Consider the following 144,179-nt stretch of genomic DNA (forward strand, 5'->3'; position numbering starts at 1 on the left):
TTTGTTATTACTAGACCTTTACAGGTCAGACAGAATGTGTATTCAAGAAGTCAGGTGGCACATATAACATGATGGCATCTTTATAGGGGTGTCGATACTGTTGCATTTCATCCCCAACAAAAAAGCAACCACCTTGATTCTAACTCTGAACTTCCAATTTTTAAGGGAGAAATACAGTTGTTGTAATTGTATATTTTTAAATATGTGGATCTGACATGTGTGGAAAAAATAATGATCTTTACACTAAAATACTTACATCTCCCCTACCATCCCTAGAATAATCGTCAGGAAAAGAAGGCCTGCAATCAAAATAGCAATAATAAAATTAATTTTATAGCCAAGTTAGATCACACTGCCACAGAAATGAAGAACTTGTACCTGTATGTTAACAGACTGAGCAACAGAGCTTGGGAGGCAAAAAGAATCGCATACGGAGATTCTTAAAGGAAAAGAATAATCTTGTTGAAAAGATAAAAACGGTGAAGAAACACGGACTATTTTAGCAGGAATCTGCCCTTCAGGTGCTAAATCTTCCAGTGGATGTAACAGTGATCAAAATAGACATGATGTGGAGAATCCACCTGAGACGAATTTTGATCTTTTTTCTTTCACAGACACTGAATTAACCACCAAAGTGGCCCACGAGAAAGATGCTCTAAAGTGAGATTGGGTATAGAAATTATTGATTTGGCATTTTTTCCCCCGACACTTCAATCAAGTTAGGGGAAAGGTGTGCAGTTAGATTAGTTTGAAATAAGTACTGAAGGACATAACATTTTGTGATGTCACTATTTTTCTACTAAGCTTTGCACGATGGAAGATAAGCTGTCCCACTTATTCATATTAGCCAAAGCAGTAAAAGACAAAAGTCATGGATTATTATAGCTGAATATTTTCCAGGATTTGTATCAAAGCAATCAATGCGGCTAATGAAATGTTGGCCTTTATCTCAAGGGGACTGTAATACAAAGGAGAGGAAGTTATGCTTCAGCTGTATAGAGCCTTGGTCAGACACCCTCTGGAGTATTGTGTTGAGTTCTGGGCACCGCACCTCACGGTGGATATGAAAGGATGCAGCGCAGATTCACCAAAATGATACCGGTGGTTTAAGGGTTAAATTATAAGGACAGGTTGCATAAAATTGGCTTGTTTTCCTTTGAGTATAGAAGATTGAGGGTTGACCTGATCAAGGTGTTCAAAATGTTAAACGGATTCAGGAGGGTAGATGAAGAGAATCTATTTTCTTTGGTGGGGAATCCAGAACAAGAGGGCATCCAGGAGTGAAACCAGGAAGCAATTCTTCAGACAAATGGTAGTAGGAATCTGGAACACTCTTCCCCCCAAAAGGTTGTGGATGCAGGGACAATTGAAACTTTCAAGACTGCGATTAATAGATTTTTGTTAGGTAAAAGTATTGAGAGATGTGGGTAAATGGAGTTGAGATACAGATCAGCCATGAACTAATTGGTCTGTTTTGTCAAATAATGCAAGTTTGCATGGAGTTACTGAAGACTTAATAGAATATCAAGTATGTTAAATAGAAATAACAACAGAAAATGCTGGAAAAACTCAGCAGGCCAGGCAACATCCGTGGAGAGAAATTAGAGTCAACGTTTCAGGTGAACCCTTTTTCAAAACTGGAAAGGAAATGAAATAGATCGAAGGCAGGGCTGCGATAGAACAAAAGAAGTAAAGAGACATTAAGAGGTATTCAAAACCAGACGAGATGGTAATAGGACAGTGGAGACAAAAGACGGCTTAGATTAGGTGTGAAGTGTACTGGCAGGATGAGAGACAGCTGCTATGTGGGAAAGGGGAAAAAAAGGGAAAGGGGGGGTGGGGGGGGAGGGAAAACCCAAAACAGAGGGGTGGAAAAAAAAATGTAATAGGGGCCGAGGTTATGATCTGAAATTGTTGAACTCGATATTGAGTCCGGAAGGCTACAAAGTGCCTAATCGGAAGATGAGGTGCTGCTCCTCGAGTTTACGTTGAGCTTCCGTGGAACAATGCAAGAGGCCAAGGACGGTGAGGTCCAAGTGGGAATGGAGCGGTGAATTAAAATGACAGGCGACCGGAAGCTCGGGGTCACCCTTACGGACTGAACGGAGGTGTTCCGCAAAGTGGTCACCCAATCTGCGTTTGGTCTCCCCAATGTAGAGGAGACTGCATTGTGAGCAGCGAATACAGTATACTAGATTGCAAGAAGTACAAGTAAATCGCTGTTTCACCTGGAAGGGGTGTTTGGGGCCCTGGACAGTGGGAAGGGGGGAGGTATAGGGGCAGGTGTTACATCTCCTGCGTTTGCACGGGAAGGGGAAGGGCTGTTGGTGATAGAGGAGTGGATTAGGGTGTCACAGAGGGAGCGGTCCCTATGGAATGCTGAAAGGGGAGGGGAAGATGCGTTTGGTGGTGGGATCACTTTGGAGGTAGCAGAAATGGTGGAGGATGATCCGTTGAATGTGGAGGCCGGTGGGGTGAAAGGTGAGGACAAAGGGAACCCTATCGTGGTTCCGGGAGGGAGGGGCAGGGGTGAGGGCAGAAGTGCGGGAGATAGAACGGACACGGGCGAGGGCCGTGTCAACCACGGTAGAGGGGAATCCTCGGTTGAGGAAAAAGGAAGACATGTCAGAAGCACTGGTGTGGAAGGTGGCATCGTCGGAGCAGATACAGCGGAGACGGAGAAACTGGGAGAATGGAATAGATTCCTTACAGGAGGCGGGGTGGGAGGAAGTGTAGTCCAGGTAGCTGTGGGAGTCAGTGGGCTTGTAGTGAATATTGGTTGATAACCTATCCCCAGAGATGGAGACGGAGAAGTCGAGGAAGGGAAGGGAAGAGTCCGAGATGGACCATGTGAAGGTGAGGGAAGGGTGGAAATTGGAGGCAAAGTGAATGAAATTGTCTAGTTCGGGGCGAGAGCAGGAAACTGCACTGATAGTCATCAATGTATCGGAAAAAGAGGTGAGGGAGGGGACCTGAGTAGGACTGGAACAAAGAGTGTTCCACATATCCCACGAAAAGGCAGGCATAGCTAGGACCCATGCAGGTACCCATAGCAACACCTTTGATTTGGAGGAAATGAGTGGAGTTAAAGGAGAAGTTGTTCAATGTGAGAACAAGTTCAGCCAGGCGGAGGAGGGTGGTGGTGGATGGGGACTGGTTGGGCCTCTGTTCAAGGAAGAAGCGGAGCGCCCTCAGGCCATCCTGGTGGGGGATGGAGGTGTAGAGGGATTGTACGTCCATGGTGAAAAGGAAGCGGTTGGGGCCTGGAAACTGTTAAAGTGGCGGAGGGCGTCCGAAGAGTCGCGGATGTAGGTGGGAAGAGACTGGGCAAGGGGAGAAAAGATAGTCGAGATAGGAAGAGATAAGTTCCGAGGGGCAAGAACAGGCTGAAACGATGGGTCTACCAGGGCAGTCCTGTTTGTGGATCTTGGGAAGGAATTTTAAATAGAAGTTTGCTACTAATTTTCATGCTCAAAAAAAATCAAGTTGTGAAGCTTAGATTTAATAAAACTTATTTGGAGTTTGCAACATGTGACTGACCACACTGAAGACCCACAGTAATGTGGAGTAACTGCAACAATATCAGTGGAAGCAGGATGTATAAAAGATAAATGCATGTGGAGAGGATAATGATCAACACAAACTTGATGCAGTGAAGTTTTGACAGGTGTGAAAGAGTTAACACAATACAGTGTTAATTCTGGCAACATAACAAACCATAAACTATTTGATACCAAAAGAAAGAAAGTACGAAATATTGGGCCACTTCAATGCGCATCAGGCTCCACAAATGTCTGCTGAATTTCACATTTGTTATTTATGGAATATTTAATAGAAATATGGAAATTCAAAGTTTGCTCTTAACATGATGAATAATGCACGTTCAAAACAGATTTTATGAAATGACCAAAAAGAGAGCTTGTGTCATCTGATGTACAACTTGACACCTTCCTTTAATGACCTAACTAATACTGGGAATTAATCACATGGTGTATTGTGGCCATGAGCGAAACATTAGATTTTCATTAACTTTCATGGATAACTCAAGATCAGACTTTGGGTTAAATAGGCATGTTGGGAACCATTCATATGTAAATATTGGAAACTGGCTCTATAATTTAAAAGGTTGTTCGTTTTTCACATCTTTAAAAGCAATTTTCTTTTAACAACTTCTACTTTTACATCTCTTGAAAAAGGTGTGCTGGGTATCATCAGTGTGTCCAACTGCATCTGGTTGAACATTCTCAATACTGATTTGGCAGTTCAATTATTAAATGGTTCATTGGGTGTTCTCATCTGATTCTTGGTTCCTTTTGAAATGCTCATAATAGAAACTACATTTGTCAGTGGGTCCACCTATAAACATTAAAGTGATACTGCTGCAATTTAAAATTCCTGTAATATAAATTAGGGTCAATGTGATCTCCTGGACTAGTTTCAATCCCCTAAAGGGTTTGGAGAGGAATTTTCCAGATTTTCCCCCTAACTTGCCTGTGTTTTTATCTGATTCTTTGGCCTCTAGGAGATTACATGACTGCAGGTGGGTGAGCATGCATGTGTATTGTGATGCACTAGGCATCACAATTCTAAGGGACAGACAGATGGACCTGTGGGTCTTTTCCCGACTGTCAGGGCTCCCTGAAAGCTCAGACTTTATCCAGTGAGTAGATGAGCTACACAGACTAGGAAGATGTCAGGTTCAGTCAGTGATGCATTGCTGAACCCAGGCAGGCTGGACATAAAGGTGCTCCAAATACTCTCAGCACTTGTTTAAGGCAGTGTTGTCCAATAGAAATTGCTAACTACCCACAGCTGTAGCTGCAGTAATATTGTTTTAGCCACATGCACTAATTTTAGTCAAACATGCCTTACCTACACTCTCAATATAGGTAAATGTACTTCACTTGTGTATTTACTTAACAGACATCTACCACCATTCAGTAACCAAGGAAGTAAAGCATTCACAATGATTAAAAAACACTCGCTTTACGCCTTACCATTTTACCAACATGCATACAAAAAGGTTAAAGTACATAGGCATACACCTTGCGAATATGTGTATTGAAATCACATTTTTATCAATGCTGTCTATTACTCATTTTTTATTTCCTAATTGCAACGGCAAATCGCTACATGTGGCTGGTGGCTAACATATTTGACAACACTGCTTTAGGGACTGAAAAATTAGGTGGGATTCAAGCTCCTGATTGCTGCCCAAAAGACCCTTGCTGGAAATTAGTTTGGATGTTGTGTGGGCCAGATCAGTCTTTGCTGTGATGCCCCATGATGGAATAGCTGCCAACACAGTCAAAACTCAGATGAATAATGGCCACTTGAACAAGAGACCAGATGATGGCTGACATCCATGGAACTGTACCCTTTAAGCAGACAACATCTACCAAGAGGGGCTGAAAACTAACATTTTGCAAGATTAAAAAAAAACTTATTGAACTTTACTACTGTCAAAATTTGGGTAAGCTTAAAACAATGTGCAGCTCCATCGACTTGATTGTATGATACCCAGTAGATAGGTTAAGATGGAAGTGAGCATAGATGGTTATGACTATATAAACTATATTGCCCCACCATTGCCTCTATTATATCAATGCTCAACTGCCTTCCTGTTTGGAATAATGCACGGAAGCATAAATTGACCTTGTGGAACAGCATTGATAACTAGTTACACATAGCTTTCAACCCAAACTCCAACTACAGTACAATTCATACTGGTGAGCACTGCATGAGAAAAAAATAACATTTTGAGAATCAGAAACCACTGAATGGTCAATTCTGTAGAAATTTGTGTTTTTTCCCCAAGAATTACACCTCATTTTCTATCAAATCCTAAAAATATTCTGTCCTTTTTAATGAATGCCTGTATGCTAACTTGCGCCAAGGCCCGTTCACCCAATACCCATGCTTGCTGACCTACATTTGCTTCCAGTCCAGCAACACCTCTTTTAAAATGATTGTCCTTGTGTTCAAACCCCTCCATGGTCTCTACCCCACCCTATCTCTGTAACCTCCTTCAGCTCTATAACCTTCCAAGAACTCTGCATTCCCCCAATTCTGGCTTCTTGTGCATCCCTGACTTCCTTCGCCCCACGGTTGGCAGCCGTGCCATCAGCTGTCTAGGCCCTAAGCTCTGGAATTCCCTCCCTAAACCTCTCCACCTCTTTACGACACACCTTAAAACCTACCTCTTTGACCAAGCTATTGGAGATATCTGTCCTAATATCTCCTCCTTTGGCTCAGTGTCAATTTATTTTATAAGAACATAAGAAATAGGAGCAGGAGTAGGCCAGTCGGCCCCTCGAGCCTGCTCCGCCATTCAATAAGATCATGGCTGATCTGATCCTAACCGCCAATCTACTATCACTGAACCATCTCCTGAATCTAACAGAATTAGACACACGAAATAGGAGCAGGATCAGGCTACCCGCATCCACCCGATCCAACCCCTTCACAATCTTATATGTTTCAATAAGATCGCCTCTCATTCTTCTGAACTCCAATGAGTAGAGTCCCAATCTACTCAACCTCTCCTCATATGTCCATCCCCTCATCCCCGGGATTAACCGAGTGAACCTTCTTTGTACTGACTCGAGAGCAAGTATGTCTTTTCTTAAGTATGGACACCAAAACTGTATGCAGTATTCCAGGTGCGGTCTCACCAATACCTTGTACAACTGAAGCAATACCTCCCTATTTTTATATTCTATCCCCCTAGCAATGAAAGCCAACATTCCATTGGCCTTCTTAATCACTTGCTGCACCTGCATACTAACCTTTTGAGTTTCGTGCACCAGGACCCGCAGATCCCTTTGTACTTCAGTACTTTCCAGTTTCTTGCCATTAAGATAATAACTTGCTCTACGATTTTTCCTGCCAAAGTGCATAACCTCACACTTTCCAGTATTGTATTCCATCTGCCAAATCTCTGCCCACTTACTTAGCCTGTCTATGTCCCCTTGCAGGTTTTTTATGTCCTCCTCACTCACTACTTTCCCTCCCATCTTAGTGTCATCTGCAAACTTTGATATGTTACAAATTTGTCTGATTACACTCCTGCAAAGTGCCTTGGGACATTTTACTATCTTAAAGGCAAGTTGTTATTCTTGAATATCTGCATTCTGCCACAACAGTTTTGAGGGCTAGTTTGAGGCCACTTGATTGGGGAATATTTCCCTGAGGATTATAAGCACAGTATTTCAGTGTGAAACTCCAGGTTAGGATGGACACATTCCAAACAAATTATATGAACTTTATCTTTGCTCTGCTGAACTGAGTATATGCTTATAGTTTCATCAGGTAAGCAGGTTTGTTCTTGAACTGGAAAGCTGGCAACAATCAAGCTGCAGCTATGGTGGTCTTGTATGCATTAGATACAGAAGTAATGCACCAGGGAGGCAGGAAATATATCAGTGATCATATAAAATAGGCCTTAACATAATAGAGAAACTAATTACACAGCTAGTAGTGAAGGAGCAGAGATTTTTTTTTTAAGTAAAATGTTCCAGCAATGTAATTGAATCTACAGAATTCCTACTCAAAATCTTTTCAAGGCATATAATTTATTGGGATGAACTTCACTTTGTTAGTCATTATCCTTGCTGGAGCAATGTTTTCTGGATGTTCAGTTTGTGATCGTCCTTCACTACTGAAGATGGGATCCAGCACATATAGCAGTAGGTAACAACATTCATGTACTCGTACACTGAGTTGTTCATGATCCTACAGTCAGTGGTTCTACCTAACACATCATACCATCCCAGGGCGTAACAACAGAATCTTCTTTGTTAATCCTGGCCTCGCATACAAATATGACGTTCATCATACCACAAACAGGAATGAAAAGGATGAATCAATTAGGAGGAAATATTTAAAAGAGATCAGACAGACAGGAATTATCAAAGTAGATTAACCAACAAGACAGAGCAGGCATTGCCTGCAGCCTGATTCTGGTGTATGATAACATATCTACCTGGGGGCGGCAGTGGAGAGGGAAATGAGAGGTATTAATGAAAACACTTACCTACAAAAAATGTGCAAATGGAAGTAACTAATCAACCAGTAGGGTTGAGGGAATAATACAATCAGACAAAGTGCTGCTAGCGCACATAATGGGACTACACTGGCTTAAAATGCATCCATCAGTGCTGCTCTCTCTCCAGTTGGGACCTGTGGAAGTGGATTTGTGAGGCAGGTCCTGTAATGCTGCTGGGAGCATTACGCATAGGGTCACCCTGCTGCAAGACCCAGCAGTATAGCCCACTATTTTTATTCTCTTGACCTACTGGCAGATAAACTGTTTCTGCAAGTATTTCTTTTTTTGCCTTGGAAATGAGTGCTTTTCACTAATATATTCACCTCATTTATTGGTAGCTGTGGCAACAGGAAAGATATGCTGTCAGCACTTGGGACAACCCTTTGAGCCAACAATTGACCCAAACAGCTTTTGAAACGCTGCAGTCTGAATATGCCCCCTCAGTACTGCCCCCTGCCCCCCGAAAGGCCATGAACGAGCTGATTCTAAGACCCCGCCCCTGATCTCTTACAACTACATCCCAGTTACCACGTAGGTCATAGCCCTGAAACGTTAACTGTTTCTCTCTCCACAGATGCTACCTGACCCACTGAGTATTTCCAGCATTTTATGTTTTTATTCCAGTTACCATCAAACCGGCTGCCTCTAACCAGTCACAGGCATGAAACCGCTACTCATCTCTTATCCTACCCCACAGCTGTAGAGACAAAAGGAAGAAATGTAAAAGCAGAAAAATAAAAACTGGAAGAGAAATTGAAAAAGTGAACGGACAATAAGACACATGAGGAGGAAAGGTGGTCAGGGAGAGAAGAGAAAGCAGCTGAAATAAAGGAGACAGAAATACAGTGGAGACTGATCTGTGGGGGAGGGAAGAGAGAAAGGGAAAAAGTGAAGGTGGTGGAAATGATCTGGTCAAAGAACTCCCAAGAGACGTAAATAGAGTAGGAGTTGAACATGCTGTATATCAGGAGGAAAAGACTGGTAAAATCCCAAGTCGGTCCCTTGCAGTCCGATTCGGGAGAATATATAATGGAGAATAAGGAAATGGCAGACCAATTAAACTCATACTTTGGTTCTGTATTCACAAAGGAGGACACAAATAACCTCCCAGGAATATCGGCAAACATAGGGACTAATGAGAGGGAGGAGCTGACAGAAATTAGTATCTCTAGGGATATGGTGTTGGGTAAGTTGAGGGGACTGAAGGCCGACAAATCCCCGGGGCCTGATAAACTACATCCTAGGGTACTTAAGGAGGTGGCCCTGGAGATAGCAGATGCTCTAAGGATCATCTTCCGGAACTCCATTGACTCGGGAACAGTACCCGTGGATTGGAGGGTAGCTAATGTTACCCCAATATTTAAAAAGGGGGGTAGAGAGAAAGCAGGGAATTATAGACCAGTAAGCCTTACATCGGTTGTGGGCAAAATGCTAGAGTCCATTATTAAGGATAAAATAGCGGAGCACTTGACAAATGGGGAAAGGATCGGACAGAGTCAACATGGATTTACAAAGGGTAAATCGTGTTTGACTAATCTGCTGGAATTTTTTGAGGAAGTAACTGGTAAAATAGATGGGGGAGAGCCAGTGGATGTGGTGTACCTTGACTTCCAGAAAGCCTTCGATAAGGTTCCACACAAAAGATTATCATGCAAAATTAAGGCTCATGGGATTGGGGGCAAAGTATTAACGTGGATAGAGAACTGGCTGGCGGATAGAAAACAGAGTTGGAATAAACGGCTCGTTTTCGGAGTGGCAGGCAGTGACCAGCGGGGTGCCGCAAGGATCTGTCCTGGGACCCCAGCTGTTCACAATATATATAAATGATCTGGATCAGGGAATTGGATGCAATATTTCCAAATTCGCTGACGACACTAAACTAGGAGGAGGGGTGGGCTCTGATGAGGATGTCAGGAGGCTACAGTGCGATTTGGACAGGTTGGGGGAATGGGCGGATACGTGGCAGATGCACTATAATGTGGATAAATGCGAGGTTATCCACTTTGGGGGTAAAAACAGGAGGGTAGATTATTATCTAAATGGCAATAGATTGGGAGATGGGGAAGTGCAGAGGGACCTGGGTGTTCTTGTGCACCAGTCACTGAAGGAGAGCATGCAGGTGCAACAGGCGATTAAGAAGGCAAATGGTATGTTGGCCTTCATATCAAGGGGGTTCGAGTATAGGAATAGGGATACCTTACTACAGCTGTACAAGGTGCTGGTGAGACCGCATCTGGAGTATTGTGTACAGTTTTGGTCGCCCCATCTGCGGAAGGATGTTCTTGCCATGGAAAGAGTGCAGCGGCGATTCACCAGGCTGATACCTGGAATGGCGGGAATGACCTACGAGGAGAGATTGAATAGTTTGGGCTTGTACTCACTGGAGTTTAGAAGATTGAGAGGGGATCTCATCGAAACATATAAAATTATGGCAGGCCTGGACAGGCTGAATTCAGAGAGAATGTTTCCAATGGCAGGGGAGCACAGAACCAGGGGCCACAGTCTAAAAATAGCGGGCAAATCATTTAAAACAGAGATGAGGAAGAATTTCTTCACTCAAAGAGTGGTGAGCCTGTGGAATTCCCTGCCACAGAGGGCTGTGAAGGCTAATTCAATAAATATTTTCAAGAGAGAATTGGATATATTTCTGAAGGCTAAGGGGATTAAGGGTTACGGAGAAAAGGCGGGGACGGGGTACTGAACTGGTAAGATCAGCTAAGATCTCAGATGAAGATCAGCCATGATCTCATTGAATGGCGGAGCAGGCTCGAAGGGCCGAATGGCCTACTCCTGTTCCTATCTCTATGTTTCTATGTTTCTATGTTTATGCTCTTGTGAAGTGTCTTGAGACATTTTACTATGTTAAAGGCGCTATATAAATGCTAGTTGTTTGATAATTTTTCTCTCTTACTCAAAAGCAATTTAATCATATTAAATAATTTAATCCTAGTTGTAGCATGTGGATATAAACCACTGCTCTCAAAGGTTGGGTACACCTGTTGTGGGATACAAGAACAAACAATTATAGTGAAGTTTTCCTCAGTTTATAGGGTGCGGTGAGGTGTTAACATTCCTCTGGAGGTTCTATGGATTGTGTAAAAGAAAGTCTTACATTCAAAAGATGCCTTTCACTACCTCAGGATGTCCCAAAGCACTTTACAGTCAATTAAGTACTTTTGAAGTGTAGTCACCTTTGTAATGTAGGAAATGTGGCAGCCAATCTGTTTTAGTGATTTTTAAAAAATTCGTTTATGGGATGTGGGTGTCGCTGGCAAGGCCAGCATTTATTGCCCACCCCTAATTGCCCTTGAGAAGGCGGTGGTGAGCCGCTTTCTTGAACCACTGCAGTCCATATGCTAAAGGTGCTCTCACAGTGCTGCTAGGTAGGACGTTCCAGGATTTTGACCCAGCGACGATGAAGGATTGGCGATATACTTCTAAGTCAGGATGGTGTGTGACTTGGAGGGGAACTTAGAGGTGGCGGTGTTCCCATGCACCTGCTGCCCTTGTCCTTCTAGGTGGAAGAGTCGCGGGTTTGGAGGTGCTGCCAAAGAAGCCTTGGTGAGTTGCTGCAGTGCATCTTGTAGATGGTACACACGGCAGCCACGGTACACCGGTGGTAGAGGGAGTGAATATTTAAGGTGGTGGATGGGGTGCCAATCAAGCAGGCTGCTTTGTCCTGGATGGTGTCGAGCTTCTTGAGTGTTGTTGGAACTGCACTCATCAAGGCAAGTGGAGAGTATTCCATCACACTCCTTACGCAGAATACCCAATATCTGACCTGCTCTTGTTGCCACAGTATTTAGGTGGCTGGTCCAGTTAAGGTTCTGGTCAATGGTTACCCCCAGAATGTTGATGGTGGGGGATTCAGCGATGGTAATGCCGTTGAATGTCAAGGGGCGTTAGTTAGACTCTTGCTTGTTGGAAATAATCATTGCCTGGCACTTGTGTGGTGCAAATGTTACCTGCCACTTATCAGCCCAAGCCTGAACGTCATCCAGGTCTTGTTGCATGCGGGCATGGACTGCGTCATTATCTGAGGAGTTGTGAATGGCGCTGAACACTGTGCAGTCATCAGTGAACATTCCCATTTCTGACCTTATGTTGGAGGGAAGGTCATTGATGAAGCAGCTAAAGATGGTTAGGCCTAGGATACTGCCCTGAGGAACACCTACAGCGATGTCCTGGGGCTGTGATGATTGACCTTCAATCACCACAACCATCTTCCTTTGTGCTAGGTTGGTTGAGGGATAAATATTGGCCAGAACTCCCCTGCTCTTATTAGAATAGTGCTATGCAATCTTTTACGTCCACCTGAGCGGGTAGATGGGGGCTCAATTTAACATCTCATCCGAAAGATGGCACTTCCGACAGTGCAGCACTCCCTCAGTACTGCATTGGAGTGTCAGCCTAGGTTTTGTATTGTCTCTGGAGTGGATTTGAACCCACAACCTTCTGAATCAGAGGCCATTACCAAATGAGCCACAGCTGACAAGAATGAGTTAATGGACTAAAAACAGAAAATGCTGGAAATACTCAGCCAGTTAGGCAGTATCTGGGAAAAGAGAAACAGTTAACATTTCAGGCCAATGACCTTTTGTCAGAACTGGAAAAGGTTAGACATGTAACAGGTTTTAAGAGAAAGCCCCCATTTTTTCAGAAGGCTGTTGTTGCTGATGATTCTGATATTCTCATTTACACCTCTAGACCAATGTTCACTGTAATTTTGTTTGGCGCCATCCAACTTACAGGAAACATTGTTCCAGACCCATCTTTTGTTTCTTTACTTGTCCCATTATCATCTCCTTTCACTTTGCACCATCATGCCTTTTGTCATTTAATCTCTCCTGCCTTCCACCCTATCACACACCTTTCTTTCTGCACTTTAATTCCCTCCCCCTTTCCCTGCCTCTTGCTTAAAACCTGTTACATCTTTAACCTTTTCCAGTTCTGACAAAAAAATCGACCTGAGAAGTTAATTCTGTTTCTCTCTCCACAGATGTGTCCTGACCTGCTGAGTATTTCCAGCATTTTCTGTTTATTTCTGATTTCCAGCACCAGTACTATTTTGCTTTTGTATTTGAGTTCATGGACTAAATTGCTTTGCTCATTTTCTCCTTACTTATGTTTTATTTAATTACTTAACAAAGCTGACGACCACAAGCAAAGTATTGTTGTGTCCGTGTATAATAAGACACAGACTGCAGGAGAACGGTACAACAGGTGTTTACTCGACATGGCTCACACTGGAACTGATCTGTACAGATTACTACTCAGTGCTATATACAGGTGTGGTCACTGCCGGTACTGCAGTATACATGAGCTGTAAAAGATAGTTCCCCCCTTAAAGGTATATACATTACAATTCCTCCCCTTTTAGATTAACAGTACCATAACACTCATTTAACAATTAAATATCAAACTAATTACAATTAACACTTTTAACACGCAACATTAGCTGAAAATAGTCTATTTATATATTCAGTCTTTGGGGAGGCTTCCTGATCCTTTCTGGATAGTGCCTTTCCCGAGTGTCTTGCTCTTGGTGCGGAGGCGATTCTGGCCCCCTGTCGTCGGTTGGTTCATCAGCTTCCGATGCTACTGTTTCTGGGGTAGATGCGACCTGTACGTCGGGTTCATCACCAGGTACGTATGGGCGAGGCATGGGGTTGACTTGTTCCTGTGACTCTAGGATCTGGTCAGCATGGCGTCTCACGATGCTCTCCCCAACGTCCACTGTGTACATTAGTGGGCCCTGCCGTGTGCATATCGTTCCTGGCTGCCATTTTTCTGTTCGGTAGTCGCGGGCCAAGACTGGTTGCCCTACATTGAAGCTCCTTGTTGGCTTCTCATGGATGTGCTGGAATTGCTTACTCCCAACATCTCTTCGTACGTTTGGTCTGAGCAAATCCAGGCGAGATCTTAACCTTCGGTTAAAGAACATCATGGCTGGGGCCTGGTTGGTGACTGCATGTGTCGCATTCCGGTAGGCGAACAGGAAATTGTCCACCTTGTGCTGCAGCGGAATGTTGTCATTGTACATAGCCTTTATTGCCTTCTTAAAGGTTTGTACGAACCTCTCAGCCAATCCATTTGTGGCTGGATGATACGGGGCGGATGTGTAATGCCTTACCCCATTCTTTTTCAAGAACCTCCGGAACTCTTCGGACACAAACTGTGGTCCGTTGTCAGAGCAAATCTGTTCTGGCAAGCCATTCCTGGCAAAACTGGTCCGTAGGACTGCAATAATTTTCTCCGTGGTGGTGGAGGACATTTTGATGACCTCAGGCCATTTCGAGTGCGCATCCACAGCTATTAAAAACATTGAGTCCATGAATGGACCAGCAAAATCAATATGCACCCGTTGCCATGGAGATGAGGGCCACTCCCATGGGTGTAGAGGGGCCTGTGGTGGTGCATTTTGGACTTTCTGGCATCCTGAGCAGCTCTTGGTCAAGTCCTCGATTTGTTTATCGATTCCCGGCCACCACACATAAGCCATGGCTAGGCTTTTCATTTTTACCCCTCTCAGATGACCCTCATGAAGCTCATTGAGCACTCTATCCCTTAACTTGGGTGGAATTACCACTCGGGATCCACACATCAAGGTCCCCCGGCACACTGACAGCTGTTCTCTCCTTGTCGAGAATGCTGGCAACAGTGAGTCGCCATGTGCTGGCCATCCCTTCACCGTCAAATCATATACCCGAGACAGTGTCGGGTCATTTCGGGTTTCCTTTTCGATACAAGTATTAGTTACCGGTAGGTATTCAACTATAGTCGAATGGAATATTTCGACAGGATCCACTGCTGGTGCTTCCTCCGCAGTAGGCAGTGGCAGGCGTGATAGCCCATCAGCATTTCCATGCTGTTTCGTGCCCTTATATTCAATCTCATAGTGGTGCGCCCCTAGAAAGAGTGACCATCTTTGCAGTCGTTGCGCAGTCATCACCGGAACACCCTTCTTCGGATTAAAAATGGAGACAAGAGGCTGGTGATCAGTCAGCAAGGTGAATTTCTGCCCGTGCAGATAGTGATTGAACTTTTTCACTCCCCACACTAGGCTGAGGGCCTCCCTGTCAATCTGGACGTAGTTACGTTCGGCTGAGGTTAGTGATCGTGACGCAAAGGCTATTGGCCTCTCTGAGCCGTCCGAGAATTTGTGCGACAGCACCGCTCCAATGCCATAGGGTGACGCATCACATGCCAACCGAATTGGTAATGCCGGGTTGTAATGGGCCAATACCTCTTTCGATGTGATTAGTGTTTTGCTCTTCTGGAAAGCTCGTCTACATTCGTCACTCCACTTCCATGGCACCCCAGTTTGCAGTAGGGTGTTCAGTGGGTGTAGTATTGTAGACAAATTTGGCAAGAACTTATGGTAGTAGTTTACCAGCCCGAGGAACGACCTCAGTTGTGACACATTTTCCGGTGCTGGAGCCTTGACTACTGCCTCAAGCTTCTCTGGGGACTTATGTAACCCCTCTTTATCGATAACGTGGCCACAATACGAGATCTGTTTTCTAAAAAACTCGCATTTGGGGCGGTTAGCTCGGAGCCCATATTCCTGCAATCTAGTGAGCACCTGCTCCAGGTTGGCAAGGTGATCACTGTCATTTTCGCCCGTGACCAGGTTGTCGTCCAAATAACACTGGGTCCCTGGGATCCCTTGCAGGACTTGTTCCATTGCCCTCTGCCAAATAGCCGGAGCTGATGCTACCCTGAATACCAGCCGGTTGTATTGGTAGAGACCTTTATGGGTGTTGATTGTGAGGCATTTTTTTGATGCTTCTTCTACCTCCATTTGCAGATACGCCTGGGCCAGATCAATCTTAGTGAAGCGTTTCCCTCCAGATAGCGAGGCGAAAATATCTTCAATCCGCGGAAGTGGATATTGTACGGTGTGAAGGACCGGGTTCACTGTTACCTTAAAGTCCCCACAGATGCGAACCTTCCTTGGTTCCCCAGGTGTGCTGCTCAACGACTTTTTCATCACAGGGACGATGGGTGTAGCCCACTCGCTCCAGTCTACCTTGGACAGTACACCTGAATGTTCCAGACTCTCCAGCTCTGCTTCGACGGCTGGGCGGATCGCATAAGGTACCGATCTGGCCTTAAAAAATTTTGGGCTTGCGTTTTCTTCAATTTTAATCGTCGCTGTCCTGCCTTTTAGTGTTCCGAGTCCTTGCTGGAACACTTCTTTCGCGTCAGTTAGGATCTTTGACAGTCGCCCAGCTGTGACGTCATCATCCTTTTTGTCAGCCACAGTCAGTGCCTCTATGGAATACCAATCCAGTTGTATTTTCCGGATCCATTCACGCCCCAGTAATGGTGGTCCTCCATCTTGCAATACATACAGGTCTAGTTTTGGTGTTTCCTTACCGTTATATATAACGGTCACCCTTATTTTTCCTTTGGGGTAGACTTTTTGCCCCGTGTACGTCTTCAAAATAATTTTTGTGTCTCTCAAGGGTATGTGTGAGAATAGCCACTCGTAGTCCCGTCAGTTTATGACTGTTAGGGCTGATCCTGTGTCCAATTCCATCTTTACCTGGACTCCTGCTATCTTGAGAGTGACCCAAATGGTTCGGTGATCCTCCATTGTGATCACATTATGTAGTTTCAGACAACGCAGTTCCCTGCTTTCGGAGTCGTTATCACTCTTTTGTTCGTCTGAACTATTCTCCGTCATCTTATGTACCTTCTTGTACTTTTCTTTGGTAGGTTTCTTATTGCTGGTTTTCTTTCCCTACCTGCAGACTCGTGCTATGTGTCCTACTTTTCCACACTGTCTGCACACTTTGTCTTTGAACCAGCAATCATTCTGGTCGTGTGTTGTTCTGCCGCAGCGATAGCACTTCTCTGTTCCATATGACATTTCATTTGTGCCATATTCTTGCGGTCTCTGTTGTATCTCTGCAGCACCCCGTGCTGCTGCTTCATATGATACCGCAATGCTGAAAACCTTTTCTAGCGTAAGGTCCTTTTCAGATAAAAGCCGTTTCTGGGTTCCTTCACTTTGAAGCCCACACACAAACTTGTCCCTTAAGGTATCTGCCAGTCCCGTTCCAAACTGGCAGTGTTTCGATAGTTTGCGCAGTTCTGTTAATTAATCAGCATTGCTTTCATCCTTATGCTGGTTCCGTTTGTGAAACTTGAATCTTTCTGCTATCAGCAGTGGTGTGGGGTTTAAATGTTCCTTTAGTATCGTTACTATGTCTTCAAAACTCTTTTCCATTGGCTTCGTTGGGGTTACTAGATTTCGTAATAAACCATACGTCTTTGCACCTATTAAATTTAACAATACCGACGCTTTCTTGTCATCTGACATCTCATTTGCCTTGCAGTATACCGCTATTTGTTCGACATATGTAGTCCAATCTTCGACTTCATTGTCAAATGCGGTGATACTGCCACTCTTCGGCATTTTGGGTGTGGTTTAAAATGGCGTCTCCCAATGGCTTAAAATGGCGTCTCCCGCGCTTTCCTTCCTCCCCCGCTGCTGCCAACGCCGCTCCCGGCGGTTCTCGTGGCAATGGCGGCACCCTGTAGGTTTCGCGCGCTTCTCCTGCGCTGCTGCCAACGCCGCTCTCGGCGGTCCTCGTGGCAATGGCGGCGCCTCGCGGGTTTCTGTGCGTCTCTCTCTCCCTCTCTTCGACGCTGGTTGGTCCCTGAACACCGGCTGCGCCCTGCCCTCTCTCTCTCTCTCTCCCCCGTCGACGCTGCTCGGCCCTTTGCTGTGCTGCTCGGTTGGGCTCTAGCCCGCCGCTGTCCGGGAAGGGTCTGCGCACTACCTGTCGCCAGCCCGTTTCGCTGGACCACCTCGACTGGAAAGCCAAGCCTGGCTCTCGACAGCCTCCCCCGCAATTCTCGAGTCTCTGCTGGATGACTGGGCAGTTGCCCGTGGTCGACGCCCGAGTCTCTGGCCTTGACCTCCAATCCACTGATCTCCAGGAACGAATCCCCGGGAGGTGATGCAGAGTTGCAGGTAGGTTCGAACTTGCCTTGTCGCCAATGTTGGTTCGAATCCGGCCTCGGGTGACTGTCTGTGTGGAGTTTGCACATTCTCCCCGTGTTTGCGTTGGTTTCCTCCGGGTGCTCCGGTTTCCTCCCACAGTCCAAAGATGTGCGGGTTAGGATGATTGGCTATGATAAATTGACCCTTAGTGTTAGGGGGATTAAATACGTGGGGTTACGGGGATAGGGTGGGATATGTGTTGGTGTATGGGTTACGGGTGGGATATGTGTCGGTGCGGGCTCGATGGGCCGAAATGGCCTCTAACTGCACTGTGGGGTTTCTGTGATTCTGAGAACGGTACAACAGGTGTTTACTCAACGTGGCTCACACTGGAACTGATCTGTACAGATTACTACTCAGTGCTATATACAGGTGTGGTCACTGCAGTATACATGAGCTGTAAAAGATAGTTCCCCCCTTAAAGGTATATACATTACAAGTATAAAAGAGTAAAAAAAAGACGCGATTAATTGTTTTGTTTCGGCCTGATGATTGAAGGAGCAAGGTAAAATGAGGGAGGCACAAAGTTCCAGTTTTGAGTTCTGCAAAATAATTAATTTAAGTAGGGGGTAGCGGTATGATTTTTAAGAGCACGGTAGAGCATTTAGAATATAATCTGGTTTAGCCTACTTTTATGAAAATGGCTACATGGGTTAGAATGCACATGGGGGGTGAAAGTGAAAGAAATTTTGCTTTTGTCTACTCATTTCGAGCTGTTAACACGTCTTTTCCCCCCAAAATAAGTCCATGTTAAATTGTAAAATAATGCCCTTTGTTTGTGCTGTGAATCTTTGCAATCGGACACTGAGTGTTGAGGGTGGCGCCAGGCAGGCGTTTGGCCTCATGCTGCCTCCAACTGAGCAGCCATTGAACGGCACCAGATAGAGGCTTGCTGGAAGCGGGAAACGCAGACTGCGAATCTCCTCCGCAGCCCTCTGCAGAAGAAGCGCTGGACACAGTGACAAGCCCAACAACCGAGTATCACATCGTCAGACCACGTCCCGATTATCATCGATTGCTTCCCCCCCGCCAAGGCCAAGAGGAAAAAAAATTGCAGCAGCTCAGCCAAACTTTGAGCGGAAGTGCTCAGAGTGACCGCTCTCTTGACCAATCACAGGTCGCCTAACCGGGACCAGCAAGCAGAGGGCGATCAATGAGGAGCAGGTGGGAGGGCGGGACTTCCGCCAGCACGTTCGGTTGCGCCTACACAACGACGTCGTGGTTTTTGTGGCGACCCCCGGACGGTCCCGGCTCGAAGCCCCACCCTTCGCCGCTTCCTGCACCGTCAATCAAAGCAACAACAGAAAAACCCCGAGCCACGCTCGTCCGCGCCCGAAAGGCGCCATGCTAACCGTGTAAACCTTACCCGTATGAGCCGCCGACCGCCCGCTATGACTGGTAGGTCCGCAGAATCGGCGGCGCTCGGGCGGCGAGGCCGGGCCCGATCCGGGGCGGGTTGGCGGTTCAATCTGATTATATTTTCTTATACCGTTGCAAGTCTTCCCACCCCTTCTCATTTCTTTTCTGCAATTTCCCCCCCCATCCCCCCTTCTTTGCAGCTCCAGAAAAGCCAGTGAAGCAAGAGGAAATGGCTGCGCTGGACGTGGACAAGCAGAGCGAGTATCTGCAGCACAGGAGCGCCGGAGCGCAGGTAAGCCCGGCCCCAACTCGCGCGCTTTCTTTTGTCCGGCAGTTTGCTCCTAAACCGAATCTGTATGTTGGTGCGTGTTCACATGTTTAAATTTTGATGTGTACGGTTACTTCCTGTGTAAGCCCCGGACTAATTCACACCCACTTTCCTCCTAAACCCGCCCCCTGTGGGTAGAACATTCAGCCGTCACCGCTTGCATTGCTGGCAGCTACGTGCAGCAAGATCGGGTCGCCGCCATCGGAGACCGTTGGAGCTACCACAACAGTTGGAACTGGGCTGGTGAGTTAATCAGATATTGTACAAACACGCATTAAAAAAAATCAAATATCGCATAATAACGCCGCCCCACCCCCCCCCCCCAAAAAAAAATCCTCCAATAAACACGCAACTATGGTGCAGTGAAGTTCTGCAAACTCAATCCTTGATACCGACGTATAAAGGTGCCATTTTTTGAAATAAATTTCAGACATAACCGTCAGCAATTTGTTATAAAATGGTAAATGAACACACCGACGTATATACCTTAGGGAATGCATAAATGTTTTTGTACTATGTAGTACTATAATGCTCTACTATGAAAAATAGGGCCTACAAAACCATAAATGACCCTATGGTTTTGCGCACAATTTTCAAACCATTTGTAACAATATAATCCCGTCCCACTCGTTCTTATTTCTGAAGTATTTGTCTATGAACAGAATAAATGTTAAGATATAACTATCTAAAATTCATAGCCTACGGCAGTTTTCTAAACCCTAAAGTAAATATTACTACTACTATTCCCTTTAGCACCTGAGTATTATACCTCACATTTTCTCTGATTGGAAAGTCTGTAATAGTAACTGGCTGGGGAAATACATTTAGTAACCAAGGAAAATGGGGTCGACAACTTGTGCAAAAAGGAGAAATGGTATGGTATCTTGCATTTAACCCCTGCCCCCCCCCCCCCCCCCCCCCCCCCAAAAAAAAGAGCTAAGTTAATTTTGTCATACAATATATTGTACAATATTTTGACTCTGCAGTTGGTTTGTTTATCCAGCCATCCATTATGTGCTATGTAAGCATGCAAACTGAATGTTGGATCAAAGACTTGGCAAACCTTGTAAGCTGTTTGAATTCCTAGAATTTGCTCTGGAATAAGATGACAATTTTTTAGCCACCTCAAGTTTTTGGTCCTTCTCTTCCAGATATCTGATGTGATCAAGAATATTTCTTCCAAAGCAGTTGTCGTCTAAATTTTCTGGAAAGGATTAGTGGTATTGTTAGTGGAAAAAGGACGATATGGCCCATCATACTAAAGTGATTTGTGAAGATATTGATAGTGTACCAACTAACTTGGCAGCAATTCTCTTCAGTTACGTTACGTGTCTTTTGACACATCTATTCGGTTTACAAATCAAAAGTATCCCAACGTGATCTGGAAAAAGTTTTTAAAAAAGGGTTAGAAAAAGATAAATTACCATTGCTTTTTATAGTTGGTTAACAAACCACTACCAATGAGTGCTCACTTGTAGTTGTTGGAGGCCAGTCATTTCAGCTGCAGGACATTGCTGTAGGAGTTCCTCAGGGCAGTGTCCTAGGCCCAATCATCTTCAGCTGCTTCATCAATGATCTTTCCTCCATCATAAGGTCAGAAGGGGGGATGTTCACTGATGATTGCACAGTGTTCAGTTCCATTTGCAACTCCTCAGATAATGAAGAAGTCCGTGCCCACATGCAGCAGGACCTGGACAACATTCAGGCTTGGGATGATAAGTGGCAAGTAACATTTGCACCACACAAGTGCCAGGCAATGACTATCTCCAACAAGAGCGAGCCTAACCACCCTTCCCATGCTATTCCATGGCATTACCATCGCCTGATTCCCCACCATCAATATAGTGGGGGTCACCATTGACCAGAAACCTAACTGGACCAGTCACACACATACTATGGCTACAAGAGCAGGTCAGAGGCTGGATATTCTGCGGTGAGTGTGTCACCTCCTGACTCCCCAAAGCCTTTCCACCATCTGCAAGGTACAAGTCAGGAGTGTGATGGAATACTGTCCACTTGCCTGGATGAGTGCAGCTCCAACAACACAAGAAGCTTGACACTAGACACTATCCAAGGCATTCACCCCCCCCCCCCCCCCCCCCCAAACCACCGACGCACCGTGTCTGCCATGTATACCATCAAAAGATGCACTGCAGTAACTTGCTAAAGCTTCTTCGACAGCACCTCGAAACCTTCGACCTCTGCTGCTTAGACGGATAAGGGCAGCAGGCGCATGGGAACACCACTACCTGCAGGTTCCCTTCCAAGTCACACACCATCCTGCCTTGGAAATATATCGCCATTCCTTCATTGTCGCTGGCTCAAAATCCTGGAACTCCCTTCCCGACAGCATTGTGGGAGTACCTTCACCACATGAACTGCAGCGGTTCAAGAAGGCGGCTCACCACCACCTTCTCATGGGCAATAAATGCAAGCCTGGCCAGTGATGCCCACATCCTGTGAACGAATTATAAAAAAAAAACAAAAACTTTTAGCTTCGCTTCCCTAAATGCCTGTCAATTTATCTTTTTAGTGACAAATAACTGCTCGGCTAATGCTTCTGAATTCGTGTATCTCCACTCCACCCGCCGCCCCGGCTGCAATGAAATTGGCATTGGCAATTTTCCTATTATTGATTAATCATTCTACTAAACCTAGGAAAATCCCAGGTATTTAATACTTGGAATTCATAGTGGACAGATATTCCACTAGGCAGTGTTTTCTTTGAGAGCTGATTCTGAATCACCAGTTGCTTTTCAGAATTCTCCCAAGATCATGTCTTGCATTTGTAGAGCAGCTAGTAAATCTTGTCTTTCAAGCTTTATTGTGTGGTTCATGCACCCATTCCATGCAAGTCTTGGTGCAAATACCTCTAGAAGGCATCTATGTCTTCCAGCCCACCAGAATCATCTGTTTATTCAAGAGCTTCCATAAGAATATAAGAAATAGGAGCAGGAGTAGGCCAATTGGCCCCTCGAGCCTGCTCCGCCATTCAATAAGATCATGGCTGATCTGATCCTAACCGCCAATCCACTATCACAGAACCATCTCCTGAATCTAACAGAATTAGACACACGAAATAGGAGCAGGATCAGGCTACACGGCCCCTGGGCCCGCTCCACTACCCACAGGGCCATGACCGAGCCCAACCTAGACTCATGTCCAAATTCCTGCCCGCTCCCCATAACCCTTAATTCCCTTTACTTCTAGGAAACTGTCTATTTCTGTTTTAAATTTATGTAATGTAGCTTCTACAGTTTTTTGGGGCAGCATATTCCATGGACCTACCACCCTCTGTGAAGTAGTTCCTCCTCATCTCAGTTTTGAAAGAGCAACCCCTTATTCTAAGACTATGCCCCCTAGTTCTAGTTTCACCCATCATCGGGAACATCCTCGCCGCATCCACCCGATCCAACCCCTTCACAATCTTATGTTTCAATAAGATCGCCTCTCATTCTTCTGAACTCCAATGAGTAGAGTCCCAATCTACTCAACCTCTCCTCATATGTCCATCCCCTCATCCCCGGGATTAACCGAGTGAACCTTCTTTGTACTGACTCGAGAGCAAGTATGTCCTTTCTTAAGTATGGACACCAAAACTGTACGCAGTATTCCAGGTGCGGTCTCACCAATACCTTGTACAACTGAAGCAATACCTCCCTATTTTTATATTCTATCCCCCTAGCAATGAAAGCCAACATTCCATTGGCCTTCCAGTTGCAATCTTATACGATCCTTGTACTGCAGAGGTGGATAAAGGGGAACCAGTGGATGTAGTGTATTTGGACTTCCAAAAGGCATTTGACAAGGTTCCACACAAAAGATTACTGATCAAGATATGAAATCACTGGATTGGGGGTAATATACTGGCATGGGTGGAAGATTGGCTATCTAACAGAAAACAAAGAGTTGGGATAAATGGTTCATTCTCGGGCTGGCAATCAGTAACTAGTGGTGTTCCGCAGGGGTCAGTGCTGGGACCCCAACTCTTTACAATCTATATTAACGATTTGGAGGAAGGGACCGAGTGCAACATATCCAAGTTTGCCGACGATACAAAGATGGGAGGGAAAGCAATGAGTGAGGAGGACATAAAAAACCTGCAAAAGGACATAGACAGGCTAAGTGAGTGGGCAGAGATTTGGCAGATGCAATATAATGTTGGAAAGTGTGAGGTTATGCACTTTGGCAGAAAAAATCAAAGAGCAAGTTATTATCTAAATGGAGAGAAACTGCAAAGTGCTACAGTACAAAGGGATCTGGGGGTCCAGGTGCATGAAACACAAAAAGTTAGTATGCAGGTGCAGCAGGTGATCATGAAGGCCAATGGAATTTTGGCTTTTATTGCAAGGGGGATGGAGTATAAAAACAGGGAAGTCTTGTTGCAATTATACAGGGTATTGGTGAGGCCACAGCTGGAATACTGCGTGCAGTTTTGGTTTCCATATTTAAGAAAAGATATACTTGCTCTCGAGGCGGTTCAGAGAAGGTTCACTCGGTTGATTCCGGAGATGAGGGGGTTGACGTATGAGGAAAGGTTGAGTAGGTTGGGACTCTACTCATTGGAGTTCAGAAGAATGAGAGGCGATCGTATCGAAACATAAGATTGTGAGGGGGGTGGATGCGGGGAGGATGTTTCCACTGATGGGTGAGACTAGAACTAGGGGGATAATCTAAGAATAAGGGGCTGCCCTTTCAAAACTGAGATGAGAAATTTCTTCACTCAGAGGGTAGTAAATCTATGGAATTTGCTACCCCAGAGAGCTGTGGAAGCTGCAACATTAAATAAATTTAAAATGGAGATAGACATTTTCCTAGCAGATAAGGGAATTAGGGGTTACGGGGAGAGGGCAGGGAAGTGGACGTGAGTCTAGATTCGGACCAGCCATGATCCTATTGAATGGCGGAGCAGGCCCGAGGGGCCGTATGGCCTACTCCTGCTCCTACTTCTTACGTTCTTATTTCTCAAGTTTCACCAAAAATCACAGATCTTTATTTTAAAGTTAAGAGAAGAAAGGATCCAAGAGTACCAAGTAAAATGACACAAATTTAAAATTAGGGCTGTTTGACTAATCCTTTCATTGTTTCCAGAAACATGCCAGTTGATTGGAGAGGGGAAAGAAAAAACATTCCCTACACTGTAGAAAAGGCATGGACACATTCCCATGCCTTATGCATTCCCAGCAGTATTCATCTCACAGAAATCACACAGAAACCCCACAGTGCAGATAGAGGCCATTTCGGCCCATCGAGCCTGCACCGACACATGTCCCACCCGATCCCCGTAACCCCTACACCAACACATATCCCACCCTATCCCCGTAACCCCACGTATTTAATCCCCCTAACACTAAGGGTCAATTTATCATAGCCAATCAACCTAACCCGCACATCTTTGGACTGTGGGAGGAAACCGGAGCACCCGGAGAAAACCCACGCAAACACGGGGAGAATGTGCAAACTCCACACAGACAGTCGCCCGAGGCCGGATTCGAACCCGGGTCCTTGGTGCTGTGAGGCAACAGTGCTAACCACTATGCCACCCAAGTTGATGAAAGGAAAATGATTACCAGAACTTAAGCGCAGACACACATACACTCATGTTAATGTTTACTAGAATAAGGCCAACCAAATGTGTATGGGGAAGGATCTCTGCAATAGAAGAATGTAAAAATTTGAAGATGGCTGCTCTCATTGTGATGCACAAGACATATTGTATAGGTATCTCTGACCTTCAACTGGACGAACACTTGGGTTTCCATGTACCTGCTGATATTCTATCCTGCCTGTGACCTTGACAATATGCTAATCCTACCAAATGAGGAAGTATGTACCTAGACCCCCCCTATAACCCCTTGTTGATAGTTTAACAAAATTAAGGCTACAACTAAAATTGTAGTAGTTGTTATCCTTTAACTTATGGAAGTGACCATAGATTCCTTTGATTACTTTGATAGTCTAATAAAATGTTTATTGAAACTCAATTAAATACAACTATATGGACTAACATTTAGCAGATGTCCTACAGCATAGAAACATAGAAGATAGGAGCAGGAGTAGGCCATTCGGCCCCTCGAGCCTGCTCCGCCATTCAATGAGATCATGGCTGATCATCCAAATTCAGTACCCTGCCCCTGCCTTCTCCCCATATCCCTTAATCCCTTTAGCCTTAAGAAATATATCTAACTCCTTCTTGAATATATTTAATGAATTGTCCTCAACTGCCTTCTGTGGTAGAGAATTCCACAGGTTCACCACTCTCTGGGTGAAGAAATTCCTCCTCATCTCTGTCCTAAATGGCTTACCCCTTATCCTTAGACTGTGACCCCTGGTTCTGGACTCCCCGGCCATCTGGAACATCCTTCCTGCATTTAGTCTGTCTAGTCATGTAAGAATTTTATAAGTTTCAATGAGATACCCTCTCATTCTTCTAAACTCCAGCGAGTATAAGCCCAATCGACCTAATCTCTCCTCATACGTCATTCCTGCCATCCCAGGTATCAGTCTGGTGAACCTTCGTTGCACTCCCTCCATGGCAAGAACATCCTTCCTCCGATAAGGCGACCAAAACTGCACAATACTCAAGGTGTGGTATCCCCAAGGCCCTGTACAACTGCAGTAAGACATCCTTGTTCCTGTACTCAAGCCCTCTCGCTACGAAGGCCAACATACCATTTGCCTTCTTAACCGCCTGCTGCACCTGAATGCTTACCTTCAGCGACTGGTGACTGCCTTCCTCCCTGTTTTTGCCACCAAGTGGATCACCTCGCATTTATCCACATACTGCATCTACCCAATCACCCAACCTGTCCAAATCACACTGGAGTTTCTCGGCATCCTCACAGCACACACATGGTTGTGATGTTTAGCTGTTAACCTGCCCTGTTTCTTTAAGGCTTAAGTAATCTGGAGAGGAACAGTAAACCGACAAATCAAGGAAATTATAGCTGCTTGTGAACTAGAGGGTAATTGTAACTGCTCATAAATTTCCAGCTTCAAGTCAGTGATTCAGGTCTCCTAGAGATATTCACACCTGTAATGCTTAAATGCCTTCCATTCTTTGCCTGTTTTGCTGAGACCCCTGTTGTGCTTAATGTAATTGCTATAGCCCCATATCAAGAGACAGGACAGATGGCAGTTTTGATTGACAGCTTAATAAGCCAATTCTCTGCAGCTGGGGATTGGCAGAGATTAAGCTTGGCTTTTTTTTCCTGGGTGGGGGAAAAAATCTGCCGGTTTTGGGTCTGAAACAGGAAGGGAGGCTTTTTTAAAGTTAGTGCTGGTCAATTCAGCAAAAGTGAAATGGCCCTGGATCAACGTTTGCATAATTTATTTTTGACGTTGAGTGATAAGAATTGGGTAAAATGCTGTGCAGAGTATTCTGTTCTGTCATGCATTTCATGTAAAGGGAAAGTTAATTGGTTTACAATTCCTTCTCATTAGAGTCATCAATAGTCTGCCTTCCAGAAAGCAGGAGCAAGGCATGCTAACAACAAGTTTAATTTATATAGCACCATTAATGTAGATAAATATTCTGAGGGAGTAAAATAGAAGTTGAACCAAAAAAGGAGATAGTATGAGGGTAAACAAAAATTTGGTCAACAAGCTGGGTTTTAAGGAGGTTCTTAAGGGAGAAAAGAGAGGTGAAGAGGCAGAGGGGTTTAGGGAGGGTATTTCAGACATAGGACCTTGGTCCCCTCTATCAGCTGCCTAAAATGTGGTCTTCCTTTATCAGCTGGTTAAGATATATCCTTGGGGGATTCCTTCAGTGGCATTGCAGGGGTGAGAAGAGAAGCCAAACAAGGAGTCTTATTGATACGTACCTCAGCTTGCACTATTGTGTAACTAGCTGTTGGGCAGTAAAGTTGGAGATGTTGAGTCCACATACAGCAGTAACCGATGATGCCAAACCCAAGAGAATATGTAGTGCGGACCCAAAATTTGTAGCAATTGGTTGCAGTGCTGAGATTCTACTTGGCACTGGTGGTGCAAAACCAATTAAAACATTTGCAATCTAAGTGAATTGATCAGAAAGTGATATTTAAAGATGTCAACTGGATCATAAAAGGTAGACAAAATATTTTGAGTCATTTGCCACAGAGGAAGAAGACACAGATCAAGCAATCCAGCTTAAAAATACTAAGTGGAAATACGAGACCTAAAGTGAAAAGGTAGAAGAGAGGGAATATCAAGTGTGAGGTCAGTGAGAAGGAGAAACTGTTCCAGCATGAAGCTGAGCTGGTAACGAAACGCTATGGACAGAGTCCGGTAGGTAAGGTTGAGTAACACTTGGCCTATAATTTTGGGAGAAAGACATGATACTGATATTTTAATGACACTGAATTGTTAGGCCATTACCATAGGTAGAACAAAGACATGTGCAAACAGTAAAGTACTTGCAGTGTTTTTCCATGTCGATCCAGTGGACAGTTTGAACTATGATGTAATATATGCTATTCTTGTTGCATATGATTTAACATCTGAAGCTTACAGGCAAAAGTTTTAAGAAATTGAGGGAAAGTCCATGTAGTACATGTTAAGTTAGAAGACACTGGGAAGCGCTGGTTAAAGAGTGAAAATGTAATGGACTGCAAAGGTCTTTATTACTTCGTGTTGGTACAGATTTTTGGAAATTATTCCAGACATCTGAAGAATATGGTTACTTGCTCAGGGATGGGGAAACTCATCTTTTAGTGCCTTGTGTATGCAGGTGAAGCAGCACATGGTGAGAGATCAGATGGCTCACAGATGAACTGCTTGGCGGTTGGGGGGGAGGGGTAACGTGATTTGAAGTGGAGGACTCTTCTGGTCAATTCTGAGCACAGCAAAGGCGCACACACACAATTGTGGAAAGTTGCATGCCAAATGATTTCAGGGCTTTAACCCTCCAGGGAATTCTGGATAATGTAAGCTAAGGGGGACTAGAGGAAGTACGGCTTGCCAACCACATCCAAGGGTTTGGGGAACTGCAGAGCGAAAACCTGTACTTCACCCCACAATCTGAATTTATAAATCCATTTTATCCAGGGAGTGTATTCCCAACCACAGGAGCCAGACATGGCTAGGTGGCATAGTGGTTAGCACTGTTGCCTCACAGCGCCAGGGACCCGGGTTCAAATCTGGCCTCGGGCGACTGTGTGGAGTTTGCACATTCTCCCTGTGTCTGCGTGGGCTTCCTCCGGGTGCTCCGGTTTCCTCCCACAGTCCAAAGATGTGCAGGTTAGGTTGATTTGGCTATGATAAATTGACCCTTAGTGTTAGGGGATTAAATACGTGGGGTTACAGGGATAGGGTGGGATATGTGTTGGTGCAGGCTCGATGGGCCGAAATGGCCTCTATCTGCACTGTGGTGATTCTGTGGTTCTAGAATCATAGAATGATACAACACATTCAGCCCACCGTGCCTGTGCCGGCTCTTTGAAAGAGCTATCCAGTTAGTCTTATTCCACTGCCCTTTTGCCATAGCCCTGCAAAATTTTCCATTTCAGGTATTTAACCAATTCCCTTTTGAAACTTATTATTGAATCGACTTCTCCCAACCTTTCATGCCTCCCACAATTATGCCTTGTATACCCAATTCCAGGTCATTTATACAAAGAGTAATGATCCTAATTACAACTTCTGGTGACACTACTGTATACTTCCCTCCAGTCTGGAAAAACAACCATTAACCACTGCTCTCTGCTTTCTGTCCCTTAGCCAATTGCATATCCATGCTACCACTGCTTATTTGATCCCATGGGCTTCAGTTTTGCTGACCAGTCTATTACATGGTACTTTATCAGATGCCTTTTAAAAGTCCATATGCACAACATCAACCTTCATCAGCCATCTCCGTTACTTCAACAATCTGCTGGCAGTCATTTATTAACCCATATTTTTCCTAGTGACAGTTAATTTTGTCTCAGGTTTATTGTCTCTAAAAGTTTCCCCACCATTGAAATTGGGCTGACTGGCCTTTAGTTGCAGTTTATCCCCCTCCTTTTTTTGAACAGGATGTAACATTTGAGGTCCTCTGGCATTGTCTCTATCTAAGGAGGTTTGGAAGATTGTAGCCAGAGCCACCTCTGCACTTCACTCGGGTTGAAGTAGCCATATGCATTTTGCCTGCTTAAGAGCAAATCCTGGTAGTTTCTGGGGTGGGGAGTGAGAGGGGGCGTTAGGTGATGTACTGCCCAGCTGGGAGTAGAGTGAACTGTTCGTGTTACATGGCTGCTTCAGCCAGGTGTCAATTCTGTTAACTCCTTCAACTGGTACTGCAGTTAAAGGGCCAAATCGACAGGTGGCAGGGCATTTTCTCGGGCAACTGGTGCCAAAACCTGTGAGCACTTGGCTAATCTTGGGACAGAGTTGGTGATGTGCAGGTAATTCGGTGCTGGCTGGGTGGTACTAGATGAATCTGCTGCACAATACATGAAACTCAAGGAGGGGGAATATTAACCCCAAAAATCAGGCGAGTTGGGGTCGGGTGGGAGGTTAGCGTTAAAATTCTGAATCCCGACCCCCAACCCACCCACTTCAGGCTTTAACAGATGTGTGATGGGGGAGCGGACAGCCAACCTGCACCCAGGAGGCAGGTTTAAAAAAAAATAGTTTATGGGATGTGGGCGTCGCTGGCAAGGCCAGCATTTATTACCCATCCCTAATTGCCCTTGAGAAGGTGGTGGTGAGCCGCCTTGAACTGCTGCAGTCCGTGTGGTGAAGATACTCCCACAGTGCTGTTAGGTAGGGAGTTCCAGGATTTTGACCCAGCGACTACGAAGGATCGGCAATATACTTCTGAGTCAGGATGGTGTGTGACTTGGAGGTGGTGGTGTTCCCCTGCGCCTGCTGCCCTTGTCCTTCTAGGTGGAAGAGGTCGTGGGTTTGGGAGGTGCTGCCGAAGGAGCCTTGGCGAGTTGCTGCAGTGCATCTTGTAGATGGTACACACTGCAGCCACAGTACGCCGGTGGTGGAGAGAGTGAATGTTTAAGGTGATAGATGGGGTGCCAGTCAAGCGGGCTGCTTTGTCCTGGATGGTGTCGAGCTTCTTGTGTTGTTGGAGCTGCACTCATCCAGGCAAGTAGAGAGTATTCCATCACACTCCTTATTTGTGCCTTGTAGATGGTGGAAAGGCTTTGGGGAGTCGGGAGGTGAGACACTTGCCGCAGGATACCCATCTCTGACCTGCTCTTGTTGCTACAGTATTTATGTGGCTGGTCAATGGTGACTCCCAGGATGTTGATGGTGGGGAATTCGGCGAAGGTAATGCCATTGAATGTCAAGGGGTGGTGGTTAGACTCTCGCTTGTTGGAGATAGTCATTGCCTGGCACTTGTGTGGCGTGAATGTTACCTGCCACTAATCAGCCCAAGCCTGAACGTTGTCCAGTTCTTGTTGCATGCGGGCATGGACTGCTTCATTATCTGAGGAGTTGTGAATGGAGCTGGACACTGCAGTCATCAGCGAACATCCCCATTTCTAACCTTGTGTTCGAGGGAAGGTCATTGATGAAGCAGCTGAAGATGGTTAGGCCTAGGATACTGCCCTGAGGAACTCCTGCAGCGATATCCTGGGACTGTGATGATTGACCTTCCTTCAATCGCCACAACCATCTTCCTTTGTGCTAGGTATGACTCCAGCCAGTGGAGAGTTCTTCCTCCCCCCCCCCCCCCATTCACATTGACTTCAGTTTTACTAAGGCTCCTTCATGCCACACTTGGTCAAATGCTACCTTGATGTCAAGGGCAGTCACTCACCTCGCCTCTGGAATTCAGCTCCTTTGTCCATGTTTGGACCAAGGCTGTAATGAGATCGGGAGCCGAGTGGTCTTGGCGGAACCCAAACTGGGCATCAGTGAGCAGGTTTTAGGTGAGTAAGTGCTGTTTGATAGTACTGTCGATGACTTTGCTGATGATTGAGAGTAGACTGATGGGGTGGTAATTGGCTGGATTGGATTTGTCCTTTTTGTGGACAGGACATACCTGGGCAGTTTTCCACATTGTCGAATAGATGCCCGTGTTGTAGCTGTACTGGAACAGCTTGGCTAGAGGCGCGGCTAGTTCTGGAGCACAAGTCTTCAGCACGATAGCCGGGGTGTTGTCAGGGCCCATAGCCTTTGCTGTATCCAGTGCTCTGAGCCATTTCTTGATACCACGTGGAGTGACTCAAATTGGCTGAAGACTGGCTTCTATGATGGTGGGGACCTCTAGAGTAGGTCAATAGGGATCATCCACTTGGCACTTCTGGCTGAAGATGGTTGCAAATGTTTCAGCCTTGTCTTTTGCACTCACTTGCTGGGCATCATTGAGGATGGGGATATTCATGGAGCCTCCTCCTCCTCCCATTAGTTGTTTAATGGTCCACCACCATTCACGACTGGATGTGGCAGGACTGCAGAGCTTCGATCTGATCTGTTGATTGTGGGATCACTTAGCCCTGTCTATAACATGCAGCTTCTGCTTTTTAGCATGCATGTAGTCCTGTGTTGCAGCTTCCCCAGGTTGACACCCCATTTTTAGGTACGCCTGGTGCTGCTCCTGGCATGCTTTTCTACACTCCTTATTGCACCAGGGTTGGTCCCCTGGCTTGATGGTAATGGTAGAGTGAGGGATATGCTGGGCCATGAGGTTACAGATTGTGGTGGTATACAATTCTGCTGCTGCTGATGGCCCACAGTGCCTCATGGATGCCCAGTTTTGAGCTGCTAGATCTGTTCTGAATCTATCCCATTTAGCACGGTAGTAATGCCACACAACACAATGGAGGGTGTCCTCAGTGTGAAGATGGGACTTCGTCTCCAGAATGACTGACTGTGCGGTGGTCACTGCTACCAATACTGTCATGGACAGATGCATTTGCGACCGGTAGATTGGTGAGGATGGGGTCAAGTAGGTTTTTCCCTTGTGTTGGTTCTCTCGCCACCTGTCGCAGGCCCAGACTGGCAGTCATGTCCTTCAGAGCTCAGTCAATAGTGGTGCTACCGAGCCACTTTTGGTGATGCACATTGAAGTTCCCCCCACCCAGAGTACATTCTGTGCCCTTGCTACTCTCGGTGCTTCTTCAACATGGAGGAGTACTAATTCATCAGCTGAGGGAGGGCGGTAGGTGGTAATCAGCAGGAGGTTTCCTTGCTCATGCTTGACCTGAAGCCATGAGACTTCATGGGGTCTGGGGTCAATGTTGAGGACTCCCTGGGGCCACTCCTTCCCGACTGTATACCACTGTGCTGCCACCCCTGGTGGGACAGGACATACCCAGGGATGGTGAGCGAGGAGTTTGGGACATTGGCTGAAAGGTATGATTGTGTGAGTATGACTGTCAGGCTGTTGCTTGACTAGTCTGTGGGACAGCTCTCCCAATTTTGGCACCAGTCCCCAGATGTTGGTGAGGAGGACTTTGCAGGGTCGACTGGGCTGGGCTGAGTTTGCAGTGTCCGTAGCCGGTGACTAGGTCGATGCCGGATGGTCCGTCCGGTTGTTTCTTATTTTGTAGTGGTTTGTTACAACTGAGTACATTTCAGAGGGCAGTTAAGAGTCAACCACATTGCTGTGGGTCTGGAGTCACATATAGGCCAGACCCAGTAAGGACGACAGATTTCCTTCCCTGAAGGACATTAGTGAACCAGATAGGTTTTTATGACAATCCAATAGTTTCATGGTTACCATTACTGATGCTAGCTTTTTTATTCCAGATTAATTTAATTAACTGAATTTAAATTCCCCAGCTGCCGTGGTGGGATTTGAACTCGTGTCTCTGGATCATTAGTCCAGGCCTCTGGACTACTAGCCCAGTGACATTACCACTACGCTACCGTTCCATTTATATATTATAATAATAATGAACCTCCGTTTTAATTTAACTCTGGGCAGGTGGATTCCCAGGCCTCTGGGGAACCCGCCAGCTAAAGAGAGGTGAGGACTGCTGGATCCAGGAGGTATGTGCCTTTCCACTTAGCTGCTGGGTCCAGCATTCCTGCCTTGTCAACCCCCCCTGTGATCGGACACCCAACCCTTCCGATTTTCTCTTTCCTCTTCTGCCCCCAGTCCCCGATCCCTCCCCTTGTGTGGTCTGCTGCCGCAGGCCTACCCGTCTGACAGCCAGTCAACCTCTCCATCTGGCTGACTGCGGGCAGGAAACAGTGATGCTAAATGCTAATCAGGCCCTGCCATTAAATTCACCAGGGCCTGCGGGAAACCCGTTCTCCCGGGTTTCCTGACGCTTTTTGCAGCCCCCCTCCCTACTCTCCTCCAAATTAAGATTCTGGCCCAAGTGAGGGACCTCTCCTAGAGGGGGCGTTATATTACGTTTTGAGATTTTTACCTACTTCACCTAGAAGGGTGTTGGGATAGTTTGTTATGTTCTGTATTTAAATTTGGGCCACAAAGGCTTATCCAGCAAAACACAAGCCATGTGGGATGCTGATTAGGTCCTTTAGCTGGAGTACCAATTGAAGGAGTTAACATAATTGTTTCTTGCATAACAACAGGTTAGTTTCAGACAATCAAAATCAAAAAAAAAAATCAAAATCAACTTTTATTGTCATTGTTAGTGCACAAGTGCAGTACAACGAAATGTAGGCTTGCGGCTCCTGAGAGTGTACATTTAGATTAAGACATTTAAACATTCAACATACATTTGGCTTGTAATACATTAACATAAACATAACCATGATAAAGTGCATTGGCAGATGTGCAGGATTTAGAGTTTATTTGTGGAGTTCAGTAGGATGACAGCCCTGGGAAAGAAGCTGTTCCTAAATCTGGTCGTATGGGTGCGAATGCATCTGTAGCGTCTCCCAGATGGCAGGAGGGCGAACAGACTGTGGCTGGGGTGGGTAGGGTCTTTGCTGATGGACCGTGACCTCCGTAAACAGCGTTTCTGGTATATGTGCTCTATGGTCGGTAGCTGGGTGCCGGTAATGCGTTGGGCAGTTTTGACTACCCGCTGCAGGGCTTTCCGGTCATAGTAGCTACAGCTGCCATACCATACTGTGATACAGTTTGTCAGGATGCTCTCTATATTGTGCAGCGGTAAAAGTTAGAGAGGATCAGGGGGTGACAGGTTACATCCCTTCAGCCTCCTTAGGAAATATAGGCGATGTCAGATAAACAATGTGGTTTATCTGACATCTAAGAGAGATTTTTACCTGAAATGTTAAAATGGCTTCCATGCATTAAGCACAAGAAGTCTTGGCGAAACAGGCAATGTAATGTCTTTAAACCCCGCACTAGTAGGTGGTAGTTTTGATTGGCAGCTTGATGGACCATTTCTCAATGCAGCTGAGAGGAGCAGAGATCAAGCATTTGTTTTTTTCTTTGGGTGGAAAAAAGCAGTCTTTTTTTACCCGAAAGTTGGTGCCAGTCAGTTCTTTGTAAGAGTGAGGTAGGTCTGAATGGAGCATAATTTTTGATGAGCAATAGGAAATAAGTAAAATTTGCCTTGCAAACAGTATTCTGTTCAGTCACATTTTTCATGAAAATAAATCTGTCCATTGATCTAATGGTCTCGTGTCATTCGGGTGTTGATCAGTCCGCCTTCTGTAAGATTGGAGAACTGTATCTGAGCTACCTATATGATCACCTAATTCAGTAAGCACAATGAGAGTTATTGTTATGGTGCCTGTGTCACACTATTGTATAACTTTTTTTGATCGTAAAAGTACACTTCTGATCACAGCAGATGCATGGTCTGCTTGTGGGAGTGACTGGTGATGCTGACCCGAGAGTATTTCCTGCTGATCTGAAAAATATGTCTTGCTAGTTTTTTTATATACAAGAGAGTCAATTTCATCCGGTGTTGCTCACAGTGGAAATTGCAGCTATGGCAATACTGGGGAGAGGGAAATCATAGGATTCAGTACTCGGGAGGGGGGAGGCTTGAGGATTTAACAGCAATGTAGGGGATATTGGGATTTTGCAATATCTGGGCGGGAAGTTGTAAGTATATGGCAGCATGGGGGGTGGGGGAAGAATAGAATCATAGAATGGTTACAGCATGGAAGAAGGCCGTTCGACACGTCGAGCCCATGCCGGCTTTCTGCAAGAGCACTTCAGCTGGTCCCACTCCCCTGCCCTTTTCCCATAGCCCTGCAAATTTCTTTCCTTCAGGTACTTATCCAACTCCCTTTTGAATCTGCCCCCCACCACCCTCTCAGCCAGTACATTCCAGATCTTAACCACTCGCTGCTGTAAAAAAGTTTTTTCTTGCGTAACCTTTGGTTCTTTTGCCAATCACCTTAAATCTGTGCCCTCTGGTTCTCGACCCTTCTGCCAATGGGAGCAGTTTCCCTCTATCTACTCTGTCCAGACCCCTCATGATTTTGAACACCTCTATCAAATCTCCTCTGAATCGTCACTGCTCTAAGGAGAACAACCCCAGCTTCTCCAGTCTATCCACATAACTGAAGTCCCTCATCCCTGGAATCATTCTCGTAAATCTTTTCTGCACTCTCTCAGGCCTTCACATCCTTCTTAAAGTGTGGTGCCCAGAATTGGACACAATACACCAGTTGAGGCCGAATCAGTGTTACAGGCTCATCATACTTTCCATGCTTTTGTACTCTGTACCTCTGTTCATGAAGCCCAGGGTCCCTTGAGCTTTTTTAACTGCTTTCTCAACCTACCCTGCCACCTTCAATGATTTGTGCACATATACCCCTAGGTTTCTCTGTTCATTCACCCCCTTTAGGATTGTACCCTTTAGTTTATATTTCCTCTCCTCATTCTTTCTACCAAAATGTATCACTTCACACTTTTCTACGTTAAATTTCATCTGCCACGTGTCCACCCATTCCTCCTGCCCTTCTATGTCCTCTTGAAGTCTATCGCTCTCCTCCTCGCTGTTCACTATACTTCCAAGTTTTGTGTTATCTGCAAATTTTGAAATTGTGCTCTACACCCATGTCCAAGTCATTAATATATATCAAGAAAAGTAGTGGTCCTAGAACCTACCGACCCCTGGGGAACACCACTGTGTACCTTCCTCCAGTCCAAAAAAACCAACCGTTCACTGCTACTGTTTCCTATCGCTTAGCCAATTCTGTATCCATGCTGCCACTGTCCCTTTTATTCCATGGCCTTCAACTTTGCTGGCAAGCCTATTATGTGGCACTTTGTCGAAATGCGTTTTGGAAATCCATGTACACCACGTCCACCGCATTGCCCTCATCAACTCTCGCTGTTACCTCATCAAAAATCTCTCTCTTTAGTTGCCCTGCCTTTCCCCCCTAGTGGGAATGTACCTCAATTGTACCTGAACTATTTCCTCTTTAAAGGCAGCCCATTGTTCCATTACAGGTTTGCCTGCCAATCTTTGATTTCAGTTTACATGCCACCTATTTATATATAAAAAAAAAAAAAAAATTTATACTAATGCTTTTGCAGTTTGGCCCTTGTTTTCCAAAAGTATTTGAAGAATAGCTTCTGGACAGAAAATGCTAGCAGCTGAAGTATTTGGGGGATGGGTGGAATGGTGTTTGAGGCTGAGATTATGAGCCTAGAATAGAGTGGCAGCAGCATACCCAAGGATGGGAAGTACCCGACCCAGACCTAGAATGCAGCAGGGGTGATATCACACAGGCCTGGGAGAGGATCTTGATGAGGCCAGAGTAGGAGACAGCAGGCAGAGAGTTGGTTGGAAACGGGCAGCAGGAGAGACCCATGTACTCTTGATATTAAATTTTAAACTAGAATGCAGACACGGCCTGGATGAGTTTGGAAGCAGAACACCAGGAAAGTCCTGAAGCATATAAAAAATAACTAATTAACTGTTGAAATTTGTTGGGGGTGAGTGTTCAAATATAAAAATTAAAGTTACATGCAGCATCACTTTGGCAAACTGACCTCTGAGACTGAACTTAAGCAACAGTGCCATTTAGCATTGGGGGACTGAAAGGTAAGTATAATAATGTGTATCTACCATACAGTTAAAAGTAACACTTGCATGGCATCCAGGTGTGACAATTGTGATACAGTAAGTCTGATGAGTGCAAGACTTAATAGATATTAGTAGATCTCCCTGGCATTGCTTACTGAGTCGGGATACTAAAGCATGAATTCTGAAATGTGATGCCTTAATTGTGACCGGAAATTAGATTGACACAGGAGGTGTGTGCTATTATTAGCAGTTCTCCTATGGCATTGCTGATGGTGAGTTGGCGGGTTTGTAAGAATAGGGGTGTTATGCCAAGTAAGGTTACAAGGGAAATTAATCGGCATTGGTGGTGGCACAGGAATCTGGGAGCATTGGGAAGGAGACCTGTGATCTTTCGGATGAGACGTTAAACCGAGGCCCCATCTGCTCTCGGGTGGACGTAACAGATCCCATGGCACTATTTCGAAGAAGAGCAGGGCAGTTATCCCCGGTGTCCTGGCCAATACTTATCCCTCAATCAGCCTCACTAAAACAGATTATCTGGTCATTATCACATTGCTGTTTTTGGGAGCTTGCTGTGTGCAAATTTGCTGCCGCGTTTCCTACATTACAACAGTGACTCCACTTCAAAAAGTACTTCATTGGCTGTAAAGCACTTTGGGACATCCGGTGGTCGTGAAAGGCACTATATAAATGCAAGTCTGTTCTTTCTTTTTCTTTCTTTCTTACATTTGAAGGATGAGATCTAGCTTTATTTTGATAGGGTCTCCCTGAGTCTAGGAGCACTGGTACAAAGATTCTAGGAACACGGACAGATCATTGGAAGAGGAATCCTGGGATCTGGGGCCATTGGGGAGGGAGGTCGTAGGGTCAAGTGTTTTGGGGTGATTCTGGCTGTATTAGGGGTTTGTGATTAAGGATTGGAGTGGGGGGGGGGGGTGGTTTTTGAGAGTATTCAAGGGAGACATTCTGGCAGTATTGGGGGAGCAGGATATAACCGGGAGGTGCTCCCAAGGGAATGGGACGCAAACTGTAGTTGGCCCGTTTTGGAACCATCGGACACCAAACCCCTGTTCGCATATGTTGGCTTCCTCCTCCCGTCCAGTCCGCAACCCCTTTTGTGCCTTCAACTGCTCCCACCACTACTTTTCCCATTGTCTGCCCATTCCGGTCTTTATTATTGCTTTAAAGCATTTTATGCATAAATTATCTGCTTAAAATTTATGGATATAAAATCACCAGGAGTGCAGAAGTGGGAAATTTAGTATACTACTGGATGATATCTCGTGGCATTGCAAATGGGGAGTGAAACCTTTGGGTAAAGCAGGTTTAAGGGTGTGAGATAATTGGAGCAGGGCAAGCAGCTGTAATTCAGTCCTTATTTTAAAGTACAACATTCTGTCCTTATTTTTATATTTTCATTATATATTCAAATACAGGAAACTTTGTGTTATCCGGAGGCGAACCGTCCGGCAAGCTGGAGCCACCGGCAAAAATCAGGAGCTGTTTTTTATTCGTTTCGTTTCTTTGCTTTTTTTGAACAGTCAAGGTCAGTAGCTAAGCAACAGCTTCAGCTAAAGACGCTACAGAGACGCTTGCCGGCTGTTGCTAAGCAACAGGGTTTGTTGATTCATACGGAGATGAAAATCTCCGTATGTTTGAACATTAGCTCTGGAGTGTCCGGCAGTTTTGAGGGAACGGCAGCAGCTCGGTCCTGTCGGTGCCGGATAGCACACAGTTTCCTGTATCCACATTTCTGATGTAAATTTGTCATACTGTAATTATATCCTTTGCCACTGGTTGTGCTGCAGAGCCTTTACGTCAAGATGTAATTACAGCACTAGAACATAAGAAATAGGAGCAGGAGCAGGTCATAAGGTCCCTCGAGCCTGCTCCACCATTCAATAAGATCATGGCTGATTTTTTTACCCCCAACTCTGCTTCAGCAGCCCTCTGGAGTAGAGAATTTCAAAGATTCACAACCCTCTGAGTGAAGAAATTTCTCCTCATCCCAGTCCTAAATGGCTGACCCCTTATCCTGAGGCCGTGAACCCCTAGTTCTAGATTCTCCAGCCAGGAGAAACAGCCTCTCAGCATCTACCCTGTCAAGCCCTCTAAGAATTTTACACTTTTCAAAGAGAACACTTCTCATTCTTCTAAACTCTGAGAATATAGGCCCATTCTACTCGCTCTCTCCTCATAGGACAGCGCTCACATTCCAGGAATCAATTGAGTGAACCTTTGTTGCACCTTTCTCTAAGGCAAGTATATCCTTTCTTGGGTAAGGAGACCAAAAATACTCCAGGTTTGGTCTCATTAAAGCCCTATATAATTGCAGCAAGAATTCCTTACTCTTGTACTCCAACCCACTTGCAATAAAGGCTAACACACCATTTCCTAATTCCTTGCTGTACCTCGCATGTTGACTTTGTGACTCGTGTACAAGGACACCCAAATACAGGAAACTTTGTGCTATCCGGCACCCATGGGACCGAGCTACTGCCGTTTTTTTAAAAGCTCTGGATAGACCAGCGTCAATGTTATCAGATAGGAGCTTTTCATCGCAGTATCTGACCACAAACACTGTTGCTCAGCAACAGCTTGTAAACACTCGGCCCAGTAGCTTGGAAGCGTCTCTGAAGCTGTTGCTAAGCGACAGACGCTTTCCAGAGCCTGCCTGTGAAAAGAGTGCTAGGAGAAAAAAAACACCTAACCAAAACGGCTGCTGATTTCTGCCGTTAGATCAAAGTTGCCGAACATTCAACTTCCGGATAGCTCAAAGTTTCCTGTACCTCTGAATACCAGCATTTACTAGTCTCTCGCCTTTTTAAAAAAAAAAAAAAAAAAAAATTCTATTTATTCTTCCTACCAATTGGATAATTTCACATTTCTCCACATTATACCCCACAACCTGAAAATGACCCGTTTATTCCTTCTCGGTTTTCTGTCCATTAACCAATCCTCAATCCATGCTAATATATTACCCCCAATCCTATGAGCCTTAATCATGTGTAACAATCTCTTGTGCAGCTCCTTATTGAATGCATGACAAAGTTTACATAACAGTTTCCATTATAAATATGGATCTGGAAATTCATAATCAAAAAAATTACTAGGTCAGTGCAAAAGTCATTTATACAATCTTTAAGCATAACTCCATAAACAAACACAATTCACATCATAAAATGCTCAGTTGGTTTATGCAGTTTTTAAATTGATATTCTTCAAAGCACAAAAATGGTTCAGAAGACAGATTTTTTTTGACTGAACCTAAAATGGCGATTAGATTTTTAAAAAATTCATTCTTCTAAGGAATTACTGTTTTCTAACCATTGACAAAGAAACCACAATAATAACTTTTCCTCTTAACTTGTTTGTCTGTTCATAAATAAACACACTATTTGAAATTGTTAATACATTGATATAAATTTATCTTTTGGCTGAAATAAAAGCTTTGTAAATTCAATCTCTAGTTTCTTTAAATATTTTTAGAAAAAGCAATGAAACTCAACTCCTCAATGGATATCAGGACACACCCTCCTATCCTTCAACTTGGGTTGCATGCTGGGAAACTTTGCCAATTGCACATGTTCAGAATGCAGTGTTACATGGTGCTCCCACAATGGTGTTAGGTAGGAAATTCTGGGATATTGACCCAGCGCCAATAAAAGAATGGCAAAATATTTCCAAGTCAGGATGGTTTGAGACTTGGATAGCGACTTCGAGGTGATGGTGTTCCCTTGACATTGTTGCACATGACCTTCTTAGTGGTAGAGGTCACGGGTGAGATGCTGCAGTGCATAGTGTAAATCGCATATACTGCAGCTCCAGTGTGCCAGTGGTCGAGAGGTAGCACAGGCACCAATTAAGCAAATCGGATGGTGTCACGCTTCTTGAACATTGATGGGTTGCACCTTTCCAGGTAAGTATGTCTAGGGTTGCAAAATTCCAGGAATTTTTATAAGAGGAAACTTTCCTTGGGAATTTTGGGAGTTTAGGGAGTTTATGGGAATTTTGAGTTTTTTTGCACACTGATGGTTTTTGCCTCTGACCCTTATATTATCTTTGTCATCAAAATAGACATGCTGTTCCATACAAATAAAAACAGGCTTTCAAAACTTTATTTAGGTTATCATTTTGAACTTTATTGAACCCCCGCAAAAAAGACCCATCTAAAATAAAATAAAAAGAGCATCAGCTTATTTAGCCTGTAATTTGTCCTTATTTTGTCCCTTTTTGAGTCTTCTACTCATCATTGCTCCTCCTGATTCTCTGTCTCTGACATGTCCATTTCCTCCTCTGTGTCACTGTCTAGCTGTGTAGTGGACACTTCTGTATCTGGCTCAATAAGTTGTAGGTTTGCCTGGATAGCCACCAGATTCTCCACTCTCGTTAGTCAGCCTGTTGCGCACCTTTGTATGCGTATTCCCAAAAAGTGACCAGTTTCATTCAGAGGCCGCTGATGAAGGTGGGATTTGGAGTATCACCGATGCAACGGGTGATAGGGCCTCAAATGCACAAAGTCCCTTCCACCAGGTATGTGCACTGATATACTTGCACGATTCCCATATCCCGTCCCCATTCCAAAGACCTTGCTTGGTAGAGAACTTTGCCAGACTTCCCAGAACTTTGCCCACGTCCAGATTGAGGTGGCGTGAGAGGGTAGAAATCACACTAAGCGCGCTGTTGATCTGTTCTCCAGAAAGTATTGGTCTCCCAACATGCTTTGGGTCCAGCATGTATGCTGCAGCATGAATCGGCTTGACACAAAATTCTTGACGCGTCTGTATGAATTGAACAATTGCTTTCTCCTCTGCTTTGAGCAGCAGGAATGTGGGTAGGGCAATGCTGATTTGTTCTTTTAAATCAGCAAAAAGCCTAAGAAAATCTGACGACAGTGTCATCTCCTTCAATCTGAGCAATTGCAGATGCTACTGGTGAGAGTAGTTTAAGGCTGCTAACCACTCTCTCCCAAAACACATCATCCAGCAGTATTTTCTTGATGGTGGTTTCCATATCCCCAGACTGGGATATTGCCATTTCTTGCAGCGACTCCTTACCCTCCAGAAGGCTGTTGTACATTATGACAACACCACCCCATCTAGTGTTGTTGGGCAGCTTCAGTGCGGTGTTCTTGTTCTTTGTCATTTGCTTGGAGTTGTAGGTTGCTGCAACTACCTATTTTCCCCTGACATACTTAACAACTTGCTTGGCTCTCTTGTAGTGTTTCTATGGTTCTCAAACCCATGATGTCCTTGAGGAGCAGGTTGAGCCCATGAGCTGCGCACCCAATAGACATAATATGAGGGTAGGCCCTTGAGCCCAAGCAGCCTTCATATTCGCAGCATTGTCAGTAACTACTGCAAAGACCTTTTGTGATCCAAGATTGTTGATGACCGCTTTCAGCTCATCAGCAATGTATGTGCCTGTGTGTCTGTTGTCCTTCGTGTCTGTGCTCTTGCAGAACACTGGGAGAGGAGTGGAGACGATGTTGTTTATGATGCCCTCCCGTCGTACATTTGACCACCCATCTGAGATAACTGCAACACAGTCTGCCATCTCTATCATTTCTTTGAGCTTTCCTTGGACTCTGTTATACTCAGCCTCCAGCAAATAAGTAGACAAAGCATGTCTGGTGGGAGGACAGTATGCAGGGCGAGAAACATAGAAGATAGGAGCAGGAGTAGGCCATTCGGCCCCTCGAGCCTGCTCTGCCATTCAATGAGATCATGGCTGACCATCCAAACTCAGTACCCTGTCCCTGCCTACTCCCCATATCCCTTGATCCCTTTAGCCTTAAGAAATATATCTAACTCCTTGAATATATTTAATGAATTGGCCTCAACTGCCTTCTGTGGTAGAGAATTCCACAGGTTCACCACTTTCTGGGTGAAGAAATTCCTCCTCATCTCTGTCCTAAATGGCTTACCCCTTATCTTTAGACTGTGACCCCTGGTTCTGGACTCCCCCGCCATCGGGATCATCCTTCCTGCATCTAGTTTGTCTAGTCCTGTTAGAATTGAAAAATCTCTTCCAGTACACATTGGCTGTGAGCATGAGGGGTGAGCCTGTCGCATATACAGCTCGAGCAAGGTACTCATCTGCATTCTTCTGGCTATGGTTATCCACTGTATCAAAGAACCTTCCAAGTGGACCAGGAGTTGCTGATAAGGAGCCTGATGCTGAATGTGAACCATCATCTTGAATGGAAGCAGAGGAACTCTGGGCTGACTGCTGTGAGCTTTGAGTGAAGTTGTTGCATTTGGATAAATGCTGCTGCATCTTTGTGGCATTCTTTACATATGGCTTTGTACAGTGTTTGCACATGTACACAGTCTTTCCATCTTTAATGCCTGGGGTAAAATGCTTCCACACATCCGACGGTAAATGTGACATTGTTCTATGCAGAGAAATAAAGGGCATTCGTATCTGTCGAACTGCGGTCGATCAGCACGATTGCAACAGGGTGAGTAAATTTTTCCTGATGCTCCATGTGATGGAAGCATGACCTGTGCACGCACGATGCTACATCACCAATAGAGGGAGCTAATCACTCATCCGCTCATCCAACCAATTAGGACACATTTGTTCACAGTCACACAAAACTTGTAATTATTAAAACAAGCCAAGTAAGAAGATAAACATATATTGATTAAGAAATTCCTTAATAATTAAGATTCCATCTCTGTTTGTAATTTTGAGAGAGGACCTGTGGAGAAAAAAATGAAAAATACAAAAAAAAAAACAATATTATGCTAGCATGTGCTTTTTTGGGCAAAATTCCCAAGCTAAACTTCCTGTGGAAAATTTACCGGAAACTTTCCACCCCTTCGCAGCCCTAAATATGTCATCTTTACTCGAGCCTTGTAGATGTTGAGACTTTGGAAGTGAGCAACTTTTTGTAAGGTACCTGATCTTTGTCCTGTTCTGTAGTCATGGTGTTAATATGACTGGTCAACTGTGACCCCTAAAATGACGGTGGGCGACTTGGCAAGTGGCTGTTTTTTTCCGAATGTGATATTTATGGTTAACCTACTAATTATTTGATTACAGGTGATGTGTGCATGGGTAGCACTTTAAAAATGTAGAATAGATGAAGATAATTTACAAATTTGAGTGATCTGTTTCTAAATTAGAGGCAGAACTGGTGTTTTTAAAAAATAAAAATAAAAAAAAATAAAAAAAATTAATTCATGGGATGTGGGCGCTTCACAGAAGCATACAATCTTTTGATCTATATAAATCAAAATTTGACACCAAGCCACATGAGATATTAGGACGGATGAACAATAGCTTTGACAAAGTAGATTTTAAGGAGGTGCAGAGGTTTGGGCAGGGAATTCCAGGGCACAGGGTCCAGGCAGCTGAAAGCACGGCTGCTAATGGTGTAGTGATTTAAAATAGGGGATGTACAAGAGGCCAGAATTGGATGAGCGCAGAGATCTCGGAGGGTTATAGGGCTGGAGGAGGTGGCAGATAGGAAGGGGTGAGGCCATGGACAGATTTGAAAACTAGCGAGAATTTTTTTAATTGAGGCATTGCTGGACCGGGAGCCAAATTAGGTCAGTGAGCACTGAGGTGATGGGTGAACGTGACTTGCTGTGAGTTAGGATATGGGCAGCAACGTTTTAGATGAACTCAAGTTTGTGGAGGGTGGAAGATGAGAGGCTGGCCAGATGAGCGTTGGAATAGTCAAGTCTAGAGGTTACAAAGGCATGGTTAAGGGTTTTAGCAGCAGATGACCTGAGGCAGGGGCAGAGTCGGGCAATGTTAGAGGTGGAAGTAGGCGGTCTTGGTGATGAAGTAGATATGTGGTCTGAAGCTCAGATACGACACCAAGGCAGCGAACGGTCTGGTTCAGCGTCGGACAGGGAGAGGGCTAGGGAACAGAGTTTGGGGCGGGGACTGAAGACGATGGCTTCGGTCTTCAACGAAATTTCGTTGAATGCAAGGTCTGCTCATCCAGTACTGGATGTCTGACATACAGTGTGACAAATTGGAGACAGTGAAGAGGTGGCGGTGTAGTAGAGCTGGGTGTCATCAGCCTACATGTGAAACCTGGCTTTGTTGCAGAGGGGCAGTAAGTAGATGAGAAATGGGGGCCAAGGATAGATCCTTGGGGGACACCAGAGTTAACGGTGCGGGAGCAGGAAGAGACGCCATTGCAGGTGATTCTCTCTGGCTACGACTTGATAGATAAGAATGGAACCAGGCAAGTGCAGTCCCACCCAGCTGGACGACGCAGGAGAGGCATTGGAGGAGGATGGTGTGATCAGCTGTGTCAAAGGCTGCAGACAGGTCGAGAAGGAAGAGGAGAGCTAGTTTACCCTTGTCACCGTCACATAGGATATTACTTGTGATTTTAAGGGCCATTTCAGTACTGTGGCTGGGGCAGAAAAATGTTTGGAGGGATCCAAACATGGACTCCCAGGAAAGGTGGACATGGATTTAGGAGGCGACAATACGTTCAATGACTTTTGCAGAGGAAAGTGAGGTTGGAGATGGGGTGATAGTTTGCAAGGACAGAGGGGGTGAAAGGGTTTTTTTTTTTTTGGAGAGAGGGGTGATGACGGCAGATTTGAAGGGGAGGTGAGCAGTACCCGAGGCCAAGATGAGCTTGGAGAGGGCATGAGGGGAGATGGGAGAGAAACCAGGAAAAGATGCAAGTTCAGAGCTAAGAGCAAGGGAGCGATCCTTGAAGTTTGGCCTGGTGGGCTTGAGGAAGGGAGGGAAGTGGTAGAGGCAGCTGAAAAATCTCGGTGACAAAGAAGTCCATGAGCTCGTTGCATTTGTTGTTGGAGGTGAGGGTGGAGGAGGCAAGGAAGAGGGGTTTAAGAAGGCATTTTGTAGTGAAGAGAAACTGGGGGTTATCTTTGCATTCCAGGATGATCCTGGAATAGTGAGCAGGACCTGATGGTGCTTTATGTGGTCCAGCCAGATCTGGTGATGAATGGCTAAACCAGTTGTCTGCCATAAGCGTTCGGAGATGAGGGCCGTACCAGGTAAAATGATCAGGGTGAGAGAGAGTAATGGTTCTAATCGGGACTAGGGCATCAAAGATGGAGCTGAGGGTGTGATTGAGCAGAAATGTTGTGGTGAATGGTGGGCATAAGGCTAGAAAGTCAGGAATTTATAAGTGACTTTCCAGGGGCAGACACAGAAGTAAGTGGGTTAGGAGAGAGTTGTGGGTAGAGAGCAATATAAGGAAGTGATCAGAGATGGCCTTATCTGTGATTGACATGATGGGAGTAGCGAGGCCATGTGAGATGGCAAGGTCAAGGCAGTGGCTGTGAATATGGGTAGGTGGTTTATATGGCAGGAGACATTAAGGGAGGATAGAAGGACCGTGAACCCAGAGGAGAGAGCATGATGACAAGAACTGTAATATTTTGGTGCAAGCAACATGGCTCTTGTATTTGAGGAGCAAACATTTAAATCGATGTTCAGTGATCAGATTTTAATACTGCTCAATTGATTTTTTTTCTTCACAGATTGAAAAGATCGTGCATAGTAATTATGATGACACCTTGTAACGTTTGGACTATATTAAAATAATGCATATCATGTTTTTTCTTCCAGCCGCTTGACTTGGCTTCTGCACAACTAGCAGCGTCAAATGGATGGCAGTTAATAACTTCACCCACTGTTGTAACAAAAGATACTGCTGGTAATTTTGTGCAAATTAGTGGACAAGTTCCAGGATCTCCAGTTACTACTTCTTTACCAACAAGTGGACAGTATGTTTTACAAAGCTTGCAGAACCAGCAGGTCTTTGCGGTCGCTCCAGGATCATCCACAGCTGCAACTGGTGTAGTGCCGAGTGTTCAATATCAAGTTATTCCACAAATTCAGACTGGAGATGGGCAACACTTACAGCTGAGCTTAGCCCCTTCTGGTGCAGAACCAGCATTGCAGCAAGATGGTAATGGCCATATTCAAATTATTCCTGGCACCAACCAAGCAATAATTGCTGGTAAGACTCCTTCAGGCAACATTCTGACTACCCAAAATCTTGCGTCACCAACTGTTTCTGTTCAGATACAGCAGAGCAATGCGCACGTCCCTGTGCAAATTCAAGGAGTAGCTTATGGTGGTGCGTCCTATCCTGGGCAAGCTCAGCTTCTTACTAATGTTCCTGTTGGATTAACAGGAAATGTTGCTTTTGTGCCCATTGGAAATGCTGATGTTGATTCTCTCGGAACAGCACCTACTTCACAGTCCATGACTCAAAGAAACGCTACAGCGATTACTACATCAAGCCAGATGATTATACCTGTTTCATCAGAAGCTATAAATAGTATAGATACCTCGGCAAGGACAGATGAGCAAAGTATTACTGTAGCTGTGCAGAACTCAGCTTCTAGTGACTCTAACACTAATATAGCTGCTTTTGTGCCAACAAGTTCAGTGGGTCATATGGTTGTTTCTGATGACCGTATTGATGCTGTACAGCAAATTTCCTCCAGTAGTAATTCTACGACAACCTCTGATCAGATACAGGCAACAAATGTTCTTCATGTGAATCAAGCACCTGTTGACCAAACACAGTTACAAGACATACAAGCTTCGGCCTCACAAACAGCGGACCATCAGATTCAATTTCAGTCACATCAGCAATTTACTGTCCAGCCACAGATTGTTCAAACTATTCCACAGCAGGCAGTACAGACTATTGCAGGACAAACCATTACTGCACAAGCTGTTCCCCAGCAAGCCTTGCAGAATCTTCAACTACAAGTAGTACAAAATGCAGGCTCCCTGATCTTACGAGCCCCAACATTAACTCCATCTGGAGAAATTACCTGGCAAACCTTTCAGGTGCAGAACATCCAGAACTTGCAAAATGTGCAAATTCAGAATGCACCAACACAGCAGATAACGCTTACACCGGTGCATACTGTCACACTGGGACAAGTAGCATCCAGTGGGGCATTGACGCCAATTGCACCAGCTCCATTAACTGTTAGTAGCCCACAATTACATACAGCAACTGTGAATTCATTCACATCTTCAAGCATTCAATTGCAACAAGGTGCACACAATTCAAGTAAGTATTTTGATTTAACTTCATTTATAGTGGAATCTCTTTTTAATTTGAGATTAAGAATGTGTGAATCTGTTATTTTCTCCAATATCCCTTTTGTGGTTTTCCTATGTCATGTACTATCTGCAGGTGTGCAACCTACCTACAAGATTGTGCCATTGCTGCTCTAAAATTGAGCATTGGGTGGTGAGAGCAACCAGAGATGTTTTTTGTTCCTCAGCGAGGACACGCCTAGCTTCCCTATGACAACATGGCTAAGATTTGTAACTCTGTTTGTCTTAACTGCTGTTTTGCTACTGTGAAAGAACACATTTAGACTGCAGTATACTGTCCAACCCAGTTAATTGTATAGCTCTCAAATAATGTATTAATATATCTGCACAACTTCATATTAGACCTCACCTGATATTAGCATAAAATAGTTGCTGTGTACTATAGTTATAGTTTTGAAGTATAAAAGTGTGCTATGGGTTAGTTTAAGGAACCTTAAGTTAATAAAAGTTTAAGAGCAACATTATCATTAATCAATACAAAACTGGACCCATAAGCATATTTATTCATATAGGAGCCTTGTCAATCTTGCCAAGTTTGAGGACAGTTAGATGCTATATGTTGCAACCAAATATTTTTAGTAATTAAGCTTCAGATGTTGCAAGAGACTTAATGTTACTGGTGGGGAAAAAACACAATTTTGATGTAACCAATGTAAAGTGGACTGAAGTTCAGGTTTGAAATGTCTAATGGGGAATAAAATGATTGAAATAATCCGAGCTATAGAATATTGCTCAGTTGATGCTACTTCCACGTACTGAAGAATCAGTCCAGGTTGTCAATAGGAAATCATTCTTTTTAAAACTGTCCCTTGCAGTGGGGGTTGGGGGAAATGAGAAAGTGGGTGGCAAGGAGAAAGTGATCAAAGGTACTCCTGTCGATGATTGAGACTCCAGATATAGAACAGTCTCTAAGGCAGTTGATTCAGATTCTGTATCAATTGCTGAATGCTAATGCCTTGGCCAGAGTATTAAATGTCCTAAAACATTCTTCCTTAGATTCAATAATCCAATAGTTCCTTGTGTTCAAAGCAAGGAGATGGGGCACTCTGGCTTATTAATGAGCATCAAGTTGAGGACAGCTGGCCAGCACCAAGCTGAGTGGTGCGTACATTTGGCAGGCAAGTTCGGTTCCAAAGTGCTGATACAAAAGCAAATGCTGGAGATCTGAAATAAAAACAGAAAATGCTGGAAATACTCCACAGGTCAGACAGCATCTGTGGAGAGAGAAACAAAGTTAACTTTTCAGGTCGATGACCTTTCGTCAGAGCAGTTGATGATGAAAGATCATCGACCTGAAATTTTCTCTCTTTTTCTCTCTCTCTCTCTCTCTCGTGCTCTCTCCCTCTCCCTCTCCCTCTCTCTCTCTCTCTCTCTCTCTCTCTCCCCCTCTCTCCACAGGTGCTGCCTGACCTGAGTATTTCCAGCGAAAAGTTGGTTTTTGAAATTATCTTGCTTTTGAAAGTGACTCCGAAACTCACCTTTAAACACCTACAGCTCTTAATTCTGACTTGCACAGAAAGTAGTTAATACTGAACTTTTGGCTTGAGTTGGAAACAATAAGAATATAATGTGAAAGAAATGCATGTGCTACTAACGAGCTACTTTAACTACACATGCAGCAATTCTTGAAAACAGCTTTGTTGATCATTTTAGTAAAGAATGAAAGTTTACTGTAAGCCTCATGACAAAATGACAGGTTGTTGCTTTTCAACCACTAGAAAAATTTCAATAATGACTTTCATAACCAGATGCCAATTCCACTTTTACATGCCCATTTATTTTATGAGCCTCGCTTTGCAATGGCTCTGATGCTTATTAGTGGAAAGAAAGACAGACTTGCATTTATAAGAACATAAGAAATAGGAGCAGGAGTAGGCCAATTGGCCCCTTGAGCCTGCTCCGCTATTCAATAAGATCATGGCTGATCTGATCCTAACTGCCAATCCACTATCACCGAACCATCTCCTGCATCTAACAGAATTAGACACACGAAATAGGAGCAGGATCAGGCTACACGGCCCCTGGGCCCGCTCCGCTACCCACAGGGCCATGACCGATCCGAACCTAGACTCATGTCCAAATTCCTGCCCGCTCCCCGTATAGTACCTTTTACAACCTCTGACGTCCCAAAGTGCTTTGCAGCCAATGAAGTACTTTTGAAGTGTAGCCAGTGTTGCAATGTAGGAAACATGATGGCCAATTTGCACAGAGCAAGCTCCCAAAAACAGCAATGTGATAATGACCAGATCATCTGTTTTTGTGATGTTGATTGAGGGATAAATATTGGTCAGGACATCGGGGATCACTCCTCTGCTCCTCTTCGAAATAGTGCCTTGGGAACTTTTACACCCACCTGAGAGAGCAGACGAGGCCTCAGTTTATCATCTTATCCGAAAGACAGCACCTCCGACAGTGCGGCACTCCCTCAGCACTGCTCTGGAGTGTCAGACTAGATTTTTGTGCTCAAGTCTCTGGAGTGGAACTTGAACCCACAACCTTCTGACACTGGAAAGAGTTTACCCACCAGAACGCTCCGATAGGTTGGGGGACCTCCATGCTGACAAGCTATATTTTTCAGACTAAATTACTAATGGTAGTTTTTGTAAGTAATTTAAACTGGAGCAAGAAAAATCAGCAGAACAAAAATATACAATACTTCACTTTCTCTGATTTTTTTTCGACAAATTAAAATATTTTGGGCTTCTGTGCATCCTTTTTCGGAGTCCTTTCAACTGAGTCTTTTTGGGAAATTTATGTAAGTACATGTCCCTATGCTCATGAAATACTGTCTTGCAGTATTCACGTGGCAGTATGGTTGAACTGAGTGAACTCTGAATTTGGGTACTTGTTCATACTTCGGCCAAGCGTGCATGTGCATGCCACATTATCCCATTATCCAATTCCTGCCTTCTGCTGATTGCTCACTAGACGCAGGTGTACCAGATTCGGGTGACAGCCATGTCTCGCTAGTCTTCTGTTGGCCATTCATTTACTGCTCGGGCATAAGTATGATGTCAAATTGCCTGCATTTTCATGTCTCATGGCAGCTTCATATCTCATTATAAAGCTCCTGACTGTTGCAGACTCTTTCAGAGGAGCAACCGTTTGCTTTGAGGTTCCACCTTATTGCATCTGTGTCATTTAATTTCCCATCTGACATGCTACCCCTCGGTGACATCATCGAAAAATACGTCACATTCTACATGAACGCTGACTATACCCAGCTCTGCCTCGCCATCACCTCTCAACTCATCCACTGCCTCAGTGTTGTCAGGCTGCTTGTCCAACATCCAGTCCTGGCTGAGCCAAAATTTCCTCTGTTTAAACACTGGGCCGACTGAAGCCATTGTCTTCACCCACTGCCACAAACTCCAATCCGATCAACTATTCCAATGCGCTCCTAGATGGCATCCCATCTTTCACCCTCATAAACTTAGGCTCATCCAAATGTTGCCTATATCCTAATTCACACCAAGACCCAACACCCCTGTGCTTGCTGACCTACATTGGCTCCCGGACCTCCATGCCTCGGTTTTTTTTTCCTTATCCTCGTGTTCAAATCCCTCCATGGCCTCGCCGCTCCCTATTTCCTCCAGCCCACCAATCCTCAAAGAACTCTGTTCCTCCAACTCTGGCCTCTTGCATCCCCCACTTCCTTCGCCCCACCATTGGCAATTATGCCTCAGATATCTCGGCACTAACTCTGGAATTACCTCCCGAAACACCTCTGTCTCTCTTCCTTTAAGATACTCCTTAAAACTTGCCTTTTTGACCAAGCTTTTGGTCACTTGTCTTAATGTCTCCTTCTTCGGCTCAGTGTCCATTTTTGCCTGATTACGTTCCTGTGGAGCACCTTGGGATGTTTTACCATGTTAAAGGCGCTATATAAATGCAAGCTGCTGACCTGCATGGCCCTACCAACACAGGCTTTCAGGGTGCAGATTGATCATTTGACTCACTGATTTGCCCGCCGGTTGGACTGTGCAGAACTGTTGAATTTCCACTCACTCATTGGCCCTCCAGCGTTCCAGATGCTGCAAAATAATTGGCTCGATCAGCCATCTGACCAGGGTTTTGAGCTTCTGGTTCAGCAACCATGCCCATAAATCTTCTGCAACCTTTTGCAGCAAACAATCTCATCATTGATGTATTTCTTTAAGAAGTTGCATTTTTCTCCTTAAACCACAAAGTTAATATAGCATGTATTTCTATCACCAGTTTTCTATAACAAGAGCTGTATGTCTGCTGCAACCTTTTAAATTTCTGACCAACTTTCTGGCACAAGCCATAAGCAGCAAGAATTGCTTGTTTACAATAAAATCTGCCCCGTTTATCAAATCTACATGTGAAAACGCAGCAAGTCTTTTATTGCCAAGTGACAGTACCAGCCTTTCAGCCCATGTTTCTCTTTCTCACTTGCATTGGTTTGCTAATTTAAAATAATAGATTAGATTTGGTAAAATTATTGTGCACATGGTTATGGGCTGGATGGCCTCAAAGTTGATGCAAATTATTCATCAGTGCTTCTCCTTTCCCTCAGCCTCAGCTTGCATAGAGCCTCCTGATGCTCTCGTTTCAGCCTCCTATCTATGTTGATGCTTGTGTTTGCACTGTTGCTTGTGGCCTCGAGTCTAGACACTTCTAATTGGCACACCTGCTTTTATCTGTCTCTTCAGTTACCAGATGAGCAAATTCTAGTCCTTGGCCCCCTGTCTCTCTCTCCTTCTGGTTGCTTCTGATAATTTGCTTATCCTATTTTTGGGCTGCAGGTGATATTTTATCCCACTTTTGCTGCAACAACTATTGTCACTCAAATTTCTCCCAACACTTTGCCTTTTTGCTGCAAGCACAAGTAGCATAGGCAGATTTGCAAGTCCTATGAGCTAAAATTTATAAACATTGTGCATGAAATGAATGGATTAGCATGCCACAGGATTAAAAAAATGCTCTTTTAGAACATAAGAACATAAGACTTAGGAGCAGGAGTAGGTCATTTGGCCCCTCGAGCCTGCTCCGCCATTCAATAAGACCATGGCTGATCTGATCTTGGCCTCAACTCCACTTCCCTGCCCACTCCCCATAACCCTTGACTCCCTTATCGTTCAAAAATCTGTCTACACCTTAAATATATTCAATGACCCAGCCTCCACAGCTCTCTGGGGAAGAGAATTCCAAAGATTCACGACCCTCTGAGAAGAAGTTCCTCCTCATTTCCGATTTAAAAGGGTGCCCCCTTATTCTGACATTATGCCCCCTAGTTCTAGATTCCCCCACGAGGGGTAACATCCTCTCTGCATCTACCCTGTCAAGCCCCTTCAGAATCTTATGGGGGAAAAATCAGTTGATTAGCACCTCCTGTTAGCGCCCTAACGGGGCGCAAAGCAACAAGCGCACGGACACGCTGATGTTTGCGCTGCTAGCGAAATTGATGAGACATTTTGCGGCGGCACTAAACACTACCATCACAATCTCCTGCGCCTGCAGATCATGACGTCAGTTGAGCGTGTAGTGCCCCGGACCGGATATTGAGTGGCGCCCCCTGCCTTTCTGCCTGCCGCTAACAGCGACAGGTAGAGAGGAACGCTTTGCAGTCAGGAAGGGACTGGGGGAGCGCTATTTAAAGGCGGCCGCTTCCTGCCTTTTTTGTCGGCGACATTTTTTCACCACGCATTGAGAGAGCGCGCGCAAGATACTTCTGGAGAGATTCAACGCTGTGTGAAGGAGTTTTGGGTACTGAGCAGCACTTTGCAGGTTCATTTTGATTTGACCTTGCATCGATTTAGAAGTGATTATGGGGGCTGCACGCTGAGCTCTTTCCCTGGGCCTCTCCATTGTTCTTTCCAGCAGAATTGATGTACAGGTCTCTAGGCCGAGATTCAAGGCTGCAATGAGCAGCGTGTGGCTGGAGAGCAAGATCGACCCTCCCCTTTAAGAACTGGCCGGTGCCAGTGTGTCTGTTCCATTGTTCACTAACATCACATGAGCTTCACCAGCGCTCTGAGGCAGCGCCTCACTCCTTCTGCATTAGTGCCTTGAGAGGTGTGTAGCGCCTGATTTAGCGCACAAATCACCTCCAGGGGGCGATAGAAGCCAAGTTTGCAGTCGGAGGCAATAATTAGCGCCAGGCGATAGACTTTGCGCCCGGCCGATAATTGCGTCCCAAATGGGGCAATACCAATTTCTCTGCCCCCCCCCCCTTCCTATATGTTTCAATAAGATCCCCTCATTCTTCTAAACTCCAATGAGTATAGACCCAACCTGCTGAACCTTTCTTCATAAGATGACCCCTTCATCTCCGGAATCAACCGCGTGAACCTTCTCTGAACTGCCTCCAATGCAAGTATATCCTTCCTTAAATAAAGAGACCAAAACTGTACGCAGTACTCCAGGTGTGGTCTCGTCAACGCCATGTACAGTTGTAACAGGACTTCCCTACTTTTATACTCCATTCCCTTTGCAATAAAGGCCAACACTCCATTTGCCTTCCTAATTACTTGCTGTAACTGCATGCTAACTTTGTGATTCATGTACAAGGACCCCCAGATCCCTCTGTACCTCAGCATTTTGTAATCTCTCCCCATTTAAATAATTTGCTTTTTTATTTTTCCTACCAAAGTGGATAACCTCGCATTTTCCCATATTAAACTCCATCTGCCAGATTTTTGCCCACTCACTTATCTATCTATATCCCTTTGGAGATTCTTTGCATCCTCCACACAATTTGCTTTCCCACCTGTCTTTATCGTCAGCAAATTTGGCTACCTTCCACTCGGTCCCTTCATCCAAGTCATTAAAATAGATAGTTGAGGCCCCAGCACTGATCCCTGCGGCACCCCACTAGTTACAGTTTGCCAACCTGAAAATGACCCATTTATCCTGACTCTGTTTTCTGTTAGCCAATCCTCTGTCCTCTTTCTGCAATTGTACACTGGAAAGATGCATGGGATACCTATTGTACCTCGTGATTGCTCCAATTGGTGCAAAACGCCAAACTGACTTGCATTTTGCCCCTAAACTAGTTGCATTGTTGGATATATCTATCTGGAAGCCAGGTAAATAAGCAAACAGTACTTTCATCATTACTGTAAATAATATTCTGAAACCAAATTAATAAGGCACTTTGTAATTTTACAAATCCTTTTGAGTTCTTTTAAACTGAGTGAGCTTTTTACATAAACATGTCTGCTCAGTTATGTCTTGCTGCAGTTGCCTGGAAATAAGCTAGACACAAAAATGTGACAACATTTTCTATTTAAAATGGAAAAGAAGTGCTTGCAGAAGTAAGATTTTTAATATAATTGCAGTTAAAAGCTTAGGAAACTTTTTAATTTTGTGGTAGGTGCATGGGGGAGCAGTGAGCCTGTACTTCAGCTACAAGTTCAACTGTTGCAGTGTTAGTTCACAGGAGAGTGGACAACAAAGTGAAGTAAGGGATTAACTTCATTCACTGATTCTGTCCTTGTGGCAATACAGTAAGAGAATTAAATAGATGTTTTTGTCACACCTCAACTTTTTCTATTATAAATTCCTGTGCCCACATTTATAATGGATACTGCCTATGTAAATATACCATGTTGTAATTATACGGCAGTGGTGGCACAAGAGCGCCTCAGTTTTGCAGATGCTCCAATCGATTTATATTTTTCTGATTCCCGAATTGCATCAGTTTTACATTTTACAGGAATCTTCTCACAATGTCGACAATGCTGGCAAGCCCACATTTATTATCTGTTGCCCTGAACAACAGTAGCTAGTTAGACCAGGGGTTCTCAACCATTTTGCTTCTGAGGCCCCCCTCCTGTGTTATAAAAATTCCACAGATCCCCTGTAACACAACACAAGTATTTTTTCTGTATTAAAAAAAGTTATACAAAAAATATCTAATTGTTTTACTTAATGTGAAACATTACATCTTGCGTAGCGGGAACGTATTACATAAGCTGAGGATATGTTCATTTTTGCGCTTTCAGCATGTAATAAACACGCACCAACTAGGGATGGGCATAAATGCCAGCCTTGCCCACATCCCAAGAATCAAGATCTATAAAAATGTCCCAGCCCTCACCCGAATGGTGAGTAAAGCATGATACCCCCAACCTCAAATGGACGAACATTTTATCAGATACCTCAACCCCTTCTGAAGAATACTTGCTCTTCCTGTAGATGTTGACTGACTTGTTTTCCAGTATGTGTACTATTGCAGTCATTTGCATTTTACCTTCCTATAAAGGGTGCGCTTTGAAAAGTTGCATTGAACCTGCACTGCATTAATTCCCAGTTCTAGGGAGGTGCCGCACGATAAGTTGCTGGGCCTGACCTGCCTCACTGGTTATTGGAGCGGCTGCTTGCAACTCATCCGGTCAATCATCAAACCCTCCCCCCCGCCCAAAGTGGAACTAGGACTTAACTAGAAGTCGCGGTCTTACTGTCTCCAGGTCAGTTGCTAGGACTATCCCCATGCGCCGCTGTCTGTCTCCAGGAGCGTCCGTACGTTGCTTTATAACGAGACTCCATTTTTCCTTGAGGCAAAAAAGTATTACTTTTGCCTACACATTGGCAGACCCCTGGTTGAGAACCTGAGTTAGGCCCCTACCAAGTGTATTGAGTTAACCAGGTAGTGAGATTGGAGTCATGTATAGGCCAGACTGTGTAGGAATTCTATACCCTGAAAGTTTTTGATGACAGCCCAGCAGTTTTTTTTTCTGCTGTCAGCCCACACATTACCAGAGTAACTGAATTCAGTTTTGCAACTTGCTGTGGTGAGATTTGGACCAGTGACCTCTGGATTACTCGTCTTGGACCTGTGGTAAACCACTTTTATCGTTCACTATCGTTACACTATGGTTATCACTGTTTATATCGTTACACTATGGTTATCACTGTTTACACTGTTGTATCACTACACAAGGTCACCTCTTGTCACGCTGTTATACCTGGGCTGACCACAGCTGACTCCGCCTGCTTGCCCAGGTATAAAGGTGGTCGACTGGCTGGTATTCCTCCTTGTTGGACCCGATCACCCACGAGGGTGGGCTCTGTTATTTAGCCAATAAAAACCTATAGTTACTATCTTAACTCGTCGCTTTTCATTGGATGAATTGATAGGTATATCAATTTTATTGGCTAAATTTTGAAATGAGTGGATCGGAGCAGCCAAACGGCCAGCTACAACAGCCACAGCAGCCGGCCTGGCTGCGAGCCCTCCGACCGCCGTACCTGGATCTAAACCCACAGGCAGCGAACTCAGCCCTCGACTTCAAACACTGGCTGAGCTGTTTCGAATCCTACCTGGGAGAATCCGGCGTGCCTCCGGGATCCAAACTAAGAGTTCTGACCGCCCAAGTGAGCCCTAAAGTATTTGCAATCATCCAGGACCTTACTACATACGAGGACGCCCTCAACCTGCTGAAAGAGCAGTACCGGAGCCCGGTAAACTCTATGTATGCCAGACATCTCCTAAGATCCCGCTCACAACAGCCAGGAGAGTCTGTAGACGAATTTTTACGGGCGCTACAAACACTCGGCAGGGACTGTGACTTTAAAGCTGTAACGGCTGCAGAAAATACTGAAGGGAATATCCGCGATGCCTTCGTGAAAGGCCTTCGGTCCGACTACTCACGGCAAAGACTGCTCGAATCAAAGGACCTCGACCTGAATACAACTGCAGCCCTCGCTCGCTCTCTGGAAGTGGCCCATCGGGACCTCGAGGCGTATTCCAGGTACTGTGCTGCGCGACCCTGGGACTCCGGCCCGACCCCGGCCGCAATACCCCTCGCACCGCCGCCTCTGGGACCTACCTCCGCGTCGGCGTCCCAGAACCGATTGGGACCGCCACCCCCGGTACCGGCTGCAACATCGGAGCCCCGCGATCGGGCCGCCGGCTGCTTCTTCTGTGGCCAGGCGAAACACCCGAGGACGCGCTGCCCTGCAAGAAACGCGACTTGCTCCGATTGCCACAAGAAAGGCCACTTCGCTAAGGCCTGCAGGGGGAGAGCCACAGACGCCAGCAGTGCCTCATGCAAGTTGTGGGGGCGGCCATCTTTCATCAAGGCCACCGACACCAGCAGTGCCTCATGTGAGTTGTGGGGGCGGCCATCTTCTCCGCCATTTTATTCAACCTCGTGGGCGCCGCCATTTTGTCCACCACACTCGACCGCCACCTTGCCTCCAGACCCGACCACCGCCTCACCCGCAGACTACAGCAGCTCGCTAAGCCGTACACTAGCCTCCGTCACACTGGACCAAGCTCGCCCGCATCACCTGTCCAAGTCCATGATGGACATCAAAGTAAACGGCCACGCCACGACCTGCCTGTTCGACAGCGGAAGCACGGAGAGTTTCATCCATCCAGACATGGTGAGCCACTACTCCCTCACTGTCCGGCCAACGCGCAACCGGATCTCTATGGCGTCGAGGTCCCATTCTACAGACATCAGCGGCTACTGTGTTGTGACCCTGTCGGTTAGGGGCACGGAGTATAAAAATTTTAAACTCCTCGTCCTGCCCCAGCTTTGCGCTGCCGTCCTCCTAGGGCTGGACTTCCAATCCCACCTTCAAAGTGTCACTTTGGCATACGGTGGACCCCTCCCCCCACTCACAGTCGACAACCAGCAGCCTTTAAACCGCCCACCGCATACCACCTGCGGTCTATCCACCCTCAAGGTCCCGCCCCCCTCCCTGTTCGCTAACCTCACCTGCGACTGTAAACCCGTCGCCACCAAGAGCAGGCGGTACAGCGCCGGGGACAGAGCTTTTATTAGCTCTGAGGTGCAGCGTCTCCTGAAGGAGGGCATCATCGAGAGGAGCAACAGCCCCTGGCGTGCCCAGGTCGTAGTCGTTAAGACCAGCAATAAAAACCGCCTGGTCATCGACTACAGCCAAACCATAAACCGGTACACCCAGCTGGACGCATACCCCCTTCCCCGCATATCTGATATGGTCAATCAGATTGCACAGTACCGGGTATTCTCCACCATCGACCTTAAGTCGGCCTATCACCAACTCCCTATCCGCCCTGAGGACCGCCAGTATACCGCCTTCGAGGCGAATGGCCGCCTCTACCACTTCCTTAGGGTTCCCTTCGGCGTCACCAACGGGGTTTCGGTCTTCCAAAGGGAGATGGACCGGATGGTTGACCAGAACGGGCTGCAGGCCACGTTCCCTTATCTAGACAACGTCACCATCTGCGGCCGCGACCGGCAGGACCACTATGTTAATCTGGAGAAATTCCTCCGTACGGCTGAACCTCACTTGCAATAAGGAGAAATGTGTGTTTAACACCTCGCGTCTCGCCATCCTCTGCTGCGTAGTAGAGAACGGGGTCATCGGCCCCGACCCCGAAAGAATGCGCCCCCTGGGGCTCTTCGCCTACTATGCCCAATGGGTGCCGAATTATGCGGACAAAGCCAGACCCCTCATGAAGTCCACCTCCTTCCCCCTGACGGCAGAAGCGTGCGCAGCCTTCTCCCTCATAAAGGGAGACATTGCTACGGCCACAATGCACGCGGTGGATGAGTCTATCCCTTTCCAAGTGGAGAGTGATGCATCTGACTTCGCCCTAGCAGCAACCCTTAACCAGGCGGGGAGACCTGTGGCCGCCTTCTCAAGGACCCTCCAGGGCCCTGAGATCCGACACTCTTCGGTCGAGAAGGAGGCCCAGGCGATCGTGGAGGCAGTACGACGCTGGAGGCATTACCTGACAGGCAAACTATTTACCCTCCTCACCGACCAGCGTTCAGTCGCTTTTATGTTTAATAACAAGCTGAGGGGCAAAATCAAGAACGACAAGATCTTGAGGTGGAGAATCGCGCTCTCCACCTATGATTATGATATCTTGTACCGACCTGGTAAACTGAACGAACCCCCAGATGCTCTATCACGAAGTACATGCGCCAACGCGCAAATTGATAGATTGCAGACCCTCCACAACGACCTCTGCCACCCCGGGGTCACCAGACTTTACCACTTCATTAAGGCCCGCAACCTGCCCTACTCCATAGAGGAGGTCAGGACCATGATCAGGAACTGCCAAACCTGTGCCGAATGCAAACCGCATTTCTTTAGGCCGGACAGAGCAAGCCTGATCAAGGCCAGCCGCCCCTTCGAGCGCTTGAGCATCGATTTTAAGGGGCCCCTCCCGTCCTCTGACCGTAATGTGTACTTCCTCAACATCATTGATGAGTACTCCCGTTTCCCCTTTGCCTTCCCCTGCCCAGACATGACCAGTACCACGGTCATCAAATGCCTGAACGACCTCTTCGCCTTGTTCGGGTTCCCGAACTATATACATAGCGACCGGGGCTCATCCTTCATGAGCGAGGAACTTCGCCAGTTCCTACTAGCGAGAGGCATTGCTGCAAGCAGGACCACCAGCTACAACCCCCGAGGGAACGGCCAGGTGGAAAGAGAGAACGCGACTGTCTGGAAGGCCGTTCTCTTAGCCTTAAAGTCTAAGGGCCTGCCAACCTCTCGCTGGCAGGAAGTCCTCCCGGCAGCGCTGCATTCCATCCGGTCACTGCTTTGCACTGCCATTAACGCCACCCCCCATGAACGAATGTTTGTTTTCCCCAGGAAGTCGACTACGGGAACCTCGCTACCAACATGGCTGACTTCTCCGGGGCCCGTCTTGCTGCGAAAGCACGTGAGGGCCCATAAAACGGACCCCCTGGTCGAGAGGGTGGACCTCCTGCACGCCAACCCCCAGTACGCCTAAGTGGCATACCCAGACGGGCGGGAGGACGGTCTCCTTACGAGACCTTGCACCTTCGGGCACCCCTGAGACACCACCGTTACCCCCCACCACCCCCCCAAATCCACCCCAGGTAGACGGCATGCTGGAACCCCACGAGCCTTCGCCGACCACGCAGACACCAGCATTAACATCGGATACTGCATCACCGCCGCCGCTGCTGCGCCGATCAGAGAGACTTACGAGGCCTCCGGACAGACTGACATACCCGAACTGGTAGCACACTTCACCCCGCCGGACTCGAATCTAAACATGGGGTGAATGTGGTAAACCACTTTTAGCGTTCACTATCGTTACACTATGGTTATCACTGTTGTATCACTACACAAGGTCACCTCTTGTCACGCTGTTATACCTGGGCTGACCACAGCTGACTCCACCCATGACTCCGCCTGCTTGCCCAGGTATAAAGGTGGTCGACTGGCTGGTATTCCTCCTTGTTGGACCCGATCACCCACGAGGGTGGGCTCTGTTATTTAGCCAATAAAAACCTATAGTTACTATCTTAACTCGTCGCTTTTCATTGGATGAATTGATAGGTATATCAGGACCATAACCACTACACCACTGTACCGTGATGTATTGAACCAGGTTAAAATATTTAAAGTAACTGACCCAGTCCGATAGTTAAAAGTGCAGGAATTTTGAATATGGAAAAAGGCTTCCAAACTGGATTGAATAGGAGAAGAGGATCAATAATGGTGCAACAGTCATGAAGGAATGAAAAGTGTAATCTGGGAAGCCTATTTTATTTGTTCTAAATTGGATAAACTTTTACAGAGTACTGATTTTTAAACTCAGCTAAACTAATGAGGTTCTACCTCCCCTGTGTTGTGTTTAGCATCTAAAGGCTTTGCAGTTTGTTTTCCCATGTATTGCTCATTATCTCTGTACAGTTTATGATTGATGTCTGCTCAAGGGGCTTGTCTGCTCACTCGTAGCGGGATGTGGAAGTCCTGTCTAAGCAGTGGTATGGCATCCAATCTCAACTCTGTTTTGGGCATGGGGTTGGCCCCTATTTGCTGAGTGTTGTGGATTTGGTTTCTGGTGTCTTTATTTGCTGATTTGGGGATGGGGTATTGGGGGCTATCTCTGCTCAGGGGTAACGAAGACGAATGATTTGGATTGGGTCTTCTGAACTGTGCTCATTTGTGGGGGGTTGTAACTTTGCTTGACCATCTGCATTGGGGGAGTGTAGCTTGATTCTTTTTATGCAGGGAGTTGTGTTGCTCATGAATCTCTGATTTGGTAGGGGGTGAGGTTTCTTAATTCCCACTCCAGAGTTTTGAGCACAAAAATCTAGGCTGATACTCCAGTACAGTACTGAGGAGGGAGTGCTGCACTCAGAGGTGCCATCTTTTGGATGAGATGTTAAACCGGGGCCCTGTCTGCTCCCTCAAGTGGACGGAATAGATGTAGTTTCAAAGAAGAGCAGGGGAGTTTTCCCCGGTGTCCTGGCCAATATTTATCCCTCAACCAACATCACTAAAAAAAAATTATCTGGTCATTATCACATTGCTGTTTGTGGGAGCTTGCTGTGTGCAGATTGGCTGCCGCGTTTCCAAAATTACAACAGTGACTACACTTCAAAAAGTACTTCATTAGCTGTAAAGTGCTTTGGGATGTCCAATTGTCGTAGAAGGCGCTACATAAATGCAGGTCAATTTTTCTTTAAGGCTCACTAAACTTTTCTGCATTTTGGTAAGAGCATTATATTTTGGCTTGGAGGGAGGGGGAAGGGTTGTTGCAAATTGATTTTATGCCACTTTATTGAAGCCATTTTTTGAGCTGCTTTCTGTTTGGCTTCATTTCCAGCGATCGTGACTTCTTTCATTGTTTCCAGTCCTGCTTGCATGGTTACTGTTTCCTGTTCAGATGAGCAGGTTGCTGATTTCTACTAGAATCCCTGTTCCTTAAAATATCTGGCCTAGATTTCTTTCTGAAAGATTCAATATTTGGTGATTTTTGCTAGTGTTGGATTATTTCCTAGTATTGTGGCAAAACCACTAAGTGACTTACATAATTGCCTGTAACCAATGTTATTACCTTTCAAGTTGGCTCTGGTTAAACAGAGCTAGATCGACAACATCGCGATCTGACGCGATGACGTCATCACGTGGGTCACGTGACGTCCCCTTCGGCGGGAAACGTCATGACGTCAGAGGTAGAGGGCGGGACCAGCCAGTCCTCGTGTGGATTGAAAGAGAAAAGACCTGTTTTGAGCTTCTCCTGTAGTTTCTTGTTTTGTAAAGTTCTTGGACAATAAATTCAGTTTGTTAACTTCCAGTAAGTTATAGATTCTTTGTTAGGAGTGCAGAGACTCCTACAGTATCATGATTTTTTAATCAAGGCTTTCAATTAAGATTATTCAGTGTTCAGTAGGGGTCATGCATTAATAGATATGCTCTCTTTTGCCCAGCTACCCCATACTACTTTTGCTTTCTGGCTTATCTACCATTACTGTCGAGATGTTTGGGTGCCTCTTCTCGCATCCCTGACACATTGAGTTAGAAAATAATCATGCATTGTTTGCTAGCTCAAATTCTAGTTTGGTTGGATTACCCAGTTTATATTTTGTTTTTTAAAATCTATTGTGAATATGATCTTTCTGTTTGCGCATGCTTGTATCTTCACAGGGCAACCTGTCAAGTTATAGCTTAACTTGGCATCACTGTGAAGCGAACGTTTTAGTATTAAACAACAATTACTACGAATAGTATATAGTCATTATCTTCCAAGGTACCTCAACAGCGAAGCTGATCAGACACACCAGAATTGGGCGAAGGTTAGAGGAGGGCAAACACTTGATTCAAGAGATAAGATTTGAGGAGGCTTTTGAAGGTGGGGACTGTGAGGAAAAGATAATCTTATTTTCATGACATGATTTTACCTGAATTTATTTGCTTTTTTTTTGTTCTGCTTTATTCTGCATATATCAAATTTACAGCATAGTAACAGGCCAGTCGGTCCAACTGGTCCATGCCGGTGTTTATGCCCCAGATGAGCCTCTTCACACCCTACTTCATCTAACCCTAGTAATTTATATTAAGCTACCTGCAGTAATACACCAGCTGTGTCAGAAATAACTGCATTACTAAAGTTCAGTCAAACTTTGCTCACTGGCCACAGCACTGTTTCAAAGCCCCGTTTCAACTGCATGGAGATTAAGGGCTGTTTGACTTGTTGTCCAGTCCTTGTTCACTGAGTGAAACAGGTCAGCCCACCCAAGTATCTAGCTGGTGAGCATGGGAAGGAGCAGCTGGATTTGCTTGGTACCTGCAATCGTCAGCCTGTCGCACTTGGAGATGTCCAGACTCTTCAGCCATTTGCACTCCTGTGAGAACTTCCAGCACCTGGTCGGTGATCTCATCACAACAGGAGATGTCGATGTGCGGCTTCTTCATGTGGCTCGCAGCAGCAGTCATGCCTTGGGCAGTCAGTTGGCCGCAGTGACAGAGGGAAAGTTGCTCCATATAGTGGCAGGACGCTGCGATGGAGACTATGCTCTCGTTTGTTATCTCGCGGACCATGCTCAGTGTCATTGTCTTTAGCTCCTCAAAGCGGTTGGCTAGACTTTGGCTCATTATCACCCTCCTTGTCCTGCTGGCAGTCGTCGTTGGATGCGTTCATTCCCAGCAGCCTGTGATCTCATTACGCTAATCTAGCCGCAGCGCTGTCAGACTCCTGAGGTAGTTGGTGATGGTGTGGATGCTGATTAAATTTACAAGTATGTGCTTGATTACTACATTGATTATCTTGGGGCTATATCTAATGTTTCCAAGTTTCAGATTAAACTGATAACGTTTTCCTGAATGCAGTGGTTATGCTGAAAACACTGAGGATTACAGGGTAAGAAGTCTTAGCAGGAGCTCTCCATAAATCCTGTTTGCACAGTTGCACCAGGAAATTAGTCTTTTTCTGGAGCTAGATACCTATATTTAAACTTGATTTCACAGCACTACTTGACTTTTGTTTGAAGAAAATTAAAATACTATAAAACTGACAGATTTAGTAAAAAATGAAAATTTGAATAAAATCCCCTGATAAATTCTGAAAACCAGGAAACAAAAGCCTTATTGCATACAGTATAGTTACATTTTAAACTTATTGTACATTTTTGTGACACAATGGTTGATGAAAGGGTTAAACAGAAGAATTTTCATAGTTTTGAAGTTACAGATGAGAATTGAACATGCCCTTACTCATTCCAGCTATACAGATAAAAGAAGAAGATGATGACTCTGAATCCTGGCAGCTAGCATCACAACCTTCTACAGTCACTAATGTGGGAACTGCAACTGTTCTTAGTTCCAGTGATTTAGCGCAAGTGTCTGTGAACCTGGATGAGGATGGTAATGATCAGCAGTATCAACCAGGAAAACGACTCCGTCGAGTAGCATGTACTTGTCCTAACTGTAAGGATGTTTTGGGAAGGTATGTTTCTGTTTGGTACAAATTAAATCCTTTTAAGTATTGTAAAGATTCTGTGAACACAAGGCTTACTACATAATCAAAATGTTCTTTAAGGGGAAATGTATAATGGCAAAACCAGTGCTTCCATAGCCTTCATCTGTTCATTGTACACCATGGGTAAGCTTGGCAAACTAATTGCATGTTAATTATAACTTTCTCCCACCATTTCTATCTTGTACTTGCAGCAAAAAAAAATGAAGACCATTTCCGTAAGCAGAGATTCCTGTGAGCCAAAACCAGAGTCCTTATACATGCAATGTCTGAGATAGCTTACCCTGGATTAACCATGACCCTTTTATTGTGATATTGGTTACTGGTGATCACGAGGGATGCCCACCACATTCTCCTTGCTCCTTTTGAAAGATGAAAATATCAGTCAGACTATTAGGTTCAAGCAAAAATTGATTCAGATTTATTTACAAATATAACAATAGCAGTAAGGCACAGCATGTTACTTAACTGCAATAATTAAAACAATCCATCCACACCAGGTTAAAATGATCATTTTTTAAGAACATTTTTTCTTGAACAGCCTGATGAGCAGACTTTCATGATACAAGGTTGTATGTAGACGATGTGAATAACTAATCCACTGAGTTCAGGTCTGTAGATAGGACTGAAGCTAAGAGCTGTGACTTATTGCTATGGGACACCCCCTCAAGGTGCAGTCATGCCTTTGAAGTCCAGAGGCAGCCTGAGAGCAGAACAGAACTCTCATTTTCTATGGATGGTGTTAATGCCACAATATATTTGCCTTCCTGCAAATGGCTCTCATTGCCACGGCCTTAAAACAAAGCCCCATATTTTCCTAATTTTGTGATCAAACTACAGGAAACTTTGTGATATCCAGCACCGACGGGACCGAGCTGTTGCCGATCTATCAAAACTGCCAGACAAACCAGCACTAATGTTGAAGCATACGGAGGTTTTCAGCTCCGTATCTGGCAACAAACACTGTTGCTTAGCAACAGCTTCTAAACAGTCGGCCCGTACCTTGGAAGCGTCTCTGTAGCTTAGCAACAGCTTCAGAGAGACTTCGCAGAGCCTGACTGTTGAAAAAAAAGCCACGAGAAGAAAAAAAACCTCGAAGAAAAAAAACCGTAACAAAAGGGCTCCTGATTTCTGCCGGTGGATCGAGGTTTCCAGACATTCAACCTCTGGATAAACCAAAGTTTCCTGTATCTGGCTTGTTTAGAAACATAGAAGATAGGAGCAGGAGTAGTCCATTTGGCCCCTCGAGCCTGCTCCGTCATTCAATGCGATCATGGCTGATCATCCAAATTCAGTACCCTGTCCCTGCTTTCTCCCCATATCTCTTGATCCCCTTAGCCTTAAGAAATATATCTAACTCCTTCTTGAATATATTTAATGAATTGGCCTCAACTGCCTTCTGTGGTGGAGAATTCCACAGGTTCACCACTCTCTAGGTGAAGAAATTCCTCCTCTCAGTCCTAAATGGCTTACCCCTTATCCTTAGACTGTGACCCCCTGGTTCTGGACTCCCCCGCCATCGGGAACAGCCTTCCTGCATCTCGTCTGTCTAGTCCTATTAGAATTTTATAAGTTTCAATGAGATCCCCTCTCATTCTTCTAAACTCTAACGAATATAAGCCTAATCGACCCAATCTCTCTTCATACGTCATTCCTGCCATCCCAGGCATCAGTCTGGTGAATCTTCATTGCACTTCCTCCATGGCAAGAACATCCTTCCTCAGATAAGGCGACCAAAACTGCACACAATACTCAAGGTGTGGTCTCACCAAGGCCCTGTACAACTGCAGCAAGACATCCTTACTCCTGTACTCGAATCCTCTCGCTATGAAGGCCAGCATACCATTTGCCTTCTTAACCGCCTGCTACACCTGCATGATTACCTTCAGCGACTGGTGCACAAGGACACCCAGGTCTCGTTGCACTTCCCCTTTTCCCAACCTATTGCCGTTCAGATAATCTGCCTTCCTGTTTTTGCCACCAAAGTGGATAACCTCGCATTTATCCACATTATACTGCATCTGTCATGCATCTGCCCAATCGCCCAACCTGTCCAAATCGTACTGGAGTTTCTCTGCATCCTCCTCACAGCACACACGCCCACCCAGCTTTGTGTCGTCTGCAAACTTGGAGATATTACATCTAGTTCCCTCGTCTAGATCATTAATATATATTGTGAATAACTGGGGTCCTAGTACCGATCCTTGCAGTACCCCACTAGTCACTGCCTTCCACTCGGAAAAAGACCAGTTTATTCCAACTCTTTGCTTCCTGTCTGCCAACCAGTTTTCTATCCAAGTCAGTACCTTACCCCCAATCCCATGTGCTTTAACTTTGCACGCTAGTCTCTTATGCAGGACTTATATTTTCCCACAAACAGCTTGACTCCAGTTTACATTGTGAAATATTCCATTTTAACCCAGTCTATTTTTAAAACTATGTACCAAATTGACAGAAATCTTCCCTTTTTAATAACTAGATAGAAACGATATGAACAAGAAACGACCAGCTGGTCCACAAAGCCTGCCCCGTACAGTTATGTCATAATTGAGCTTCATGACTTTTTATTCATGGGATGTGGGCATCGCTGGCAAGGCCAGCAGTTATTGCCCATCCCTAATTGCTCTTGAGAAGGTGGTGGTGAGCCGCCGTCTTGAACCGCTGCAGTCTGTGTGGTGAAGGTACTCCCACAGTGTTTTAGGGAGGGAGTTCCAGGATGTTGGCCCAGCGACGATGAAGGAACGGCGATATAGTTCCAAGTCAGGATGGTGTGTGATTTAGGGGGGAACTTGCAGGTGGTGGTGTTCCCATGCGCCTGCTGCCCTTGTCCTTCTAGGTGGTAGAGGTCGCGGATTTGGGAGGTGCTGTCGAATCCTTGACTAATTGCTGCAGTGCATCTTGTAGATGGTACACACTGCAGCCACAATGTGCCGGTGGTGGAGGGAGGGGATGGGGTGCCAATCAAGCAGGCTGCTTTGTCCTGGATGGTGTCGTGCTTCTAGAGTGTTGTTGAAGCTGCACTCATCCAGGCAAGTAGAGAGTATTCCATTACACTCCTTAGTTGTGCCTTGTAGATGGTGGAATGGCTGAGATTCAGGAGCAATATTCCCTGTAAGCTGCACTTTGTTCTGCACGGCCAGTTTCTTTTAATTTGTGGTCCCTTTGTAAATACTGCGCATGCGCAGAAATTTAATGTAAAAGATGGTGAGCGGCCTGCACAAGATTTTCCCATTACTGCGCTTCCAAGCAGCTTAGAGGTAACATTGGTCAGGAGGTGAGTCACTTGCTGCCGAATACGGGAAACTTTTTTTTTTTATCTGGCACCGACGCGACAGGCGTGGTGCCGGTTTATCAAAGTCTGGATTACAGAGAAGTATAGTAAAAGGTACGAGAGCCCCGTACACGGCCACAGATCCAGGCGTCCCTGTTGCATAACAACAGGTGCAGGAACCCTGGTTACACAGCCACAGATCCAGGAACGGCCACTAATATGAAGTAAAACTTACCTGAACCTACTCCTGAATTTTGCCGGTTAAGAGATTTCCGGTTATTGAGGTGCCGGGAAATCGAGAGTTTCCTGTATCCAGCCTCTTATAGCCACAGTATTTATGTGGCTGGTCCAGTTAAGTTTCTGGTCAATGGTGACCCCCAGGATGTTGATGGTGGGGGATTTGGCGATGGTAATCCCTTTGAATATCATGGGGCGGTGACTAGACTCTCTCTTGTTGGAGATGATCATTGCCTGGCACTTGTGTGGCACAAATGTTACTTGCCACTTATCAGTCTAAGCCTGAATGTTGTCCAGGTCTTACTGCATGCAGGTGTGGACTGCTTAATTATGAGAAGTCGCAAATGGAACTGAACATTGTGCAATCATCAGCGAACATGATCACTTCTGATTTTATGATGGCGGGAAGGTCATTGCTAAAGCAGCTGAAGTTGGGCCTAGGACACTGCCCCGAGCAATTCCTGCAGTGAAGTCCTGGGGCTGAGATGGTTGGCCTCCGAAAACCACAACCATCTTCCTTTGTGCTAGGTATGACTCCAGCCAGTGGAAAGTTTATGACTCCCAATAATGCTCTCTACCCATCAGAAGCCATGTAATCTCCTGGGAGACACAAAAAGACAGATATTTAAAAAACTTAAGCCAATTTGGGGGGAGAAGAATTTTGGTAAATTCCTCTGATTCTGAAAATGATTAAAATGAGTTCCAGGAGACCTCTGTGACAATGAGGCACATTATGCATTCATCATTTTGAGGAAATCTCAAGGGAGATTTTCTTTGCCCCTTTCCCCTCCCTACAGTTAGGGCCTCTGGTATTCTGATTCCCAGTTGCAGGATCTGTTGCTGAATCTCCCCTCCACCATTTGGATTTTATTCCTGCCATTTTTTTCCCCTCACAGTTTTCTTCATTGTATTGGAACAAATAGCTGGTATTCAAAATCTGGTGTCGTGAAATTGGTCGTCTAATCAGTGATTTTCAGTTGTCTGCATTTGAACCTTACACCGTTTACCTGTTAGACAGGCCGCTGAATTATCTAGTGTCATTAATCTCGGCTCCTTGCATCAGCTGGCCTGTACAAACTGAATCAATTCTCAGTTAATATCCTCAAGGGATTGGGGCAGGTAAACCATATCTCTTTAGGGGCAAGGTGGTGAGCTTGGCATTGAAAGAATTGAAGTGTCAACCTTTCTAACTTAGTAATCCAGTACCGAAACCAAGCAGGTGCACACTGGATGATAGTGATTGAACCAGCTCCTTAATGGAGGTTAGACCTGTCACGAGGGCCGAGATTCATCTCTTAGGCTAGAGACTACCCATTAGGGCATTGGCTTGTAGAGTTGAATGGTCTTAAAGCAGCAGGAAGCTTACAAGTGCTTTGTGCTCATAAATTTGCAAGATTTAAGCTGCTTAAACTCCACCAGTACCTTTGCTGTTGTGTACAGAAGGTCTCTGGACTTTGGTAAAGTGGGGTGGATCCCAATGCAGAAAATGTTTGCACCCTATCAAGCAAGTAAGCTCTACCTATATGGATTTCTCAGTAGTTAGATTTGGAGAACATGAGTTGTTTTAACATCAGCATTTCTGCATTCATATTTCTAAAGGATTACAGGAGAGTGGCACGTGGCAGCTCTCAACATTTGCATTGCTGAAATCAGTTCTCTTATCCTGCTGGTGAATCTAAACTCATGAAAATATGTATCTATATAATTCTCCTGTTCGGGATAAGAGTCAGTTTTGGCAGTGTAAAGTCAGGAACCAGCACACACATGATGCTCTTTTACATAGATACATAGAAGATAGGAGCAGGAGTAGGCCATTCGGCCCTTCGTGCCTGCTCCGCCATTCAATGAGATCATGGCTGATCCTTTAATTCAGTATCCCGTCCCCGCCTTCTCTCCGTAACCCTTAACCCCTTTTGCCCGTAGAAATATATCTAATTCCCTCTTAAATATATTTAATGAGCTGGCGTACACTGCCCTCTGTGGCAATGAGTTCCACAGGTTCACCACTCTCTGAGTGAAGAAATTCCCCCTCATCTCCCCCTCATTTATGAGGTAAACTGCTGAAGCGCCAAATGCAAAAGTGCCTTTAAGTGTGGTGATGGGTTTCCATGTGTGACATGCATTTAGCTGACAAAAAAGGATTTTAAAAGTGGTGGTATGTGACTTGTGTACTAGAATGATACAAACAGTCATAGTATTTTTTCCCCATTTAGAATGACAATACATATTCTAGTTTGTTTAATGTGCTGGTGAGATAAGCACATATTGAATATAGCATCAGCTTACTATAGTATCCCTGTCAACAAGTTGGGCTCACAAACATTAACATATTAAGGAAGCGTTACAATTTAAAATTCTAAAATGGGGAAAACTCAGTTTGAGTACTTTTAATGTTTAGCACTGCTCACCAAACTAGAAGATACAGTGGTAAACACAAGTCACCAATTAGCCAGCTACTTAATATCTAAATCTTCCTGGATGAAATATCCAGTGAGGCAGTTAGGTGTTTGTCGACAATTTTGTGAACAACTGCATAACAGAACAGTTTTAAATAGCTTAAATTGCCTGACTTTTCTGAGCAAAATTGTTTATACAGTATTTAGAAATAATACTGAGACGACTGTTTAAAATATTTTTTATATTCTAACAAGGTGATATATATATATATTTTTTTAATTGTTACAATTGAGATCCTCTTTCTCCCCCTTCCCCCCCCCCCCCCCCCCAACACACTCAATTCTGGACAGACTTGCCACAGTGTGTGGTTGGCTTGTTTTAGAAATTGGCCTTGAGCTGCTACAGAATTCTTTGGGCCCTCCATACGGTGCGTAGTGTCTGTCTTGGTCATTATTACTTTATTTCAATTGATGCTGCTTGTGTGAGTAATCAAACTTTCAGAGAGATAAAACAATGTTTAGTTTTTAGTCTGAGAGTTTTAAGTAATTTTGTTCATTTTTTTTAAATTTCTGACTCCATATTCAATATTTTTGAAGTCAGGACTTGGCTTTAAAATCTGTCATATAGGAAGATCTGTAGGGTCTGTGTTGAATTAAATAATCTAGTGGGTGCATTACATTTGGCTTCTGTTTCAGGACTTAGGGGGATAGGGTCCCACTTCTGATTGCTATCTAGTGACTCCTGCTAGAAGGAGCAGGAGGAAAATAATTACCCCATTTCATAGGAGATATGGGGTAAGGAGGTGTATAAAAGTAGTGAAATTGAATTGATTAGTTCAGATCATTGTGAATTTAAAATTCAACTTCACCATCCAGACCTTGTCAAAATTACAGTTCCAGATGTTAGAATTTCAAACCTTTGAATTTTCAGAATACTACTGTAATTCATGAATGAATGTAAATAAATTAGTCAAATTGAATTGATCCATTTCAGGCCATTTTGTATCTAAATTGAAATGTAAACTGGGCCTTCAGTAGTTCATACAATTTTCAGTTTCTGATCATTGATCTCCATTTTACAAGATTTTTTTACACAATCTTGTTGAAAATTGAGTGCAAGATTGTCTGTAAATAGGATATTGCAGCACTTGGTGAAGTATATCAATTGGGTGCAGTTTACAATGCAGCTCGGTTTGTTTAAATTGCCACAGTGGCAGCGTGGTCGCTTCAAGTCTTCCCTTGGCTGTTCACCCTACTCACCACCTCCTTCGAGCACTGTGAAAGTTTGATTACTCTCAAGGTGTTCCATCCATGTGGACTCCTTTTAAAATCCTCATCTGCTACTTCCAAACCCGATCCTGAGTTTCTCAAGATATTTTTCCTTTTTTCCCTTCCCTCCGCACTGAACAACTCCGAATTCTTATTTTAAGCTTCATCTCAGTTCCCCTTGCCCCGTCTCTCTAAATCACCACCCTCCTGTCCTCCCTAAACCTTCATGTAAACTCCCACCCAGTTGTGGTGAAGGGGAGGGGTCATCAGGGGTTTTACGACCCCCACCCACCAATTCAATTATTTTGAGGTCAACCAACCTCCCTTCAACTCTCAGGAACCCGTTACCTATCTTCGGCCTGCAATTTTGTGCAGTTCCCGGCTTGGTTTTTTGGACTGAGGTCGGTATTCTCCAGTTCCCAACTCGTTCTCCTTCCTGCAGCACTCTCCACTGGACCTTGGCCTCCAGGTGCTCGCCGTTTTGTCTCCGGCTCTGAACAGAGTTCTACACCCTTTGGAACAGAGACAGAGTTATGCTTGCGAGGAGGAAGCAGGCTGGAGGTGCCAACAGACACTTATTGGCCAAATTTAGAATTTAACCCCCCCCCCCCCCCCCAAAACAATCCTTGGCCACTGCTCCCACTCATATTCAGGGCCACCCTCTCAAACTCACTATCTCCCATGGTTTCTCACTAACACAGCTACCTCTGATCAATCCCTTGTATCCCTCACCACTCTCACCCCCTACCCTCTTTCAAACTCACTTCCTTCTGCATCCACTGTGAAAGAGTTTGTAACTGCACTCTCAAACTCCTAAGTGCCTAGACTCTGACTCTCGTAATTAGCCATAATACCGCTGCCACTGTTGATTAGCTCAACCACTTCCTTTATTCCAACATTTATGCCCTCGTCTCCACCAAAACTATTGGGTGTTTCCTCTATTACAGCCTACCCCCTCCCACCACCACTCCTTTTGCCTCAAGTTCTAGAAGTTCAGACTTGTGTGTATGGGATGCACAGCTGGCTTAGCCATCCATCGCCAGATATGGCTGGACTGCATCAAGCCCTACCAGGCCTCGTTCTTCTGCTAAAACCGCACGCTACGATTATCATGGAGGGCAAAGATAAACCTGGCTCCTTTCTTCCACCAACCACCACCAAAAATCCCACGCCCCCTCACCTCTAACAAGTGTGAGGTGCTTATGCTTTTCTATCAGCAAGATATTGATTATTGTTCTTCATAGAAACATAGAAGATAGGAGCAGGAGTAGGCCATTCAGCCCCTCGAGCCTGCTCCGCCATTCAATGAGATCATGGCTGATCATCCAAATTCAGTACCCCGTTCCTGCCTTCTCCCCATATCCCTTGATCCCTTTAGCCTTAAGAAATATATCCAACTCCTTCTTGAATATATTTAATGAATTAGCCTCCACTGCCTTCTGTGGTAGAGAATTCCACAGGTTCACCACTCTGGGTGAAGAAATTCCTCCTCATCTCAGTCCTAAATGGCTTACCCCTTATTCTTAGACTATGACCCCTAGTTCTGGACTCCCCGGCCATCGGGAACATCCTTCCTGCATCTAGTCTGTCCAGGCCTGACAGAATTTTATAGGTTTCGATGAGGTCCCCTCTCAATCTTCTAAACTCCAGTGAGTACAAGCCCAATCGACCCAATCTCTCCTCGTACGTCATTCCTGCCATCCCAGGTATTAGCCTGGTGAACCTTCGCTGCACTCCTTCCATGGCAAGAACGTCCTTCCTCAGATAATGCGACCAAAACTGCGCACAATACTCAAAGGTGTGGTCTCACCAAGGCCCTGTACAACTGCAGCAAGACATCCTTGTTCCTGTACTCGAACCCTCTTGCTACGAAGGCCAACATACCATTTGCCTTCTTAACCGCCTGCTGCACCTGCATGTTTACCTTCAGCGACTGGTGCACAAGAACACCCAGGTCTCTTTGCACTTCCCCTTCTCCCAATCTATTGCCATTCAAATAATCTGCCTTCCTGTTTTTGCCACCAAAGTGGATAACCTCACATTTATCCACATTATAGTGCATTTGCCATGTTTCTGCCCAATCACCCAACCTGTCCAAATCGTACTGGAGTTTCACAACATCCTCCTCACAGCATACCCTCCCACCCAGCTTTGTGTCGTCTGCAAATTTGGAGATATTACATCCAATTCCCTCGTCCAGATCATTAATATATATTGTGAACAGCTGGGGTCCTTGGACCGATCCTTGCGGTACCCCACTAGTCACTGCCTGCCACTCAGAAAACGACCCTTTATTCCAACTCTTTGCTTTCTATCTGCCAACCAGTTCTCTATCCAAGTCAATACCTTGCCCCCAATCCCATGTGCCTTAATTTTACAAGCTAATCTCTTATGCGGGACCTTATCGAAAGCCTTCTGAAAGTCCAAATATACCACACCTACTGGTTCTCCCTTATCTATTTTACCAGTTACATCCTCATCTGCTTCTTGCTGCCCTTCCCCTTGCCCACAAAGTCATACTTCTCGCTCTAGTTTCTGTCCAATCACCTCCCAACCCTCTCCAAGCTCATCTTGTCTGTAAGACCTACCTCTTGCTCCCTCAATCCCATTAACAGTGAACAATTGACCACCCAACTCCTTGTGGACCGCCATGTTAGGTGATGTGTAAATGGTTCCCTCTCCTGAAGCAGGGTCTCCCAGCCTTTCAAAACTGCCATTAGTGCCCGTTCAGAAAAATGCACTCATCACCACCAGCATCCCTCAAGGATCCATCCTTGCCCCTCTCCTCCATGCTGCCCCTTGGTAGAAGCATTTGCAGACATTAGGTCAGCTTCCACATGTATGCTAGTAAAACCCAGCTCTATCTCTCCACCACCTTTCTCAACCCCTCCACAGCTTTTGTGCTGTTAGCCTGGCTGTTCAACATTGATTTCTGGATGAGCTGTAACTTCCTGCAACTAAACATTGTAAAGATTGAAATCATTGTCTTTGCCCCCCACCACAAACTCTCACCACTATATTGAGCTGATTGAGACTATTCACAACTCACATCCTCTCATTATTCAGCTCATCCAAAACTGCTGTCCATATCCTATCCCTTACTGTCCCACTTGCCTATTCCCCACTCCCCTCCATTCTCATTGACCTATGTTTGCTCCCAGTCCTCCAACGCCTCAAATTAAAAATTCTCATCCCTGTGTTTAAATCCCTCCATGGCTTTGCCTCTCCTATCTCTAACTTTTTCCATCCCTATGCTCCCTCCTTAACTCTCTATTCCTCTGGCATCTATGCCTTTGGCTGCCTAGGTCCCACTCCTCCCTCTCAAGATCCTCCTTAAAACCCACCTCTTTAGCCAAGCTTAAGGGCACATCACTTAATCTCTCCTCCTTTGGCTCAGCATCTATTTTTCCTCTTGGGATCTTTTTCTACATTAAGGCACTGTGTAAATGCAAGTTGTTATAAGATGCATCAATTTTAGCCATCAAAGCCTGAATTTTATTTATCCAGGTAAGTAAATTTGTTAGAGATGTAGACAGTAAATACCTTGATTTTTCAGGTTCTATTTATATAAAGATTGAATGTAATTTCAGGTATTCATTTACACAATTGCATTTGCATAATACTTAGAAATGTGAAATAAGGTGAATGACCGTGATTTCAGAATAATTGCAGAATTTGGAACCTAGTGCATGAAATTTAAAGAAATCAGACTGCAAAAATTGAAAGGACTGTGCTTTTTCTCCAATCTTACTGTTTTGCAAAGCTTGCTGAGTATAATTTTGCAATTACTCAATAGTCATTGCATTAGAGTTGTTTAGAAGTAGTTACCAAATTAATATTTTTAGTTGCTGCTATTGTTTTTTAATTCAATTGACAGTTAAATCTATAGAAAATTTTGAAACTATTAAATGTTTACAGGATTCCGAGGATAGAACTGAAAATGCTTACACACCTAGTATTTGAAATTATGTTTTTCCTCAGATCCTCCAGTAATTTAGGCAAGAAGAAACAGCACATTTGCCACTTCCCAGGTTGTGGAAAGACGTATGGAAAAACATCCCATCTTAGAGCTCATCTTCGCTGGCACACGGGAGAACGACCTTTTGTCTGTAACTGGGTTTTCTGTGGAAAACGGTTCACTCGCAGCGATGAGCTGCAACGACACAGAAAAACACATACAGGTTATTTTCATATTTCTACCTTTTTTAAGACAATGATATAGCAGATTTCAATCATTATCTTGGCATCAGTTGCTGCTTCTCCCTCATCAATTCCCAATTATCCACCAACAGAGCTCTGTTCTTGAGGTCTTTGTGTCAGTGCAGCTAAATATAATCCAAGAGCTGGGCTTCACAATTAATTGCAAGAAGCACAGTTACAACCCATGCAAGACAAAACTTAGAAGCATCATTTTGGCTGCTCAGTAAAAGGTTTTTCTGGCTTTAGGTCAGATTATAGTACTCGAGGAACTGAAATGCTGCTTACAAGAAGGGTCATGTGTCCCAGTGAAAGGATATTTAAGTATATTGGGTCTGATGGCAGCAACAATGTTTGTGGTCACCAATGCTTACCTGTTTGAGATTACTGCAGCTGAGGCTGCCCAGCTGCTGGACACTGCACAGAGCTCTCTCTTTCCCAACAGGACAGGGCACCGACTTACAAGGGGATCGGGATCAGGACTGATGTGCAGTAGAACAATCAATTATCTAGAAATATGGACACTGAGATTAGCTGTGGAGCATTTCCACCTCTGAGTAGAGGGCAAGTCTGTATACTTCCTTTGCCAGGGCATGATCCTACTAGTACACTGCTGCACTATTAAGCTAGACATTGTAGTGGCAGATTTGGTCATCACACAATTTACTCGAGTGGAAAATGTACCTGGCGGGGTGTCAAGAATTTTTCAGCATTGGGGCTGCACAGAGATAGATCAGTTTGATTCCTTGGATGACTACATAGTCCTGTGGGTTTTTTCTATCCTCAGACGCTGGGCAGCATCTTTTTCTGAACAAATAAATTCCCACATCTGTTTTCTCTGTTTCGCCTAATCTCATGAGTAATTCAAAAGACGTGAGTAGAAAGGGCTAAAGTAATATTGGTGACTCCTTACTAACCATGAAAACTGTAATTCTTGGACATCCAAGTGATGAGCAAAAGAAAAATGAGCAAGGGTAGGATTCCATTGTCAGGCAGCAGAGATCTCCTCCCTTAATTTGGGTCAAAAACTAAATCTGACCCCAGGAAGGTTCGAGGTGACATCCTGGTTATTGAAAGACAACGTCTGTTAGATCAAGGATTTTCCCTTTTCTACATTAGATATCTGATTAGATCCTCGGGGCAGAGATAATAACACAATAGAAATGGTTCCTGCAGTGACCTTTTAATTTGGTTAGTCCTGTCTTGTGATCTCCTTCACATCTTGGAGTATGTCCAGCATTTGACAGTTTAAAATCTAAATCTATTCACACTTAGAGTACTTTGCACAGTTCTGGTCTCTATTATAGAAAGTATATAGAGGCACTGGAGAAGGTGCAAAAAAGATTCACAAGGGCGATACCAGAACTGAGGGGATATACTTGTATGGAAAGGCTGAACAAGCTGGGGCACTTTCCTCTTTTTAAAAAAAAAAAAAAGACTAGGCTGAGCGATGTCTTAATATATATTATGAAGGGGTTTGATGAGCTAGATGTAGAGAAGATGTTTCCACTTGTGGGGAGACTAAAACTCGGGGCCATAAATATCAGATTGTCACCAATAAATCCAATAGGGAATTCAGGAGAAACTTCTTTACCCAAAAAGTGGTAAGAAAGTGAAACTCGTTACCACAAGTAGTTATGGCGAATAACATAGATGCATTTAAGGGGAAGCTAGATAAGCACATGAAGGAGAAAGGAATAGAAGGATATGCTGATGGTTAAATGAAGAAGAATGGGAGGAGGCTTGTGTGGAGCATAAATGCCAGCATAGACCAATTGGGCCAAATGGCCTGTTTGTGTCATAGACTATATGTAATTCTATTCAGGTTCTTGTGGCTATTTCAACTTGCATTTACGTAGCATCTTTTTCAGAAAAATGGACTAAAGTGTGTTGAGATGCAAGAGGAAAATAAATGGACACTGAGCCAAAGAAGGAGATATTGGATGGAGTGACCAAAAGCTTGGTTTTAAGGTTATTAAAGGAGAGGGAGATGGAAGAGCTGGAATGGGGGGAGGGAGGTTGAGGCCAGGTAGCTGATGGGATGGGTGCCAGTGCTGGTTTCAAAGTAATGTGGAATGCACAAGAGGTTGTTTGGGAGTAGGGAGTTGTAGCACTGGAGATGGTTACAGAAAGGGGAGGGGCAAGCCCATGGAGGGGTTTGAATACAAAAGATGAAAAGTTTAAATTTGAGGCATTGGGGGGACCAGGAGCCAACATAGGTCAGTGAGAACAGGGGTGATAGGCGAGAGGATAGGATACGGGCAGCAGAGTTTTGGATGAGCTAAAGTTTAGAGGCTGACCAGGAGAGTTGAGTCTGGTGCTGAAAGGTAAAGATGAGTTTCAGCAGCAGATGGGCTAAGACAGAACGGAAATGGAAGTGGTGATCTTTGTAATGAAGAGGGTATGGGGCCATAGGAACATGAGTAGGCCATTTAACTCTTCAAGCCTGTTCGGCCATTCAATGAGATCATAGCTGATTTGTAACCTAGCTCCATATACCCTCCTTTGCCCCATATCCCTTAATACCTTTGGTTAACAAAAATCTATCAATCTCAGATTTAAAATTAACAATTGACCTAGCATCAATTGCAGTTTGCAGAAGAGAGTTTCAAACTTCTACCAACCTATGCATGTAGAAGTGTTTCCTAACGTCACTTCTGAAAGACTTGGCTCTAATGCTTAGACTATTCGTAGACTCCCCAACTAGCAGAAATAGTTTCTCTCTCAATCTAGTCTATCAGTTTCGTTTAAACTTATTATCTTAGACTTCAATCAAATCGCACCTTAACCTTCTAAGTTCCAGGAAATACAACCCTAGTTTGTGTAATCTCTCCTCATAATTTAACCCTTGAAGTCCAGGTATCATTCTGGTAAATCTATGCTGCACTCCCTCCAAGGCCAATATATCCTTCCTGTGATGTGGTGCCCAGGACTGGACACCATACTCCAGGTGTGGTTTACCAGGGCTTTGTATAGCTGTAACATAACTTCTACCCTCTTGTATTCTAGTCTTCTAACTATAAAGGTCAGCATTCCATTAGCCTATTTGATTATTTTCTGTACCTGTCCATGACATTTTAATGATCTGTGTACATGGACCCCCAAGTCTCTTTGGACCTGCCATGTTTCTAGTTTGTCACTATTTAGAAAGTACTCTGTTCTATCATAACAAAAGAAATAAGAGCAGGAAAAGGCCATATGGCCCCTCGAGCCTGCTCCGCCATTCAATAAGATCATGGCTGATCATCGACCTCAACTCCACTTTCCTGCCCGATCTCCATATCCCTTGATTCCCGTAGAGTCCAAAAATCTATCTATCTCTGCCTTGAATATACTTCAAGACTCCGCATCCACAGCCCTTTGTGGCAGAGGATTCCAAAGATCCACAACCCTCTGAGTGAAGAAATTCCTCCTCATCTCAGTCTTAAATGGCCTACCCCTTATCCTTCGATTATGCCCCCTAGTTCTAGACTCCAACCAGGAGAAACAACTTATCAGCATCTACCCTGTCAATCCCCTTCAGAATCTTGTATGTTTCAATGAGATCACCTCTCATTCTTCTAAACTCCAGAGAGTATAGGCCCATTCTACACAACCTCTCATCATAGGACAGCCCTCTCATCCCAGGAATCAATCTAGTGAACCTTTGTTGCACCGCCTCTAAGGCAAGTATATCCTTCCTTGGATAAGGAAACCAAAACTGTGCACAGTACTCCAGGCAGGTGTGGTCTCGCCAAGGCCTTGTACAATTGTAGCAAGACTTCCTTACTCTTATACTCCAAACCCCTTGCAATAAAGGCCAACATGCCATTTGCCTTCCTTATTGCTTGCTCTACCTGCAAGCTAGTTTTCTTGCACGAGGACACCCAAATCTCTCTGAACACCAACATTTAAAAGTTTCTCACCATTTAAAAAAAATTCTGTTTTTCTATTCTTCCTACCAAAGTGAATAACCTCACATTTCCCTACATTATACTCCATCTGCCACTTTCCTGCCCACTCATTTAGTCTATCTATTATCCCTTTGCAGACTGTGTTCTCCTCGCTGCTTACTGTTCCACCTAGCTTTGTATCGTCAGCAAACTTGGATACATTACACTCGGTCCCTTTTATCTAGGTCATTAATCTAGATTGTAAATAGCTGAGGCCCCAGCACTGATCCTTGCGGCACCCCACTAGTTACAGCCTGCCAACCTGAAAAAAACTTGTTTATCCCTACTCTCTTCTGTCCATTAAATAATTCTCTATCCATGCTACTATATTACCCCCAACCCCATGAGCCCTTATCTTGTGTAATAACCTTTTATGTGGCACCTTATCGAATGCCCTTTGGAAATCCAAATATACTACATCCACTGGTTCCCCTTTATCTACCCTGCTAGTTACATCCTCAAAACTCATAAATTTGTCAAACACTATTTCCCTTTCATAAAACCATGTTGACTCTGCCTAATCATGTTATGATTTTCTAAGTGCCCTGATACCACTTCCTTAACAATGGATTCCAGCATTTTCCTGACGACTGATGTCAGGCTAACTGGCCTGTAGTTCCTTGTTTTCTCTCTCCCTCCTTGAATAGAGGGGTTACATTTGCTACCTTCCAATCTGCTGGGACCGTTCTCGAATCTAGGGAATTTTGGAAGATCAAAACCAATGCGTCCGCTATCTCTGCAGCCACCTCTATCCTTTTTAGGTCCAAAATGGATGACCTCATATTTGCCTGCATTGAAATCCATTTGCCACAGGTTTGCCCATTCGCTTCATCTATTAATAACTTTGTAATTTTATGCTTCCATCTACACTGCTTACAGTGCTGCCTATCTTTGTGTCATTGGCAAACTTGGATATGTGGCTTTTTATTCCATCATAAGTCGTTAATAAATATGTTGACAATTGAGGCCCAAACACAGATCTTTGCAGGACACCACTCGTCACGTCCTGCCAATTAGAGTACCTGCCCATTATCCCTACGCTCTGTCTCCTGCCGCTCGGCCAATTTCCTAACCAGGTCAATAATTTGCCTTCAATTCCATGAGCTTCAACTGTAGCCAACCATCTCTTATGAGGGACTTTATCCAATGCCTTCTGGAAGTCCATATAAATAACATCCATAGACATTTCCCCTGTCCACTACTTTAGTCACCTCTTCAAAAAGTTCATCAGGCACAACTTTACAAATCCATGCTGATCAGCTGAAAATTTTCACGGTTTCAGTCACCCTATCCTTAATTATAGACTAGTCATTTCCTGATAACAGATGTTAGGCTAACTGGTCTATAATTCCCTGGTTTCCCCTTCTTTAAAAGCGGAGCGACCTGCGCAATTTTCCAGTATAAAGGAACGGTTCCAGAATTGAGAACTTTGGAAGATTATAGTTAGTGCATCTGCAATATTCTCACCTACTTCCTTTAAAACCCTGGAATGTCACTCTTTAGTGCCATTATTTTCTTCATTTATTGTTGTTTTGGTGAGTCCCTGTTTCAATATTGGTCTCCTTGGGATGTCCAGCATGCCATCCTCTTCCTCTACTATAAATACTGATGCAAACGTGTCCACCATTTCCTTATTTTCATTTACAATATCACCATTATCAGTTTAAGGGGCCCACATTGCTCCTGACAACCCTTAATTTAAAAAAAAAAAGTTTGTGTTTTATTTTGATATCCCTTACAAGTTTCTTTCCATACTCCTTTTAGCTCTGTTTTGTCACCTTTTCTTCTTTTTATCTCTTCCAGTTGCCAGGATCTGTGCCAGTTTTTTCATTTTTGAATACTTTTTCTTTGTTTTATGTTGTCCCTTTGGGGTACAAGACTGAATGTCGAACAAGCAGTCTGATGGGACATGCAGTAGAGCTGTGTACTTGTGAAAGCAGACTCCCCATGTGCATGGGTGATGTCACCAAGAGGCAGCGTGTGGAAGAGTAGGGGGCTCAGGATGGATCTTTGGGAGACTCCCAAGGTGACTGCATGTGGTGGGAAGCGAAGTAAATGCGTTCCACCAAGCTGGACAACGGAGGAGATGTGTTGGAGGAGGATGGTGTGGTTCATTGAGTCAAAGGCTGTTGGATGAGGGGAAATAATGCACCATGCTCACTATCAGAAGCTGTCATTTGTGATTTAGGGCTGTTTCTGTTGTGGGGGAGGGTGCAAAGATCTGACTGGAGGAATTCAGAGAGTTGTGGGAGAGATGGGTATGGATCTGGGGAGTGACAACATGCTCAAGAATTTAGAGGGGGGGGGGTTGGAGATGAGGCAGTAGTTTGCAAGGACAGAGGGGTTGAGTGTAGGTTTATTTGCAGAGAGGTGTTGGTGGTTTTGAAAAGGAGGGGGAGACAGTGCCTGAGGTGAGGGAACCATTTACAAGTCAATTAGCATGAGGGGCAGGAAAGCAAGTTGGGTGGTTAACATTTTACTGGAAATAGATTAAGAACATAAGAAATAGGAGCAGGAGTAGGCCAATCGGCCCCTCGAGCCTGCTCCGCCATTCAATAAGATCATGGCTGATCTGATCCTAACCTCAAATCTACCTCCACTCTCCATCCCACCCGAACCCATGTGATCTCCCGGGAGAGGCGAAAAACCAGATAAAAAACCCAATGGCCAATTTGGGAGAGAAAAATCTGGGAAATTCCTCTCCGACCCATCTAGGTGATCGAAACTTGTCCAGGAGATCACTCTGTCCCTGTATTTCCTGCAGTACTTACCTTCTGTAAAAGATGATCTCCACCCCAGCCAGGAACAGGCCCAATTTACTCTTGAAGGACTCCTAGCTGGCAGCCTGTTCCCGAGGTCTCCACTAATCCCTGTGAATAGAACCATCTCCTGAAATCTAACACAGAATTAGAACACAAGAAGTAGTAGCAGGACCAGGCTACACGGCCCCTGGGCCCGCGCCGTGACCGATCCGAACCTAGACTCATGTCCAATCCTGCCCGCTCCCCATAACCCCTAATTCCCTTTACTTCTAGGAAACTGTCTATTTCTGTTTTAAATTTATTTAATGATGTAGCTTCCACAGCTTTCTGTGGCAGCAAATTCTACAGACCTACTACCCTCTGAGTGAAGAGGTTTCTCCTCATCTCAGTTTTGAAAGAGCAGCCCCTTATTCTAAGATTATGCCCCCTAGTTCTACCCATCATTGGGAACATCCTCACCGCATCCACCCAATCAAGCCCCTTCACAATCTTCTATGTTTCAATAAGATCGCCTCTCATTCTGAACTCCAATGAGTAGAGTCCCAATCTACTCAACCTCTCCTCATATGTCCACCCCCCTCATCCCTGGGTTTAACCGAGTGAACCTTCTTTGTACTGCCTCGAGAGCAAGTATGTCTTTTCTTAAGTATGGACACCAAAACTGCGTGCAGTATTCCAGGTGCGGTCTCACCAATACCTTGTATAACTGCAGCAATACCTCCCTGTTTTTATATTCTATCCCCCTAGCAATAAAAGCCAACATTCCATTGGCCTTCTTGATTACCTGCATACTAACTTTTTGAGTTTCGTGCACCAAGACCCCCAGATCCCTTTGTACTGCAGTACTTCCCAGTTTCTTGCCATTAAGATAATAGCTTGCTCTATGATATTTCCTGCCAAAGTGCATAACCTCACACTTTCCAGTATTGTATTCCATCTGCTAAATCTCTGCCCACTTACTTAACCTATCTATGTCCCTTTGCAGGTTTTTTATGTCCTCCTCACTCACTACTTTCCCTCCCATCTTTGTATCATCTGCAAACTTTGATATGTTACACTCGGTCCCCTCCTCCAAATCGTTAATATAGATTGTAAAGAGTTGGGGTCCCAGCACTGAGTTATTAGTAGTTATGAAGACCCTCTGCCCCAATATAGATGATGAATATCACACCACTATTTAATAGGACTTACCAACTTATAAGGTATAACAGAGAAGGAAGAGGACCTACTAACCAGCTGATCACCTACCTCCCTTTTGAATGCTGTCTGTGGGGCCTGTTAGGTTGAGTCGTCTCGCTGCTCCGCTTCCGCAGTGCTGGCTAAGCCTGAGAGTGGGAAACAAAACAGGACAGAAACACCCCTTCACCTCCCACTTGCCCGAACACTCTCACTTACCAAACTCTCGCTTCACTCGCGCTGCCGCACGTGGCCCGCCCCTTTTTAAACCCAGATTCTACTTCCGGTTTAAACTCCCCAACAGTTTAATTTACTTTAATAAATTAAACTTACTTCAGAAAATTAAATTTTCCCTTCACTTAAACTCACTAAATAAATTTAAATAACTTTTCTCTCACTTGCCAAACTCTCGCTTCACTCAACGCCACCGCAGGAGCAGGAGATGGGTCTCGTTGATAATATCGCAGAGTGTATGGGGGAGAAACTAGAGAGACAGCGGTTCAGGGTGATGGTGTGGGAGTGCCTGAGGGGAAGTTTGGTGGAGGAGGCAGAGAAGCAGCAGAGGCAGCTGAATAGGTGGTATCTCGTTGACAATCTATGAGCTATTCATACTTGTTAAGAGTTTAGGGTAAGGGCACGGGAGAGGGGTTAATGAGGCAGTCAGTAATTGGTGGTGGTGGTGGTGGGGAAAACAACAGGGCTTATCTTTACTCTGTAGTATGCTTCTAGAGTAGATGATGTATTTCAGACCGTTGACCTGTTTGTGTTTGAATAATTAAGCACGGGTTTTTAAATGAGAGTTTGAGGGCTTTCTGGGAATTTGAGGTCATCCAAATTTCAGTGTTTGTAACTTAGCATTTTATTTCTGTTGCTGTATACTGATTAAAAAATGTTTTCTGCAATAATGGCTATGTTTTCCTCAATAGCTGTCACTGTCTTTAAGAAGCTTGGACAAGAAGTCCAGGAAGTATTGATATCTGCAGGGGGTCCCCACAAGAAGTTTGAAAACCACTGCATTAACAGATAATCTGGTGTCCTGTTTTATGTAAACTATTCAAGTCTGCTCATTTAGGTCTTGTTAAAATTCCTGCATTTCAAGCTTGTTTTAACATGAGTTGAGGACAATTCTGAACTGTTGGAATTAGTGAAATACAAGTACTTGCTGTGAGATCTGGCATTCTTGCAACTTACCCAGCGTTTTTAACTTAAACTCTTTTCCCATTTCATTTGGATCCAGAAGTTGGTCTATTGTTTCATCTGCTGCACAAGTCAGAACTGGCATGTTGTTTCCACCGTGCAAATGTCTGCATTTTTTGTGTGGTTATGGTGAGCAATTTAAGAAACCATGACAGTTTACATTCCTTCTGTAGTACAAAGACTTATGGCAAACCAATGACCAAGTAGCAGCTAGCTAAGTGTATAGTTGGAGGCATTCTGCAGTGTTAAGCCATTTTCCTGGGGGGGAAGGTCCTAGGGCAGGTTAAAGACCATACTGCCAATTCCACAGATGTTTCCTGGTACTTTACTTTTAGTTGGGTTTTAATTGATTCCATCTGTAAGGCACCACAGTCCTCACACATCTATTAAAGATTACTGTCTAGCATTAACTACAGCACTTCACAACGTATTTAACAGATTGGCACTGAGCACAGGGGTTAAAATTCCTTCTTGGGGGCCACGCCAACTGAATTAGTACTTTGGTATGTTAGTGTATGGAGGATGTTTAATAAAGATGAAAAATAAGATCTCATTCTCCAAATGATAAGTATCCTTCTCTCATTACAATCTCACCAATGCATTCACACAAGCCCTGCACATTACTTATTTGAGGGATGGGGGGAAATTGCATAGAGGTTTCTGTTGAGCTTCAGGTCAAAATGAACTAATGCTATGGTATTGGCACTGAGGCTTTATGCAGTGTGGAAATGGGATCTCCTGTGCAGTACTGTCCATCTGCAGTGTCTTGACAATAGTCAGTGTGTGTGCATGGTAAGTTTTTATGGATCTCATTTATTAAGGGAAATGGAACACTTTCAGCATCAAACCCCATCAGGTCACATATAGCCGAACAAAACTTCTACACTGCCCCAACGATCTGCCTCTCCCAGACTTAAAAGAGCACTGGTGTGACATTTCTACATTTTCCACTTGGGCCTCTGAGTGAAATTGCCAATTTAGGGACAATATTTCACACAAAATGCAGGATGCTTTCATGTCAATCTGAGCTGAATTTGAACTCTGATTTTAGAGGTGAAAGACCAATGTTTAAACTCGTCTATTTTTATTGTAACCACACATGTATATTTTTTGTTATTTTCTCTTGGTCGTCTATTAACCTCAAAATAAAAATACATGAGGGTTGTCTTGTTCATGTAAGGCAGTAAACACTAGTTGATTTCCTATTTTGCACACATTGAGGCAAGACCAAGTGTAATCTTTGGATGAAACCAGGTTAACGGTTGGGGGAATAATTAGGCTAGCGCACGTGGGTGTCATTTAATTGCCATTTTAAAGTTGTACATTCTGTGCCTATTTTGAAATTTGATTTTACTGTATATAGTTAAATAACAATTCACTAATTTGGGAAACTGTTGGAACACGTTTTTCTACAGTACAGGCTGAGGAACTGGAAGAGACAACTGTGCACTACAATGTCACCATGGGTAGAAGGGTATCATGTGGACAGTGGAATTTATAATGGAAACAGTTGAAAGGAACTGTAAAATTTTAACATGTTATAAAGTGATATTTTTGTTAAGATTAATATTTAGTTTATCAGAATTAGTTAGACAGACGAGCACCAAGCTGCAAAGGATTTCACAAATTAACTTTCACATACTTTGTACATGCCTAATCTTTAGATCTTGCGCAAATTGGCTGCTGCATTTCCTACATTATAACTGACTATACTTCAAAAGCACTCCATTGGCTGTAAAGTGCTTTGGGACATCCTGATTTTGTGAAAGGTGCTATATAAATTCAAGTATTTCTTTTGGAGATTTAAAAAAAATTGAATTTTCTGAATCTATACCCTGCAGGTGAGAAAAAGTTTGTCTGTCCAGAATGCTCCAAGCGCTTTATAAGAAGTGACCACCTTTCAAAGCACATCAAAACACATCAGAACAAGAGGGGCAACCTTTCCAGCCACAATAGTGCAGCTATATCATCAATGGAAGTGACATCTGCCTCTGATGTTGGTATCCTTACTTCAGGAGGAACTATTATGTCACCTGTAATAGCAAACATTCAGCAGGGCCATATGGAAGGGATTGGAACTGACCATTCTGATGGTGCAAATACTGAAGAAATGTTACATAATACTGATATACAGTTAGTCACTATTGGTGGGGATGACTGTATGGACTGAAACGCAGTTTATAGAAAAAAAAATACAATGTGTTAGTGATTTTATAATGGAGCAAAAGGCTAGTAAATTTTAAGCTTTTTCTGCAGTCTTTTTATCAGTGTGGTAAAATTCATGTATTATGGAGAAGTGACAAATGTCACTAAAATGCCTTATTTTCTATGTATTTGTAATACAGTATTCATATCTATTGAACACTGGCAATGTTGCATGTACATTTTGCAGATACTCACCACATGTAGCAATTTTTCAAAAATAGCACTCATGATGATAGATTATAAACACAGGGAAATAGCTATGCAAGACTGATGGGAAATCTTGAAAATTAAAAGATTTGGGGATGACGCAGTCCAGAATGGGAAAGTTATTGGTGTGTACATCTTGAACACAATTTATTGTGATAAATCTGTTTTCTATTAAATTTCATAGCAATTTTCTAATTCAATACATTGCATTTTCTGATACAAAAGCATATTTCAACCATAAAAGGGTAACTGATGGTCTGCATTCTATGAGCTAATTAGTAAACTAGCTGTTTGTCATTTAAGTGTCAAAGTATGCATTTCTGTGTATCACTAAGCTCTTTATAAAAGAGGAATATTGTAAAAATGGGAACTGAAGTCTTAATCTATTTTTTCAATTTATTAAAAGCCATTTTTTTTGCTAATGTTAAGGGTCATCTGCCAAATGACTTGATTATAATTAACCTTGAAGTTTCAATGTAGCTATTTACATGAAGCTTCTTTTGACACATTGCAGATCCTTATGCATCTACCCTTTGTAATTTTCTATATTCAAGTTTTTACCGTAACTATTTGTTGCGCATATATATATTCAGTTTGTATTTTTATGTATTTGTTAAGGCTACAGAGGTAATGCTTAACTATTTAATCTCAATCATCATTTCAGCACCACAGAAGTGAGGATAAAGATGCTACCATTTGACTTATTTTTCTTTCCAAACCCCTGGGGTGACGGCTCTTGCCTCCAGACATGCAGTACTATTAAATATCACTGTTGCACTTTGCTCCAGAATATATTAGAGACACCTTGCGCCAGTTTGTTTAAAAAGTACTGCATCACCCCGTGGTTTGTACCCTTTTGAAATTTATTTTTAAGTGTCTTGTCCTTTTTTGTAATGAAATCAAATGTGCAGAATAAACATTCAAATTACAATATAAACCAGCTTTGATGAACCAACTGAAATGAATTGTGGTTTCAATACTTTTTGGTTCTAATCATTTGAAGAACTGCTACTATGAAAGGATTCAGTGTCACATGTGATGTAGCATTATTCCTATGGTAAAGTAGTATTGTGTGCATAAAAACACATATAGAAAGAAATGTTTATACTATGAGTCACTTGATCATTGTTTCTATTTTTAATCCAGTTACTCTTTAGTAAAAGTGATTTGATTATCTAGAACTCTCTCCAAAAAGCATACATTGTGCATTGTATTTCAACATAGGACTCAAGACCTTTGAGGTTTCCCCACAGTGATATTTGCAGTTCAAATATAGTTCCTTAATTGCAGTAATTTTTTTTCCTCTGTCAACTTGCATTGGAAAAATGGGCCTCATTACTAAGATGTGTTACATGTGCAAGTGCCAACAGTTGGGGTAAAGTATGTGTTACATGTGAAAATATATAATGGATAGTACCGTTTTGTAGTGATCTGTATTTTTTTTTAAATTTTTGTTAATGTTTTAAATAGGTTGAGCAGCTTTCTTTGCATTTTAGAGCTATTTTAGATCATAATGTTCTCCCTACCTCTTCCTCCTCTTCCTCCCCTCCCAAAAAAGTTAGGTGGTCTTTTGAAACAATGATGAAACTTGATTTTAAACTTCAATAAAAATATATACATTGCCGTGTGGAAATTGTGTCTAGGCTTACATGTTCCTTCAAAATGTATAAATATAAATTAAAATGCTAATAAAGTAAGATTTATACTATCAACAAATTGCTGACCTTATTTAAATTTATCAGTATTAAAAAGCTATTAAAACAGGAGTCTACATTAATTATTTTATTTTTCTCCTATGGAATTTGCAAAATATAACTTCTGCAATTATCAGTTTGTTATCTTATAATTTGTCACACCCAATTAGGGGGAGGGGGAAATCCAACTTTGTAAAACTAAGTAACTTGCAAATAGCTAAAATTAGACACTTCATTTTAAGTTTACTTGCCTTGCTTGTTTTATCATCCTGACTACAGACCCTTTTGGGTTTTTTTTTTATAGTTAACTATTGTGTACTATTACAGGGGTTCTCAAGCTGAGAAGGTTTCATGGAGTCTACCAAAACAAGTGCTGACCAGTACTTGGTGGAGTCAAATCTCAGCAATTTATAATTAGTAATACACACAACTAAGAACTGAGGAAATTGAGTTGGAAGCAGGAAACAAAGGTCTTGTGATTTTGCAAAAATCAGAAAAGGAAAGTTGAGTGCAGTTAGAAATGGGAATAGTTCACACGAGCAAAGTTTGAATTGAACTTTGAAAGGATACGATCAGCAAAGTTTGAGACAGAACTGTTCCTCTGGATGGCTGAGACTGCTGGCTTTTTCGGGGTGGACTTGCAGCGCAACGAATGAGTCGTTCAGGCGCCCAGCGACAAAGCACAAGGAAGAGATGGAGAACCGGTCAGCATCATGTATATAAAGCTCCTTTAAAACCTTGTTTCAAATGGGAATTCATCAGTTTCATAAACTGAAATCGACCAGCGGGTATTTTCTGGGGTGGGGTGGGGGGCTCGTTTGCAGATATGATTCAAACTTGGTAAAATCTGAGTTTGAAATTAATGGGAATGTTAACTGGAATGTCACACCTGCTGGCAGTTCATTTATTTTGCTGTTTTGGGCCTGGATGGGTGACAAGAGCCTGATTTGTCACCTGGGCGGGGGTGACGATGCAGTCCAGGTCCTTGGGTTGGCATATTGATTCTGCATATTAATCATGCCCAGACTTGATGGTGTGAGCACAAATTAATGTAGCTGGCCTTGTCTGGTAACTCATACCCATAGAGTAACTTTTGCATTTTCCCTATTTGTGTTAGGGATATTCAGACTGAGGAAATGAACTATTGGACACTCCCTAGTCCGACAATATACCAATAAGCCTGCGTGTCTTCCCCAACTTAAGGAGAAAACCCCCTACTCTGATTCTGACCGGTATTGACAGGGTAGATGCTGAATTGTTTCCCCTGGCTGGAGAGTCTAGAACTAGGGGGTATAGTCTCAGGATAAGGGGTCGGCCATTTAAGACTGAGATGAGGAATTTCTTCACTCGACGGTTGTGAATCTTTGGAATTCTCTACCCCAAAGGGCTGCGGCTACTGAATTGATGAGTATACTCAGGGCTGAGATATAGATTTTTGGACTCTAGGGGAATCGAGAGATATGGAGATTGGGTGGCAAAGTGGAGTTGAGAGCGAAGATCCGCCATGATCTTATTGAATGGCGGAGCAGGCTCGAGGGGCCATATGGCCTACCCCTCCTAATTCTTGTGTTCTTAATCAGTAATACTTGAGGACACCTCCACATCTTGACAGAACTATTGCTCAGCACCAGCAACAAGTTTCACATTAAATAAGTGAAACAAATTTTTATACAGAAAAAATACTGGTGTTGCAGGGGGTCTGTGGAATTTTTAAAACACAGGAGGGGGGCCTCGGAAGCAAAGAGGTTGAGAACCCCTGTCCTATTCAAGTTTGTGATTATCTGTGTCAACCATGCAATCACTCTGAAATACACTGTCGTATGTTTTAGGGAACTAGAACTAGAACTAGAGTTTTGTTCTCAGGTTTGTAATGTATTCTTGCCACAAGTGCTGCATTACTAATGTGTGTTTCTGACACTAAACCACTAGTACAGTATCTTTTGCCAGATTTTGATACCATCTTTGGTCCTCCCATGGCATTCTTACCTGACTACTAATGTGAAACAACAGTAGAGCAGATGAATGGACAAATGAAAATTGAACACAAAAACCGGAACAAATATTGGAAATAATGGGTATGCATGTAAGCCATTTTAAAGTGATTGTCATGACAGTCGAGCAAGATTTCCTCTGGTTCTTTTAATGCTAAAATGCTTTACTCCAAGGAACAGCAAGGGCAAAAAAAGTAAACTGCATAGATGAAACCAGTTCTTAAAGATTAGAAGTGTTTAGCTTTCTGTAATAGCTTATAAAAAAACATTTTAAGTTTGAGGTGTTGTAATTTATTGGACTCAATACCATAAAAAGTTAGTCTAAATCTGAATTAAATTTTATTTTAGCAGTATTTTAATCTTGGGAATAATTCAGGGCGGGAACTTGATGGAGTGGGACATCTCGCATCATGCTCTGTTAGACTTTTTTCTGCACCTTTTCAGCTCCAAGAATGTTTGCACCGTAACTTACTGGAAGTGCGAGTTGATGGGCATCTAGGACTTCAGTGAACGGTGGAACCAACAGTTTATCTCCTTAACTAATGAGATTTGGTAAATCAATTTCAACGTAGATAAGTGTGAGGTATTACATTTTGGTAAGAAAAATAAGGAGGTAACATTACTTGGAAAATAATTAAATGAGGGAGAGGACCAATGGGATCTGGGAGTACAAATACACAAATTACTAAAAGTTGCAATGCAGATCAATAAAGCCCTAACAAAAGCAAATCAAGATCTAGAGGGATAGAATCAGGCTTCCACCCCTGCCACAGTACAGAAATAGCTCCTATCAAGGTCACAAATGATGTCCTATGTGACTGTGACAAAGGTAAATTATCCCTTCTCGACCTGTGCAGCCTTTGACACAATTGACCATACTCTCCTCCTCCAGTGCCTCTCCATTGTTGTCGAGCTGGGTGGGACTGCACTCACCTGATTCTGTTCTTATCTAATCGTAGCCAGAGAATCACCTGCAATGGCTTCTCTTCCTGGTCCCGCACCGTTACCTCTGGTGTCCCCTACTGATCTATCCTTGGCCCCCTCCTATTTCTCATCTACATGGTGCCCCTTGGCAACATCATCCGAAAACACAGCATCAGTTTCCACATGTATGCTGACAACACACAGTTCTGCCTCACCACCACCACCACCTCTCTTGACCCCGCCACTGCCTGTAAATTGTCAGACTGCTTGTCTGACATCCAGCACTGGAAAAACAGAAATTTCCTCCAACTAAATATTGGGAAGACTGAAGCCATTGTCTCCGTTCCCTAGCCAGTAACTCCATCCTTCTCCCTGGCAACTGTCTGAGGCTGAATCAGACTGTTCGCAACCTTGGTGTCATACTTGACCCCAAGATGAGCTTCCAACCACATCCACGACATTACTAAGGGTGCCTATTTCCACCTTTGTAACATTGCCTGACTCCACCCCTGCCTCAGCTCATCAACTGCTGAAACCCTCATCCATGCCTTTGTTACCTCTAGACTTGACTATTCCAACACACTCCTGGCTGGTCTCCCTAAACTTGAGGTCATCCAAAATTCTGCTGCCTGTGTCCTAACTCGCACCAAGTCCCGTTCACCATCACCCCTGTGATCGTTGACCTACATTGGCTCCTGGTTAAGCAACGCCTTGATTTTTCAAATTCTCAACCTTGTTTTCAAATTCCTCCATGACCTCATCCCTCCCTATCTCTGTAATCAACGCCAGTCCTACAACCCTCATTTCTGCACTCTTGAGCATCCCTGATTTTAACTGCTCCACCATTGGTGGCTGTGCCTTCAGCTGCCAAGGCCTTAAGCAATGGAATTCCCACCCTAAACCTCTCTTTCCTCCTTTAAGACACTCCTAGCTCATCTCAGTGATTCAGCTCCTGCTCCCTCAACCCCATTCCCACTAAACTAACCACCCAATGTCCCTTCCAGGCCCCTCTGCTAGCTGAAATTGTAAATGGTTCTCCTCGGTTACTAACCTTTTAAAACCATTGTCATCAACCCCTCAAAAACGTTGACCCTCTACCACCCTCCTACAAACTACTATCCCATCTCCAACCTCTCTTTCATCTGTAAACTCCTTGAACATGTGGTTGCCTACTAAATCAAGGCCCATCTTTCCAGAAACTCTGTTTAAATCTTTAAAATCAGGTTTCCATCCACTAACCAAAATCATAAATTATATTCTCTGTGACTGTGGTGCATTCTGCTGCCTTTGACAGTTCACCACACCATCCACCTCCGACATCCAGTTTAGTGGGAGTGGCCTCGCTTAATTCCATTCTTACTTATCCAATAATAGCCAGAGGATCTCCAGCAATGGCTTCTCTTCCCACCCCCACACTGTTATATCCAGAGTCCCCATTGATCTACCCTTGGCCCCTGCTCTTCAACAATTACATGCTGCCCCTTGGCAACATCATCCACAGACAGAGTCAGCTTCCACATGTATACTGATAATACCCAGCTCTACTACTTCACCACTTCGCTCAATCCCTCTACCACCTCTGCTGTTGGACTGCTTGTCTGACATCTAGTCTTGGATAAGCCACAGTTTCCTCCAGCTAAACATTGGGAAGACCCAAGGATTGTCTTCAGCCCCTGCAACACAAGCCCTGCTCTCACTACTGATTCTATCTCCCACTGAGCCACTGTCTCAGGCTGAATCTTACTGTTTGCAACTTTGGTGCCCCTATCAACCATGAGCTGAGCTTTCAACTCCATATCCTCTCCAGCACAGCCTACTTCATCTCTAAGTGCCCACCTCCACCCTGCAGAGCGGCGGCGGCGGCGGACCTGCGGGAGACGAGGCGGCCGAGCAGTGGTGATTTAAAGCAGCAGCGAGATAAAAGCAGTGGCGAGGACCAGGTAGGCCTCAGAGTGGTGGCGGCGGCAGACCTGCGGGAGACGAGGCATTCGAGCGGCGGGATAAAAGCAGCGGCGAGGACCAGGTAGGCCTCAGAGTGGCGGTGGCGGCGGACCTGCGGGAGACGAGGCGGCTGAGCGGCGGGATAAAAGCAGCAGCGAGGAGCAGGTAGGCCTCAGAGCGGCGGACCTGCGGGAGACGAGGTGGCTGAGCGACGGGATAAAAGCAGTGGCGAGGAGCAGGTAGGCCTCAGAGCGGCGGTGGCAGCGGACCTGCGGGAGACGAGGCGGCCGAGCGGCGGTGATTTAAAGCAGCGGCGAGGAGCAGGTAGGCCTCAGAGCGGCGGTGGCAGCGGACCTGCGGGAGACGAGGCGGCCGAGCGGCGGTGATTTAAAGCAGCGGCGAGGAGCAGGTAGGCCTCAGAGCGGCGGCAGCGGCGGACCTGCGGGAGACGAGGCGGCCGAGCAGTGGTGATTTAAAGCAGCGGCGAGGCACAGGTAGGTTTACCAATCTCCGAGCTCAGAGGGAGGGAGAGAAGTAAAAAGTAATCGAAGTGTGACGTCACCAGAAAGCAGGTAAGTGATTGGTTGGTGAGTATTTCTCTCTTTTTAAACTTTAACTCTGTGGTTTATAGTTTTAAGGTCTCTGTGGTGTAGCGGGGACGGTTGGTAAACCAGGGCCCTTAAATATATCATTTAACTGTAGTGTAATTGGTGGGATTGATTTGATTTAATTTAATTTCAATTAATTAAAGGGTAAGTCATGGCAGGAGAGCCCGGCCCCGTGGTATGCTCCTCCTGCGCTATGTGGGAACTCAGGGACACTTCCTGTGTCCCTGACAACCATGTGTGCAGGAAGTGTGTCCAGCTGCAGCTACTGCCAGACCGCATTGCGGCGCTGGAGCTGCGATTGGATACATACTGGACCATTCGCGATGCTGAGGACGTCGTGGATATCACGTTTAAGCAGTTGGTCACACCGCAGGCAAAGGTTGGACAGGCAGAAAGGGAAGGGGTGACCAACAGACAGAGTAGTAGGCGCAGGCAGGTAGTGCAGAAGTCCCCTGTGGACATCCTCCTCTCAAGCAGATATACCACATTGAATACTGTTGAGGGGGATGGCTTATCAGAGGAAGGCAGCAGCAGCCAACTTCCTGGCACCAGGGGTGGTTCTGCTGCACAGGACGGGAGGAAAAAGAGGGGTAGAGCTATAGTAACAGGGGATTCTATTGTAAGGGGAATAGATAGGCGTTTCTGCGGCCGCAAACGAGACTCCAGGATGGTGTGTTGCCTCCCTGGTGCAAGGGTCAAGGATGTCTCAGAGCGGCTGCAGAACATTTTGGAAGGGGAGGGTGAACAGCCAGTTGTCGTGGTGCATATAGGTACCAACGGATATAGGTAAAAAACGGGATGAGGTCCTAAAAGCTGAATATAGGGAGTTAGGAGGTAAATTAAAAAATAGGACCTCAAAGGTAGTAATCTCAGGATTGCTACCAGTGCCACGTGCTAGTCAGAGTAGAAATAGAAAGATATTTCAGATGAATACGTGGCTAGAGGAATGGTGCAAGGGGGAGGGATTCAAATTCCTAGGACATTGGAACCGGTTCTGGGGGAGGTGGGACCAGAACAAACCGGACGGTTTGCACCTGGGCAGGGCCGGGACCAATGTCCTAGGGGAAGTGTTTGCTAGTGCTCTGGGGGAGGGTTTAAACTAAAATGGCAGGGGGTTGGGAACCTGAGCAGGGAGACAGAGGAAAGGGAAACAAGGATAAAAGCAAAAGACAGGAAGGAGAAAAACAAAAGTGGCAGTCAGAGAAATCAACGGTTTAAATCAAACATGGCCACAGTAAATAATAATTCTAATAGGTCTAAGAGCATTAAAAAACAAGCCTGAAGGCTTTGTGTCTTAATGCGAGGAGCATTCGTAATAAGGTGGATGAATTAGCTGCATAAATAGAGGTAAACGAATATGATTTGATTGGGATTACGGAAACATGGCTCCAGGGTGGCCAAGGCTGGGAACTCAACATCCAGGGGTATTCAATATTCAGGAAAGATAGGCAAAAAGGAAAGGGAGGTGGGGTAGCATTGCTGGTTAAAGAAGGGATTAACATAATTGTAAGGAAGGATATTAGCTCTGATGATGTGGGATCTGTATGGGTAGAACTGAGAAATACCAAGGGGCAGAAAGCGTTCGTGGGAGTGGTATATAGACCTCCAAACAGTAATGCGGAGGTTGGGGATGGCATTAGAAGGGAAATTAGAGAAGCGTGCAATAAGGGCACAGCAGTCATCATGGGTGACTTTAATCTACATATAGATTGGGCTAACCAAATTAGTAACAATACTGTGGAGGAGGAATTCCTGGAGTGTTTACGGGATGGTTTCCTGGACCAATATGTCGAGGAACCAACCAGAGATCAGGCCATCTTAGACTGGGTATTATGTAATGAGAAAGGATTAATTAGCAATCTTGTTGAATGAGGCCCCTTGGGTCGGAGCGATCATAATATGATAGTATTCTTAATTAAGATGGAGAATGAAGTAGTTGACTCAGAGACTAGAGTCCTGAATTTAAATAAAGGAAACTACAATGGTCTGAGGCGCGAGTTGGGTAGGATTGATTGGGGAATGTCACCCAAAGGGTTGACGGTGGATAGGCAATGGCAAACATTCAAAGACCGCATGGATGAACTACAGAATTTGTTCATCCCAGTTTGGCATAAAAATAAAACAAAAAAAGTGACTCAACCGTGGCTAACAAGGGAAATTAGGGATAGCATAAGATCTAAGGAGAGGACATATAAATTGGCCAGAAAAAGCAGTAAACCTGAGGATTGGGAGCAGTTTAGGATTCAACAAAGGAGGACAAAGGGATTAATTAAGAAGGGGAAAATAGAATATGAGAGTAAGCTTGCAGGGAACATAAAAACTGACTGTAAAAGCTTTTATAGATATGTGAAGCGAAAAAGATTGGTGAAGTCAAGCGTAGGTCCCTTGCAGTCAGAATCAGGGGAATTTATAATGGGGAACAAAGAAATGGCAGACCAACTAAATACATATTTTGGTTCTGTCTTCACAAAGGAGGACACAAATAACCTCCCAGAGATGTCGGGGAACATAGGGTCTGATGAAAGGGAGGAACTGAAAGAAATCAGTATTTGTAGGGAAATGGTGTAAGGGAAATTGACGGGATTGAAGGCCAATAAATCTCCAAGGCCTGATAATCTACATCCTAGGGTACTTAAGGAAGTGGCCCTGGAAATAGTAGATGCATTGCTGATCATCTTCTAACATTCGATGGAATCTGGAACAGTACCCATGGATTGGAGGGTAGCTAATGTTACCCCACTATTCAAAAAGGTGGTAGAGAGAAAACGGGGAATTACAGACCGGCAAGCCTGACATCAGTAGTGGGGAAAATGCTAGAGTCCATTATAAAAGATGTAATAGCAGAGCACTTGGAAAACAGTGACAGGATTGGACAAAGTCAACATGGATTTACAAAAGGTAAATCATGCTTGACTAATCTACTGGAATTTTTTGAGGATGTAACTGGTAAAATAGATAAGGGAGAACCAGTGGATGTGGTGTATTTGGACTTTCAGAAGGCTTTTGATAAGGTCCCGCATAAGAGATTAGCGTGTAAAGTTAAGGCACATGGGTTTGGGGGCAAGGTATTGACTTGGATAGAGAACTGGTTGGCAGACAGAAAGCAAAGAGTTGGAATAAACAGCTCTTTTTCCGAGTGGCAGGCAGTGACTAGTGGGGTACCGCAGGGATCAGTCCTTGGACCCCAGCTATTCATATTATATATTAATGATCTAGACAAGGGAACTAGATGTAATATCTCCAAGTTTGCAGACGACACAAAGCTGAGTGGGCGTGTGTGCTGTGAGGAGGATGCCGAGAAACTCCAGGATGATTTGGACAGGTTGGGTGATTGGGCAGAAGCATGGCAGATGCAATATAACGTGGATAAATGCGAGGTTATCCACTTTGGTGGCAAAAACAGGAAGGCAGATTATTATCTAAATGGCAATAGATTGGGAGAAGGGGAAGTGCAACGAGACCTGGGTGTCCTTGTGCACCAGTCGCTGAAGGTAAGCATGCAGGTGCAGCAGGCGGTTAAGAAGGCAAATGGTATGTTGGCCTTCGTAGTGAGAGGGTTTGAGTACAGGAACAAGGATGTCTTGCTGCAGTTGTACAGAGCCTTGGTGAGACCACATCTTGTGTATTGTGTATTGTGTGCAGTTTTGGTTGCCTTATCTGAGGAAGGATGTTCTTGCCATGTAACGTGGATTTACAAAAGGTAAATTGTGCTTGACTAATCTAATGGAATTTGTTGAGGATGTAACTAGTAAAATAGATAAGGGAGAACCAGTGGATGTGGTGTATTTGGACTTTCAGAAGGCTTTCGATAAGGTGCCACATAAGAGATTAGCGTGTAAAGTTAAGGCACATGGGATTGGGGGCAAGGTATTGACTTGGATAGAGAACTGGTTTGGCAGATAGAAAGCAAAGAGTTGGAATAAACGGGTCTTTTTCTGAGTGGCAGGCAGTGACTAGTGGGGTACCGCAGGGATCGGTCCTTGGACCCCAGCTATTCACAATATATATTAATGATCTAGACAAGGGAACTAGATGTAATATCTCCAAATTTGCAGATGACACAAAGCTGGGTGGACGTGTGTGCTGTGAGGAGGATGCCAAGAAACTACAGGATGATTTGGACAGGTTGGGTGATTGGGCAGAAGCATGGCAGATGCAATATAACGTGGATAAATGTGAGGTCAAAAACAGGAAGGCAGATTATTATCTGAATGGCAATAGATTGGGAGAAGGGGAAGTGCAACAAGACCTGGGTGTCCTTGTGCACCAGTCGCTGAAGGTAAGCATGCAGGTGCAGCAGGCGGTTAAGAAGGCAAATGGTATGTTGGCCTTCATAGCGAGAGGGTTTGAGTACAGGAACAAGGATGTCTTGCTACAGTTGTACAGGGCCTTGGTGAGACCACACCTTGAGTATTGTGTGCAGTTTTGGTCGCCTTATCTGAGGAAGGATATTCTTGCCATGGAAGGAGTTCAGCGAAGATTCACCAGACTGATACCTGGGATGGCAGGAATGACGTATGAGGAGAGATTGGGTTGATTGGGCTTGTACTCGCTGGAGTTTAGAAGAATGAGAGGGGATCTCATTGAAACTTATAAAATTCTGGCAGGACTGGACAGACTAGATGCAGGGAGGATGTTCCCGATGGTCGGGGAATCCAGAACCAGGGGTCACAGTCTAAGGATAAGGGGTAGGCCTTTTAGGACAGAAATTAGGAGGAATTTCTTCACCCAGAGAGTGTTGAACCTGTGGAATTCTCTACCACAGAAGGCAGTAGAGGCCGATTCATTAAATATATTCAAGAAGGAGTTGGATATATTTCTTAAGGCTAAAGGGATCAAGGGATATGGGGAGAAAGCAGGTATCGGGTACTGAACTTGGATGATTAGCCATGATCTTATTGAATGGCGGAGCAGGCTCGAGGGGCCGAATGGCCTACTCCTGCTCCTATCTTCTATGTTTCTATGGAAGGAGTTCAGCGAAGATTCACCAGGCTGATACCTGGGATGGCAGGAATGTCGTATGAGGAGAGATTGGGTCGATTGGGCTTATATTCGCTGGAGTTTAGAAGAATGAGAGGGGATCTAATTGAAAGTTATAAAATTCTGACAGGACTGGACAGACTAGATGCAGGAAGGATGTTCCCGATGGTCGGGGAGTCCAGAACCAGGGGGTCACAGTCTAAGAATAAGGGGTAAGCCATTTAGGACAGAAATGAGGAGGAATTTCTTCACCCAGAGAGTGGTGAACCTGTGGAATTCTCTACCACAGAAGGCAGTAGAGGCCAATTCATTAAATATATTCAAGAAGGAGTTGGATATATTTCTTAAGGCTAAAGGGATCAAGGGGTATGGGGAGAAAGCAGGGACAGGGTACTGAATTTGGATGATCAGCCATGATCGCTGTTATGTCTGCACACTGGGTTACAGTGCTGCATTAGAGTTACTCTAGCACATGAAGTTTGAAAGTGTTGTTATCGATATATCATGTCTGACATTGGTGATAGGTACTCGATTGCCTTGGCCTGTAAGAGCAGTTGGATCGGCCATTAAAAACGACATGATGTTGAGATACCGCGGCAAACGTGGGAGTCGAGACAGAGCTATTGAAAACACAGCTTCTTTATTCTGACCACATGGCAAACAGGAACTAGAAAAGCCCGCGCATCCACTTAAATACTTCCCAGACAGGAAGTGCTCCCGGCAGCCTGTCCCTGCGGGAAACAAGTTGCTGGAGGAAAGGGCCCCCGGCTGGGGGCTTCTGCTTAGACTGTCTGTGCCGCCGTGAGCGGATTATGTCCAGTGGTGGCGTGTCGCCACAGAGCTCCCCCCAGAATCCGCTTAGGAGGAGTGGACGAGTCGTGACGGTGGTCTAATGGTTCTGCCGCAGCGGCTCTGAGTGGTCGCCGGTCTGGTTGGTTGGGTCGGGCGGTTCACCGCCGGCTGTGCTGGCTTGCCGGGGGGACGGCCTCTGGCTGGAGGCTGGGCCACGGGGACCTGTTCCCCTGGTTCTGTGTGTGCTGGTTTGAGCCGGTCGATGGAGACTGTCTCGACCCTGTCGCCGAGTCGCAGCTTGAATACCTTGTCCCCAGTTTGTAGTACCTCGTACGGACCATCGTACGGGGGTCGCAGGGGCCCGCGGTGCGCGTCGTGTCGCACGAAGACGAAGCGCGCCTGCTGTAAATTTGGCGGGACGTGAGGTGCGAGTTCGCCGTGTCGGTTGACCGGAAGTGGGGCGAACTGCTGAGCGGAAGAGAAAGAGTCGAGCCGCTGCTGTTCGGCCGACCAAGGCTTGGTAGGCTCCGGAAGGAATTCGCCTGGGACGCGCAGCGGTTGTCCGTAGACTAACTCCGCTGCCGAGGACTGGCGGTGCGTAGGCCGAGTAGCACCCACGGTAGGCGGTCAGTCCAGGTACTGTCCTGCCGGCCGGCGCGGAGTGAGGCCTTGAGTGACCTGTGGAAGCGTTCACAAAGTCCGTTGGCCTGCGGGTGGTACGCCGTGGTGCGGTGGAGCGTCACCCCGAGGTTGCGTGCTGTGGCCGTCCAGAGTTCGGAGGTGAACTGGGCGCCTCTGTCGGAGGTTATGTCGGCCGGTACGCCGAACCTCGCAACCCAGGTGTTAACGAACGCCCTGGCGATGTCGGCTGTGGTGGTGGAGGTCAGCGGCACTGCCTCAGGCCAGCGTGTGTAGCGGTCGACTATCGTGAGGAGATAAGTTTGGCCTTACGATGGCGGCAGGGGACCGACGATGTCGACGTGTACGTGGTCGAAGCGGCGGCTGGGTACCTCGAAGTCTCCCAGGGGTGCTTTGGTGTGCAGCTGTACCTTAGCCCGTTGGCGGGCGAGGCAGGAGGTGGCCCAAGTCCGAACATCTCTGCTAAGGCCGCGCCAGACGAAGCGCTTGGAGAGGAGTTTGACGGATGCGCGGGAACCCGGGTGAGAGAGCCCGTGGAGCGCGTCGAAGACGCGGCGGCGCCAGGTCTCAGGGACGACCGGCCTGGGTTGGCCGAGTGAGACGTCGCACGTGACTGCCGTGGCTTCGGGCCCGTGCGCGACCTTGGCTAGGCGTAGCCCTGGCAGGCTGGCAGCCGCCGAGAGGAGGTCTGGGTCCGTGAGTTGGGCCGCTGCTAGTTGTGCGTAGTCGACCGCGAGGTGATTCGCACAGACGGCGGGACGGGAAAGGCAGTCGGCGACCACGTTGTCTCTACCGGAGACGTGCTGAATGTCCGTAGTAAACTCGGAGACGGCCGCGAGCTGGCGTTGCTGCCTAGCGGACCAGGGTTCGGTGTGCTTGGCCATCGCGTATGTGAGTGGCTTGTGGTCCACATACGCGGTGAAGGGGCGGCCTTCCAGGAGGAACCTGAAATGGCGGACCGACAGGTGGAGTGCGAGAAGCTCGCGGTCGAAAGTGGAGTATTTGACCTCCGGGGGGCGCAGTTGGCGGCTGTAGAAGGCAAGTGGCTGCCACGCGCCATTGACCCACTGCTCGAACACGGCCCCGACCGCGTGGTCGGAGGCGTCGGTGGTAAGCGCGACCCGGGCATCGGCCCTCGGGTGCGCGAGCAGAGTGGCGTCGGCGAGCGCGTTTTTGGTGGCGTCGAAGGCGGCTGCCGTGTCAGTGGTCCAGGCTACGTCCATCTTGCCGGATTTCCCTCGGAGGGAGTCGTATAGGGGCTTCATAAGGGCTGCGGCTCTGGGGATGAACCTGTTGTAGAAGTTCACCATCCCGAGGAACTCCTGGAGGCCCTTGATGGTTGTGGGGCGGGGGAATTGCTGGACGGCCTGCACCTTGTTGGGCAGGGGGACGGCCCCGGCAGGGGTGATGTGGTGACCGAGAAAATCGATCTCGGTTAGGCCGAATTGGCACTTCGCCGGGCTGAGGATGAGCCCGTGTTGGGCTAGGCGCCCGAACAGGATGCGAAGGTGTTCGAGGTGTTCCTGTTTGGAGGAGCTGGCCACGAGAATGTCGTCTAGATAGACGAATAGGAAGTTCAGGTCCCGGAGGACTGAGTCCATAAGGCGCTGGAAAGCCTGTGCTGCATTCTTGAGGCCGAAGGGCATCCTCAGGAACTCGAACAGGCCGAATGGGGTGATGACGGCCGTTTTGGGGATGTCCGCGGGGTGTACGGGGACTTGGTGGTAACCGCGCACCAGGTCGACTTTGGAAAAGACGGTTCGTCCGGCCAGTCGGGCCGAGAAGTCCTGGATGTGTGGCACCGGGTACCGATCGGGGGTGGTGGCATCGTTGAGGCGGCGGTAGTCCCCGCAAGGGCGCCAGCCTCCGCCGGGCTTGGGGGCGATGTGGAGGGGCGAGGCCCAAGGGCTGCTGGAGCGGCGGATGATGCCGAGTTGTTCCATGTTGGTAAACTCGGCCCGCGCGATTTCCAGCTTGGCCGGGTTGAGTCTGCGGGCGTGGGCAGAAACTGGGGGGCCGGTGGTGGGGATATAGTGTTCCACACCGTGCTTGGCGGCTTTGGCCGAAAAGGTCGGGTTAGTGAGGGCGGGAAACTCAGCTAGGAGTGCCGAGTAGTCGTCCGTGGCTCTGGCGAGGCAGTAGGTCGTCGGGCCGGCCGAACGGGCCGGGGTAAAGGCGCCGGGGATGGGGGCCATAGTGTTGATGTCGACGAGGCGGTGCCTCGGAATGTCGACAAGGAGGCCGTGGGCGCGTAGGAAGTCGGCGCCGATGAGTGGGCAGAGGACCTTGGCTGTCAGGAACTCCCAGCGGTAGCGGCGGCCCGCGAGGTCGAGCGTGACCATGCGGGTGCCATATGTGCGGATTTCAGAGCCGTTGGCTGCAGCCAGTGTGATACCCCGTGTGCCTCGTTGGATCTCGAGGGCGGAGGCGGGGGTGATGCTGTGCTGGGCCCCTGTGTCGCACAGAAATCGGCGGTTGGTTCTGTCGTCAGTGACGTACAGTAGGGGCTCCTTCTGCCCCGCGGCCATCGCGGGGGCCGGTGCGGGGGGGGGGTTTGAAGGAACACGGTGGCGTGCAGCGTTGAGCCCTAGCGCCAAAACGGGTGTGGTAGTAGCAGTGACCCGGAGTGGTAGGGCGGTCGGGCCTAGCAGCCCGGGAAGACCGCGTGGTCGTTGCCGTGAGGTCGGGCGCGACGTCGCGAGCGGCCTGTGCAGAGAGCAGCCGGTCGGCCTTTTCGGCTATCTCATTCAGGTCCGTGGAGTCAGACTCCACAAGGAGCGGGCGGATGCTGGCGGGGAGCTGCCGAATGAAAAGCGTGCGAAAAAGGGCGCCGGGATTTTTGTCGTCTGAGAGGGACAGCATGTGGGAAAGCAGGTCTGATGGTGAAGTGTCACCAAGGCCGGGGAGGTCCAGGAGTTGGTAGTGGCGCTGGTAAGAGGACGTTTGAAATTTTTTAAGTAGCGCAGCCTTCAGATGCTCATACTTGCCCTCCGTTGGTGGATTCTGCAGCACTGCCCAAACCTTGGGGACTGTAGCGTAGGTGAGCGAGGCGACGAGGTAGTCGTACTTCGTGGCGTCGACTGTAATGCCTTTCAGCCGGAATCTGGACTCAGCTTGAACGAACCAGGCTTCGGCGAGGTTCTCCCAAAAGTCAGGTAATTTAACCGTGACTACGTTTATATTCGCCATGCTAGCTTAGGATTCGTCCTGAGCGTCGGGGTCACCAGTGTTGAGATACCGCGGCAAACGTGGGAGTCGAGACAGAGCTATTGAAAACACAGCTTCTTTATTCTGACCACATGGCAAACAGGAACTAGAAAAGCCCGCGCATCCACTTAAATACTTCCCAGACAGGAAGTGCTCCCGGCAGCCTGTCCCTGCGGGAAACAAGTTGCTGGAGGAACGGGCCCCCGGCTGGGGGCTTCTGCTTAGACTGTCTGTGCCGCCGTGAGCGGATTATGTCCAGTGGTGGCGTGTCGCCACAATGAGTTGATTTCTACATGCTGTCTTTGGATTATCTTTGCAAACGCAACAATCGCATTGAATGGCCTACTCCTGCTCCTATCTTCTATGTTTCTACATCAGTCCATATGCTGCTGAAACACTCATCGTTGCTTTTGTCACCTCCATATTTAACTATTCCAATACTCTCCTGGCTGGTTTCCCTTCCTCCAGAAACTTCAGCTCATCCAAATCTCTGTTGCCTGAATCCTATCCTGCACCAACTCCCGGCTCACCCATCACCAATGTTCCCTGAAATTTTTTTTGACACTTGCGCGGCTGCGCAGATGAGAACATAAGACTTGGGAGCAGGAGTAGGCCATATGGCCCGTCGAGCCTGCTCTGCCATTCAATAAGATCATGGCTGATCTTCAACCTCAACTCCACTTTCCTGCCCTATCCCCATATCCCTTAATTCCTCTGGAGTCCAAAAATCTATCTATCTCAGCCTTGAACATATTCAACGATTGAGCAGCCACAGCACTTTGGGGCAGAGAAATCCAAAGATTCACAACTGTCTGAGTGAAGAAATTCCTCCTCATCTCAGTCTTAAAAGGCCGGCCCCTTATCCTGAGACTAAGCCCCCTAGTTCTAGACTCTCCAGCCAGGGGAAACAATCTCTCAGCATCTACCCTGTCAATCCCCCTCAGAATCTTATATGTTTCAATGAAAGCACCTCTCATTCTTCTAAACTCCATAGAGTATTGGCCCAATCAACTCAATCTCTCCTCATAGGTCAACCCACTCATCCCAGGGATCAATCTAGTGAAATAACAACAGAAAATGCTGGAAAAACTCAGGTCAGGCAACATCCGTGGAGAGAAATTTGAGTTGACGTTTCGGGTCGAAACCCTTTTTCAAAACTGGAAAGAAAAGAAAATAGATCGAAGGCAGGGCTGCGATCGAACAAAAGAAGTAAAAGAGACATTAAAAGGTATTCAAAACCAGACGAGATGGTAATAGGCCAGTGGAGACAAAAGACAGCTGAGATTAGGTGTGAAGTGTACTGGCAGGATGAGTGACAGCTGCCATGTGGGAGAGAGAAAAAAGGAAAGGTGGGGGGGGGGGGGGGCGGAGGAAAGGAGGACCCAAAACAAAGGGGTGGAAAAATATAAAAGTAAAAAAGTAATAGGGGCCGAGGTTATGATCTGAAATTGTTGAACTCGATATTGAGTCCGGAAGGCTGCAAAATGCCTCTTTTACTTCTTTTGTTCGATCGCAGCCCTGCCTTCGATCTATTTTATTTCCTTTCCAGTTTTGAAAAAGGGTTTCAACCCAAAACGTCAACTCAAATTTCTCTCCACGGATGTTGCCTGACCTGCTGAGTTTTTCCAGCATTTTCTGTTGTTATTTCGGATTTCCAGCATCTGCAGTATTTTGCTATCAATCTAGTGAACCTTCATTGCACCACTTCTAAGGCAAGTATATCCTTCCTTAAATAAGGAGACCACAATTGTGCACGGTACTCCAGGTGTGGTCTCACCAAAGCCCTGTACAATTGTAGCAAGACTTCCTTACTCTTGTGCTCCAACCCTCTAGCAATAAAGCCCAACATACCATTTACCTTCCTAATTGCTTGCTGTACTTGCATGCTAACTCTCTGTGTTTCTTGTACTAGGACACCCAAATCTCTCTGAACACCAACATTTGATACGATAGTAAAATACTGCGGATGCTGGAAATCCAAAATAACAACAGAAAACGCTGGAAAAACTCAGCAGGCCAGGCAGCATCCGTGGAGAGAGAAACAGAGTTAACCTTTCAGGTTGAAGACCCTTCATCAGAACTGGAAAAAAGGCAGGAAGAGGGATAGATTTTAAAGCAAGTGGTGGCTGGGAAAAGGGGGAGGGGACGAAAGAACAAAAGGGAAGGTCAGAGATAGGATAGAAAGCAGGAGAGATTAAGAGACATTGAGAGACATTAAGAGATATTCAAGGAATAAAGGATGGCTCTAGATGAAGTGTGAATGGCCCTGGCAGAATGAAGGACAGCTGCCATGTGGGAGGGAAGAAAAAAGCCCAGACGAAAGTGTGGATTAAAAAAAAAGGGAATATATATATATATATATGATAGGGGCCGAGGTTATGATCTGAAATTGTTGAACTCTATGTTGAGTCCAGAGGGCTGTAGAGTGCCTACTCGAAAGATGAGGTGCTGTTCCTCGAGCTTACGCTGAGCTTCCGTGGAACAATGCAAGAGGCCGAGGACGGTGAGGTCTGAGTGGGAATGGGGCGGTGAATTAAAGTGACAGGCCACCGGGAGCTCGGGGTCCCCCTTACGGACTGAACGGAGGTGTTCCGCAAAGCGGTCACCCAATCTACATTTGGTCTCCCCAATGTAGAGGAGACCACATTGTGAGCAGCGAGTACAGTATACTAAATTGCAGGAAGTACAAGTAAATCGCTGTTTCACCTGGAAGGCGTGTTTGGGGCCCTGGACAGTGGGAAAGGGGGAGGTATAAGGACATGTGTTGCATCTCCTGCACTTGCACGGGAAGCTGCCGGGCGAAGGGGAAGGGGTGCCGGGGGTGGTAGAGGAGTGGACTAGGGTGTTGCGGAGGGAGCGGTCCCTACGGAATGCTGAAAGGGGAGGTGAGGGGAAGATGCATTTGGTGGTAGGATCACGCTGGAGGTGGCGGAAATGGCGGAGGATGATCCGTTGAATGTGGAGGCTGGTGGGGTGAAAGGTGAGGACAAGGGGAACACTATTGTGGTTCCGGGAGTGAGGGACAGGGGTGCGGGCAGAAGTGCGGGAGATAGAACGGACACGGTCGAGGGCCGTGTCAACCACAGTAGAGGGGAATCCTCGGTTGAGGAAAAAGGAAGACATGTCAGAAGCACTGGTATGGAAGGTAGCATCGTCAGAGCACATGCGGCGGAGACGGAGAAACTGGGAGAATGGAATAGAGTCCTTACAGGAGGTGGGGTGGGAGGAAGTGTAGTCCAGGTAGCTGTGGGAGTCAGTGGACTTGTAGTGAATGTTTGTCAATAACCTATCCCCAGAGATGGAGACGGAGAAGTCGAGGAAGGGAAGGGAAGAGTCGGAGATGGACCATGTGAAGGTGAGGGAAGAGTGGAAATTGGAAGCAAAGTGAATGAAATTTTCTAGTTCGGGGCGAGAGCAGGAGATGGCACCGATACAGTCATCAATGTACCGGAAAAAGAGGTGAGGGAGGGGACCCGAGTAGGACTGGAACAAAGAGTGTTCCACATATCCCACGAAAAGGCAGGCACAGCTAGGACCCATGCTGTAAAGTCCGCGCCTCAATAATACACGGACTTCGGGAGAACAGTTTAACAGGTACTTTACTGAACAGGAGGGTAACGTCAGGCTGAAATACAGAAGCCTGCTAGGGCCTTTTATACAGGGGTGGTCACTGCCGGTACTGCAGTCTAAAACCAGTTCTTCCCTTAAAAGGTACATACACAACAATTCCTCCCCTTTTAGATAAACAGTACATAACATTCATTTAACAACTAAATAATAACTAATTACAATTTTCTGGGTACTATATACATCAACTGAAATAATCATTTATAAGTTCAGTCTTTGAGGAGGCTTCCTGATCCTGACTGGATAGTGCCTTTCTCGAGTATCCTGTTCTTGCGGCGGAGTTGATTCTGGTTCATTCTCATTGGTTGGTTCGTCAGCTTCCAATACCACTGCTTCTGAGGTAGACGCAATCTGTACTTCGGGTTGATTACCAGGTGCACCTGCTCGTGGTATGGGTTTGGCTTGTTCCTGTGACTCTAGAATCTGGTCAGCATGGCGTCTCACGATGCTCTCTCCAACGTCCACTGTGTACATTAGTGGTCCCTGCTGTGTGCATATCGTTCCTGGCTGCCATTTTTCTGTTCGGTAGTCGCGGGCCAAGACTGGTTGCCCTATCTTGAAGCTCCTGGTTGGCTTCTCATTTATGTGCTGGAATTGCTTATCCTCAACATCTCGTCTTATGTTTCGTTTGAGCAAATCCAGGCGACATCTTAGCCTTCGGTTGAAGAACAGTACGGCTGGAGCTTGGTTGGTGACTGCATGTGTCGCATTCCGGTAGGCAAACAAGAAATTATCCACCTTGTGTTGTAGTGGTATGTCGTCATTATACATTGCCTTTATGGCCTTTTTAAAGGTCTGAACAAACCTCTCAGCCAATCCATTTGTGGCTGGATGATATGGGGCAGATGTGTAATGTTTCACCCCATTATTCCTCAGAAACCTCCGGAAATCCTCAGACACAAACTGTGGCCCATTGTCGGAGCAAATCTGTTCTGGCAACCCATTCCTGGCGAAGATGGTCCTTAGGACTGCAATAGTTTTCTCCGTGGTGGTGGAGGACATTTTAATGACCTCTGGCCATTTCGAATGGGCGTCCACAGCGATTAGAAACATTGAGTCCATAAATGGACCAGCAAAATCAATGTGTACCCGTTGCCATGGAGATGAGGGCCACTCCCATGGATGTAGTGGGGCCTGTGGTGGAGCGTTTTGGACCTTCTGGCATCCTGTGCATCTCTTGGTCATATCCTCGATTTCTTTATCGATTCCCGGCCACCACACAAATGCCCTGGCTAGGCTCTTCATTTTTACCCCTCCCAGATGACCCTCATGAAGCTCATTGAGCACTCTATCTCTCAACTTGGGTGGAATTACCACTCGGGATCCACACATCAAGGTCCCCCGGCACACTGACAGCTGTTCGCTCCTTGGCGAGAATGCTGGCAACAGTGAGTCGCCATATGCTGGCCATCCCTTCACCGTCAAATCATAGACCCGAGAGAGTGTCGGGTCATTTCGGGTTTCCTTCTCTATACTTGAGTTTGTAACAGGCAAACATTCGACTATGGTCGCATGGAATATCTCAACAGGGTCCACTGCAGGTGCTTCTTCTACCGTAGGCAACGGTAGGCGCGACAGCCCATCAGCGTTTCCATGCTGTTTCGTACCCTTGTACTCTATGTCGTACTGATGTGCCCCTAGAAAAAGTGACCATCTTTGCAGCCGTTGCGCCGTCATCGCCGGAACGCCCTTCTTTGGGTTAAAAATGGAGACCAGGGGCTGATGATCAGTCAGTAGGGTGAATTTCTGCCCGTGCAGATAGTGATTGAACTTCTTCACCCCCCACACCAGACTGAGGGCCTCCCTGTCAATCTGGGTGTAGTTACGCTCGGCTTAGGTTAGCGAGCGCGACGCAAAGGCTATTGGCCTCTCTGAACCGTCAAGGAATTTGTGTGACAGCACCACTCCAATGCCGTAGGGTGACGCATCACATGCCAACCGAATCGGTAGTGTTGGATTGTAGTGGGCCAATACTTCTTTTGAAGTGATTAGGCATTTACATTCCTGAAAGGCACGCTTACACTCATCACTCCATTTCCATGATACTCCAGTTTGCAGCAGGGCGTTCAGTGGGTGCAGAATTGTAGATAAATTCGGCAAGAACGTATGGTAGTAGTTCACCAACCCGAGGAACGACCTCAGTTGCGACACATTTTCCAGTGCTGGAGCCTTGACTACAGCCTCAATCTTGTCCGGCGACTTATGCAACCCTTCCTCATCAATCATGTGGCCACAATACGAGATTTGTCTCCTGAAGAACTCGCACTTGGGGCGGTTGGCTCGTAGCCCATATTCCTGTAATCTCGTGAGCACCTGCTCCAGGTTGGCAAGGTGTTCACTGTCATTTTCGCCCGTAACCAGGATGTCGTCCAAATAACACTGGGTCCCCGGGATCCCTTGCAGGACTTGTTCCATCGCCCTCCGCCAAATAGCCGGGGCTGATGCTACCCTGAATACCAGTCGATTGTACTGGTAAAGGCCTTTGTGAGTGTTTATCGTGAGGTATTTCCTAGATGCTTCTTCCACCTCCATTTGTAGATACGCTTGGGCCAGATCAATCTTTGTAAAACGTATCCCTCCAGATAGTGAGGCGAAAATATCTTCTATCCGTGGAAGTGGATATTGTACTGTGTGCAGGACTGGGTTCACAGTCACCTTGAAGTCCCCACAGATGCGAACCTTCTTCGGCTCCCCAGGCGTGCTGCTCAATGCTTTCTTCATTACAGGAACGATGGGTGTGGCCCACTCACTCCAGTCCACCTTGGACAGCACACCCGAACGCTCCAGACTCTCCAGTTCAGCTTCAACGGCTGGGCGGATCGCGTATGGCACCGGTCTGGCCTTAAAAAATTTTGGGTTTGCGTTATCTTCAATCTTTATCGTTGCCTTTACTCCTTTTAGAGTCCCAAGTCCTTGTTGGAACACCTCTTCCGCGTCAGATAGGATTTGTGACAGACGTCCAGGTGCGACGTCATCATCCTTTTTGTCAGTCACAGTTAGCGCCTGAATGGAATGCCAATCCAATTGTATTTTTCGGATCCATTCACGTCCCAATAATGGTGGTCCTCCATCTCGTAGTATATACATATATAGTTTTTGTGTTTCCTTGCCGTTATATTTAACTGGCACCCTTATTTTTCCTCTGGGGTAGACCTTTTGCCCCGTGTATGTCTTCAATACAATGGACGTGTCCTTTAAGGGTATGTGTGAGAATAGCTGCTCATAGTCTCATCGATTCATGACAGTTAGGGCTGATCCTGTGTCCAATTCCATCTTTACTGGGGACCCTGCTATCATGAGGGTGACCCAAATGGTTCGGTGATCCTCCTTTGCGATCACGTTGTATAACTTTAGACAACTTAGTCTCCTGCTCCCGCAGTCCTTATCACTCTCCTGATCTTCCGAACTACTGTCTGTCAATTTCTTTACTTTCTTGTACTGTTCCTTAGTAGTTCTTGTAGTGTTGGTTTTCTTTCCCGACCTGCAGACTCTTGCTATATGTCCCATTTTTCCGCATTGCCTGCGTACTTTGTCCTTAAACCAGCAGTCCTTCTGCTCATGGGTTGTTCTGCCGCAGCGATAGCACTTTTCTGCTCCATACGCCATTTCGTTAGCGCTGTATTCTTGTGGTTTCTGTTGTATTTCCGCAGCTCCCCGTGCTGCTGCTTCGTAGGATACTGCCATGCTGAAAGCCTGTTCTAGCGTCAGGTCCTTTTTCAAAAGTCGTCGTTTCTGGGTTCCTTCACTCTGGAGCCCGCAGACAAACTTATCCCGTAAGGTGTCTGCCAGTCCTGCTCCAAACTGGCAGTGCTTCGATAACTTGCGTAGTTCCGTAAGATAGTCAGCATTGCTCTCATCTTTGTGCTGGTTTCTTTTATGGAACTTGAATCTTTCTGCTATCAGCAGCGGTGTAGGGTTTAGGTGTTCCTGTAAGTTATTAACAATCTCCTCAAAACTTTTCTCCATTGGTTTAGCTGGGGTAATTAAATTCCGCAATAGGCCGTACATACTCACGCCCATCAAATTCAATAATACCGACGCCCTCTTTCCATCGGCCACCTCATTTGCCTTGCAGTACACTTCAATTCTCTCCACATACGTGGACCAGTCTTCTACCTCGTTGTCGAAAGCAGTGATACTGCCACTTTTCGGCATCTTGGGTGATTTAAAATGGCGCCTCCCGCGCTTTTTCTTCTTCCCCAATGGAATAAAATGGCGCCTCCCGTGCTTTTCCTTCTTCCCCAACGGGATAAAATGGCGCCTCCCGCGCTTTTCCTTCTTCCCCTTGCTGCCACGCTGCTCCTAGCGTTCTACAGGGTAATGGCGGCGACCCGCGGCTTCGGCGCGTCTCGCTTTCCTTCCCCCCATTTATTTTCTCTCCGCTGCCCGGTTCTTGAGCACCGACCGCGCCCTGTGCGCTCCACCCACTCTCTCTCTCTTGTTTTCTTTTCCCGGCGACGCTGCGCGGCCCGTTTTGTAGAGCCGCTCGATCGAGCTTGAGCCCGCCGCAGTCCGGAAGGGTCAGCGCACTACCTGCTACCAGCACGATTTGCTGGAACACCTTAACTGGGGAGCCAAGCTCAGCTCTCCACAGCCTCTCCCGCAATTCTCCAAACACCGATGAATCCTTTGGGCAGTTGCCCGTGGTCGACGCCCGTTGCTCAGACTACGACCTCCAAGAAACCTCCTCTCAGGGTGAGATCCCCGTGAGATGATGCAACACTGCAGGTGAGTTCGAACTTACTCGTCGCCACTGTAAAGTCCGCGCCTCAATAATACACGGACTTCGGGAGAACAGTTTAACAGGTACTTTACTGAACAGGAGGGTAACGTCAGACTGAAATACAGAAGCCTCCTAGGGCCTTTTATACAGGGGTGGTCACTGCCGGTACTGCAGTCTAAAACCAGTTCTTCCCTTAAAGGTACATACACAACACATGCGGGTACCCAAAGCAGCACCTTTGATTTGGAGGAAATGAGTGGAGTCAAAGGAGAACTTGTTCAATTTGAGAACAAGTTCAGCCAGGCGGAGGAGGGTGGTGGAGGATGGGGACTGGTTGGGCCTCTGTTCAAGGAAAAAGCGGAGTGCCCTTAGGCCATCCTGGTGGGGGATGGAGGTGTAGAGGGATGGTACGTCCATAGTGAAAATGAGGCGGTTGGGGCTGGGAAACTGGAAACTGTTAAAGTGGCGGAGGTCGTCGGAAGAGTCGCGGATGTAGGTGGGAAGAGACTGGACAAGGGGAGAAAAAATAGAGTTGAGATAGGAAGAGCTAAGTTCCGTGGGGCAAGAACAGGCTGAAACGATGGGTCTACCAGGGCAGTCCTGTTTGTGGATCTTGGGAAAGAGGTAGAAGTGGGCTGTGCGGGGTTGGGGAACTATGAGGTTGGTGGCTGATATACCTATCGATTCATCCAATGAAAAGCGACGAGTTAAGAAAGTAACTATAGGTTTTTATTGGCTAAATAACAGAGCCGACCCTCGTGGGTGATCGGATACAACAAGGAGGAATGCCAGCCAGTCGACTACCTTTATACCTGGGCAGGTAGGTGGAGTCATGGGCGGAGTCAGCAGTGGTCAGCCCAGGTATAGCAGCGTGACAAGAGGCGACCTCGTATAGTGATACAACAGTGTGAACAGTGATAACCATAGAGTAACGATATAACAGTGATAACTATAGTGTAACGATAGTGAACGATAAAAGTGGTTTACCACAGTGGCCATGGGGGGGAAGATCTCCAGAGGAGATGAGGTCAGTGACAGTCTTGAAAACGGTGGCTTGATGTTCGGTAGTGGGGTCATGGTCCAGGTGGAGGTAGGAGGAGGTATCGGAGAGTTGGCGTGCAGCTTCCGCTAGGCAGAGGTCGGTTCGCCAAACAACAACAGCACCACCCTTGTCAGCAGGTTTAATGACAATGTCGGGGTTCGATCTGAGAGAATGGAGTGCTGCAAGTTCAGAGGGAGGTAGGTTGGAGTGAGAGAGGGGAGCAGAGAAATGGAGACGGCCGATGTCACGGCAGCAGTTAGCGATGAAAAGATCTAGAGAGGGTAAGAGGCCAGAGGGAAGGGTCCAGGTAGAACAGGAATTCAGAAAGCGGGAGAAAGGGTCAGCCGTGTGGGGGGAAGACTCCTGGCCAAAGAAGTGGGCACGGAGACGAAGGCGGCGGAAAAAGAGCTTAGCATCGTGCCGAGCTTGAAATTCATTGAGGTGGGGGCGTAAGGGGATGAAGCTCAGGCCTTTGCTGAGGACTGATCGTTCGGGGTCAGAGAGGGGAAGGTCAGAGGGGATAGTGAAAACGCGGCAGGGGGTAAGATGGGGAGAAGGGGGGTCAGAGGAAAGTGAAGGGGAAGAAGGTTCCGGAGGGGCTTTGGTGTTCAAGAGTTGATGAAACTTGAGATCCTTGACATCAGACCAACATTTAATAGTTTCTCACCATTTAAAAATTATTCTGTTTTTCTATTCTTCCTAACAAAGTGAATAACCTCACATTATACTCCATCTGCCACCTTATTGCCCACTCACTTAACTTATCTATAACCCTTTGCAGGCTCTTTGTGTCCTCCTCACATCTTACTTTTCCACCTAGCTTTGTATCGTCAGCAAACTTGGATACATTGCACTCAGTCCCTTAATCTAAGTCATTAACATAGATTGTAAATAGCTGAGACCCAAGCACTGATCCTTGCGGCACCCACTTGTTACAGCCTGTCAATCTGAAAATTACCCGTTTATCCCTACTCTCTGTTTACCAATCCTTTATCCATGCTAATACCTTACCCCCAACCCCATGTGCCCTTATCTTGCTTAACATCCTTTTATGTGGCACCTTATCGAAAGCCTTTTGGAAATCCAAATATACCACATCCTCTGGTTTCCCTTTATCTGCCCTGCTAGTTACATCCTCAAAAAACTCTAATAAATTTGTCAAACATGATTTACCTTTCCTAAAACCATGCTGACTCTGCCTAATCATATTATGATTTTCTAAGTATCCTGTTACCACTTCCTTAATAATGGATTCCAGCATTTGCTTGATGACTGATGTCAGGCTAACTGGCCTGTAGTTCCCAGTTTACTCTCTCCCTCATTTCTTGAATAGCGGGGTTACATTTGCTACCTTCCAATCCGCTGGGACCGTTCCTGAATCTAGGGAATTTTATAAGATCACAATCAATCTTCTTCTTCTTAGGCAGTCCCTCGGGACCGAGGATGACTTGCTTCCACGTTAAAAATGAGTTCGCAGGCGATAGATGATTCCAATGCGGGACCTACAGTCTCCGTCACAGGTGGGGCAGACGGTGATTAAAGGGGCGGGTGCGTGGGATGCTTGGGTTGACGTGCGCTCCTTCCGCTGTTTGCACTTGGCTTCCGCTTGCTCCCGGCGAAGAGACTCGAGGTGTTCGGCGCCTTCCCGGATGTTTCTCCTCCACTTTGTGCGGTCTTGGGCCAGGGATTCCCAGGTGTCGGTGGGGATGTTACACTTTTTCAAGGAGGCTTTGAGGGTGTCCTTGAAGCGTTTCCTCTGCCCACCTGGGGCTCTATTGCCGTGCCGGAGCTCCGAGTAGAGCGCTTGTTTTGGGAGTCTCGTATCGGGCATGCGGACAATGTGACCTGTCCATCGGAGCTGATTGAGTGTGGTCAAAGCTTTGATGCTGGGGATGTTGGCCTGAGCAAGAACACTGACGTTGGTGCGCCTATCCTGCCAATGCATTTACAGGATCTTGCGGAGGCAGCGTTGGTGGTACCTCTCCAGTCAAACAATGCATCCACTATCACTGCAGCCAACTCTTTTGGAACCCTAGGATGTAGGCCATCGGGTCCAGGGGATTTGTCCCATTAGTTTCTCAAGTACTTTTTCTCTACTGATATTAATTACTTTAAGTTCCTCGCTCTTATTAGCCCTTTGGTTCCCCACTATTTTTGGTATACTTTTAGTGTCTTCTACTGTGAAGACATATACAAAATATTTGTTTAAAGCCTCTGCCATTTCCTTGTTCCCCAATATAATTTCTCCTGTCTTAGCCTCTAAGGAACCAATGCTTACTTTTGCTACTCTCTTCCTTTTTACATACTTGTAGAAGCTCTTACAATCTGTTTTTATATTTCTTGCTAAATTACTCTTGTATTCCATTTTTTCTCTTTTTATCAATTTTTTGGTCATCCTTTGCTGGTTTCTAAAGCTCTCCCAATCCTCAGGCTTACTACTATTCTTTGCAACATTATAAGCCTCTTATTTTAATCTAATACTATCCTTAACTTCTTTAGTTAGCCACGGATGGCTCACTTTTCCCATGGAGTTTTTATTTCTCAATGGAATATATATTCGTTGAGAATTTTGGAATATTTTTTTTTAAACGATTGCGACTGCTTATCTACTGTCATACCTTTTAATCTAATTTCCCAAACTACCTTTGCCAACTTGCCACTCATACCTATGTAATTGGCTTTGTTTAAGTTTAAGACTCTGGAATATTTAGTTCCCAACACTGGCCACCTTGCAACCATGTCTCTGTAATGGCTATAACATCATACCCATTTAATACTATTTGTGCCACTAATTAATCTATCTTGTTACGAATGCTTTGTGCATTCAGGTAAAGAGCCTTTAGTTTTAAGCTTTTACCATTATTTCCTGCTTTCATCTTATTCGCTGATGCACGATTACCTTTAAACTTTCTGTCCCTTCCTGTCACACACTGCTTATCTTTACTCAAATCGCTACACTGCTTCATTGCCTTGACTTTTCTCTTTAGCTTTCTAAATTTCCCTTCACCTGATGGCTCCCCCACCCCCCTTTTTAGTTTAAAACCCTATCTACAGCCCTAGTTATTCGATTCGCCAGGACTCTGGTCCCAGCCCAGTTTAAGTGGAGACCATCCCAACAGAACAGCTCCCTCTTTCCCCAGTACTGGTGCCAGTGCCCCATGAATTGAAACCCCTTCCTCCCACACCATTCTTTGAGCCACGTATTTAACTCTCTGATCTGCTTGTCCCTATGCCAATTTGCACGTGACTCAATCCAGAGATTATTACCTTTGAGGTTCTGCTTTTTAACTTGGTTCCTAGCTCCTCAAACTCTCTCAGCAGAACCTCATTCCTAGTTCTACTTCTATTGTTCGTTCCTACGTGGACCACGACAACTGGACCCTCCCCCTCCAAATTCTTCTCCAGTTGTGAGGAGATGTCCTTAACTCTGGCACCGGGCAGGCAACACAGCCTTCGGAGCTCCCAATCGTGGCTGAAGAGAACAGTATCTATCCCCCTGACTATACTGTCCTCTGCCACTATAACATTCCTTTTCACACCCCCCCTCCCCACTTGAATGGCCTCCTCTATCATGGTGCCATGGTCAGCTTGCTCATCCACCCTGAAGACTTTGCCCTCATCCACACAGGCAGAAAGAACCTCATACTTGTTGGATAAGGGCAAAGGCTGAGGCTCCTCCAGCTCTGTACCTGGGGTCCCCTTACCTGCCTGAGTTGCAGTCACACCCTCCTGTCCCTGACTACTAACCAGACCTGTACTACTACCTAACCTAAGGGCTGTGACTGCCTCCTGGATCAAAGTGTCCAGATAACTCTCCCCCTCCCTGATGCCCCACAATGTCTGTACCTCAGTCTCCAGCTCAACAACTCTGAGCTGAAGCTCCTTGAGTTGCAGACACTTACTTCAGGCATGGTCGTCTGGGATCGCAATGCTCTCCACAAACTCCCACATGCTGCAGTTACGGCACACCACCTGCACTGCCATCCCTTTATAACCTTGTTTTAATTATTTAGGTAATTAAAGTTTATGTATTTAGCTTAAAGGGAACATTGCCCTTCTCTTCACTGGCCTACAGTGGCTCTCAGACCCCGAACACCTCAAATTTAACATTTTCAACTTTGTGTTGAAATCCCTTCATCGCCCCCACCCTCCATCTTCCTGTAACTCATCTACCCTCACAATACCTGCCCCCTCCCCCCACCACAACTCTCCATTCCTCGGATTCTGGCCGCTTGTGCCTCCCCCTTCCTTTCACCCAACCATAGGCAGCTATGTCTTCAGTCATCTAGGCCCTATGCTCTGAAATTCCCTCTCTAAACTCCTCTCCTCGGCACCCAATTCTTTGACCATGCTAATATCTCCTTTGGCTCGGGCCCATTTTTCTGATTGCACCTCTGTGAATTGCCTCAGACCATTTTATGTTAAAGATGCCATATCGATGTGGAGAAATGTGAAATTATCCACTTTGGTAGGAAAAATAGAAAGCAGAGTATTTTTTAAATGGTGAGAGATTGGGAAATGTTGGTGGTCAGAGAGACCTAGGTGTCCTTGTACATGAATCACTGAAAGTTAACATGCAGGTACAGCAAGCAATTGGGAAAGCAAATGGTATAGTGGCCTTTATTACAAGAGGATTTGAGTATAAGAGTAAAGACGTCTTACTGCAATTATATAGGGCCCTGGTGAGACCACACCTGGGGTATTGTGTACAGTTTTGGTCTCCTTATCTAAGGAAGGATATACTTGCCATAGAGGGAGTACAACGAAGGTTCACCAGACTGGTTCCTGGAATGGGGGGACTGTCCTATGAGGAGAGATTGAGTAGACTAGGCCTATATTCTCTAGAATTTAGAAGAATGAGAGGTGATCTCATTGAAACATACAAAATTCTTCCAGGGCTTGACAGGGTAGATGTAGGGAGGATGTTTCCCCTGGCTGGGGAGTCTAGAACCAGGGGTCACAGTCTCAGAATAAGGAGTCAGCCATTTAGGACTGAGATGAGGAGAAATTTCTTCACTCAGAGGGTGGTGAGGCTTTGGAATTCTCTACCCCAGAGGGCTGTGGAGGCTCAGTCGTTGAGTATATTCAAGATAGAGATCGATAGACTTTTGAATATTAAAGTGAATCAAGGGATATGGGGATAGTGCAGGAAAGTAGAGTTGAGGTAGAAGATCAGCCTGATCTTATTGAATGGCAGAGCAGGCTCGAGGGGCCAAATGGCCTACTCCTGCTCCTATTTCTTGTTATGTTTTTAAGTTGTGGAAGGGGAGGCGGGAGAGGGTTTATGTGAGGAAGAAAAAGGAATAGACCTTGGATTTATAAAGTGCCTATCCTGTCCTCGTGACATCTCAAAACAATTCACAGCCAATTACTGTTGATGTGTAGCCATATATTTGCTGCCAAATATTTGTAGCCACGTGCAGCAAGCAATTTGATCCCAAGGTCCCAGCAATATCAATGAGATAACCAGTTAATCTAAAGAAAGTTAATACACCAACAAAGTAGAGGTGATGGGTGCATTGCATACAAGGCAAACACCAAAGATGCACAACTTGGTAGGGCTAAGAAGGTACAGTGGCAAGTGATCCGCAAACTTGAAATACATTGTCAGCGCTACCCCTACTCAAGATCCACCCTGCCCTATTCCCAGCTCAAAATAAGAGAGAAGTACAGGTTAACACAACGCTTTAGAGGAGATGGAGATATAGACACACACCACAGGCTATCAACTAGTCTATAAATTATCCATGAAATACAAGTACTACTTTGTGACACGTCCCCTTCAAATAGCAGATTGAGATTGTCACCCATTTAAACGATGTAATTTATATATTCTTGGAGACCCACCAATGCCTGGTTGTTTCATAATCTAACTTTGATAGTTTGGTTGTTTCATTTAAAACAAGCTCCGCTTCCTCGTCGAGTCCTAATGTAACCAGACTCCTGGAACAGGAGTACGATAGCAAAATACTGCAGATGCTGGAAATCCGAAATAACAACAGAAAATGCTGGAAAAACTCAGCAGGCCAGGCAACATCCGTGGAGAGAGAAATAGAGTCAACGTTTCCGGTCTTGTTGAAGGGTTTCCACTTGAAACGTTGACTCTATTTCTCTCTCCACGGATGTTGCCTGGCCTGTTGAGTTTTTCCAGCATTTTCTGTTGTTATCCTGGAACAGGAGAGCAGCTCCTCACATTGCCGCCGGGACAGGAGTGCAATGTGGCCGCGCTCTGCTCGTGCCCGGCGGCGCCGCCCCAAGGGAGGAAACTTTTCGAGGGCTGGGAAACGAGCGGGAAGCGCGACCAATTGTGAGCAAACTAATCGGGGCAGGACTGCTCGCGCGGGAAACCGCCCAGCTCTTCCACAACCGCTGGCACCGCAGCGGCTGGAGTGGACACTCGGTCTCGTTTGACAAGTTTGCGTTTGCTCTGGTATTGATTGTGCCCCTTGCACATTTATTATTTGGTTTTTAGTTGATGTCACTGGGGCAACCCAGTGAATCCTTACTGGTTAAAATTATAACAAGCGACTGTCCCAGCGAGTCAATCGTGTCGATCTCGAGCGAGCACGAGTCAGGTACAATACGAGTGCTTTTAGCAAATACTCGCTGGCACTTCAAATATGGAATCCTACTAAACGGAACTTTAAAAACCTGCTAACTTATTTGTTCCAGTTTTCAGTCATATGTGGTCCCCGCCCCGCCTCCCTTTTTATTACCTTTAAGGCTGGTGCAATGACTGAAGAACAAGTTGGCACGAACGTTCCCACATCCAGTGTGCGTGCTGAAGACGAGCGAATAGATTTTATAAAGGAGCAGGCGTTTAAATCGTTAAAAGTAAAATCTGAAAGGTGGAATAGATTCATTGCTGTGGATGAAAACAAAAAACTCTTGCTAGACTTTCTCGATAAGACGCAGCATGGAAGACTGCTGTTATTTACTGGAGCAGGAGGAGCCTTGCATGCTGACGTACAGGTACAAAAAAACTGAATAAAAAGGTACTGTATTTGTATGTAAATGTTTAAATGGTGGGTTATAAGGACCTTTTATGGTAGTTTTTATTGTCAACTTAAAAACCCGTTTTTCCCCTCTTTTTAAAATAGAAAATCAGCAAGGGAAAATGGATTTTTACTGATTCACCACCCAAAAGAAAATCAGGAATTTTATCAGAGGAATTTAGTTTAAAATCTTATTTTAAAGGTCCCTAGTTAGGAAGGCAATGTATTAATTGTTATCTGGTATATAATAAATTGAATTAAAAATAAGCATGCTTTAATTTTGTATAGTGATCTCAATGTGTGAAAGTGAAATCAGCCCATTTTTTCTGACAACTGTAATTTTAATCATTTTCTATGTTTCTATAGCTATCCTTCCCATCAAAAAGCAAAATGCTTTATATATTCAAAAACTGTAGTGGAAAATTGTCGAGTAATGACCACAAAAATGAACTGGTGCTTGGAGAGATCTTGCAGCACCCTGTGGAACACCTTACAGTTTTAATCAATGAGGTAAAGCAACCCAATAACACACTCATAACAGATTAGATAGTATATTTTTTCCTCCTTTTAAGAAGCATAAGTATAAAGTTTCCACTGGTGAACAACATCTGTCCATCAGACTAGTGGGTGCATCTTGATTTCCTCCAGTCACATAATTTGGGAGAATTTTTTGGGGGGAAATCAGGAATCCAGGAGATCAATCAGGCCCTGAATTCCCTGATGTACCTACCTTTTCTACCAGAAACAGGTCCAGCTCTCGCTTGAAGGAATTCAGCGAGTTGGTGTCCACTGCATGAGACGGTAGCCTGTTCCAGAGGTCCAGTATTCTCTGGGAAAAGAACCACCTCCTGACATCTAGCCTAGATCTGGCGTTATACAACTTAAAATTGTGACCCCTTGTCCTCCATAACCTATTTAATTGGAACAAACTGTCAACTGGAACATACTCTATTCCCTTCATTGTCTTATAAACCTCAATCAGATCCCCCCCCCCAAGTCTACACTTCTCTAAAGTGTAGAGTCCCAACTTTTTTAGCCAATCTTGATAACTAAGATGCTTTATACTGGGAACTAGCCTAGTGGCGCTCCTCTGTACCTTTTCCAAAGCCTCAATATCACCCACCATGTGAGACCACCAAAACTGGACACCATATTCCAAGTGAGGCCTGACCAAGGTCTTGTACAAGGACAAAATAGTATGCCTTGTCTTGAACTCAATTGTCATATGTATACCTCCCTACACCCTATTTGCTGTAGCTATCGCTTCACGACATTGTTCATGTACCTTTAAAGATGTATGCACTAGAATGTTTAGCTCTCTTTCTTTCTCCACCTTCTTTAATGCTTTTCTGGGAAGGGTGTATGAATGCTGAGCATTCACCCTGCCCACATGCATACCACTGCACTTAATCTAAGTTAAACATCATTTGCCAGCCATGAGCCCAATCTTCCAAAACATTAAGATCCGCCTGAAGCAGATGAGCATCGTCTACAGTCCAAGCACACCCACAGATCTTAGTATCTTCTGCAAATTTGCAGATCGTGCCCATATCGCCTGCATCCAGATCATTAATAAAAAAAGTCAGCATTGAGCTGCACCCGTGGTCATTTGTGCACCTAAAATGGACAGCCTGAGCAGTTTTAAAAGGTGCTGTGCACTGAGATGGCGCCCATAGCAAAGTCACACTAATGTGAGACAACGGCTGAAGGAATCCCATACTTGGCTTTAGTGTGCTTGGGAGTCACCGTGGAAACTGGCCCCTGATTTATACTGCCACTTTTGTATTGATGTGCAGGACACAAAAATGTAAGTGCACCCTAAGACTTGCAATATAACTCTGCTGAGATGATATTCTGAGATGATGGCTGTTGGGACATCACTTGCAAAAGGTGATACTGCCATGTTTGTATTGTGTGACAACTATGGTATAAACTGCAAACATTTTACAGTGGTTGTAGTTTTTTTTTAAATATAAACTTATATAATCTGTTCTGCTACCTTTCCAATTCTAATGATCAAAAAGAACTGTCTACCTTATCTGCTTTTTTCAATCTTTTAGAAATTTCATCCAGCCAGGGAGCAGCGATTAGAACTCCATGGATTTGTTGACGTATACTTGCATGGAGCTCTGCAATATGAGTGAATGCTACTTAATTGCACTGCTGATGTAAATAATCTTAGTATGGCTTTCCTTTGTGCAGTGTAACTGGGGTATTCATATGGTGGTTTTTTTTGATGGACTGCTGTATACTCAGTATTGTGTTTAACTGTGATCAGGTCTCCACGTGAAGTAAACTTAACATTTTACCATTGTGTTACCGTTTGCAATAGCACTGCATAACACCCCTAATAACTTGTGTGTATATATAGGGTAAATTTAGTGATCCTGTCATATTATGTAAGGCAAATTTGAGCGAACTAAGTATCAAAATTAATTTGGTAATAATTTACATACAAGAACATTATGAGGAATTTATAAATATTAAATTTACACTTGTGACACCAGCACAAAGGTTGAAATGGTGAACAAGCTGAGCTACTTTCATGTCGGTCATTTGTCAAAAGGAATAACCAATTATAAGATTGCATTGCAAAGTAATCTAATATGACTCTTATCAAATAACAGTGAATAATGTATATTGTGATACAATTGCCTTAACCAGCAAACAGGCTTCATTAAAAAGTTGCATCTCTTTTTACACACCGTGCTTGCAGGACAATACATCAGATAATCATTTTTTTTTCAAATTGCATGTCTTGTGTTACTCTAAAGAAAAAGTACACATTAATAATAACAAATGGAATTAGAGAGGAATTTCAGGTTAGGGGATAGATTAAAGAACAGGACCTCAAGGGTAGCAATCTCAATTACTTCTCTTGTCATGCATTAGTTAATAAAGGAATACAACAGGAGAATAAATATGTAACTGGAGAAATGGTGTAGCAGGGAATGGGATACTCAGTTTTGAGCAAAGGTAGTCTGTACAAAACAGGCAGACTTTACTTAAACAATGTCCTTGCTGGAAGAATAACTCGAGTTTTTGGGGGAGTGTTTAACCTAATATGAAAGGGAGATGGGGAGAAGCAGAAAATAAAACAAAAAGGACAAGCGGTGTAGGAAAGATAATAAAATAAAGCAGGAAAGTAACTTTTTAAAAATTTGTCCTTCAGATGTAGGCAACCGTGGCAAGATGCATTTATTGCCCATCCTCAGTTGCCCTGTAAAGGTGGGGTGAGCGTTATCCATAAACTGCTGCAGTCCTTATGGTAATAGTGTTGGGTAGGGAGTTCCAGGATTTAGACCCAGTGATGATGAAGGAACAGCAGTATATATCCAATCCAGAATGGTGTGTGACTTGGAGGTGATCGTGCTCCCTAAACATTACTGCTCTTGTCCTTCTCGGTGGCTGAAGTCATGGGACTAGGAAATACTGCTGAAATAAGTTTAGTAAGTTACTGCAGTGCAATGTAGATACGTAGTACATATTGTACCCACAGTGTGTTGAGGTGGATATCAAGTTCAGGGGTGCTGATCAAGAGAACTGCTTTCTCCTGGATGATGTTGAGTTTCTTGCTTGTTACAGCAGCTCCAGGTGAATGGTGAGTATTCCATCACACTCCTGATTTGAATCGTGTAGCTCGTGGGAGAGATTTTGAGGGGTTGGGAGGTGAGCCATCTGTTGCAGAGTAACCAGTCTCTACCCTGCTTGTGCAGCCATGTTATTGATATGGCTAGTCCAGTTCAACTCTGGTCAATGGCGAACCCCAGGATGTTGATGGTGGTGCCATTGAAGGTCGGGGGAGGGGGTTGGGCCTTAACTTGTTCGAAATGGTCATTGCCTGACACTTCAGTTAACATTTGTGTCACATTTCGACTCGAGCCTGGATGTCGTCTAGGTCTTGATGTAAGGTTAAGCGGGTCATTTCACTACCCAAGAAGTTGTGAATGGAGCTGAACAGTGCTGAATTGTCAGCCAACAGGCCCACTCCTGATCTTATAACAGATGGAAGGTCATTGATAAAGCATCTGAACATTGTTGGGCCAAGAATGCTGACTTGCGGAACACTGCCAGTGATCTCCTGGAATAGTCATAGGGGGAGAAATTCAGTTGGTTGCGCCAGCGATTAGCGCCTAAAGAGGCCGAGCAGTGGGGCGTTAGCCAATCTTCGCCCGTGCGCAGTGAACCCAGCGCCTCTTGCTATATTGAGTGGGTTTTAGCACCGGCGCTAAATCTTATCGCCCGCTCGCGGGCGCAGGCAGATCATGATGCCTTTTTGGCGCCCCGGACCGGAAATTGAGTGGCGCCCGCCTCCGTTCCACCTGGCGCTAATAGTGACCGCTTGCTGGAACGTTCCCAAGTCCTTCTCGGGCTAGGGGGGCGCTATTTAAAGGGGACTGCACTAGTATAAAAGCGGCAGCCATTTTGGGTGGGCATCTTGCTGGTTGTTGGAGAGAGTTGCTGACCTTCAGTGGGAGAGCGTACTTTTCATTGAGCCAGCGGTGCCTTTGGACCTTCAGCCCTGTCCACAACAGTTTGCTGGTGAGATATTACTGCGTCTTACTTCTTTCACATTATAATGGGAGCTGCTTTGGAGGGGAACGTCCTGCTGGCTGAACATATGGCAAGGGCACAGAGGCGGAGGGAGAGAGGGCCGGGAATGGCCAGAAGGAGGAGGGGCAATGGACGTCGCCAAATGCGAGCGTACGCTGCCAGGGTTTTCAGGCAGCAGGTGTCATACATTGCCATGTCGGAGGAGCAGTGTATGCGAAGGCTCCGATTCGGAAAGGATGTGGTGACTGAGCTGTGCCACCTGCTTGCTGAAGATCTGCAGCCGTGGTTACGGTGCAGGACCTCTGTCGGTGGCCGTCAAAGTCACTTGCCCTAAACTTTTTCGCCAGCGGCTCGTTTCAGGCAGCAACTGGGGACATTGCAAATATTTCTCAATTTGCGGTGCATTGCTGCATCCGGCAAGTTACAGCTGCCCTATATAGGAGGCGGGAATTAATCACCTTCCCTTTGACCCTGGAGAAGCAGGGGGAGCGCGCACAGGGCTTCGCGGCTATAGCGGACTTCCCCATGGTGCAGGGCGCCATTGATTGCACACACGCGGCTTTGCGGGCACCATTACAGAATCCCGAAGAGTTCCGCAACCGCAAGGGGTTCCACTCCCTCAATGTGCAGCTGGTCTGTGACCACCGGCAGATGATCATCGCGGCCAACGTCCAATTCCCTGGCAGCAGCCACGACGCGTTCATCCTGCGGCAGACCTCTGGCTGACCTTTTCCAACGCCCTGGCTCACCCACGAGGCTGGCTTCTTGGCGACAAGGGCTATCCTATCTGCCCATGGCTCATGAGCCCGCTACGTTTTCCCAGCACCCCGGCAGAAGAGCATTACAACACCAGTGTCCAGGTCCTCCTCCTCCACCACCACCAGTAAAGCGCTCCGCTCTCTGCCTCACCCTCTCCATCTTCTCAAAGTTTGAGGCCTACAAGGCGCAGAGTGTGGCTGCTGATCCTTACTGACCCACCCCTTTAAGAGCTGGCCGGCGCCTCAAAGTCTTGTGGTCATCAGTAATTGACAGCACCTGCGCCCGCCCGCCCCGATATTGAGTAGCGCCGCCAGGTTAGCGCCTTAGGAGTCCCGTGTAACACCCGATTTTGCGCCTCAATCACCTTTAGGGGGGGCGCTGCAACCCAATATCGCGCGAGGTGGCGATAAGTTGCGTCTGGCCATAAAATTTGCGCAGCGCCAATTCTAACGCCCCAAGCGGGGCTATACCCAATTTCTAGGCCATAGAGTTATACAGCGCAGAAAGAGGCCCTTTGGCCCATCATGTCTGCGCCGGCCATCAAGCCCTGTCTATTCTAATCCCATTTTCCAGCACTTGGTCCGTAGCCTTGTGTGCTATGGCGTTTCAAGTGCTCATCTAAATGCTTCTTGAATGTTGAGGGTTCCTGCCTCTACCACCCTTTCAGGCAGTGAGTTCCAGATTACTGTTATGTTCATTAATAACTAGTCGTTTTCATTACGAACAGCTAGCTTCTAGCTAGTCACTTTATTCATGCCATGTGGACTTGTACAGCATCCATCTTGACTACTGCCTTGTGGGTAGCCTACTCTTATATACATACAGCTCTACAGCTCCACCTAGTGTACCATTCTAGAATGACATGTTACTGATCATTACATCCCCCTTTCAGGTTAAACAAAATCAATATCAATCAACTTTCAAGAAAAACGATAAAGATGATATCAGTAACACTTTTGTTAGTGCTCTATAAACATAAACATTTTCACAACAGTCAACACATTTTCAAAGCTTTACTTTATACTCAAAGATTAAGTCTATCAGGCTTTTTTACTTCACGTGTGGATCTTCTCAGCACAGGTAAGTCTGATGTGTTTTCATGAGAGCCTGTATGTGTATTTGTGTTAGATTGTTCTGGTGGTGAGTGACAAGATTCAGTTGCGGCATTGTCATCGATTTGCTCTTCGATAGTCTCTTGTGTTTTTAGGAGGGAACGGCGGTTCCTCCTGAGAATCTGGCCTTCCTCAGTTCTAACAGTGTATGACCTTGGTCCTACTTCCTCAAGAACTGTAGCTTTCCTGTTCCATGCATCTGGATCCTCAATCCTGACAACATCATCCCTTGTCAATGGTTTCAAAGTTTTGGATGACTTGTCATAGTATGATTTCTGTTTCAGCTTTAACAGTTGAAGTCTCTGTCTCAGTTCCTTACTCTGCTTTTCTTTTGCACAGCAGGGTAGCGTGGTGCGCAACTTGCGACCCATTAGGAGTTCAGCAGGTGAAGAACCAGAGTCTAAAGGTGAGGCTCGGTAGCTCAGCAGGGCGAGATAAGGATCAGACTTGCTTTCTTCAGTAGCTGTTTGAGAACTTGAATGCCTTTTTCTGCCTTACCATTCGACTGAGCATACAAAGGACTGGATGTGATGTGCTGAAAGTCATACTGTGCTGCAAACTGTTGCCACTCCTTACAGTTGAAGCGCGGACCATTGTTGCTAACGGCAATCCTAGGAATTCCATGTCTGGCGAAGATGGATTTAGCATGCATTATGACACTGCTTGCTGATGTGCTTGAGAGCAGCGCCATCTCAGGATAGTTAGAATAGTAGTCAATCACTATTAGATAGTCTTTACCATTCAAATGAAAGAGGTCCATACCAACCTTTTGCCATGGTGCTGTTGGTCTGTCAGCTACTATCATTGGTTCCTTTGTTTGTTTTGGTGTTTTTGACATGTCTCACATTTGCCTATCATGTTCTCAATGTCCTTATTTATGCCAGGCCAATAAACAGTGTCTCTTGCTCTCCTTTTGCATTTTTCAATTCCGAGGTGTCCCTCATGAATCCTTTTGAGCATGTCTTGACGTAGAGCCTGTGGAATGACTATTCTGTTCTGTTTTAGTAATAGTCCACTTGCGACACTCAACTCTGACCTGATGTGAAAGTATTTTGGACAGGAACCTTTTGGCCAACCATGATGAATGTTCTCTCTTACTGTTTGTAACACTGTATCTTTTACTGTTTCTTCTGCTATTTGCTTTGATTTTTTGTCTGACACGGGCAGCGCAGCAGTGACCATACTCACATGAACATCCATGTCTTCTTCAGTAGAGCTCACATGACTCATTGTGGGTGCTCGGGATAGTGCATCTGCTAACACTGTGTTTGCCTGGTTCAAAGTCATATCTTTGCAGCTTCATCATGAGTCGTATCCTTGGAGACATCTCATTAAGATTTTTTTTTATGACGGCAACCAGTGGGCAGTGGTCTGTCTCAACTGTGAAGGTGGGAAGTCCATATATGTAGCCATGGAACACTTCTAGTCCAACTACCAAGCCTAGACATTCCTTTTCAATCTGGGCGTATCGACACTCCGAGTCAGTCATAGACCTGGAGGCATAGGCAACAGGCTTCCAATCTTCACCCTCTGCTTGTAGCAAGACCGCGCCTAGGCCATCTTTTGATGCATCCGTTGACACTTTGATTCTCTTTGTTGGGTCAAAGAAGGTGAGTACAGGTGTGGTTGTCAGCACTGTTTTGAGGATCATCCACTCTTGTTCATGTCTTTCTGTCCATGCAAACTCATTTGTTTTACGTAGCAGGTCTCGCAGACAGGCTGTCTTGGCTGACAAGTTAGGAATGAACTTTCCAATGAAGTTTATCATCCCCATGATGCGTAGCACTCTTTTTTGTCAGTGGGTCGGGGCATGTTGAGTATGGGGTTTACTTTTTCCATATCTGGCTCTATTCCTTTACCAGATAGATTATCTCCTAGGAAAGTGACTTCCTGGACGCCAAACTGACACTTGGCTTTGTTGAGCTTCAGCCCATTCCGGCGTATGCTCTGTAGCACTTTAGTCAGTCTCTCATTGTGTTCTTTCAGTGTGGAGCCCCAGATGATGATGTCATCAACATAGACCCGAACACCTTCCAGACCTTCAATTATGTGTTCCATCGCTCTATGAAAGATTTCAGATGCAGATATTATCCCGAAAGGCATTCTGAGGAAATGATACCTGCCAAATGGTGTGTTGAAGGTACAGTATTTGGTCCTCTCTTCATCAAGTTTTAGTTGCCAAAATCCTTGTGAGGCATCAAGCTTTGTGAAGTATCTGGCACCTGACATTTCACTGGTGATTTCTTCTCGCTTGGGAATTGATATACCTATCAATTCGTCCAATAAAAAGCGACGAGTTAGGAACGTAACTAAAGGTTTTTATTGACTAAATAACAGAGCCCACCCTCGTGGGTGATCGGGTCCAACAAGGAGGAATACCAGCCAGTCGACTACCTTTATACCTGGGCAGGTAGGTGGAGCCATGGGCGGAGTCGGAGGTGGTCAGCCCAGGTATAACAGCGCGACAAGAGGCGACCTCGTATAGTGATACAACAGTGAGAACGGTGATAACAATACAACAGTGATAACTATAGTGTAACGATAGTGAACGATAAAAGTGGTTTACCACATTCACCCCTTGTTGAGATTTGAGTCCGGCGGGGTGAAGTGTACTACCAGTTCTGGTATGTCAGTCTGTCCGGAGGCCTCGTAAGCCTCTCCGATCGTCGCAGCGGCAGTGCTGCATTATCCGGTGTTAATGCTGGTGTCTGCGTGGTCGGCGAAGGCTCGTGGGGTTCCGGCATGCCGTCTACCTGGGCTGGAAGTGGTGGGGGGGGGTAAAGGTGGTGTCTCCGGAGTGCCCGAGGGTGCGAGGTCTCGTAAGGAGACAGTGTCCTCCCGCCCGTCTGGGTAAGCCACGCAGGCGTACTGGGGGTTGGCGTGCAGGAGGTTCACCCTCTCGACCAGGGGGTCCATTTTATGGGCCCTCACGTGTTTTCGCAGCAAGACGGGCCCCGGAGAGGTCAGCCAGGTTGGTAGAGTGGTTCCCGTAGTCGACTTCCTGGGGAAAACAAACATTCGTTCATGGGGGGTGGCGTTAACAGCAGTGCAAAGTAGTGACCGGATGGAGTGCAGCGCTGTCGGGAGGACTTCCTGCCAGCGGGAGGTTGGGAGGCCCTTAGACTTTAAGGCTAAGAGGACGGCCTTCCATACCGTCGCGTTCTCTCTTTCCACCTGGCCGTTCCCTCGGGGGTTGTAGCTGGTGGTCCTATTTGCTGCAATACCTCTCGCTAGTAGGAACTGACGGAGTTCCTCGCTCATGAAGGAGGAGCCCCGGTCACTATGTATATAGTTCGGGAACCCGAACAAGGCGAAGAGGTCGTTCAGGCACTTGATGACCGTGGTACTGGTCATGTCTGGGCAGGGGAAGGCAAAAGGGAAACGGGAGTACTCATCAACGATGTTGAGGAAGTACACATTGCGGTCAGATGACGGTAGAGGCCCCTTAAAGTCGATGCTCAGGCGCTCGAAGGGGCGGGTGGCCTTGATCAGGCTTGCTCTGTCCGGCCTATAGAAGTGCGGTTTGCACTCGGCGCAGGTCTGGCAGTTCCTGGTCATGGTCCTGACCTCCTCGATGGAGTAGGTCAGGTTGCGGGCCTTAATGAAATGGTAAAGTCTGGTGACCCCAGGGTGGCAGAGGTCGTTGTGGAGGGTCTGAAGTCTATCAATATGCGCGCTGGCGCATGTAATTCGTGAAAGAGCATCAGGGGGTTCGTTCAGCTTACCTGGCCGGTACAAGATATCATAATCGTAGGTGGATAGCTCGATTCTCCACCTCAAGATCTTGTCATTCTTGATTTTGCCCCTCAGCTTGTTATTAAACATGAAAGCAACTGAACGTTGGTCGGTGAGGAGGGTAAATCGTTTGCCTGCCAGGTAATGCCTCCAGCGCCGTACCGCCTCCACAATTGCCTGGGCTTCCTTCTTGACCGACGAGTGTCGGATCTCGGGGCCCTGTAGGGTCCTTGAGAAGAAGGCCACCGGCCTCCCCTCCTGGTTAAGGGTAGCGGCTAGGGCGAAGTCGGATGCATCGCTCTCCACTTGGAAGGGGATGGACTCATCCACTGCGTCCATTGTGGCCTTGGCTATGTCTCCCTTGATGAGGGAGAAGGCCGCGCACGCTTCCTCCGTGAGGGGGAAGGATGTGGACTTCATGAGGGGTCTGGCTTTGTCCGCATAATTGGGCACCCATTGGGCATAGTAGGCGAAGAGCCCCAGGGTTCTCTTAAGTGCCTTAGGGCAGTGGGGGAGGGGTAGCTCCATGAGGGGGCGCATTCTTTCGGGGTCGGGGCCGATGACTCCGTTCTCTACTACACAGCCAAGGATGGCAAGGCGCGAGGTGTTAAACACACATTTCTCCTTATTGTAGGTGAGGTTCAGCCGTTGGGCCGTACGGAGGAATTTCTCCAGATTCACGTCATGGTCCTGCCGGTCGCGGCCGCAGATGGTGACGTTATCTAGATAGGGGAATGTGGCCTGCAGTCCGTTCTGGTCAACCATCCGGTCCATCTCCCTTTGGAAGACCGAGACCCCGTTGGTGACACCGAAGGGGACCCTAAGGAAGTGGTATAGGCGCCCATTCGCCTCGAAGGCGGTGTACTGGCGGTCCTCGGGGTGGATAGGGAGTTGGTGGTAGGCCGACTTAAGGTCGATGGTCGAGAATACGCGGTATTGTGCAATCTGATTGACCATGTCAGATATGCGGGGAAGGGGGTATGCGTCCAGCTGGGTGTATCTGTTTATGGTCTGGCTGTAGTCGATGACCAGGCGATTTTTATCGCCGGTCTTAACGACCACGACCTGGGCACGCCAGGGGCTGTTGCTCCCCTCGATAATGCCCTCTTTCAGGAGGCGCCGCACCTCAGAGCTAATGACGGCTCTGTCCCTAGCGCTGTACCGCCTGCTCTTGGTAGCGACGGGTTTGCAGTCGGGGGTGAGGTTAGCGAACAGGGAAGGTGGCGGCACCTTGAGGGTGGATAGGCTGCAGGTGTTACGCGGTGGGCGGTTTAACATTCGCTGGTTGTCGACTGTGAGTGGGGGGAGGGGTCCACCGTATGCTAGGGTTACACTTTGGAGGTGGGATTGGAAGTCCAGCCCTAGTAGGACGGCAGCGCAGAGCTGGGGGAGGACGAGGAGTTTAAAATTTTTATACTCCGTACCCTTAACCGACAAGGTCACAACACAGTAGCCGCTAATGTCCGTGGCGTGGGACCTCGATGCCATCGAGATTCGGTTGCGCGTTGGCAGGACAGGGAGGGAGTAGTGGCTCACCGTGTCTGGGTGGATGAAGCTCTCCGTGCTTCCGCTGTCGAACAGGCAGGTCGTGGCGTGGCCGTTTACTTTGATGTCCATCATCGACTTGGACAGGTGGTGTGGGCGGGCTTGATCCAGAGTGACGGAGGCTAGTGTGTAGGTGAGCGAGTCGTTGTCGTCTGCGGGCGAGGCGGTCGTCGGGTCCGGGGGCCCGGTGGCAGTCGGGCGTGGTGGGTAAAATGGCGCCTCCCACGAGGTAGGACAAAATGGCGGAGAAGATGGCTGCCCCCATAACTCACATGAGGCACTATTGGGGTCGGTTGCCTTGATCAAAGATGGCCGCCCCCATGACTCACGTGTGGGGATGCTGGCCTCAGTTGCCTTGAAAGAAGATGGCTGCCCCCACAGTTCGCATGAGGCACTGCTGGCCTCTGAAGATCCGCTCCTGCAGGCCTTAGAGAAGTGGCCTTTCTTCCTGCAGGTTGAGCAGGTAGAGTTCCTGGCTGGGCAGCGCGACCTCGGGTGCTTCTCCTGGCCGCAAAAGAAGCAGCCGGCGGCCCGATCGCGGGTGCCCGATGTCGGAGCCGGTACCGGGGGTGGCGGTCCCGGTCGGGTCCGGGACGCCGACGCTGAGGTAGGTCCCGGGGGCGGCGCTGCGAAGGGTATTGCGGTAGGGGTCAGGCCCGAGTCCCAGGGTCGCGAGCAGTACCTGGAAAACGCCTCCTGGTCCTGATGGGCCACCTCTAGGGAGAGAGCGAGGGCTTCAGCTTTGTCCAGGTCGAGGTCTTTAGCTTCAAGCAGTCTTTGCCGTGAGTAGTCGGACCGTAGGCCTTTCACAAAGGCATCGCGGATATTATCTTCCGTATTTTCAACAGCCGTCACCGCTTTAAAGTCACAGTTCCTGCCGAGTGCTCTTAGCGCCCGTAAAAATTCAGCTACAGACTCTCCTGGCTGTTGCGGGCGGGATCTTAGGAGGTGCCTGGTGTACATGTAATTTACTGGGCTCCGGTACTGCTGTTTCAGTAGGTTGATAGCGGCCTCGTATGTAGTCGTGTCCTGGATGAGTGCGTATACTCTCGGGCTCGCTTGGGCGTTCAGAACTCTTAGTTTGGATCTCTGAGGGACGCCGGATTCTTCCAGGTAGGATTCGAAGCAGTCCAGCCAGTGTTTGAAGTTGAGGGCTGAGTTTGCTGCCTGTGGGTTTAGATCCAGGTACGGTGGTTTGAGGGCTTGCAGCCAAGCCGGCTGGCGTAGCCCGGTGTCTGAAAGCTGCTGTGGCTGTGCTTCTGGGAGGGCTTCTGGCTGGCCAGTAGTAGACATCTTTAAAATTTAGTCAATAAAATTGATATACCTATCAATTCGTCCAATAAAAAGCGACGAGTTAGGAACGTAACTAAAGGTTTTTATTGACTAAATAACAGAGCCCACCCTCGTGGGTGATCGGGTCCAACAAGGAGGAATACCAGCCAGTCGACTACCTTTATACCTGGGCAGGTAGGTGGAGCCATGGGCGGAGTCGGAGGTGGTCAGCCCAGGTATAACAGCGCGACAAGAGGCGACCTCGTATAGTGATACAACAGTGAGAACAGTGATAACAATACAACAGTGATAACTATAGTGTAACGATAGTGAACGATAAAAGTGGTTTACCACAGGAATCTGGTAGTGTTCACGTTTTATGTTTGCATTTAAGTCCTTTGGATCCATGCATACTCTTAGATCATTGTTCTTTTTCTTTACATATACCATGGAGTTAACCCAGTCTGTTGGCTCTTCGACTTTCCTGATGACTCCTAGTGTGGTCATTCTGTCCAGTTCTTTCTTGAGCCAGTCACGCAGGGGTGCTGGAACTCTCCGTGGAGCATGTACCACTGGCTGAGCATCCTCCTTTAGCTGGATCTTGTAAGTGAATGGTAGAACTCCAAATCCTTTGAACACATCCTGAAAATTAACTCACTACAGAATCCACCGAGTCATCTGGTCTGCTTATGGCACAGTTTATACGGTAGACTCTCTTGACCAATTCTAAGTCCTCACAAGCTTTGTCACCTAGTAGTGAATCAAGTCCTTCAGCCACAACAGAAAACATGAGACGATGCACTTTGTCTTTGACTGTCACTTTAAGTGTGCATACACCTAAGCTATCTATTTTCTGTCCATCATAGTCCTTCAGTAGTACTGACTTTTTCTGTATTTTGGGCTTTTCTTTCATGTTTTTAATGTCACTCATACTGATTAAGTTTGCTTTTGCCCCAGTGTCTAGTTTCAATGTAACATTTACCTGCAGTGGGATCATCCATTTGTCCTCTTTTACTGCATTAACTTTATATTCAGCATTGCCCATTCCTGAGGGCTGCACATTTTCTGTATCCTTTTCTATATTGTCACATGACACCATTCTTATAAAAAATGTGTCACTTAAATCAGTGTCCTCAATTATATTGACTTGGACTTGTTGCCCTTTCTTTGTTTTTACTTTTGAAAAGCATTGTTTGGCAAAGTGATTCTTTCCATGACATTTTGTGCACATTTTTCCAAACGCTGGGCATTGTCGTGACTGGTGTTTGTACCCACAGCGTGTACAATTAAAAATTCCTTTCTCCGATTGCTTTTCATTTCTGTTCTGCCCACGTTTCTTCCCCTTGTAGGACACAGCAGCACTATCACTTACTACAATCGCATTATTATTAATTTCACTGAAAGTCTTCGCGTGCTGTTGAGCTAGCTCACTGGCTTGGCATATTTTCACAGCATTTTCCAATGTTAGTTCGGTTTCTCTCAACAGACGTTCCCTGACCTTTTTATCATGAATACCAAACACAATCTGGTCACGAATCATGGATGATTTCAGGTCAGAGAAATTACATGTCTGTGCTTTCAGTTTCAGATCGGTCACAAAGCTATCAAAAGTCTGATTTTGCTGCTGTGTCCGTGAACAGAACACGTATCTCTCATAGGTCTCATTCTTTTTGGGAGAACAATGTGTATCAAATTTCTTTAGCACATTTTCCAATTTTTCTCTGTCCTGCTCTGGATCAAATACAAACGTGTTAAATACCTCTATCGCCTGCGGGCCTGCAACTGTGAGCAGCAACGCTATTTTCCTTGCGTCTGGCTTCGCACCGAATCCGATGGCAGCAATGTAGAGTTCGAATTGTTGTTTGAAAGTCCGCCAATTGCAGTCGACATTCCCTGTGAGTTTCAAACCCTCCGGTGGCTTCAAAGTCTCCATGTTGCGTTTCACAATTTTCAGCAGATTTGACCAATCCTGGTACCATGTTATGTTCATTAATAACTAGTCGTTTTCATTATGAACAGCTAGCTTCTAGCTAGTCACTTTATTCATGCCATGTGGACTTGTACAGCATCCATCTTGACTACTGCCTTGTGGGTAGCCTACTCTTATATACATACAGCTCCACCTAGTGTACCATTCTAGAATGACATGTTACTGATCATTACAATTATAACCACTCTCTGGGTGAAAAAGTTTTTCCTCAAATCCCCTCTAAACCTCCTTGAAACTATGCCCCCCTGGTTATTGACCCCTCTACTAAGGGGAAAAGTTCCTTTCTATCTACCCTATCTATGCCCTTATAATTTTGTACACCCCAGCCTTCTCTGCTCTAAGGAAAACAAACCCAGCCTGTCCAGTCTCTCTTCATAGCTGAAGCGGTCCAGCCCAAGTAACATCCTGGTGAATCTCCTCTGCACTCTCTCCAATGCAATCACATCCCTCCTGTGGCGACCAGAACTGCACGCAGTATTCCAGCTGTGGCCTAAAACTGCCAGTTATATCCTGGGGTTGAGATGATTGGCTCTGATTACCACAACCATCTTCCTGTATGCCAAGTATAACTCCAGCCACTGAAGTGTTTTCCATATGACCCCCTATTGACCAGATTTGCCAGCTGAATGCTGACTGGAATGCATCCAGCTCAAGTTTACATATCTGGATCAAGGCTATAATGAGGTCCAATGCTGAGTGGTTCTGGCAGAACCTGAACTGACTGACGAGCATGTTATTGGTGAGTAGATGTCATGTGATGACACTATTGACTATTTCTTCCATCACTTTAGTTATGATTGGGAGGAGACTGCTAGCATGGTTATTGGCTGGGTTAGATTTATCCTGATTTTTTTGGGGTAGGACATACCTACGCAATTTTCCACATTGTCGGGTAGATGCAAGTGTCATAGTTGCACTGGGGTAGCGTGGCTCGAAAAATAATTGATTAGTTTTGTTCTACAGGACTACAGCCAGGGCCATAAGTTTTGTTGTGTCCAGTGTACTCAGCTGCTTCTCAATGTTACATATGTTAATTTAATGTTGATCTCTAGTTAGTTCGACTTTGTGTTTTACCATATATTCTTTTTGTTGTTTTTGCTTACTTAAGTAATTCATGCATTTCCAGGTTCTGGTTCCTGTTTTATCCAATACAAATAATCACTTGGGGTGGCCACAAGCTGTATCCCATGATGTCAGAAAACATATGGAAATGATAAAAAGCAAAATATTTGTTGTTCATGGCCAAATGGAAGGGAAAACTATTTTGCCATTGCCTCTGGTTCCTGAAAGTATCTTTGAAAACCAAGAAATGGAAATTCCAGATAAGTATGTTCTTTCACTTCCACATTCTGACACTTTTTCCCCCCAAACTTACTGATTTCCCATAAGTAGTCATTAGCAACTGTTGCATGTTCTTTGTTTGCTTTTGGAAAAAGTTATTCATGACTTCATAAGGTGATGGTAATCCTGCCTATTACAATTTTTTGAAGGTCTTCTATGTTAAATATTGATATTGTGATGGGTTACATCAGAAACTTAATTATTTTAATATTTATAATAAACCTTGAGGAAATTAAGGGAGAAGATTGATGAGCAGTTTTTAATCCATCTAAAGTTACAGAACCTGATAATGGTAGTTATAAATATGATTGCACACCTCTGATGCATTGCATTCTGATAATGTGAAATTGATAATGGTCTTTTTCTTTTCAAGATGCATTATATCAACATTATGTTGAATCACCACCTGAGAGAGTGTAACCTTATTAGTAATCAACCATCACATGGAATATGAATCCCAGAAGCTCTGCTCTTGCTTTCTGATAAATTATCACTGACATTTGAGAAACTTGACATTTGAGAAACTGATTGTTCAGATCAGCATTTCCAATTTGTTGTGCATATCACATAGGTGAAGAGATACTACAGTGGTTTTTTTATTCGTTTGTGGGATGTGGGCGTCGCTGGCAAGTCCTGCATTTATTGCCCATCCCTAATTGCCCTTGAGAAGTTGGTGGTGAGCCGCCGCCTTGAACCGCTGCAGTCCGTGTGGTAAAGGTACTCCCACAGTGCTGTTAGATAGGGAGTTCTAGGATTTTGACCCAGTGACGATGAAGGAACGGCGATATACTTCCAAGTCCGGATGGTGTGTGACTTGGAGGGGAACTTGGAGATGGTGGTGTTCTCATGCGCCTGCTGTCCTTGTCCTTCCAGGTGGAAGAGGTCACGGGTTTGGGAGGTGCTGCAGTGCATCTTGTAGATGGTACACACTGCAGCCACAGTACGCCGGTGGTGGAGGGAGTGAATGTTTAAGGTGGTGGATTGGGTGCCAATCAAGCGAGCTGCTTTTTCCTGGATGGTGTTGAGCTGTTTGTGTTGTTGGAGCTGCACTCATCCAGGCAAGTGGAGAGTATTCCATCACACTCCTTACTTGTGCCTTGTAGATGGTGGAAAGGCTTTGGAGAGTCGGGAGGTGAGACACTTGCTGCAGAATACCTAGCCTCTGACCTGCTCTTGTTGCCACAGTATTTATGTGGCTGGTCCAGTTAAGTTTCTGGTCAATGGTGACCCCCAGGATGCTGATGGCGGGGGATTCGGCAATGGTAATGCCGTTGAATGTCAAGGGGCGGTGGTTAGACTCTCGCTTGTAGCTATCTCGCTTGGAGATAGTCCTTGTGTGGCGTGAACATTACCTGCCACTTATCAGCCCAAGCCTGAACGTCGCCCAGGTCATGTTACATGTGGGCATGGACTGCTTCATTACCCGAGGAGTTGTGAATGGCACTGAACATCCCCATTTCTGACCTTATGTTGGAGAGAAGGTCATTAATGAAGCAGCTGAAGATGGTTGGGCGTAGGACACTGCCCTGAGGAACTCCTGCAGCAATGTCCTGGGGCTGTGATGATTAACCTCCAACCGCCACAACCATCTTCCTTTGTGCTAGGTATGACTCCAGCCAGTGGAGTGTTTTCCGCCCCCCCCACCCCCCCCCCCCCCACCCGATCCCCTTTGAGTTCAATTTTACTCGGGCTCCTTGATGCCACACACGGTCAAACGCTGCCTTGATGTCAAGGGCAGTCACTGTCCCCTCACCTCTGGAATTCAGCTCCTTTGTCCATGTTTGGACCAAGGATGTAATGAGGTTGGGAGCTGAGTGGTCTTGGCAGAACCCAAACTGGGCATCAGTGAGCAGGTTATTGGTGAGTAAGTGCAGCTTGATAGCACTGACGATGACCCCTTCCATCACTTTGCTGATGATTGAGAGTAGACTGATGTGGCGGTAATTGGCCGGATTGGATTTGTCCTGCTTTTTGTAAACGGGACATACCTGGGCAGTTTTCCACATTGTCGGATAGATGTGAGTGTTGTAGCTGTACTGAACAGCTTGGCTAGAGGCGCGGCTAGTTCTGGAGCACAAGTCTTCAGCACGACAGCCGGGATGTTGTCGGGACCCATAGCCTTTGCTGTATCCAGTGCGCTCAGCCGTTTCTTGATCTCTCGTGGAGTGAATCGAATTGGCTGAAAACTGGCTTCTGTGATGGTGGGGGCCTCAGGAGGAGGCCGATACGGATCATCCACTCAGCACTTCTGGCTGATGATGGTTGCATGCGCTTTAGCTTTGTCTTTTGCCCTCACGTGCTGGGCTCCACCATCATTGAGGATGGGGATATTCATGGAGCCTCCTCCTCCTGCTAGTTGTTTAATGGTCCACCACCATTCACGACTGGATGTGGCAGGACTGCAGAGCTTTGAGCTGATCCGTTGATTGTGAGGTCGCTTAGCCCAATCTATAGTGTTGTCTGAAGTGTAACTATATTTTAATTTATTGCAAGAAAGAATAGATATGTTTTTTTTGGAGCCTACAGTCTATGAAAAATCAATAAAGCTTTTACAAGAATTTATAGATGTAGTCAAATCCAGATGCCTGCCTTGGGTTTTGCACGTCAAGGCTATTGCTGAAAAAAAAGTACTGGATATGGCAAAAATAATGCTGCATTACTGCTTATGTTCTATGAATGTCCAATCCTCTTTCAGTTCTGGTGGGAAATAGTAAATTGGTTGTGGAAGATTTTTGGAAGTCTGGACTACTTCATAGTTGGAGGGGGACAGAATATTATTTATAATATATTTAAAATCTTGCATACATGCACTTGCCAACTTTTCCCATTATTTGGGGGTGGCAAGGGGTCCAGGCGAATAGGACCTAAACTGCTCTAGGCCCTTTTCAGACTAGTTGGTGTCACCTTCCGTCACCATATTCATGTCAGTTAGCCTCCGCCTTGACCGATTCACAGTCCCTTTTTGCCTCCACTGGTTTCTCTCCACCATTTTACCTGTCATCAGCTGGTTCCTGTCTTTACATTCCTGTCTTAAAGGGTAAATGTTCTGCTTCTGTGGTCCAAGAACGTCCACCCTGTAACTTTCCATCTATTTAAATTAATGGATACAAAGTCATGGACTAGGGGGCTATAATTTCTTGATGCATGCACACAGTATGCGCCAAGAGCACAGAAGCAGGAAATTTATCTTTTAAGCACACTATTAGTGAGTTTGATAACTTGTATAATCTTTCATAAACCTAATTATTCATGAACAAAAAATACTCCTAAAATACTCAAAAGGTTTATTATTTATGCAGTTTACAAGCTTATATATTTATTTCCTTAAGACTCAAATTGGTTTAGAAGAGAGATTTTTAACTTGACTTTTCAACTAAAAAAAGAAATATATTCTTGATAAATGATCTTTGTTTTCTATCATTCAACAAAGAAATCACACCTGCTCTAATCCACAGGTATTGTCAGTCCATGAGCAGTTCATAATAGAAAAGCTTCTGTTAATAAGTTTAAATGATAGACTTGCTTGAAAGGTTTGAAAATTCAATCACCAGCTTGGTCAATTTTTGAGAAAACAGGAACACTCACTCTTCACGACTATGAGACACCGCAACTTTCTACAACAACTCATGTGGATGCACAGATTACAAGTTGGGAAAATCTGCAAACTGTGGAATCTCCAAATGCACAGATGTGGTTAAAAGCTCTCTCCAACTGTCAATATTATTCCCTCACTAGCTGAAGCCCAGGCTTTTGAGACTATAGTAAAAACTTTAAGGAAGACATTAAAAGATGATCCAGTGGCTAAATCTAATTATGTTAATGTCAAATATGTAATTATTTGGCATTTTTATTTTTTACGAAACCTTATTTTGGACAAAAGAAGGACATAAGAAGGGATTAGGCCATTCGGCCCTTCGAGCCTACTCCGCCATTCAATGAGATCATGGCTGATGATCTGCCTCAACTCCATTCACGGCCCTATCGCCATACCCCTTGATGCCTTTACTAGTCAGAAATCTATCGACTTCTATTTTGAATATACCCAATGACTGAGCCTCCACCGCCCTCTGGGGTACAGAATTCCAAAGATTCACCACCCTCTGTGTGAAGAAATTCCTTCTCGTAGTCCTGAATGGCCCACCCTTTATCCTTACGCTGTGGCCCCTGATTCTAGACTCCCCAGCCAAGGGAAACATTCTCCCAGCATCCACCCTATCGAGCCCTGTAATAATTTTGTATGCTTCAATAAGAGCCCCTCTCATTCTTCTGAATTCAAGAGAATACAGGCCTAGTTTTCTCAATCTCTTCTCATATGACAGCCCCGCCATCCCAGGAATCAATCTCGTGAACCTTCGTTGCACTCCCTCTATAGCAAGTATATCCTTCCTTAGGTAAGGAGACCAAAATTGTACACAGTACTCCAGGTGTGGTCTCACCAAGGCCCTATATAATTGGTGTAAGACTTCTTTACTCCTGTACGCAAATCCTCTTGTAATGAAGGCCAGCATACCATTTGCCTTCCTAATGGCTTGCTGCACCTGCACATTCACTTTCAGTGACTCATGTACAAGGACACCCAGGTCCCTTTGAGCATCTGCATTCCCCAATCTTTCACCATTTAGGAAATACTCTGCCTTTCTGTTTTTCTACCAAAGTGGATAACTTCACATCCACATTATATTCCATCTGCCATGTTCTCGCCCACTCACTGAGCCTGTCGAGACCCCCTTGAAGCCTCTTCACATCCTCTTCGCAACTGACACTGCCACCTAGCTTTGTATCATCAGCAAATTTGGAAATGTTACATTTAGTCCCCTCATCCAAATCATTGATATAGATTGTGAATAGCTGGGGCCCAAGTACCGATCCTTATGGTACCCCACTAGTCACAGCCTGCCATCCTGAAAAAGACCCGTTTATCCCTACTCTTTGTTTTCTGTCTGTTAACCAATTCTCAGTCCATGCTAGTATATTATCCCCAATTCCATGTGCCCTAACTTTGTTCACCAACCTCTTGTGTGGGACCTTATCGAAGGCCTTCTGAAAATCCAAATACACCACATCTACTGGTTCTCTTTTGTCTACTCCACTAGTTACATCTTCAAAGAACTCCAATAGGTTTGTCAAACTGGACTTCCCTTTCATAAATCCATGTTGACTCTGCCCAATCTTACTATTAGTTTCTAAGTGTCCAGTTATTGCATCCTTTATAATAGATTCCAGCATTTTTCCAACTACTGATGTGAGGCTAACAGGTCTGTAGTTCCCCGTTTTCTCTCTCCTCCTTTCTTAAATAGCGGGGTTACATTTGCTATCCTCCAATCTGCAGGAACCGTTCCAGAATCTATAGAATTTTGGAAGATGACAACCAATGCGTCCACTATCCCAATGGCCACCTCTTTCAAAACCCTAGGATGTAGGTCATCCGGTCCTTGAGATTTATCGACTTTTAGTCCCATTAATTTTGCTAGTACTGTTTTTTTACTAATAATAATTTCTTTAAGTTCCTCATTTTCGCCACACCCTTGGTTTTCTGGGCGGTTTTTTGTGTCTTCCTCCGTGAAGACAGAAACAAAGTATTTATTTAATTTCTCTGCCATTTCCTCATTCCCCATTATAAATTCTCCCATCTCTGACTGTAAAGAACCTACATTTACCTTTGCCAGTCTTTTCCTTTTCATATACCTATAGAAGCTTTTACAATCTGTTTATATATTTTTTTATTACTAGTTTGTGCTCATATTCCATTTTCCCTTTATCAATTTCTTGGTCCCCCTTTGCTGATTTCTATAAAGATCCCAATCCTCAGGCTGACCACTTTTTCTGGCAACTTTATAAGCTTCCTCCTTTGACTTAATACTAGCTTTAATTTCTTTTGTTAGCCATGGCTGGATCACTTTTCCTTTTGGGTTTTTATGCCCTAGAGGAATATATGTTTGTTGCAAA

At 45.6% G+C, this 144,179-nt stretch overlaps 3 protein-coding genes across 6 annotated transcripts in view; all 3 read left to right on the forward strand.

Moving 5' to 3' along the window:
* The first annotated feature begins 19,228 nt into the window (after positions 1–19,228).
* Positions 19,229–90,395, forward strand: sp3a (sp3a transcription factor). 4 transcript variants are annotated; one of them, XM_085986170.1, is made up of 7 exons: positions 19,229–19,463; positions 19,625–19,716; positions 19,900–19,995; positions 47,184–48,651; positions 65,661–65,883; positions 77,068–77,267; positions 88,192–90,395. In XM_085986170.1, exons 1-7 carry the CDS (start codon positions 19,436–19,438, stop codon positions 88,518–88,520), a joined length of 2,436 nt encoding a protein of 811 aa, XP_085842296.1. In that variant the 5' UTR covers positions 19,229–19,435; the 3' UTR covers positions 88,521–90,395. The 4 variants fall into 4 exon arrangements, with proteins under 4 accessions (XP_085842296.1, XP_085842295.1, XP_085842297.1 ...); XM_085986169.1 differs by having other exon boundaries at positions 19,631–19,716; positions 19,891–19,995; XM_085986172.1 differs by having other exon boundaries at positions 19,258–19,463; positions 19,891–19,995.
* A 30,633-nt stretch (positions 90,396–121,028) lies between these two features.
* LOC147120355 (dynein beta chain, ciliary-like) lies at positions 121,029–124,627 on the forward strand. Its single transcript, XM_085986183.1, has 3 exons — positions 121,029–121,902; positions 122,292–122,435; positions 123,986–124,627. Exons 1-3 carry the CDS (start codon positions 121,663–121,665, stop codon positions 124,067–124,069), a joined length of 468 nt encoding a protein of 155 aa, XP_085842309.1. The 5' UTR covers positions 121,029–121,662; the 3' UTR covers positions 124,070–124,627.
* A 12,995-nt stretch (positions 124,628–137,622) lies between these two features.
* LOC147120356 (dynein axonemal heavy chain 11-like) overlaps positions 137,623–144,179 on the forward strand; it is a 35,339-nt gene continuing 28,782 nt past the window's right edge. Inside the window, exons 1-2 of the mRNA XM_085984220.1 lie at positions 137,623–137,631; positions 138,019–138,218. Coding sequence (XP_085840346.1) covers positions 137,623–137,631; positions 138,019–138,218 — 209 coding nt within the window. The remainder of the gene's footprint in view (positions 137,632–138,018; positions 138,219–144,179) is intronic.

Source organism: Somniosus microcephalus, chromosome 4 (assembly GCF_052327205.1).
Source record: "Somniosus microcephalus isolate GS21.2 chromosome 4, FLI_Smic_1.0, whole genome shotgun sequence".
Lineage (NCBI taxonomy): Eukaryota > Metazoa > Chordata > Chondrichthyes > Squaliformes > Somniosidae > Somniosus > Somniosus microcephalus.

Bases quoted from the DNA above. Each gene is read 5' to 3' on its own strand.
- sp3a (XM_085986172.1), top strand. From the start codon at position 19,436: ATGAGCCGCCGACCGCCCGCTATGACTG. The intron at 19,717-19,890 runs GTAAGCCCGGCC...CCCTGTGGGTAG, and splicing joins ACAGGAGCGCCGGAGCGCAG to AACATTCAGCCGTCACCGCT. The intron at 48,652-65,660 runs GTAAGTATTTTG...TACTCATTCCAG, and splicing joins ACAAGGTGCACACAATTCAA to CTATACAGATAAAAGAAGAA.
- LOC147120355 (XM_085986183.1), top strand. From the start codon at position 121,663: ATGACTGAAGAACAAGTTGGCACGAACGTTCCCACATCCAGTGTGCGT. The intron at 121,903-122,291 runs GTACAAAAAAAC...ATGTTTCTATAG, and splicing joins CCTTGCATGCTGACGTACAG to CTATCCTTCCCATCAAAAAG. The intron at 122,436-123,985 runs GTAAAGCAACCC...TCAATCTTTTAG, and splicing joins TTACAGTTTTAATCAATGAG to AAATTTCATCCAGCCAGGGA.